Below are 105,339 nucleotides of genomic sequence, written 5' to 3'. Positions count from 1 at the left end.
GAGCTCTGGTAGCAATAAATTATTGTAGCACGAATGATTTCATGGGCAAGGGGTCAAACGAGCCGAACGGAACAACGGCTGTTATACGGCAAAGGGGATGATCAAGACGTCGCCTCGAATCGGAAGTTCATCAAGCTTTTTTTCCATTGTTTCTATCGCGGTATCCAAGCGATTTATGAAGAGGTACGTGTATATGTGTGTGTGTGTCTGTACGTGTGTGTTAGAAATGCATTTCGTGATCCAGAGAGGTTGATGCGATCTTCGAGTTGGGTTTGTTAAGGGCGTGTGTTAAGATTTTGCGCAAGATTCAGCCCCTTGCAGGTGTAGCTTTGTGAAATTATAAATTTACTATGATGGAAGGTCTTTAACTATAATAGGCGAATTAAAATGTTATTTCTATTATATTTAATGTAAAGATGTTTTTCAATGGTATATTACGTAATTTTAAATTGTTTTGAAAAGCTAATTTATTATTCGTTAAATTGATACCTTCATCTATTTGAAATAACTTTGCATGAAACTTATTATTTTGTACAAATATTAACAAAATCCAATAGAATTTCTCATAGAAATCACCGTAATAGAATTCCATGATAAAATTATCATTTCTCATTCTCTCTTTTTAAATACCACAACTCGTTTTTTTTTTCAGAATTTAGTGACGAAAGCACAAAAACAACGGTCCCTAATCTGCTCTCATTGTCAAATTATTGCTCGAAGGATCTTCTAAATCTGGCATACCAACTTCTCAAATCGCGAAATCATCGTGAGAATCGCGCGAACGACGATAAAAAGGCAGAATTGTAAGGTCGATGCTGTTCTCTCGCCAGAAGTCCTTTGTCCGTGTCAAATTATCCGCGACGACGGTGTCACGGATAAAAGCCCACCTCCGTACGGGCAACTTGGGATAATTCGCAATTTACTCGAACTTGTGGTTCCCTTTCTTTCTTATAGTCGCCATCGAGCTTGGAAGCAAAAGAGCGACAGCTCGGTGAACGTGGCCTCTAACATCGAGAGGTCGATCGTAACCCACGATAATCCGGTTGACGCTGCATTACGAATAATGCAACAGTTGCCGTGATTCGACTTCTGGTACCATTGTTTCCCTACTGTGCGAACTTTAGGAGCATGTGTAAAAGAACAAAGCTTCTGTTTTAAATGATTCCTCACGCGGAATCCTATCTCGTGAAACAATTCAAGAAAAATATCGTTTGACAATTGACGATGAGTAATTAGAATGAGCAATTGAAGGTAGAGATGGTTATTGAATTTATATAAAAAGTAAGAATAATTTTAATTTCTTTTTTTATTCTTCGATACTTGGTTCCGAGGAAATGGGAATAAATGATATCGATAGTGAAGAGAGATATTCTTCGGTGTATCGATAATCCAAAGTTGAGGGTACTAAGCTTATACAATCTATTCCTGCAGCTTACGTTACCAGACCTTGGATAAAGAGGGATTTCACGGTGATTGTAGGTATTCTCTACACAATGATCTGTAACGAGATTAAACGGATTGAACACTGTCGTTTAGTTGTATATTGCGGTTCAATTACGGATTATGATTTTTGCAGCAGTTTTAACAATCTTTATAAAAGCATCATGATCATAATTGATGAAATCTTATTTTTAAATCTTTAAAATAAAAGAAAGGAAAAAAAAAATTAGCATACGTTAGCATTAGTAACAATGTGTCGATAGGACACGACGAACGGCTTTTTTATTTAAAAATCTTCCAATTTTGCAAAAGCTTCATCAATGAATTAATCTCGAATCTTCTTCAGTTAACCTAGAATTCTGATCAACGCAGTCCAAGGATTAAGTGCACGCAAGGGCGACGCAGCAAGCCTCAAGAGGAAGGCACTCGCGTTCAACGATTGGTACACAAACAATTACGTCTAACTACTCGGTATTTAGTCATTTTTGCGGCTTCGTATCCTAGGTCGAGATTGTTCCCCAGTGTCAATGAGACTTCCCATGGAACTCGTCTCTCCTTTGCGAATAGAAACGCAACGCCGAAATTGCACGCGAACTATACCGCACGACCTGTTTTCATCGCATACAATTTATCTTCTCGTTTCTCTTCTATAATTCTTCCTCAAACACACGAGCGTCTCGTTACAGTCGAACAGACTTCTTCGTTTTGAAATGTAATATGAAACACGAATTTTTGTTCAGAAAAATCAAGTCTTCCAGTGTATCAATTGTAAAAATTAACAAAGAGTGCTTTGGATTTTCGATGCAACGATGATCATGCAAAAACTTGATGATATTAAATTTATAAATATATCCAATATAGATCTTTAATTTTTTAAAATATCATTTTTAGATGTAGTAAGAATTTAAACATATTATTCAGATAATAATATTGAATATATATATATGTATAAAAGAAAATTCGAGAGATAAAATATCCTAAAACAATCATCACATTCAATTTCACGAAGGCTGTGACATTTGAAACGTTCGAACTTACGAATAATCTTCCAATCTGTCCAATATCTGCACCAATTAATTACATTGATTCTCGGTGACTTAATCGCGATAGTAATTAACATTCCGACCGGTTTACTGAACTCGAATGTTACCCTTCCACAAAAATAAAGGAATTAAGATTCCTTTCCTGGTTGATTCGCATCGGTTAACCAAAAATCCGCTTGCAAGGGCAAGATCCACGACATGGAGGCCAGAAAGGATGTTGAGAAACGTGCGGTTACGACGTCTTGCCGGACGAGGATAATGGACGAGAGCAACACGGAGAGGTTTCGAGAGATGCCGGCTAACCGAAGGTGTTCACCTGGCTGCGCTTCTGTTCCTGTTCTGTCCCTCTTCTTGGGTAGCCGATTAAAAAGTTCGAACCACTTGCCGCCAGGATACTTCTCTTGTCGGTGTCTTAACAGCTCATTAACCACGTCCAGACCCCGACTGACCCCAGTTTGCATAAATTATACCTGGCCTAACAGCGCTATTGAGTCCACGACCTTTGAAGGCTTCACCATGGGTAATTCCATAGGAGAAAGTAGATGCCATTAAAGTTATCGATGAGTTCGTGACGTTGGTTCGTATTGTTATAACGTAGATGGTTGGAAAAAACTTGAGTTTTGAATTTGTATTTTGTAATTTATATTGATAAGTAACATTGGTGAATTTCGTATCATTTAAACAATGGACACAGAGATACATAAATGATATCGATTGAGAATTAAAGATGATTTTGGAAAATTTTATTTGGATTATAAAAATTTCAGGAATATTGTATTCAGAAAAGAGAGTTTTCTGGCTGGTTGTTGATACCGTTATCTTTTTAGTCTCGCGTGGAATAAAATCAATTACGTATAGTGGGAAAGGGGTTAATTTCTACGATAATCAAATTAAAGATAAAAATCCGCGGAGATGAATCTTAGGCTCGTTAAACTTATCAAAACAGGATAATTAAGATACGTATTTTGTTCGCACGAGCCTCTAAGAAGTTAAGGTACACCGTTACATTGTTTATATTACAAAATGCGTAAAAGATGAAATGCTGCGATGTTAGGAGATGATGAAGTGATAAAGCACAGGAGAAATTTCTACAAAGAGATATGCAACATGCAACATGTCTTAATTTTTGCATGTTAATGAAACGTAAAGGAATAAATCATCCAAATCAAATGCTATTATAGATAATTCTATTTTTGCAAATAGAAATAAAAGAGAGTGTATGAAACGGTTGGAAATAAGTTCTATTAAGAACAATCATACCAAACTTCCGGTTACAGGTTCAGAGATAACGACAATCGAATATTAAGAAGATCGAAATAGATTCGACTGAATGGTCGTTGAATCGAATTAAAAAAAAAATAAAACTATTTCTGTAGCGAAATAGTCGGAAATTTACTGTTATATCGTTCACCTCGTAAACTTACAAAGAGAGGAAGGAATGTAATTCGATTGGATAAGGAACAAAATTATGGATGAGGGATGGAACAATCACGCGAACCTCGCTAGGTCAAGAAATCGATTCCCAAATAGGATCTACGATCCTGTTTCGCTGCTATATATCTTTATGGAACTGCGTTTCCGGTACTACGCCATAATGTTTCATCGTATGATTATCCCCTGCTGTGATATGTCCTCTGATTGTGGCGTTTCGCTCGACTATTGTTCGCTCGTTAATTGCAACTGGTGACTAGAGCCTCGTTCGCACGTTTTATTTTTCCGATTATATTATGGTGACACGGTGAAACGTGGATGTAAATGGGTACCTGTACAATCAAGATGATATTAGAATTACAAGTATGATTAGAAAGAACGTGCTATGACGTAGATTATACGAAGTTATCGTGATCGGTGATGTTATCGAGATGTTGAAGCGAGATTCTACACGTCGATTCCAAGCGTGAATTTTCAGTCGTGTCATCGGACGTGTTGCAAAAGTAATAATCGGACTTAATTCTTGAAATAATAAGAACCTTTAAGATTTCTTTAATGAAGTCGAATGATATTCGAACTCGAACAGTTTTCGAATCTCAACTCGAAGCGAAGCTATCTTCGAGGAATTTACAACCCGGTCACGATAGTAGGGATCACTACAATGAAGCCGTTTAAACCGTGGTGGCTCGTCGGATACCTCGTTCCACGAAGATGCAGCATCGGTATAGAAGATCGATACCAATTGGTAATTCTTCTCGTGAGAGAGCCGAGCCGATTTCATGGCTATTCACTGTCACGGTTCGATCGTCTCTCATTGCCTTTGTTATTCCCTCCGTTGTTAATTGCATTACTATGGCTCCGGGATGCAAAACTTTCGTGGAAACGTTGCAAAATTTTCCACAAAACTAGAACGAAGATGCATCGCTATGGCCTGCACTCCAACAGTTGCAAAACTCGGCAAGATGCATCGACGGTTGAAGAAGTTATGAAATCGTTTGTAACTGGCATTTCCGGTTGATCCTCAAACCATCCTATTACTCTTCTTTCTTATTATTCGAACGGAGATTCGATGGATATTGAACGTATTTATGATCGAAATATCCTTTTTCTTTTTCTTATTTTAAGTCGTAATATATAATACGTAGTTGAACTAATAAGTTTTACTGTTCTGTTTTATTTCTAACGAAACGTCATTTAATTATTTATATTAATCGATATTGAACGTTGACACGCTTCTGCTCCTGAATCTTATGTAGGCTAATTAATAAAATAATGAGGATGATGATAAAAAAAATGATCGATTATGAGTTCATATCGTTTTGTAACGATAAAAACGATACACTTATTGTATCGCAGATTGAATTGATTCCGTCCTGATCGTTCGAAGGATTTAAATAAATATAGGGGCTGAGAGATCGCACAAAAAGATTCAATAAACGCGAAACGTGGTTCTCAGGGACGACCTACAACCTTTCTGTTCGATGCATGAACCCATATGTCCGGTATCGATTCCGTGGATATCGATTTCTTGAATCGATAACGCACCTCCCGTCGTTTATAGTAAATCGTTAATTATAGCTTGATAAACTCGATCTAACAGCACCGATAAAGGGCGTATGAAATAGGATATCCTTGATATTATCGAAGTTAATTAACGAGTAAACGTAAACACGGAATTATATAAGGAAATTACCGGTAACCCGTGGCCCGTAATCCGTGCAAAAAATTTTAATGCAAAAGGAAGAATGAAAAGAAAGAGAGAGAGAGAGAGAGAGAGAGAGAGAGAGAGAGAGAGAGAGACGTCAATCAAAGCACGATCGTACTTGAACTTGTTATTTCCAACCGATTTAAGGAAACTCGTTGATCTGAAAAATGGCTAGAGTCATTGCGGTTCAAATTTAAAACTCCATTATATAGAGAGGATTCTTTACCAATAATCGCTGCAATTTGTCCCTCTTCCATTGTTTTTTCACAGGCATCGTTCCACCACCGCCTCCATCATCTCACGCTCCCACACTTCGTAGCCAGTCGACTGTCACGAACACCGAGACATTGCAAATTCGTTGATAGCTTCTAACGAGTCGTTTCCGCTTGATAACTCGTTTTTTTTTCCTCCAGTCAGAAGAATAAGGTCGTTTAAATTGAATTAATTGTAAACGAAATCTTAAGATTTAAGGATAATTACATCTTAAGAATATTGTATCGTTAAAATATCTAAAAATTGGAAAGCAAAAGATCAAATCGATATCAAAATATCGATATCGATAATAAGCGTCTCAAAAAAAGAAAAAGATGTTAAATTATCAAGATCATCCTATATATTAAAAAATCACATTCAAAGATCGTCTGCAAACGTAAAGACATCTGACTCATCCAGTTCAATGCCAAGGAAAATAATAATCCACGAAACGCTCTGTTAAATTAATCACGTAATTCGTTCCAACTACCTTGCACGAGAGTATTTCTTTCCCCGTTTATGTCATTCGAAAACGGGAAAAGAGCCGTATCCCGTAAAGGAATTATGATGTCATCCCGACGGGTCGCCGGGTCTAAGGTCTTCGACACACGCGCGTGACGAGCGCCAACGATTATCATCCCGTCGTCGCCACTCCATGGCGGCCAAGGTTCATATAACCGCGATTAATTACCTTCCTTCGTCGTCATTCCTTTTTATAAACGAGATTGCTAACAATATCGACTAAATTTAAAATCGTGTCGCGTTACATCAAAAATTCCGCAAACGGTGCCAGAACTCGAGAATAATCTCACAATCATATCGAGCCTTTTATTCCCCGTAGTACGGCCTTAATCGTTTTTTTATAAAACATCACACGACGCATCGAGTTTTTAATGAAGCGGCGATCGTGTCATCCATCGGGTCGTCACGGGTCGAAGGTGTCCGACACACGTGCTCTTCAATTAACCCTCTCCGACCTATCGACGGATCCGATCGCATCCACGCTCGAACAATCGTGCTCGTAGCGATACTTTCGCCTTTGCTCGTGGGATGATTCTCCGGCGCGTACACCGTCAATGGATCGTAGTATTTTCTACGTCAGTCAACCGCGTCATACAGCCATCGACGTTTTTATCCGCTCCTCGCCGCCACCCACCTACTCTCCGTTGTTATTCCAACGGAGGCTCGCACAGAAGGCACTCGGCCGTTAGTTAGTCTTCTACCGTACTTTCGTTGTAATTTCACCAACAAAATAAAATTGTCGCGATTTTTAGACGGCACGGGAGTAACGGTTGTTATTCCTGTCTCCATTAGAGTCATTAAACGAAAAGGCCGAGGTATATCATGCGACAATAAAGGGATCGGGTTAACAGGAGTTTCTTTCAACCGACCAGGATTAACCAAACAAAAGGCTCGTTCACTCGTGGCAATTCTAAGATCCATCTGAATGAAGACATAGAAATACTTGGCGGTAATTAAAATTACGCTCGAACACGGGCAAGATTGCGTAGAGGTGCAAGGTGGAGGCTCGGTTCGATACGAAGTTTCCATGAAGCAACGGTACTTGACAACCTTGAACCAATTATGCACGCGAATTATTTCGCAAGCCTCGCATTTCGCCTCGCTGGGTTTTTCACCTTCTCGGCTCCTCGGGTTCTTCGTAAATTTCTGTAACCGCTTCTTATTTCGTTCGAACCTCGACGATATTTTTCTTTTTTTTTTTTTTTATAATGGATGGCCAACTCCGAGATTCGAGAAATCGCGCGTATGCGAGGAGAAAAGTTATAGAATGGTTCGCGGAAGTGCAAAATCTGATTAGGGAATGAGATTCCAGGAATATGAAAAAAAGGCGAATGTTAAAGTAAAATAAGCGGTTAAACTGGTCAGCACACGACAATTAACCTGCAACAATCGGTCTATCTAAATCTGGAAAGACTTCTTTAAACTGGTATAACGTTTCTTTCTTCTCACGGTTATATTCCGCACAATTGGATGAAAAAGTCTCATACGTATCATTTCAATATTAAGAAATTAAGAAACAAAACTGACTGATTTTCAGTGCCGAAAAGATTATCTTCGAGATTAATTTTAATTTTAATCTTCGATTCAATGGTTTAAATTTAAAAAGGAAATAATTCTGATGAAATCTTATTTTTATTAAACCCTTCATCGTTAATGGTTTAATGGCTCCCTTCGTCGTTCCAATTCCGATGTCCACCACTTGTTGCTTCCTCCTTTGAATCTCCTCGTCTCTGCATCCGACACCTGACGTATATAACCGCGTTAAACACACATCGTCCCTGTCATAGCCGATATTTGGTTAACTGTACAGGATCGTGATCCCCACAAGTGATCCTTAATTGCTACGAGTATCACGATCTCTTCGTATTCTCCCATCTTTTTTCTACCACGTTATTCAAAGAAACGAGTGACGCCGATGGACGAGCAACAAGAGACACGCGAATAGTCTCTCTGCGAGATGACGCGATTTACTTAATTACGAGGAACACCGTTAACACCGTGGTACCGTTCGTCAACTTTCAATGTCGACCAACGTGTGTCCTGCCCTCAGCAAAATTTACGAGGCACGCTTAGAATTTCCTTGCTCCTTCTCATCCTGTCTCTGAAGTCAAGCTGCCTGTGTCTCGATCCTGATACAGTTAGATTTAAGTGTCTCCCGGTTCGGATACAAAAGAAATCTTCTCTTATGCGAGTCGAGTCGAAGAAAAAGAAGAACGTTTCGAACTTTCCGCTCTTTCAAAGAAACGCGATAACGCTTCGAATGGAAGCTGTTAACCTTAATCTGGATATCTTAACAGCGTATACGTGGTACATCCGCAACGTGGACGCGATAATTTTGAGAGATACAACGAAACGACACGGAGGTGATCGCAGGTGAACTCTCGTTCTATGATTTTTCTCCGACGAAAACATCAAGGACGCGCAACATCTTTGAGACGAGACATCTTCAGTTTTTCAATTGTGTTTTCTATGTAAGTGTTTGCCGTTGTTATAAGATAAAAAAGTGATGGAGTTTATTTCCATTGCGTTCTTCGAATTTTTATGTCTTAATTTTACTCTTATTTATTTGGCTCAAAGAGTATTGATATTTTTAAGAGAAACTTGAATAATAGCGAATAATTCATCGAGTAAAATGTAACTGTATAATGAATTGCGATTTATTAAAATAAATTACATTTATAGTAGTATCATATTCGTTCATATTCATTAAATCATCAACGTATAAATAACGTTACGCAACTAAATATATAATATGAAATGAATAATGTACCATAGAATATATAATTTGTAATTACTTAACAACATGTAAATGGAAAGATATGTTTTTTAACGCGTCTTTAACTGTACTTAAAAGTAAACGAGGACGAAAATTGTATATTTATTTTCTTCATATACGTACAATCAATTATAATTATTTATTTAGATGAACTTTAAACTAGTTAGTAAATAAAATATTCATACATTGCACATAAATGATTATAATTAAAGCGATATGAAGAAAATATATTATATAGTTATACTGCACGTAAATGGTTATAATTAAAATTAATACAAAGATACTGTATAATCATACTCGTACTTAAATGATGATCGACATTAAATCAATCAGAAGAACCTATACAATTTTAATAATCGTATAAATAAATCGTATTCAAAACTTATAATTTTAACAAGTGTAATTCTTCCTATTTTTCTCGATTTTAAAAAAATCCTTTAACAATATACCGATAATAAGATTGATTAAAAATGATGAAACAGAGGATGTAGTACAGTTAAAATAATATTTCCATTATCATAAAATTTGCAAATTGCACGAATTACCCGTAAATACGGCAGAAAATAAAATTTATTCAAATGAACCTATTCCATTAGCAACTTTTCGCTTAGGTTGGACGAGTTAATTATCCAATAACGACCAGTTTTATCTCCAACTTGTTACCGCGAAAACTGTCCCGACCTCCTCTAGTAAATTCAAGGATTTCTCGTTCCTAGAAACGTAATTACGCTTTGGAACACCAAGGCGATGCATTAAAACGCTTGAAACTCCGAACTAATCATCGTGAACTAGAATAAAATTAATAAAGCCGTCTTACTTTTTTCTTTTTTTCTTCTAACACTCTAGAAAACAGGAATTTCGAAGAAAATCGTAATTCCCCCATCAAGAATGTTGACGCCGTTTCCTCGATCTACGCGTAAATCGCGTTGCGCAACAATCGTAACATCGTTTGTTGCGCAACTAGAAATTCACCTTTCGCGTAACTTGTCGTTGACCGTGAAATCGACACACGAAAGGGAAATAATAAAGCCGTGATCGAGTAAAGGAAACCGGATGAAACTCAATCGCTCTTTTTTCTCAACGAATGTGTGATGTATGGTCTGTTAATTGCATTGGACTTTTATCAAACTTAGTTGAAATGTTTGTTCGTGATATACGCAAAAGAATGGAGCTTGAATAGGATAAAAATTGTATTGATGTTCCACTGTATAGTTGATTATACGAGTTTCGGTTAAATATCGATTATCGAAAAACGGAATGAGTTTATAGTTTTTTAAAATTCATATTTATATATTTGTATATTTTTAAATATTATTTTGAAAATGATAATGAATATGCATCTGGAATGGAAAATAAATGATAAAATAAGTGAAAATTGTTAGAATTTCAAAGCGATTAATAAAAATAAATGTTTCATTGTAAAATTGTAGATAAATATTATACATAATCAATCATCAACTATTTTAAGATAAGAAATGCAATAGGAATGCAGATATAAATACGGTTGATGATTCATTGTGTACAACACTTCGCAATGAAAATTCTACTTCAGCCACGCAACAAAATTCCATATTTTATTTTATCTTTTCTTATTTATCTCCCGATAAAAACAAAAATATGCTAAATATTTATTCTTCTTCACTGCGATCCATAATCTCCATTTATCTGTAAAAACAAGTATTTGGTATCTACTGGCCTGGAATCACATAGTAATAGCTTTTTCATCGAGCAGAGTTATAAATTTCGACCAACACGACATAGATTCCTGTGGCATGGCATTCAATGGCAAGTCAAGACGCTTCCCACGAAGAATTCGATCGGACACACCCGCCCTCTCTCCTGTAAAATGCAAGCATCGAGAGACGATGAGTCGTCTCGTCGTTGACCTAGGCCAACTTGTTTCGAACGGTTGATTAATGAACGTGATTATGCAAAACAGATTGGTATCTTTGCCTCATTGAACGGAACCTATCTCATCAACGTATCGCGAGGACATTGCCGCCTCTTAAACGCGAATCCTGCTCAAGTATGAATGATTATTATCCCGATGATCAAGGACGTTGGTGGCTTGCAAATATCTCTTTAAGCAAAGGCGACACGACTTTCGATGAATTTTAATTATTTTGAGGATCGCTTAGAAAACGTTGAAAATAAATGAAAATCAATAAGTGGATTCGTGTAAAATTTACATAATGTTTTTCTCGTATAAAAAAAAAGGAAAAAGAAAAAAGGATTCATTGAAATAAAGAGAAAATATGTAAAAATAATTTGCAAAAATTTTGATCGTTGATCAATAATAGTACAAAGCAATAAGTGCAAGTGATTAAGCATCAGAAATTTATCTATATGTATGATACAATAAGAAAACGACGTGTCACTATCTTATAGAAGATAATCGTGACGTCGCATCGGAAGATGAAGCTTAACGAAAAGAGATTAACAAACCGTTTGAATGTTCAATAATGAACTAACAAACGCTAACCTTGACTAACCAACTGATTTCTTACCATTGATATCTATTGATTCCTTTGTCTTCGCAATCTTCTCAATCCTATCAACGGATATTTAATTCCATAATTAGTAAGAAAATATTCACTTCCTACCGTCTCTATTCTATCAATAATTTCTCTTATCTACGTAGATAAATCTTTTTAATTTCGACTTCTTAATTTTAAAAGCTATTATTAGCGGTGAGATGAGAAACCGTGAAAGAGTGTGCATCGAAGTTTCATTGTTATGTCCAAATCTTCTGGTATGGCGACGACACGAGGATAGATTGAGTCGCTTCTTCGGGATGACAATCTCGTTGACGAGCTGTCATTCGACTACTCGTCGTTGGTCTACGAGGACCTGCTTCGTCATTGTCACCGGAACTCGCGTGTCCTTGACAGAAACGATTGGAGATCTCGATAAATGCAAATAGCCCGTTCAATTTCATGTTTTCACTGATCCTCCCGCGTCTTCGTGCTTCACGATCGGAGTATCGGATACGTTTATTCTGAAAATATTGGGTCACCAGTGAGCTAAAAGATGAAAATACGAAGGCGTATCGATTGCGTCGTCTCGATTGGCTGTTCTCGTGCCAAAGAAGACTATGACGGAGAAAATCCATCGTGGAAGGGTAAGAAGGGTAAAAAGATATTTATCGTAGAACGTGGCTGCTCCAAGAAGAACTTATCAGAAGAAACGAGAGGAGGACAAGTTAGGAGAGAGTAAATAAGAAAGAGCTTAATAAAATTCTCTGGATATTTTTGTTCTCACTGACCTGGATTTATCTTTGCATATAATTACCAAGCTTATTAATCGTGAAATCAAAAATTATTATATACTATCGATGGAATAATTGAACGACTTGTAATTTATATCCAAAAATTGTAAAAACGTTCGTGCAAAAAAAAATCCATTATTACATTTTCATTCCATTGAAAGAGCATTCGATTTTGATAGAATCTCAAATAAGACTAAATTCCATTTTAAACAAGAGACATTTCAAATAGAGACGATCAAAGGCTTCTTCGACACACCTTTCAAAATCGTACGATATTATGTTACACGATGGTAAACACATGGCTTGCGCCCAAGTAAATGCGAAGTGAACGCGTTTCGCAATCTCGGCGGGAGATCTCGGAGGAAAATCGGCGAAGGAGGAAACGAACGAGCAGGTGAGAAAGAGCGTGGAAGGAGGAACGAAAGCGCGGGCAGGAACCACGAAAGACAAGGATCAGGAGGAGAGGTCGGGTTTGCGGTGGAACGGGAAGAGGCGAACAAGGAAGCCGTCGTGGGGAGACCGAGGAAGAAAGAATTGAACAAGAACGGTAAGGAGCAAGGAGTCACACGGTGTTCCATAGGCATAGCGGATCCGGCGTAGCGGTAGATACTTTCAGATAATACTCTCATTTACATAGGTAGGTGCATAAATGAAAAGCAATGCGATGCATCGTGGCGCGCATATGGCGTACGAGTTATACATATCTGGGTAAGTGGATGCAAGTATCTTCGAGATGCGAGATTTGCGAGCATAGCGATGATTATTTTCGATATAGCGTGTTTCGCTATATATTAACGCGTTTCTCTAAATAAATTTAAACGAATAATTGCTCACACCGGATTATCTCGTTGATGCAAACGGTTTATATAGTTGATAAGTGAGTTACCATTCTGCTTAATTAAAATTTTGTAACTGATATTTGCCACGTATGGTGCATTCGGATTAATTGATTATTTATTTAAATAAGATATCTCATAGGATAAAGATCATTTAAGAGAGAAACTAAATTATTGAAGAAATATATGCTATTTTTAAGAATCTTCAAACTTTTGATCCTCCATCGATGTATTAGAGCATATTTACATTACGAATTTAATGTGAAAAATTGATTAAGCAAAAATGATAATTAAGATTAAAATTCTCCGTTGTTGATATATTCTTGTCGATATCACGATCATCGAAATCATTGTAAAAACGATAAGTAAACTTTGCTCCCATACCAACATTGTTTTGTTATATTCGAGTTTATATTCAATTTCTTCGACGTTTATACTCAACTTCTTCTTCGAGGGATCGGTTGATTATTACCTCCCTGTTTCCTTTCACAAGGAAGTTGTTCAAGATGAGACTTGTTTTATTTTCACCGCATATCTCTTTCAACGATTTCTTTCTGTGGGAAGAAGCTTCAATTTTCCGTAAAAAGAACAATTATTTCGACGATTTGCATAATTTCACTCACAGACAGTATCAATGTCTCATAATGATAGCCGCGCAACTTTTGATCAAAGAAACGTTATGATTTATCGGAGATGCGATTAATTATGTAATTGCAAACTTTGCGTACATCTTTTGGCTTTCACCGGTTACTGCTGATCAGAAAGTTCGATCTTCATTTTGTATTCATTGCTTCAAGAAAATCCAGTTTCATATCTCCGTTATCATATTTTTTTTCTTCTCAAGGAAGAATAACAGATCGTTAAAGGAACAGCGGTATTCCTTTCAATTACACGGATGAGGAACAAAAATTCACGTTATTTAAAATAGATGAATGTTGTCGAAATGTATTTTCGTGTGCAGTAGCTGTGCAACTGACAAACATCCGGTCGATGGATTGTCTAACGATTGAGACGATTTAATGACTCGTCTTTTTCTATTCCACGGTAGAACTAATTTCGAACTTGCATCGACGATCGTCAATTTCGGTGTTAATTAACGCCATGCCGTGACGAATCTTGAGAGTTCCGAGAAAATTATGGATCGTTCCTTCGGCATTATTCTTCTAATAATTATTTTAACATTTTCTTTTTTACGATTATAAAAAAAATCTTTTGTAATATTTTTGTTTTTAAATTTAACATTTATAAACTATATTCATTAAAATTGTGTTAATCTCATTAATATCATGATGAAATTTGTGATAAATTTTATCTTGACGGCATTGTTATAAATTAGAGAGTAAAAGCGGTACTGAAGCACGGTCATTTGGCCGGAGGGTGATCGTTTCACATCTTTAACGCCATTTTCTGAAGACACTGGTGCCCAGAGGATATTTCTTTTACCATTTCCCCAAGAAACTGTCAAGTTTATTGCACTTGTTTCCCCGAAACAATACATAAAGGAATAGATCTGTGGGCAGGGTGGTCTATTGGAAGAAAACAAACGCGTAAAATTTTTTGAGAGTTCAAATTTCTTAGACTTTAAATCGATACAGCAATCATCTATCTATATTTCCATTCCAATTTTACGAAACGAAATGAATATAATTCCAAAAAGATTTCTAAAAACGTTCGATTCAATTTTATCTCTGTTTCAATTCCATGAATTACGAATTAGTCATAATTTCAAAATGATTCCATAAAATTTATTCAACTTGGGATCTCGAAGTAACCTCGAGATCTTGGTTCTTGCGGTCGTACCAACAGATTAGTTTTAAGTATTCAAACGAGCAAGATATTCGCAAGTATAATGAAAATCGTCGTTCTCTTCAAAAGAGAAATAAGGAATAGACGAAGGATTTTGCGGGAAGAGTTAACAGTATCGGAAGGATCCTGATGCGACTGGCTGCTGGTAGTCTTACCCACGCCATCATCATCCGTTCTATTTCTCGAAAAAAGAACGATCGAGCGAATAGCGGCCGTGAAATCGCGATACGGACGTCTTCGTGCCCGTAAAGAATGATTAGAGGACCGTGGGCCCATCGATGGAATCGCTTTCACAAGACACCCTGTATCATTCTTATTTTATTCCCTCGTCTTCCTTGATTCCTGTATCGAATCGATACAGGCCAGATCGATGAACGTTCGATAATTGATAGTTGAATGAATACATCAACTACCATGCTAACGCTTCGAAATTCGATCCATCAATTTTTTAATAATTCGAGGAAAATTCATTAGGAAATGAAGACAGATAATTGTAGAATAGAATGGTGACTTGAGTAAATTGCATCAAATATTCTTTTAAATATAATAAAAAAGAAGAAATAACTCGTTTCATAATTATCGAATGTGATAGAAATATATAAGATAAAGGTTAATTAAAAAGGTATTCGTCAGGCATTTTCCCAGAAAGGAAAATTCTCAATTATGTTGCGTAAAGATGTGTGATAACGATGTGGCAATGTAAGGCTCTTGAACACAACAGAGTGAAAAACGCAAAAGCAATGCCAACACGTTTTTCCTTATACACGCGTACGCTGCACACTTTCGTTCCGCAATTTATTCGGAATGCTGTCTCAAGCGCCACCTTGGATGCTTCTTCACGAGAAACACCGATGAAACGTACGAGTCAATTTCCACTCTGGTAATTTCTTTTTTTCGCGGAATTATTCCTTTTAAAGTTTCGCATAAAAAAAAGTAAAATATGTAGTTAGGATACTTTCCTGAACGCATTTAAAATACAATGTGATCTTGGAATGCAATATTTACTCGAGCAAAGTGAGCACAATTTCTCTTTAACGACTCGTACTTATTGTCATTCGTGTCCCGTTAATTGTATCACATTCAATTCGCCATCAGATTAATTGAATAGCTTATTTTTTTCATGGATGTAACTGTAATGTCTTAATTATACTCACAAATAGAAACAATATTGAATTATATAAGTAAAATGAAATCGTGATCAAATTAATAATAAATGCGTATTATATTCATATATTATCCTGAACATCCCAAAGCTCTATTAAAATAATCTTAAGAATCTTAATGTACGCATTAATCTGTCAAGATAAAATATATGTCTGCTGAATGAATTCCATGAATTGCGTGCATAGAAAATTTCTAGTTCAGTCGTGAACTAGTATAAAAGATGTCCATCCTTTTGAAAAATAATGAAACGAGCAAAAATATTAACATCAAATGAAGATCGCAAGATTGATTCCTTATATTTTAAATCACACATAGTAATTAAAAATGCTTTCAATATTTCAAAGATAAAAAAAATGTGAAAATAATTCGACAAGTCCAGTTTCGAAATCAAATTCCCCCAAGAGATTAAAAAATTATAACTTATCAATTTTTTCTTCTGCGATCTTCGAGTACCGTAGCCATAATAACATTCAGAAGATTGCATCGCAACAAGATGCCTTGACTTTCTCTCATTGTAATACTCGCGGCGATTTTTATGGCCACGCGTAATTACTCGATCAACATGGTCGGTTCGAAGGTGTCGAGATCCCGAGCGCTTGATAAAGCATCGTCCACACGAATCTCCACTTGAACAGAAGCGTGGTAAATAGTATTTACTTACTTACTTAGCGAGGGATCGAGAAGAACGAGCATGTGGGTGAAGGCTGCGGCGGAGGGCTCTCCAGGATGTGTCGAAAGTGAAACCCAAGGCCCTCGTGGCAGCTTCGTGTTCACGCCGGTCGAGGAACGCCACGTTCGTCCTCGACGGGCTCGATCATTGTTTTAAATCGAGATTGATCTCCTTCCCCGGTTGAAAATGTGACCGTGAAGAGTGTCCAACTGGAAACATCCACCCATTCATTGTGTAACATTGTTGTCGTTGCTATACCTTCTTTTCTGTATTGCGTTTGAACGCGTGCTTTCTTGCTTCGATAAATCTTCCATTATTCCCTTGTTTTGCATGTTTCGTTTTACATTGTTGCGCCAAATGGCGGTTGTTTCTCAAGAAAATGATCGTGGTTCCTTTTGGAAATTTCGATTATGCTAGAATGGTTCAAGGATGAGCATAATTCCCCGCTTTGAACAACGAGGTCTATAGGTTATCCTATAGATCTATCATTCGGAGTATATTGTATGAAATAGAAACTTCTTTATTGGCAATTTATTCGAGTCACGTATAAATCTATTTTATTTTACAGACTTTCGACCTTTGATTGAATTGCTTTTATATGATATTAATATATTCGTGTAGTGAGTTTGATGATTTTTATTGAAAAATCGTTTCGAGTATTCAGAAGTGAACGAAAATAAAATTCGAGACTTTCCTTATTTTTTCGCTTCCTTTTTGGACAAAGGTAGATAACACGTTAAAATAGAACAAACTGCAATAGAGAGGAATTATAGTATTTTACAAAAAAAGATGAAACGAAACGATTGGAAGAGAGAATAGCTTACATAATATGAAGCACGCCAACTGGATCATCGGTACAAAGCATCCTTGCGCCAGAAGAATTGGGAAGAGAATATTTCCACAGATCGACCCTATTCTTCCAACCATCATTACGAAACTTACTGCGATCGCCCTAGTTTTTCAAAGAAAAAATTCTATCTTATTATTATTTTTAAATTTCACTTTGGATATTTATTATATTTAACCTTAAAGAAGTTGGGAACATGATGACAGTTGCAGAAATAATGATATTTTGAGTATTATTTGTCAATCCAATGAAGAAACTTGACAACAATAACGTTAATAACGAATTAGATGACCAATAGAGACTAATTATACATATTAGCGATATTCCGTAACAAATAGCTGCAATCAACAATATCAGTATTATTGTTATTAAATTAATTTATATTACAAAATCACATGATGAATTCTTACCTAATAAGATTTTATGTCTCAAGTAATTCAGTATGAAGCTACTCGAGAGAAGAAAAAAGCTTCCTAAAATAGATACAATGATTGTGTTTACGTAAACAGACTCGTTGACAACAATCTAGAATCATACAAAAAATAATATCATGTAATGTATAAATACAGAATTAAATTCATTAAAAAGAAATTATAAAAATTATCCTACGTTTTTACACGTAGCGTTTTCTGCAATGTTTTCAGAAGAGGTTGTGAAATCCAAAATTTCGCAAAATGTAAATTCGTGTTCTGCTGTCAGATTGTAACTCAATGGATCGAAATTTTCTAGGATCGTGAACAATTGGGGTTGCCACAATCGAAACGTATTGGTTCTATAAGATACAAAAAAATGAATAATTATAAATTTGACTTATTACTTGCTTTTTCTTGGATTGCTATTTTTTGATAAGATTATTATTTTTTCACTGTTTCTCGCGTTTTGTGGATTTATTTATTATCTCTGTTTTTACGTCATATGACTGATGATAAACGTCATTATACCTATCTGTTTTCTCGTTCCTTTGCGATGAAACAACGTATTTATATAGATAAAGCGAACATTCATATCACATATTAAAGAATTTGATTTTTGGTATTCTAATTGATTTTTAATAACAATCTATTTTTAGGAATTAATATAACACTATTGTATATCATAAATAATTATTAATATAGATAATAAAAGGGAACGCTTACGCAAACATCGACCCGAATTGCATGACAATGACCGAAAAAAGTCGAGACAAATACGGATTAGTGAAAATTACTTTCTTCTTCATATTTCCATCGTGATCAGCATTACTCGATTCTTCCGTGGAAGGAGGATCGTTTCGTAAATATTGAATCTTAAATAAAAATCATCATTATATAGATTTAATTATTTTTTTTTAAAAAGCGATATATATCTAAATCGTTCAAAAAATCATAGCAAATTATTAATATAATCATTCATAGGATATTCTCACCGGATATTCTTTCGGCGGTTTGCCCGTGTTTATGCTGTAAATCCTCTGGAAAACTTTCAACGCATCGTCCATACGACCCTGCGACATGAGAAACTTTGGACTTTCCGGAAACATGAAGAGACAAACAACACCGATCAGTATTGGTATACTACAGGCAGATAAGAAAAATCTCCAGGAATTGTAGACAAATGCTCCGTCCCAAAGAACGATGGACCACTCTTGAGGAATGATGATCAACGCGAGCGCTATAACATGAATTGATCCAACTCGTAAACAAAATGTTTTACAATCTGTCGTATATATCATACCTGAGCTTACGATATTTCCAAGTGTGATGCTGAAACCGATCAGTAATGGTATTTTCCCTCTTCCTTTGTTTCCATAGAATTCAGAAGAGTACGCCACGATGGAAGCGTGAGGACCGCTTATACTGACGTGAGATAATTATTATTGTTATCGTTAATAATAAGATTAATAAGGAAATAATAAAAATTTCAAAAACGAGGTTAAAAATCTCTTTCAGACTTACATGAAACCGTTAAGGAATTTAAAAAATAACAGCATCCAGAAATTTTGCGAGAATCCTGACAAAATGTTACATATACCGTCAGCTAAATAACCAAAGAGGAAAACGGTTCTTCTACCTTTGACATCCGCTATATAACCCCATAGAGTACCGCTGCAGACCATTCCTAAAATAATCCAAGGTATAATTTTAATGTTAGAATAAAGTATCTTTGCGCGTGAAAAGATAAGAATATACGAACCTATGTATACGATAGCAGTTAGGACACCCTTTTGATAGAAAGTTATTTGCAGATCGCATTCTGCAGAAGGAAGAATGATCCCAACACTGGAAGTGTTAAGGCTTGTTGACCATGACACAGGAATAATTGATAGAAGAAGAAAATATTGAAACTTTCCATAACCAGCTGCGGTAATGGCTCTCTCGAAATTTGCAGACTTCTCCGTTTTATTTTCTATATCTGTTACTTTACAAATAAAATTTCTTTACGTATGCTGTAATTAAAATATTTGTTTTTTGGTGAAGAAAAGTCTCACTTGAATCAATTTTATTCTCTTCTGTTGGTTTATCTGGAAGAGTGACGATACTAATTGTACGTTCGTTCGACATTCTTGTAATTTTTTCAGATTGTCCGTGATTTTAAATGATTTACACCATGCGATCTCGCTTGAAACTTGTTTCTCGTGATGTAGTATACGCCTTTATTGGTCGTTTCTCGGATTTAATTGTCGGAGATACACCATGTCTCACAACGATTTAAATTGAACGGACTGATGTAAACTACACGAATTATTATCGTGACACAAGCAATAGTTAAGATATTCACAAACAATTTTATCTCATAGGAAAATAATTTATCACCAACATTATGTTATCACTGACGTAGTCGTAATGTAGTAATAACATAGATCAATTAATAAATGATAAATTTTATAAAAAGATTTCTTTTATTTTAAAATAATTATATGCATTAATTATCAATTACAGTCTTTTCTTTAATTTATGCGAGAATATTAAGAAAAAAAAATACATTGTGATGCAAAATTAAAACATTATCTTTTATTATCTACGTTGAATTTTTTGTAAATCTTTACGAATTAACTATGTTATTTTTTGTTTTAAGTAATGTAAAAAGTTTATATTATCACAATTGATACATCTGAATTCTATAAAATTATATATTTATATAATTTATATATTTTATAAATATTCCAAAGAAATCAAATCAGGATTATCCTAAACTAATCGAAATACATTAACAATTTAATTCAAAGTGATTTAGATTTATATTAGGATTATTTTACAATCGCTTCGAAATCATTTAAAAGTGATTAATAATTAATATAGTTTTTTATATTATCTGAAGGTTATTACAAGATTATATATATATATATGATAATATAGATCATATATATATATATATATATAGATTCAAAAAGATTTAAAATATCTGTTAATTAAAAAATAATTATAGAATTTTTTATTCAAATTTTCTTTGTTTTATTACTATTTTTTTCTATTTGTTTTCATCTTTTCTTTCGTCGTTATTATTATTATTATTATTTAAATTCTTAGAGAGTTCTTATTCGGAACTGGCCATTCAAACAATTTTTCAATTTCTTTTTTCATTATAGAATCTAAACTATAAGTAAAATTTCTTCAAACGTTATTGAAACCATGTAATACTTTTTTCTCGATCTTAAAAATGGCAATTTCAACGAATAATTTGATCATATTAGAACATTTCACAAAATTTACTTAAGAATTGACTATGATCACGTTGGCACTAAATCATAGAACGTAATCATATATTGTGCACATCAGTCCAAATAAATAATAACGTGAAATGGAAATAAACGAAATTCAAAATCTATAAATTATACGTTATAATCAAAATGAATACAAAATATTTTATTACAGAAAATTTGAATTTCCACGTGATAAAAAAAATAGAGGACAAACAAAAATAATGCTTTGTTCAGGATAATTAGCAATGCAGTTGGATAACTTCGCGTTAACGATCAACAAATTATAGTCATTTCTTTTAAATCGCGGTAACTTACACGCTTCGCGTATTTTGACAGTAACTTTTGTTCTTTTGTCTTGAGTCGATACAGGAAATATCATGTCCACCCTGACCTTACATCCGTGATACCAACCAGATTGAATTCGTTGAAAACGATTGAAGCTCCTGCGAAACTAGTAGCCATTGTTCTCACAAGAATCTAGATTGATGATACGAAAAAGAATCCAAAAAATTGTAAGAATTCTAACGTTCCCCCGAATTGTTGCTAAAGTTCTATCCCTTTCCTTTCCCTTTCATTTCTCGTAATTATTCCGATCTTTGATATTTCTCAATAATTCTAACAATTTTTCCATTAGTATTTCTAATGGAAATGATTATTATAATCTGATTGTTAAATGTTATCTAAATTTCTAATGTATTTTCTTTTTTTCTCCATATATAATAGTTTACTTTCGAAACGTTAAATCTTAAGTATATTTAATTAATACAAATGAATTTTCACTTGTATGCTCATTGTCTGAAAATATGCATATTTACCGAAATAAACCTCTAATAAAATTTCTCTTCATTTCATTAATATGTGTGCACATGTGCACGTGATTTGTTAATTACATTAGACGTGCTATTCTATAACGATAACACAATTTTCTATAGTTTAATTTTTATTCAAAGACTTCCACAAGTACATTTATTAATATCAAATAAATACTAAAATATCAAACTTAATTATTACTACAATCAAATTAATAATACGATTTTATCATTCTTCTTTTGGTTTTTGAGTCGTATCTGACGATGAAGACGAACAATCATTTTTCGTAATTTGTTCGTGTTGATTGTTTTTAAATCGGTCCTTCTCCTGTCGATATTCCAACGGGTGCATGTACTTCGACACCTTGATCGAAAATAATTACAAGGTTATTTAGTCGCAAGAACGCGAAGCTCGTTACTGTGGATTAATTAAAATTTTTTGTTTTAAAACTCGTTGGAATCGATGTTTCGTGACCTGCTTTTTAAGCTGTTCGTACGATTCTAAAGCGAGAATCTAAAGCGAGAAATGAGAATTTTTCGCAAGCGTACGTACGTAGATATTTATGCTAATGTTTTATATATGATCTTTTTCCTTCTAAATTAATTAGGATCATAGTTGATTGGCCAATTTAAATATCGATGGCTTAATAATCAAAGGCAAGGAATTTCATAATATTAAATAGCAGACTAACACGTACACATATCTTAATGTGAAACGAGAGGAACACGTTTGATCGAGGGCACAGGAAATGCTGCGATCTTTCCTTCTTTCCCTTCTTTTTTTCTTTTTCTTTTCCTTTCGCGCTTACGTGTAGAGCAGACAGGTAAGTATCATGGATATGCACGTATATACACGAGCATTATCGCGTTCCTCGGTTTAATACGCATACTTGCCATTTAACCGCGGTAAGAAATGGTTTCTGTTATTCAACTGCGCACGTTTGATTTCGATCTAATGTTTGCGATCTTTCCGGCATCGAATCTAGCGGGATTCGTAGCGGTAAAGGACGATTAATATAAGCAGAAATCGTACGTCAGGATAATCGATTTTTATCCCAGGGAACTCGGTCAGAGACGGAGAAAACGATGATGCGACTTGTATCCGATAAGAAGATTTGTATCAGCTATATATTCCTTCGTAACAACATTGAAAATTAATCGTTTCACGCCTTGGATCGATAGTACAGCGCGACACCGTGTTCTTTCATAGAAATGTTAAGTCATCATACAATTATTCTAAAACAGGTTAATTGCCACAAAGCAAAGATAACTAGCGTATATACATTTCTTTCGTGATCACTTATTTTCTACCGAATTGCCGCGAAAAAATTTGTGAAACAGATTCAACATTTCCGTTTCGTGTCGTTAATTGATATCAAACCATTTTTTGACCCCGTTGTTACCCGCATTCATGTACGTGTAAGTCGATTGAAATTCGAATGTCTCGTACGTATCGTTACGCGCATTGTGAAAATGTTATTAATTGTCGTTCAACAGGAGCAATATACATATATAAATCGCCAGTCGAATAGGTACAACGCATCGCGTGATATAAACATCCGATATCTGAACACGCATCGGCGATGCAACCACGCTGGGGCGTGTAAGATTTTATACACGTGAGCAAGAAAGCACGTGAAACGAGGAGAAATACCAAGGGAACACCGAACTCTCAAGAAAGTTTCATCGGTATGATAATTAATTGTGCATTGACTGTCATAAATCTCTCTCATCTATCCTCGTATTAAGCGAAATCTTTTATGTGAAACACTTTACACGATCAATGTGCACCCTAATGAGCGAACTCGACGCTATGAATTAATGACACGGGTGTTAGCGAGTTATTCCGATAAAGCGGCTTGCCAACAATTAAATCGAACGATGATTCATAGGTTGGTTAAATTTGTATGATACGCTATGTTTTGTTCTTGATGCACATTGGTTTTTTTAAGAATTGGTAATTAATCAGTTATAATACAAGTATGAAGTAATTGTGTTATACGGAATAAATGTTTAATTACTTGTTCTTCGTATTTCAAGTGACCTTTAAATATTCCAAACGAAATTAAACCAATAATGGTCGTGAGGATTATTCTTTGTATCTGAATTCTGTCATAAGGCCACTTAACCATGATATAACTGAAATGATTTGGCATGATTTTTACCAGATAAATGTAGTAAATATATATGTATACCTTATTCGAAGATATATAATAAAATTCTTACTTTTAAAAACATATTATTCATAATATTCATTTATATTGAATATTAACGTTTGATAAAATCAAAAATTGATTTTACAATAGACTTAGAATTTATGTCTTCATCGCGTGACTGAATACACAAGTCTTGATTAATTTCGAGATCGATATCGTTACTCTCTACTGTTATATTCAGTGTTACAAATTTAGAAGCATAAATATACGAAATTTTTATTTGTAAATAGAAATTAAAATAGAATGTTGCGTGTTTTCGAAATCATACAACATAAAATATAAAAGATTATAGCTAAACATAATATAAATTGCATTCAATACTAATCTCGTATGCATAATGACTTTATCGTAATCCTCAATGTCGTTCAATATCACGTTTATGGGTTCATTGATAAAAGATACGTAGACACACGCGCGAAATTTCACCGTTATTTATATAACATTACACTTCGTCATTGGTTTTCTATACTTTTTTCTGTCCCTGGTTCATGAGATAATATCTATTTCAAGCTGAATATAGTCATCGAGTTATATTCATAATTTTTTCCGGTGAAAAGACACCTCTTCATCTACCAATCTACCGTTGGTAAAAATTACAAAAAAAATTTTTAATAAAATTTTTATTTGTAACAACAACCATTTGATATTTTCTTTATGTTAATGCTATTTTCGAATTACTAAATCGATAACTCTTAATCATATATAAAAATGCGTAAATAATAAATCGTTAAAATACGTGATTGCAATAGAGGCGCCTCGAGGCACGTATAGTTTCAAATTTCATCGTAAGATGGTGTTGAAATCGGAACAAGATGGCGTTCGGTCAATAGACGAATAGCAGGGAGGCCGGAGGCGCTCTCGAGGTTCGTGGGTGTTCTCAGCCCGGAGCTGGAGAGCCTTTAAGGCTGTATATCATTGACATTTTTTTCTCTATCGAAGTGAAATGGTCGACACGCGAGTGAAATGAAAAATGTTCCATAAAGAAGTGCATATTACGTATGCGTCGGCCTGAATGTGCCGTGTTTCTCGAACTCAAAAGATGCTGCCGTGTAAAGCGACGACAGAGAAGGCGCCTTCGCGAAACTGTCAGGAAGATCGTTGTCGTCGTACGTGAGTCAGTGCGCTCGGTGGATTGAAAGAAGGCACGTACGTACAAAATGGCTTCGGGCGACAATGTGGACGTGATTGAAGTGGTTGAGACAAGCTTCACTGGCCCGGTACAGGCCACAGAAGATCATCTCCGACCGGAACAGTACGCGGACGAGGACAGTGAGTAGCCCTTATCTTTGTTAAGTTCTTTGTCGTTTCGACCAAATGTCACGACCTAACCTATAAAAATAGCACGATTCCAGACGCCTATAACGTGAGCATCGTTTCTTTTAATGTTAAGAGATTTGTGCTACGAGACACGACGGAAAGATAGGCGTGATCGATCGATTGTGGCCGATCGGATTTTCGTTTCGCTTCCGCATGCCCGCGCTATGTTCCGTCCTTTGTTAAGTCGGCAACCGAACGAACAGTGTATGCTCTTTCAGAGCTATACTGTGATTAATCCATTTCGTTATTTGACAGCTGATGGGTGTCACCCATTGCACTGTATAGTAATGTTAACCTTGTAAAAAACGTATGAGAAATTCTCATTTCTTTCATTTTTTCTCTTCTTTTATTAAATAATATGTAAAATAATAAAATTGTTGACACTTCGAAAATATACATCAATTTTTTTTTTCTTTTTCTTTCATATTTCAACTGACGTGAAATCGATTTTATTGAAAAGTCTGTTAGAATGTGAATAAAGTTCGAAAATTTGTTAACATTGTGGCGAAACTTTTCAACAACATTTTCAAACAAAAAAGTTGAATGAAGCTATGTAAACGCCTTGATCAAGACTGAAATTTAATGATAACGGGAATAACGGTATCGAGACACATGTGCAATAGTGAATCCACACCGCAATCAGCGTGGCACGACTTTCGTTTTTGAACTCGGTTAACGTTCCACTTTCTCGCTTCTTTCCGGGAATACATACGATTGACTCGACCGGTCACAAGCGTGCGATTTTTTCTTTGCATGCGTTTGCATCCCTCCAATTCTAGCATTAGAAACGGGACTTTTGTTCGTTCGGCTACTACGTAATATATATATATTATCGTGTGCATATAGAAGTCAAGTGTTACATGATCTTATTTTGTGTAACAAACACGTTATTTTCAATGTGTTACAGATAAATCTACAGGGGATAAAGTGACAGCACTTGACGTAAGTAAAAAATACAATCCCACATATTTCGCTTAGATATGGTGATAATTAAAAACTGTTCCATGCACGGATATATATAGATATTAATATTGACACTTGTACATTCTGACTCGATATGTCCGACGAGAGAAAGAGATAACTAATAAACAGTTTTACGTAGGCACTATTTATCGAAATTCTCGAGACTGCATTATTTTAATGATTTCTTGATTTATTTATTTATAAATTTAGCAATTGTTAAATATATAAAGTTATTTATATATGTAAAGTAAATATAAATAGTTTTATATTTTTCTACCATATCTTTATCTATTTAAAATTAGTGTGTACATATAATGAATGTAATAGAATGTTGCATAAAACAACGCTCTCGTTATTTGTATAACGTGCGTGCATATTTAAACACTTCAAAGCCGTGCATTTTATTTTAAAACAAAAAGAATAAAAATTCATCAACAGAATAACACTACTAGACACGGAATTATGCTTCACAGATACAGGTGGATGTTATATAAGAAAAATCCTCGCTATCTCTGTATTATTCTTGCATTTTTCACATTCACTTTATTCAAATTCATTGTTTCACTCAATAATTTTACCGCGTTCTCTTTGAACAACAATCAACGATACAAGATGCATCGATTTCTTCTATATAACTATCGATTATTCGTTTGATTCACACTCGATAATTTGATCGCTGAGGTCGGTTCTATTTTCGTCTCGATACGCGTTAATCGATTTATATCGCAAAGATGATCGATATACAAGATATATAACATACATTTTTTAAATTAATTAATCGTCATCCATATTACCATGTGCTAAAATTTTATAGAACAAATGTGCGATCATTTTGCTATTTGAAATATTGATTCCAATAAAATGTTCGAGTTCAATTTGAGATGTTCGGATGTGTTATACCATGATTTTTAGAGGCGAGAATAGTTGTGTAATTATTCATTCGAATGACGCATGCCCGTGTATTTCTTCTTCGGGTGTTTCCTCCCGTGGCTCGGTGAACAATAAACATTCAACGGGATATTGGATCGGAGTTTTCATTTACTCAAGTCGAGTAAAATTTAGAAACTTTATTGACATATTACTGAACACAAACTGAACGTGAATAAAGTAAATAAATAAATATCATTTGAAATTTTTCATTGATCTATTATTTTGAAATTATTAAAATTTTACCAATTTTAATATTAATATTTTTTTTATTAATAGATTGAAGTGTAGTTCCGTAATTAAATAATTTTTTTTTTCTTTTTAAGAATTTTCATACTAAAAATATCACACTCGTTAAGATTGTATTGTATGTTCTTTATAGAATTCGGTAGTGCAACATGGCACCATCGGGCCCAAAACCTCTTCGGGGGTATCAAGAAACAAATCAGAACGGGAGAGAAAGATTGGCCACAGAAGAGTTGGAGTGGGAGGTGAAATTACGTACAAAAAGGTATATTATATAAATATGCTACAATATCTTATTATTCCGTTAATAATTTGATGAAGTAAAAATTTATGGTAAATAGATATATATTAAGCTCAACTCAAAAAAAATAACATTTATGAAAAAAAAAATAATATCAGATTATTTTGAATAATAATAATAAGAATGAAAAGTTACCATTTATGATAACAATATCATATTAAAGAAATTAAATGTTATTTGTTTAGATTCAAACGACACAAATTATGGGATCTATCCAGTTAGGTATTCAACATGCGGTTGGTGGTTTGGCCAGTAAACCAGAACGTGATTTATTGATGCAAGATTTCATGACTGTAGAAACGACGAATTTCCCAAGCGAAGGATCTAATCACACTCCGGCTCATCATTTTTCCGAGTTTAAGTTCAAAAATTACGCACCCATTGCATTTCGTTACTTTCGGGATCTCTTCGGCATTCAACCGGACGATTTTTTGGTAATTTCACATTTATATTTGCATATAAATATGTTTCTTTCTCTTCTATTTCATAAAAGAATTACAAAGGAATATAATCAATTAAAATTCCTCATCTAATCAATGTTTATTTAACAATATCATTTGAATATTCAGATGTCGATGTGTAGCGCTCCATTACGTGAATTGTCGAACCCCGGGGCAAGTGGAAGTATCTTTTATCTAACAGATGATGATGAATTCATCATAAAGACTGTACAACATAAAGAAGGAGAATTTTTGCAGACACTTCTTCCAGGATATTATATGGTAAGCTTTAATATCTTTTTAAGTATTCAATGATTTTATATTGAGACATATAAAAAGGATAATTTTTATTTATAGAATTTAAATCAAAATCCAAGAACATTATTGCCAAAATTCTTTGGGTTATACTGCTATCGGTGTAATAGTAAAAATGTTAGACTAGTTGCTATGAATAATCTTCTACCCTCATCTGTGAAACTACATCAAAAGTATGATTTAAAAGGATCGACATACAAAAGAAAGGTTCGTAATTTTCTGATATTTATATTGATTTTATGATGTTTATTTTTTACAAATTTTATGAAATATATTTGATCCACAGGCATCGAAATTAGAAAGATCGAAAAACTCCCCAACATATAAAGATTTAGATTTTATGGAACATCATCCGGAAGGGATTTTTTTGGAAGCAGATACATATAATGCTCTAGTGAAAACTATTCAAAGAGATTGTCGAGTTTTAGAAAGCTTTAAAATTATGGATTACTCTTTACTCGTTGGTATTCATAACCTTGACCAGGCTGCAAGAGAGAAAACGGTAAGTATTATGAAAATAAAGAAAATGTTTTAATTTATCTGTAAAAGTATAATATACAATTTTTTATATTATAGCAGGAACAAAGATTACTGACGAGTGCAGAGGAAGAAGTTGGTGAAGTTGGAGGTGAGAGTGCAGGATTCATTCAAGCAGAACGAGATGATAGAGTAGGAGCTAGCGCTCTAAACCGATCGCGAAGTATAAATCGACAAAGGTTAGTTGCGCACAGTACCGCTATGGAAAGTATTCAGGCTGAAAGCGAGCCCATTGACGAAGAGGACGATGTACCGTGAGTATCACGTTTTCATTTCCTTATATCACGATTGTATACAAAACGAGTGCTCTCATAACGTGGTTTTAATTATGTTCGTATTCCTAGCAGTCCAGGTGGAATTCCTGCTCGTAATGCTCGTGGTGAACGCCTGTTACTTTTCCTTGGTATTATTGATATTTTGCAAAGTTACAGGCTCAAGAAAAAATTGGAACATACTTGGAAATCGATGATACACGATGGTGTAAGTTGTATAATACTTCTTTCTCTATAATTATTAATTTTTGATTATTTAATTTCTATTTATTATATAGATCACATTGAAATTATATATTATTATTATTGATATTCTTTCATTGTGTTTTGTATACTCTAAAGAATATAAATTGTATTTGCTTGCAGGATACTGTGTCAGTACATCGACCAGGTTTTTACGCGCAACGTTTTCAAGATTTCATGGCGAAGACAGTATTTAAGAAGATACCATCACGTAAGTACCATCCTAATCAGCCTCTTCTAACAAATTTGACCTCAATGTTAACACTGAACAAAGCTCATTCTTAATTTGTAAGCAATTTTTTAATAAGTTCTTACGATTATATTTTAAGTTCATTAATATCGACTGACGTTTCTCCTATTTCGTCAAATCGATTTGGCTATATCTCGTGTAAAGCATAAAGTACAAGAAAAATTTTAGGCTTTAAGAGTAGAGTAGAAATTATAACGTCAAATATTTTTATCGCCAGCTAAACGTGATTAATTAAATCTTTCTGTTTATAGTAATAGAAACAATTACTGTGATTCAACTACATATTATATAATGCAATGTTATCGCATAATACGTTTTACAAAAAAGAAAAAAAGAAAAAAAAAGAAAAAATCTTTGGAACATATTTTAAATGTACGGATAGGGAAATAGGGGTGAAGAAGAATTTGGAAAATTGAAATGCAAAGGGGTAAAATGCTCAAAAAAGAATGGTACTTATATATTAACGCGTATAATTCTGCCATTTACAATTAAGTAGCGACATAATAATCTTGTTATTTAAGATTCCAGTTTGTATAGAGCCGTAAGCTATAAGCTAGAATTATTGATAAATATATAATTTTTTAGCTTCCTTATTATATAATCGCTATCACTGATCGTTTAAGTTTATTTATTCGATTCAGTGAAACATTATTTTATTTTATCGTAATGCATGATAAGTTCAATATCGAATCAGCGGATTCTTCGATTATGTAAATCTTCTATTCCATAACGATTTCATTCGTTATATATTATATATCATTCCTTCATTTTTATTTTTTTATCTTATTTTCTATTTTTTTATTTACCGAAAAACAGCTGCTCGAAGCGAGAATGAGCGAATATCAATTTCTCTCTACTAAAATCATTTATCACAATCAAATTTAGCCGTCCAGAAAAATTCTAATAATCGTAATAGTGACTTAAGGTAATTAAGTGACTGCAGAGAATGCGATAAATCCTATGCGGATATCCGAAAATTATGCACGCATTGATTGCGTCTCATATCGATTTTTAGGAAACTTTTTAAAAGGAAATTTTATTTCAAATCATGTGTTTTATATACACATGTATAGTATATAAAAATTATAAAATCTAGTTGGTTATCCCGATATCCATTTTTCGGATACCTGCATTATCCTTGATAATCAATGCTATCGATCAAATATCCTGGGTTTATTGAATGTCAGTTGGTCACTTTTGGGTTTTGTATTGTGGTGTAACTAATTGCTAACACGGCACACATATTTTTTTCGATAGGCTTATTTTGGTTCAGTTTTATAACGTTCTTCGATTCATTTATTATTTTGTTCTTTTCAATAATTGATTTCATTGTTCACTTTGCATTTCGTTTCGAAACAATCATGTTTTATCTTGAGATGTTTAGTAAATAAAAATTCCATTTAATGAGAATCAAGTAATCAATCCACTGGTGTCCACATACGTAGCTGAGTATTTTGTTGCCAGTAATCACGCTAATATAGAGCACAAATTTGCTAATTATGCACAAGTACGTAATGAAAGCATCTCGAGAAGCACGAGTAGCGATCAAAATCGAATCATAAGGAAAACGGGTAATAAGGGATATAAAATTTCCGTGAAAAGCGTATTATTATTGTAATGGAAATTTCATAATATTTTACCACTGAAACATAGCCGTCCCTATATAAATAGAATTTGAACATATACTTACATATATCGAATGATTTTCAGTCAAGTTTTCCATCGTCGAAGTTCCTTCATTATTAACGTACGAATGTGCCAAAGTTTTGTAAAACTATTCCCACGTTCCTAATACTGTACAGAATAGTAAATGGCTCGTGATCACAGAGGTTTCTATTTTATGAACACGCGAGAAAGCAATCATTGATGACTTGCTGAAGCCTGCTAATGAAACAATGTCATAGATCGCACAAGATTTTGTTTTAACAAATAGTATGATTTTTATTGTCTATGATATTAGATAAAAAATTTATTATATGGTGTATAGTTCCAAAAAAAAAAAAAAAAAAAATTACAAATTTTTATATACATTTATCGTGATAATTTTTAAATATTGTTATACAATTACGAATAATTTTATGCGATCTATTGTGAACGCAGAGGAGTCTTCGTGGAGTGTACAGTCGAGTATATTTTGACAAAGCTAGTTAGTATGGCATGGATGTATCAGAGAGAGTACACGAGAGAGAAAGAAAGAATGTGTGAGAGTAGTATAAAATGGTAGAAGTAGATACATGTTCATTTTTATTGTGAAAATATTCAGCTATTAGCTCAACGTGGACACCAATGTACATATTTATATATTTTGCAATAAACATTTTCGCTGTTTACAACTTCATTTCATTTATGAAGCCTACCCGTATATATTACGTTTATATTTTCCATATATTTTTCTTTACTATTCTATATTTATTCTTTTTTCTCTCTATTTCCTAGTGATATTTTTTTTTTCACTGGTTAATATTCTTACTATTATCGTTATCATCACCACTATTACTGCTACTGCAACATATTATTAAATATACTATTTAAATATTATCTCATCATATACCGTAATTCCTTCATATTCTCGTCATTGTAGCCATTGAATCATCTATAAAGTTTTGTTTTATGCACCATACCATCGCGTTACACTTTATGTATTGTCTTAAATAACGTATCATGCAATGTGTTTGTTGTTTGTGTTTTAACGTTTGGGTTTCAATCACGATTCGTTCACTATTTGTACTTTGTGATGTAATTACCAAAGTACGATGATTCGATATCTATAAAAATCAGAAAAATCAATGAGACGATATTTTTTGTCGATATCTTTCACCATTTTTTAAACATAATATATAAAAAAATTTTATTTTCTATCCCTTTATTTTCTTTTTCTTCTTTTAATAGATCTTTTGTTTCAGGTAATGATCATCCTTTTGTTTGACATCTTAACTTTTGTATTTCATTCAATACCTTATTTCAGATACCTCGTACGACGGAATTAAGATTATTCGAACAAAAACAAAGAATCATATTTCCGTTTCGATTATATTAATTAATTATATTATATTAATTCGTAAGAATTAATTCAAAGAAATATATAGATAAATCAAAGTTCGAATAATTGAACTTCCGACACGATAAGACGTCACTAATATCGTTTAATAAAAATCAACTCGCGATAGGTTACATAAAAAGTAAATGACACACTGTAATTATTTATTTGATCATTAATTCATTCACAAGATCAAGAATGATATTCTTGTATCTCCGCTTTTCTCTTCCTCTCTTTCTCTCTCTATCTCTATCTTTTATCTATCTCTTTAATTCTGTCTCGAGACAAGAATGTCGTATTAACCCCGCTTTCCTTTGTGTTGCTACTTTGATTCTCGGCAGTCCCTATAATCTATCGATCGTTTTAATAATCCGGTATATATTAAAGATGTTTAAGTACGGAGTTAGCTAAATGTTGATGTTTTTGTGTCCCGTGCACTTCTTTTCGTGTCAACCCCCAATGACCTGATCTGACCTGCTACCGATCGAAACTCGAAAATCGAATACCAAAAGTGGACCTGCCTGAGATTAAGGGGAATCATCGCAAATTCCGTAACCTCGTCACCAGCTACATAGGTAACTTTGTCTGTCTGTTCGTCCATCTGTCTGTCCATTTTTGTATGGTTGTATGTTTGTTTTTTTTTTTTATTTCTCTCTCTTGCCTTTTTTTCTTAAATTTTTTAATTTCTCTTTGAAATAAATAAACGTCGAACGTTTATCTGCTTGTATGCGTATACTTTTTAATCTATCTCTGGTGTCCATCTGGTTTGTTATTCCTTCGAGTATCTTGGATTGCTTCACGATCTTTTACTATCGTGTTGCTGGTTTTTCTTTAATATTTTTTTTCTTTTTTTTTTCTTTTTTCTTTGTTTCCTAATCTACTAATTATAAAATTCTTTCTATTTGCAACTCGTCGAATTTCTACTAATTTAGATGCTTTTCTGTTTTTTGGCAAATACAGTCTTTGCTCAAAGTGAGTTTTTCTATATCAAGTTCAAGTAGAAATTGATACGTAGAACGTTGAAAGTATTAATGGTTTTTATACATCACTCCTATGTCCATTACTTACTGGCATGTAAAACCAATCTTTTTTATAGTAATTGTAGATGCGTTATCACACGTGTACATTTGTAAATAGGAAAGATTGTAAGTGCAAAACGCTTTCTTTTTTGCAATTATTAATTTTTCTCTCTCTTTATTTTTTCAATCTTGATCTTAACACGTTCAAGTTCGAATGATATTGCGTTCCCTTAAGTATTATATTTAACACTGATCTTTTGTGATATGCTTATTGTTCGTAAATTTGGAGTATCTTCCTGAACGTTTTGGTTTTCTTGTTATCTGATTCACTTCTTTAATCTCACAAATATTATACCAATATCTCACTCTCATTTTTTTCTTTCACGAAATTCTTTTTCAAGTATAATTTTATATCCGAAGATTTCATCTTGCAACGCTTCTTTGATTGTCTTTCTCACTTATCTTTAGTCCATCTTTTCAATATTTTACCCAAGCACATATGTATATAAACATAATCGTAATTTTTTAGATATTTGCATTCCTCAATTTTTATCCACTGTATATATAAAATGTACTCCGAATATATTTTTGTCCTTTATACCGAGAATAAAATAATATATATTTATATTTGAAATATAAATATCTTGTATCATTGGCAAAAAAAAGTCGGAGTACTAAAAATTATAAGAAAAAGAATAATCGAATTTTTTTATCGATTTTCCAATTTTCACTCTGCTTTTGCATCGTGAGTTCTGTATGTCTGATTGAAATTCTCTTCCTTCTGGTTGTTATCATTTTCTCACACTTGTCTCTTTCTCTTCTTCTTCTTCTTCTTCTTCTTCTTTTTTTTTTTTTTTTTTTTTAAGCTTCGACACGTTCACAACTTTTCAATTACACTAAATAACTACCCAACTCTTGATCGATGACCCTTTTTTTCCCTATCTCTTTGCGCGAATCTAGGTCACTCTCCTTTCAAAAAGCATCTAAAGAACAAATATCTAATCCCTGCTTATAGTCGCGTCCGGATTTTTAATATTTTAACACTCCCACGATTTGGATGACATATATCAGAATTTTCGTTAGGAATATATTTTTGTCTAAAACATATGTACACACATGATATTCACATGATATTCCAGATCTTAATCACAATAACCACGAATTAAATCTTGTTATGAAGCACATATTTAGATAACATATGAACCATACAAAAGTAAAACTTAATCAAATTTATCGAAAAAAATCACTTGATTTTTCTTGAGATATATCTAAAAATTTATAAGAAAATTGATATTTTACCGTGTTAGGTATCTTTACGAACAAAATCATAAAATCTACATCAATATTTTAAAATATAAATTAAATTGATAACCCAAAAGTTTTTACACTCTCTTTGTGAGAGTCAAGATACTTGTGAAAAGTGGAAATCGATTAGTTTAACTTCTGATTGGTTCATAAATGATCTGTGAAAAAAAAATTATAAGAGTTAAGAATATGTTTTTCGAAAATTTATTCTTATCTCAAAGACAAAATATTCATAATTGAATCAAAGATGCTCACATGTGTAGTTGCGTGTCAAATTCTGCCATCGTTTTCTCTCCAGTACCAGAATAATTCTTCCCAGATAACATCGAGAATCGCGGCTCGTTCTAATTAACTTTGTTGTCCGGATTCTAATCAGACCTGAACACAAGGCAATACAGTCTGATAAAAACCTTTAGAGGCCGTGGCTACGCGTGTTCGAGCGATTATAATTAAATGTTCGTCGATCGTGATCGAACGAACGTTTCTGAACATTTGTTCGCTACAAGATGTCATCATAATATTCATGTACGTATATATACAAAATATACGATGTGTGGATAAAAATTCGTAGAAATTTTTTATTTTTCTACATAGGACAGGTACAGCAGTATATTTTTCTATTAATATTTCTGTAATTGATATTTTCGATATTTCAGAAAACAAAAAATATTCTACGATCTTTTTATCCACATCTAGTAAAGAAAGGCAAGTATAACGAAGAAAATGTGACGTGTATCGCAGAAGATACACAGTATTAATTCTATGAAAATTAGAAAAAGAGTTTTCATATAATTTGGATAAGATAGAAAGCTTTCGATGTTGTATCAGCTTTACCATCTATATGTGATAGATATTGACGAGTTCGAGATTAGACGAATTCGAGGCGAATCCCTCGTTTTGAAGTAGTATAGTTTCGTTTAAGCCCAGACCCTTGTCCGATAACGTAGAGAGATCAAAGAAGCGTAGCTCCATACATTATGGAGAAGAAGTTATTAGACGTAGTCGTGGCAAACAGTGCTGTAGCGAGATTTGTTTGATAATAAATTGGGATTATTGAGAATTGAATTCGAAATTTTGCGAAAAATTATGTTAACCTTTTCGATTTTAAATTATTTAAAAAATAATCATATTCAAACATTTTAAAATTTAAAAATAATCGAGGTCAAATTATAGAAAAAAAAAAAGTTTAAGATTTCTCAAATAGAATAAAAACTTCTTTGAAGTATGCAGTCTGCTATTGAGAGGATTAACTGATAATCAAAATTTTAATCGAAACGATAATGATTGCCAAACGACTCCATCGTGTATTAATTACGGTATCGTGGTAAATACGGTGCGAAAATAGAAAGTCTGCAATGCAATGAAACGTGCGTAATGCGTTTCGCGACTTACATGGTATACACGAAGCGCAGCGAGAACTTTTTCAAAACAAGTATTATACGACGCTTCATGCATAAGCTAACACTTGCTACGGTACTGACGTCAGCTTTTGTAGCGTTAACTCGTTTGATACATCCCCCCTTTTACGATACATAGGCACAGTTCTCAGACTTTTTTTCCAATTAATCGTTCCGATTTCCATCAGTATTTATCGATGTTTTCAACCCTTCAACCTACGTCGAGTATCGCGGTATTAATAACCCGTTGATTTGTGTTTCAGCATTGAAACATTCCCCGTCGAAGAGAAAAAGCATAACCAGGCCGCTCAGGCCGTTGGATGGAGATTTCGATTCAACCGGTAAGTTTATTCGATCGATAGAATATCTTGGAAATTTCCTTTTTTTTTTTTTTTTTCGAATATTTGTTAATGGTCGATTTCGTATGCTTCGCGTGGTCCTTTGCGACTGGTTCTACGATTTGCGGACCAATTCGATGACTGATATTTTTATATATTTAAATTTATTCAAAATGGAAAAGATAAGTTAAAAAAAATTATATTGAGTATTCATTTCAAATATAAATTAAATAGAATCTATCAATATCTTATCTCTATAAAATTTTTTTAGAATGAGAGTCATTGTTGATTATTTGTCGTATTTGAAAAATTGAAGTCAAATTTGTAAAATGAAATTGGGACAATATAACCGCAACGGAGTTTGTATTCGATTAGTAATTATAAAATAAGAGATCATCTGGAATTGATCCGAGTCAAAAAATCGATCCTGGTCCGAAAATCGTGCAGATGAAATACGAGCGAACATTTTCCACAATCTTATTATTGGCTTTGCGCTGAATTTCACATGTGTAGCCAGGCACAGCGATCAGAGCAATAAATTTAGATCCTGTCTATCAAAGTTCCCTGTCTCCAAAACGTTCACCACGATTCCTGTTATCTCTGATGGTGTCAAGATATATTATTGAACCATCTCTCCTATCAGCCGTTTCCTTTGAGAAGATAATCTGTTTTACGAAGATTGCTCGTGCGTGCTTTCACGTGTTAATCAGGTACGCCTATTCGTGTCGGTAGACAATTACTTTCTCGTAACATTAAACTTAATCTCTCTATCGATAAATTTTCATTTACAAATTTCTTCTATTCGTCGAAATTTATTTAAAACGATCGATTCAACTCGATACGAACTTCAAAGTCAATCAAATCGCGTGACAATACCATGTGAATCTGACAATCGATAAGATTAAAAAATTTATAATACCATCAGCAACGAAAAAAAGAGATTTAATAGTATAATCCAATTCTATCGTAAATTATTATCGACAATCCGTTATGGCTTTATCCGTCTGTCCATACGCATCCTTCGAATTCCGTCCGATTCTGTCTGCAGACGCATACAACGTACAAATACAGCTTTCTATCGTGAATGTCAGTCGAATGCGCGCATTCCGATCATCGATTCCCTCTCTATTTGCCTCGAACGTCCCTTGCTCGAATCCCTATTTTATTTCGGGACACGTTCGATCCGTGACTGGACAGAGAGACTTTAAAATCGAGAAACAATGATAAAGATGATCTGTAGTTTCGAGAATAACGAGTGGTTAATGTTTCTATCGCCAAATCGCGAAAGAAAAAGTCGGAAGTTTCTCTGTCTGATCAAGAGTCGCACACATGGTGATACGGTAATGGTACATGGTGTTGTATGGTGGTTTAGCGGTGCCGACAACCGGAACTTCGACAATGCATGCTACGTCACCCACGAAAGCTGGTGAGTCTCATACGATCACTTATTTTCCTAATATTCCATTTAATTATTTCTGATCGTTATTCGCGGTCTCTTTTGTTTCAATTAAACGTCTATGAAGATCTTTCGAATACTTATTTCGTCTAATAACAAAAAATATATATATATATAACGAGATAGTAATATAGCAACGTGTAAATAGGAATTGTGTAATAAATTTAGAACGATATCTATTTAGAGACACGATTAAGTTGACCATTTCCATTGATAAAATAATCTTAAATCGTATTAGTCACTCGTTGCTCTACTATTATATATTACACGTTTAATATTTTTCTCCAAAGAGTTGTCACGTTGCTTCGAAATCACAAACGATACGGCGAAAGAGTCATTTCATTTCAATCCAACAATAAATTGTACGAATCACCGTGGAAATCGACGGAAAAAAAATTTTTCGGTTCAAAGCAATCTCGAAGCAACGTTGCACGATATTGATCACCATGCGATCTCACTCACCCAGCTTCTCTGTTTCTGTCTGCCCCTCTCTCTCTCTCTGTCTCTCTCTCTCTCTGTCTCCTTACCCCCAACGTGTTCACGTCATCATTGTCGGTGCACTTCTACGCAACCTCCGTATTCGATTCTGCCCGGTTCCCGGCCGACGTCGCACGACCTTGGAAACAACCCTGGACGACACGATAACAGTGACCCCGACAGACCCTGCGATCAGCACGACCAGCACGGTGATGTCGACCAGTTCCGCGCCAATCGCCACCTCCACCCCGGTTAACTTCGCCGCGGGCCCTGTGAGCCCGCCTCCGTTGACCTTGGCCGCCGGTCCAGGCCCCCCTCATCAAGAGCAACCAGTGACGACCTCAGCGGCCAAGGTCACGAGCTATCCAGCCGTCCTGAAGGGCAGGACCGCCGCCAGCCCACCGAATCCGAATCTGGTACCTTCCGGCAAGATTCCACCTCCCGTTCCCCCAAGAGGCACCGGCCAATCGAGGACCGCGAGGTCCTCCGAGGAGCACCGTGGCCCCGGAACGGCCACCTCCACGTCCTCGATGACGTCCAGCCGAGGTGACGAAGCAGCCATAATCACGAGATACCGCTTGCATGAAAGTTCGAGCATCCTGCACCACCTCCCCACACCCGATTACATTTCTACATCTACCGTTTCTGCTGCGTCCGCCGTCACTACTTCTACTGCTACTAACTACTCTACGTGTACCTCTTCTCTCTTCTCCGCCGCCGCTGGTACCGCCACCATCACATCCTCGTTCACCACGACTGCTAACAACACCGCGAACCGTCACTCCGACTATAACAATACTACCACCGAAACATCCACCACCGTTCTGCATACCGACGTGTTGCATGCCCGTACTCCTGCCTACCTACCCCCACGATACGACAAATTGGCGTTCCACGACCGATCCGCCGACATGGCGGCACCCTTCGATAGCATCCACGAGGAACGGTCTCCGATGTATTGGAACGACTGGCCGATCGAGAACATCTACGAGGAGCAGGAGGAATTCATGAGCATAGAGAAGGTCGACGACTCGTACGTGATCAGGACTAGCCCGTATCCGTTCAGGCCCGAGAGAGGGAATTTTAAACAGACGAGGGAGAAAAATGTCCCGATCAATTCTGAGAGAAATATACCGGAAACTGGTGTGATTACGGAAGAGTGGAGAAGAGAGCCTAAGTCGAGAGCCGAGCACATGGCCAAGTTCACGTACTTCTTGAACCCCGCGTCTAGACCAGAGTTAATGAACTACAAGATGTCGCGAAAGGACAAGAAGCACTCGGAGACGTACTACGAGCGGATGAAGAGAAAGCAGAGAGAGCTCGAGAGCTCGATCATGACGTTGACGCAATGTATGGATCGAAACAGGATCGTGGATAATAGAATCGAGGCTTCCAGAGTGGACAGATCGATCGCCACGATAGTTAAGAAGGAGAACGTTACTGAGATGAAGAAGATCGATATTCAAAAGCTTATGGAGCGTAGAAGAGATAGTAAAGTATTGAAGAAAATCAGGGAGAAGTCTGCTCAGAGGAGGAAGAAATTAGCTCCTAAACCTTTGTCGAGGGTGCAACCTATTGCCAATCCGAGAAAAGTGAACGATTATGAGAATTTTGAGAGAAAGAAGAAGATAGAGAAATATGGAACTACATCTTCGAAATTTGATTATGGAAATAATGAATATTTGACAAAATCGAAGAATGACAAAATGGTGGAAAATAAGGAATATCCGATTGTTCTTAAAGGCGATAAAAGAACATTCTTGGTTACGAAAGTTAACGAGGAAGCTTCGAAGAAGTTGAAGGAAACGATTTATTCTTCCCAGATTACAACCAAGATTGCTGATAGAGATAAATTTGATAACAAAGATGAAACAAGATCGATAATTTCTAATAAGATTGAAATGAATTTACTGAAGAATCAAATGTCTGATAAACAAAGGCTGAAGTCCAGATCTATGGGTGAATTGGAAAAGGACAAAGAAATAACACCTAAAATTTTAAAACCACAAACTAATCTTAATATATCGCAAGAGCGTTCTTCTCCCAATATTTTGGTACCAAATATTTCTTTCTTGTACACCTATAGATCGAAGAAAGCGTAATGTCAATGAAGAAAAAAAAGCACTATCTGTTTCGATAATCATTGAAAAGGGACCAAATAATAAAGGCATCAATTTTAGAATATTTTCAAGATGGAATTTTGTGAGAAGAATTTGTGGGAAGAAGATACAATTAAAGACCTTTAAAACACTACAACATATTACAAAAACTTTTCTTCCTTTTGCATGCGTAAAAACATTTTAAGTTTACTCTTTATTTTTTTCATCTCTCATCATTCGATCTCTCACTTGTGTCAGTTTGTAAAAATACCTGTTTTAACTAAGTCTCATGCAGAAACGAGAATTTTTCTTCCACTGTTACTTCTGTGAGAACGAAGAAGTTAGTTGTTTTAATGTTTGCGTATTTTTTACCACTAGATTATGCACTTTGTCGTTTACTGTTTTATCGTATATAAGCTCGATACTGTATTAATATCGATTTTATGGCATCGATGAGGTACCGCTCGAAACGCTGAGATCGACTATCCTCGGCACACAAAAGGTTTTAAATTTGAAAAAGTAGTATGTGTAAGAATTGATTTTTTTCTTTGTCTCGATTGAAGTGTATTTCTGCATGCATATACGATCTCTGTTAGGACAAAGAATAGACGTAACTTATAAAGTAACTAAAAAAAGAATTTTAAAAAATTGTTATTGCATTTCTTTCTAATAAAATAAACTTTATTTATTTTAATTGATAAATATTTAATTTATCTAATAGAATTTGATATAGATACTGTATTATATATTTGCGAAAATTATAATTTAGCGCTAATTATTAAACAAGTTTCTGGATGTACAGCAAGACGAGAAAGAACGGAAAATCTTTAAAGTTTTCTTAAGAAATTTAGAAATAGTTACGTCTATGTCTAAAAAAAATCATGTTTAAACATTTTTAAAAATAATCCATTGAAATATCGTCAATATAACATCTGAACGGAACACAGAGTTTTGTCGGTGTGTTTGTGTGGTGTGCTCTCTGTATCAGAGATATAAAGGGACGTTCACACGAGTGTACTGTAGTTATGAAGCCTTTTTCTTCGAACAAAATATCGCCTTATGTCATGCTGGCTAAAAGTAGTTTGCTATTTGTGCACTTCAGTAGATAAAGCAAATAGATGTAGTAATTCTAGAACGTGTTGTACCATTACAAGTTGGAATGGCTTATTCGAACTGACTTCAATAGGAAGTGTTGATTAATTTCTAACGTTTTAATCCTGTATTTGAACGAGTTCCTGCCAAAGTCGATACGACAGAAAAATAATTGAAAATTTGAAGTGTACGCTTGTGCAACAGAATCGAAATTAGCACATGTGTGTTTGATAAACGTTAGAAATGCTCCTGATGTAATTTTTTTTTTGTGATTGCTTATTGTATTGTGACACTGATAACACAGCTGTCGAGTAGGTAATATTTAAACCTATTTCAATTGCTTTCCGTAAAGACAGAATAATTTATAATTTTTCACACGTATTTTTCAATACGATTAACTTGAAAAAATGTGCTAAATTTTTATCATGGATTATTATGTTTTAAATATTTTTTTTATTATACAGACCAAGGTAGAATATAGCACACAACGAGTATTTATTTGTTTGCTTAAATGCAATGTAAAAAATATCGAATTGGCAAGATTTGTTTGAAACACTTTGTTTTTCTCCGTCTCTTTTTTACGAGACTTTCCTCTGCTAACGATCCTCTCCTTAGAACCCTTGACAACGAAACAAGCACATTATATCGTGTTCATTAGGGCTAACTGTAGTGCGCTTTTTGTAGGTGGCACCCTTCCCTCCACTTGCTCCACCCCGCCCCCGCCCTTTGACGATGCAGTGCGCTCAAACGACCAAACCTTGGCTTCTGGTGGTCAACTTCAACAGGGTGCACCGACCACAATGTTAGCGAGCAGCCTGAGCACTGCTCAATCGAAACAGAATAAGGTTGTTCACCATGTCACTCTTACAAAGACTTATCACGATGCCGTGAGGTGAGTCAATCGAATATTTGCCTTTTAATTTCTTTCCTTTAAATACCAATATTCACCATCTATTTGAAAAATGCATCGAATATTGCAGCATATCTGATGTGCATTTGGAAAGCAGCGGTAGCGGAAGCGGAAGCGGCGGAAGGGAAACGAAGTCGTCGTTGAGCGTGGAAAGTGGTGGAAGCAGTCGAGGAGGTGGTGGATTCACCTGGACACCACCCGCGGGCAGCGCCGAGGGCTCGACGCCCACCTGGACAGAGGGCACACCGTCCTTCACTGAGAGTTCCAGCAGCGGTGACGCAGGTAAGTTTCCGTACGCGCTCACTATCTACTACGCCACCTGAAGGCGCCTTGAGGATTCCTTCGTTCTCTTCTTCTTCTTCTTCTTCTTCTTTCTCTTCTTCTTCTTCTTCTTCTTCTCTTTCTTCTTCTTCGATCTTCGTGGCGAAAGGATTTGCATCAAGCGTGACCGTTCCATTGATTGCCCTATCGTTTATGCTGGCTTGTCGAGAAGGTGAAATTATATTATGTGTTTCTTCAAACTAAAAGATTATAAAAAATTGGATTTGATTTGATTTATTTTATGTAATTTAAGCGAGATTAAAGCCCGTTAGAAATTTTCTGGAACTTTATCAAAAATTATGTTGCACAAATATTGAACTATATTTCCATATAAACTAACTTTGCATAACAATTCTATAGATCAAAATTTTTTTTATCTTTATTCTTCTTAGAACACTTACTAAAGAGATAGACACAAATTTTACAATGTAAATACCTCTATATATTTTGTTATATGAATTTAAATGTAGTTCAACTTTCGTTTAACACAATTTTTGATAAAGTTAATGACGATATTTAAGTAGGACACCCTGTATATCAAAAGAAATCATTTAAGTAGATCCGAAATTATTTTCAATTTGCTTCTTCTTTAAATATCGATGCTTTTGTAGAATAGGTTCCATTGAATTTCACTGTAGAAAGATTGGCTTCGAATGTCGTTCACAGTAGAGAGATTCCATCAGGCAGTAAATAGATCTTAGACACGCTATATAATTATCATTTATTATTACTCTCTCGCAAGTCTCGGATAATTAAACAACAAAACGAATCCGTTAATTTAACTGTAATATTGTGTTTTTAAATCGAGTATATCTTTCAGTAAGTATACATATCGAGTTACGGGCAATCAACGTGACGCTCGCGCCAGAAACCGGAAGTCTGATTAACGTGCCACCATTTAAGGTAGTGTTCTAAAACGAGCGAAAGTATATCGTTGTCGGTCATCGTATCATCGTTGTCCGATATATAATTCCAACTATTGTGTTATAATCATTTATACGAAATATATTATTTTTGCTCTTTGTAAACGGGTAATCTTTCCCGTGTTAACAAACGTGTAAAATACGTAGACCGTGCATTAGTTAGCGCTAATTCGGATGTAAAGTATAATCATCGAGAAAACACGGATAGATTTTGTGCGTAATCGTGAAACAAATACGTATTATTAATCACCTACATCGCTTGCATTTTGCGTACCAACATATTACGTAATCCGGAACTAAAGAGGTTTTAGAGCAAATTAAGTTAGACCATTTGCTACGGTACACTTCTTATTTTACTTTATGATTTAACGAAATTAATTCTATCGTGATATCATCGTTGTAATACTGATTTATACGAAAAATTAAAGGCGTTTCTGTTGCATGTTCTTCGAATTCTCGTTCGATTCTTGAAAAGATGCCATGTAACAAAAATTGATTATAATAAGAAAAAGAATGGAAAGTTAAAATGAACGACGACAACAACTCAGTGCCTAAATTTAATCTTATTGCCTATGCGTTTTGAACCATGTTTCGAGATTATTATTTATTTGTAAGTGTTTACGAAAGAAATGCTCTTAAATACTTCGATCGTGTGTCGCGTACGAAGGTGTTCGTCGCATAAGTTGAAATGAACGATGATTAATAATGATGATTAATGCGTGTAAAACATGACGAGCATCTTCGTCGTTTTTTTTTTTTTTTTTTTTTTTTAGATAGTTATGATGAAATGGATTAATTGTTCTCTTTGACAAGTACAATCGAACAACCGTCTTTTCTTAGCCCTGTCTAGGTGATCTCAATGTCTTGTCAAGTAATACTCGAACATTTTCTTTTCTCGACAATGAGAGCGACAATAAAGCGACAATTGCAAAAGAAAAATATACACGAGAATTCACTCTCTCATTATAACCTCTTATACACGTTTCTTTCTTCTATGGTTCCTTCGTAAGCAAGAATGGGCATCGCCTAGAACCGATGTTCTGTCGAGATAAGTTTCAACTTTTTTCTCTCTTTTTCTCTGTTCCTTTTTTTTTTCTTTTTCTTCAATTTTTCGTTTCACTCGCATACACCGTTATATAATAAAATAGCCACACACGCTTTTTATCACTCATAGACTGTTTAGATTGATGATATTAATTAGAACGATGCACGCTTTTTTCTTATCGATGCATCTTGGTAATTATAAGATCTCAAAAGAAGCATTTGAATTGAAAAATTAAATCCACGACTATAATAATATAACGATTCTTTTCTTTTTAAACGTTCCAATTTTTTAAGAAACTTAACTTCCCGTTACTAATATATAATGTATTCTTGGTGGTTCTTTTGGGACACAGGAACACATCATCAATTAAAAATTTCTCCTCAATAAATAACGAATTTTATCACTAGACAAACACGTATCTACGCTCCAGTGATCGAACAGCTGCAACATGTTGATCTATTTATTGCACTATGACGATTAACGATAATTTTAGGTTGGTCGACCACACCGATCAGGGGGCGTCAGGATGACGGAGGGAGGATTGCTACCACTGTCGAGGAGGCGCTAGCCAGTCTCACTACGGAAATGGTAAGTTGGCAATCGTAGCTTTGAACGATTGGTCACTCGAAAAGGTACGCTAGCGATATCCAGAGATCGTATTAATGTTATCTCTATTTCAAACGTGAAACATAAATTAACCCTTCTTTGACTGGCCAATTTATTAACTTGCAAAAAATCTAAAATAATTCTTCGAAAATATTTATCGATGCTTTTACTATATTATATAAGCATTCGTTAGGTCAAATATATATAAAAAGTATAAAAATAAAGATTCAAGGATGAAATTCAACTCAGAATTAATTCCAATGAAAATTAGATTTAAATTAGATAAGTTACTTAGTAAAAACGTAAAAGAAAAATATATTTCTTATTGAATATGATTATTTTACAAATATAAAAAAGCGATTTACTCTGTTTAATAAACCAGTCCCACGATCTCTAATCATCGTTATCGTTTACCTTCCTCGACCGATTCCTCGAGGCGGTAAGTGTGCAATCAAAGCCCGGTGACCGATCGATCGGATTGTGTAAATGTTTCCCCCGAGTGGCCGAGGGTTTTTTGTAACTAATAAACAGCCCCCAGACGACGACGCGTGACATCTGCGCCGCGATGACGAGCGGGCAGAAAGAGTTCTGTCCTCGTATTAAAACTGTCGTCGTGTCTTTGGTCTCGTTTACGTATCGCTTCCGTGTCGAGTCCCTATCTTTCGTATCGAATCCACAAAGGATAGCCGATTCGATCGCGCACGGAACGTTCCAAAGCGAAAATTTTTATAATTTTTTTCTATAAATTTGATACTTTATAGATAATTCGAATATAAAAATCATTCGAAAATAATGCATGAGACTTTGTTTGAGATTTTCTCTTTGCTTTTCGAGCATCTTGGACTGATCTTAGTATATAGTTTATTCTTTTAGCGATCGTATTTACGATAATAAATACTTTGTAGAAGAAGCTGCATGAACAGTTAGACGAGCCTTGAAACGATTATTTTTTCAAGTTTAATTACGTAATATTATACCGTCTAGTATAAATACTATTCTTTGTTCGAAATCGTCTCGAGATACTTCGAGACTATGATCGATTTCATAAATCATTCTTTCGAAGCCTTTCACAGTTTCTAGTTATTTGCTTACGATTCTAGACGCTAAGTTGTTGCATAATAAATATTAAAACAAACGATATCTATTTTTATTTGTAAAAATATCTTATAAAAATCATTTAAATCGCAAAACAAATTTTTGTAGAATCATTTTGAATTCAAGATTCCTCGTTCAATTTCATACAAAGAATTCAAACTTCAAACAAAGAAGAATCATTCGATTTAAAACAAAAGAAGGTCGTTGAATTACCTATCTGTCTTATTTTTTTCCACGCGACAACTCGAACGATACTCCAATTTCGAAACATAATGAACGAATCCTCGAATTTCTGCGTGCGAACGCATCTTAAAATTCGCAACGAACGCATCAGCGATTATTCTCTTGTGATTCAGCCAATTTTTTCACGAGTCTAGCCAAGAGTTTGCAACACGCGAAAGAATGTCGAACACGTAAAACGCGTCGGCCAAGTAATTCCATATTAACCCAGTATGGCAAGAATTCGCCGGTTATGGCGAAGCATTTCAAACGATCATCTTGACGTGAAAATATGTTCCGTATGGTGAACGATTTCGTTGAGAACAAGTCCAAACAATCGTCATTTGATATTTGATATTTCGAATTTGATAAGAACGATAGAGACCGCTTTGGAACGCTCCATGCGAGAAGATCAGACAATCTGAAAGGTTTCTCTATTTCCTCAAATCAGGAGATACTGCAGCACGAGTGAATGCAAAACAACTCGTCCCTCTAAGCTTCGTCGATTCAATGAGGTTTGGATATGGGTCTGGTGCGCCGTCGTAGCGACGAATCTTCGAAAAAAAAAAAAAAAAAAAAAAAGAAAATGAAGGAATTTCGAACGAGGGAAAACGAAATGGTAGAAAGGAGCGTTTGATCGCGAATCGAGACGGATGATTAAGAGTCGAGGAGGTGAATGCCGGACAAATATGACGTAATTTAATCATAATCATTCCTTCTTAAACAGTATTATCATTATACGATTCACAAATAATTTATCATATTCGATTCTGTACTTAACGAACACCTTCTGTAAGAAATATTCGTCTCGATTCGCGAGTTATCGAAATATTAATCATCCAATGTGTGTCAATCTCGCATTTACTCGTACGGTATAAATTTATGATTTAAATAGACGAGTTCTCGCGAAGCGAATAAGGAATCGATGAAAAAAAAAAAAATGATTCCGAAGCTTTGGAGATCGTCAGAAAGGGCCAGAAAGCTTATACACCGTGATAAAACTCGGCCTACAGTATTAGAAGATTGTATAATACTCGACACTCGTTCAGGATCCATACAATCTGTGGAATTGGCGAATCATCATTCCAATTATTTCTTTTTGTATATCGAGTTTCGTGGGCACTGTTGAAATTCTAATCGACAAATAGTTAAATGTAATAACGTCATGTGTTTTGATACATATGGATAATTAATTAAGTTAATAATTAAATTTTAGTTAGTTCAATTGTGTATCGATTAATGTGCACGATTCCGAGATTGCAGATCGAATAAAAAATTCGAATAAGATCGTGTAAAAGTTTTGGTAATCGGTAATAAAAGAGCGAGATCTCATCCGATTCCAAATTTTCCCGATTCGTCTCAAGACGAATGAAATACTTCTCGAATCACAGAACGATCACGCACACTTCCAATCACATTGTCTTCTGATTAATTATCCTTTTCGAAAAGTGTTTGAAGGAAAAAAAACACGTGCCATTATTACGATTAACTCGTTTTCTCATTGCTTGTTCATATCTAGCAGTATAAAATCAAATGATCATCGAATCATTGAGCTTTACGAGTGACATTTAGATTAAACGCGATGTAAGATTATCACGAGTATTTACTCATATTACCTCTTATCATAACTGACAATTACCTCTTGTTACGTCAGTTAGTTATAAACGTTAAGAGGAAGGCGATCGAGGGGGATGAAAGTCGTATAGCGAGGAGATGAAACGAGTTCTATACGGCCGCGAATGAAGATGTAAATAATACTTATGATCTAATTAGGAGGCAGTCCTCAATCCCGTTTTTATTACGATAATATAATCACCGGTCGTGTATATGTACCTATATGTGTCTCACGTTTTGTCTGTCTCTTCTGTATGTAATTATATATATACTTATACATATGTACACACATTAAATGAAACATGTATACCACATTTACACTCCTGTTCAAAAATCTTAGAATATTTGTTCTATTTTGATTTTGAAAATTGGATAAATTTAGATTATAACATAATTAAGTTGATACTTTATACGATAAAGGAAATAATAATGCCGATATATTTTTAATAAAAAATTCATGATTTATATCAAATATTAAAATTTGATTAGGAATAGAAAATGTCCTAAGGATTTTGAACAGGAATCTATATCGAGATGACCGGTGAATTCTAAGATGAGCTTTGAGCTTTATTTACTCGAGATTATTATTATTATTATTATACAGAATAACATTACAGATATTTTTTACTCGGGAATTTATTCTATTTCGAAAAATTTAAGTCTTCCAAAATTTATCGAGATGTCTCGACAAAGGAAGATTCTCGTTTCAGAAATATTTTATACAATTAATAAAAGCTAGGTTGATAAAGAAAAATAAAATACTACAAATTATTTCAAAGCTCGAAAAAGAATTCTCTGACCACTTCGATGCATATTATAAATATAACAACTGCGCAAACTGTATTATACGTGATACGATAAAGGAGAGTGATTGACGGGAATTCCGATGGTGTACGTATTATATATATATATGAATGGATAAAAATTTATATATATATAAATATTACAGTAGTCGCAGAACAAAAGAAAAAAAAAAAGAAAAAGAAAAAAAAGAAACAAATTATGTAAACGCGTTGCTAATAAGCGTGAGAGTTATCGTGAACGTTTTGAAAAAAAAACCAAAATGTTGTTCAATTACACGTACATACACGTATTATAATATATTGTCCTCAATGAAACGCTTTTGACAGTCGATATGTTGTATTTAGAAAAAACGGTGGTAAAAAAAAAAAATCTAGTCGCATCTCGGTGATCGGTCCATATTATTTCCTTCTTTCTCCGAGAACATTTTATTTCGTAGCTTTAATCGCGTCTTTCGCTCTCTATACTTTTCCCTTTAGCTTTGTGTAAAAAAAAAAAAGTCACTTCGTTTTTTAAGTTAGCGTAGTTGTTCTCTCCTTTTACTTTTTCTATTTCGTTCACTATATTGTGATCAATATACTAAGCATGTTTCGAAATTAATTCGATGTGTTACTTTGTTCCCTATTTTTCAATCTACGATTTAACCATTGAAATCCAAGGCAAGTACAATGAATAAACGAGCCATTCAACAAATGCGTTTCGATAATCATCCAGTGTAAATTTCTTCGAATACAAATTGATATTTACACTCACATCTCCAACGAAAATTCTATTATTTCCATTGTGATCGATTTTCAACGAGGAAACGTGACTCGCGCGAAACGTAGTAAGTATAAATACTCGATAAGAAGTAAAGAACAAACTTACGCGTCACGTTTGTTACACGCCTTTTCGTTTCAAAGGTTAAATCGATGAAGGAAAGCTTTACTCCTCCCCGTGGGTATAGATTGAATAACCGAGAAAAAAAATGGAAAACTGAAGCTTGATAAATTCGTAGCTCTGTTAAACTCGAGATACTCTTTCATGGGGTACCATCATGGTATTATCATTATTGTTATAAATATCGTAGCTATTATAACGAAAGGACAGTAACAGTGTTTATTAGCGATCTTGAAAGTGTGATATTTTTTTAATGAACATATCGCATCGTACGTTGAAGTTCTGCGAGTGATTTCAATGCTTGCACTTGGAGGGATGCTTCAAGTAATAATTCAGGGAGGATTAAGATGAGATTTAGATCAAGATCGAAGGAAATGCGTTTGGAGAAGGTTTCGTGCCAATTGAATAAAAAAGAAATCCTATACCTAATCCTACGATAATCATTGTGTTAAAATTAAATAAGAAAAAAGAAAAATATTTTCAATAATATGAAATTGGTTGTCAGCCTTATTAATAAAAGAAAAAGATTTACCTTTCTTCCGTAAATTATTAAAACATTCATAAAAAAAGATTATACTTTAAACAAGAGAAAATAAAGGATGAATTTGTTAATGATTTTCTCTAAGCGCAATCGATCGAAGATCGAAGATCCGTCGCTTTTTACGCTTCTCTTTGTCGCATATTTTAATTGTTTGACGATGATCGTTTACAAGTTGTTAAACTGGCATATATCTTTCATCTATGTTGTTTCGTGTGTGCTTTGATCGATCGTGTTAATCCTCTCACATTAATCTCCTGTTTTTGATTAATTCGATTTATCAAAATTATTTGTTTCTCCCTTTGATGTGTTCCCTCTTCCACTGTTTTCTTATTCCAGTTTTCATTTTGCAACTAATCTGATTAATCTTAATCGTTCCACTGTATTTATTTGTATCATTAAAAGCACAAATATACGAAGTCAATCGAATGAATTCTCATTGGAAGCAATAGAAATGGAAGTGATAGAAAAGAATTGATATTTTTTGTGCTCGAATTCAGAAAGAAACGAACAACATTGCGAAGGGTCTTGTGGAACAGAGAAGGTCCTTTTCGTCGTACACACGAGTGAGAACGAGTTTCAAACGCGGCGGCACGAATGGGTCAATCATAAGGAGCTTGCAAAGAGTGTTGAGCGTACAACGCCGGGAGCCATAAGGATGAACAAAAACTGGGGCTATGGGACGAATCGAAATATTTTAGAAATAATTCAACGACGTCCACGCGTATATTTCGTATATAGAAAGATGAGTGGAATAGAAAACCAAAAAGCAATTAATTAAAATTATCATCGAAATCTGTGATCACGCGAAAACGTTTAAAAAAAAAAAGAAATTTCTTTTTTTGATATTAATTATCGTTAGGGTAAACGATTATATTTTTAGCTCCTTTTTATTTATCGGTCATTTTTTTAATACGATCGTAAAATTTAGCAAATAATCATGCCTGTTTAACCGGTTCGAACGATAATCGGGCATAACTTTGATCTTAATCCTCTCGTGACTGTAGATCAGCCTTGCGTCTAAGTGTCTACTTAACTATTTGCATAAGATTTTATTATTCTATTTTTTTCTTTTTTCGTTGCTTCAAAGTCATTGCGTTATATATACTTTTTGATAATCGTGCGAACGAATAAGAAAAGCCTCGCGTTAAAGGAATTAATCGAAGCAATATCGAGAAGAAGAGTGACTTCTTCGCATGATTTTGTAATGTTGATGAAAATGTGCCAAGGAATTGGCGGGACAAATAATAGCGATTCTATGGAACGGATCGTTTCGCGATTGTTCGCGAATTTTATTCCTCTTCGTGTTTCTTTTTCAAGTTCTCGAGATTTTTTACCTGTTCGCGTTGTTTTTCGAAAGATGACGAAATTATAGAGGAATCTCGAGGACTCGAATTTCTACAAAGAAAAAAGTAAAGAAGTGGAAGAAATTCTCGTCGAATTTTGCAAAATATGCTTTACGAATACTTTGACACAGTATTCGTTAAACTTCTTTTACATTAGACTTACATACAAAAAATTGTATTAGCTTTCGATGGAAGATTGTTCATATTTACTCCGACTTTATTACTCGAAAGTCAATCCTCTTTGAAATAAAATTTCCGAAAAACGTAGTTTCGAGGAGATTTCTGATATTATAAAGAAATCGTGAAACCAAACGTGCCATCGAAAATGTGCGTAAAAAGAAACAAGGTTACAAGATCAATCACGGCTAATTGCTATGATTCGAATAATTAACCCTTTAACCGAGCAATACGTGTCAATGGGATGACTAATGTTTACAACTTGAACGTATTGGTATTAATTTTTCAATAAGTTTAATGTGGATTTTCATATTTTATTTCTATTATTATTTTTTTATTATCTTTTATCCATAATAATAATTTTTATATCTAAAATGAATTACTCGGTTAAAGGGTTCGAACAAAGGGTAAATAAATAACGGTGATGGATCGGTTGCATTCGTCCATGTATCTTTCTTACAACGAAATTCTAATTTAAGGATAATTGAAACATTCTGCTACTATTTTTAACAACTTCTCAGGAACCAGAATTTCTTTTTCTATTTTTATCAGACGAAAGAAAAAGAAACGGAAAACATCCCCGCAACTGATCCATTTCTGTTCTTCATTTAAGAAGCACACTAAGGGAAACGTATAAATGTTATATATACGTTGACAAGTTAATGAAAACAATACGAAAATATTCAATGCATAATGCGAGCGATCGTTCAACTGTTACAAGACAAATTTATCTCTTAACCGAGTTATTTCGGTAATACAATACTATTATGATTATTATCATTACCATTATGATTATTACTATCTCATCATGATTACTGATATTATTTAAATAAAGCAGTTACTATTATTCTTATGATTGTTTCTGTTATCGTCTCTCGTGTTTCGTTGTGTTTTCGATTTTAAACGCGCGATTTCGTACGTCGGGGGTAATTCCTTATTTTTATTGTTATTATTATTTGAGCGTATATGTGAGCCATACAAATGCCAGAGATCATCAAGATTAATTTTAGTTTAATTGTTTAAGAATTATATTTTTTTCAAAAAAATCGATCGTTTTATTTTCAAATGGCTCACGTGTACTATCCTTGTTAAAAAAAAAAGATCGATCGATCGATCGATCATTATATATCCTTCACCCTCGGCGCACTTTATTTTCACTTTTTTTTTTTTTTTTTTAACCGAAATTTTTTTCTTATCCTGGTTTCTTTTATTTACACCCGTTTCAGACCCACCTGTAATCAAGCGAAAATGAAGATAGTTATAAACAAAGAGTCATACAGAAAAGAAAAATACAAAATACAAATTTGTATGAGAGAGAGAGAAAGAGATAATTGACTGCAGAGCCTGTGAACCCTCGATGTTGGCGCATTTAGAAATCCTCCCCTTCCGGAATTAAATACATTAGGACGTTGATGTAAGTTCAACACAAAAAGCAGGCGTATACAGTAGTGCGTGTCTTAAACTATATTTATAGGGTGTGCCGAAAATATCTGATCACGGAAAAGACTTTTATACTTCCGTGAAAAAGAAAAAGCAAATTGAAATTAAAAATTGTGTTTTCAACTGTATATGTCTTCTTTGTATCATATTTTCGTTTAATATCTTTTGTTGTTCTGTAATAATTAATTTCTTCTCAGAAATGCAATTAATTCTATTTTATTTTTTGTTACTTTTTTTTAATACAGTTTTTTTTTATTAATAATACTAGAAAAGAAAAAGATAATTTCGGAACACTTTATATTAGAGAATAAGAGATCGATTCGAGATACCATTCTTTGAAGTCATTTCAGATTTTTCCACTTTTTTTTAAAAAAGTTTGAATAAATTGATGATACAAAAATCACGAAACATCTCGAATCGATGATAGACAATTTAGTTATTTATTTTTCTATTACTTTACTGCCATGTATCGCCAGGAAGTTACAGTTTCCCTCGCAGGACTCTCATTCTGGCTCGAATGTACAGACAACGATGGATAAAACGCATGATTTCTTAGATTCTTTTTCGGAAAGACTGCGTGCGTTTTTTTCCTTAGTTTGTTTTTTCTTTTCTTTTTTCTTTTTTTTTTATCGAATCCGTCATTTCTTCGACGAATTTTGATATTATACATATAATATTTTTATTATGTGCAGCTAGATTTTGAATCGTGTCGTAGAATTTTGAATCGAAACGAGTGATTTGAAAAAAAGATAGCAATATTTTTTTAATATAATTATTGTCGTTTAAAATAACTAGTGAATCTATTGAAAATTGTTCATTCCGTGGCTATATACGTGTACAGCGCATACTTTGTACATTTAAAGAATTAATATATTATCCTCGCCCTGTACACTAAGATTAGTCCGTAAACTTAAAATCTTGTTCTACCATTTTTAATCGTCCAATCGAAAATACTCAAAATGATTGCATGATATTCGTTCAATGATCTGAAATTTAAATTAATCTGATTAATGATTTATCTTAAATTCTTCCCGCTACTTATTAAATAAATGAAATGAAAGGAAGTTATGCACGAATCTTACAATATCGAATTCAACAAGAAATTCTTAATCACTTTATCCTACGATTAAACTTTTTTTTGAAAAGTTTCATTACGAAATAAGAATAAGACGTATATATATATATATATCTCGAAATCGTTTGAATCGTGATTTTCATTCCATATTAAATTAAATGATTGCTCGATGATTTTATTTTGCGGAAAACCAATGACAAAATTATGAAAAGAAGATAGATTCCATTCGGATTCTACTCGAATATAATGCAAGCATGCAGCTCAACGAGTATTAGCATCGAGAAAAACAAACGGAATCGTTTACATCGATTATGCATTCGGAACTCGGTACATTTGAATATCTTTCAAGTGTTTCTCACGATGTTCCTCGAGAATTCCTAAAAAAAAAAAAAAGAAAAAAAATCGCGTTATCACTGCTGTATATATATTTAATTTAGGGGATATTACGTGCATGTATAAACAGAGGTATATATGTTTGTATATTATAAATATGTACACACGAATACTTACACATGTTCACACACGCATACAGATTTACAAATGTCAGATTTTATCATGTACGTCGATGCATTTATTATGGCGCGTGCGATCCTGTGCATACTCTTGTATTTTCTTCGAGAGTCCGGAATCTTGATACCTCATTTCATTTATACACGGCCGATCGCAACGACGATGTACGATATAAGGGTGAATAAATTATTACTTCGTTCTATTTATTTATCGAGGGACTTATCGGTGGTCTTTCGTACAGAAAGTCCCCGAGTCTTACGTGGGAAGATTTCGTTCGATCCTCGAGGGAGATCTTCCTCTGGCAATAATTGTTGTAATAATAAAGTTTGCAATTATATTTCCGTTGTAATTTATATTTCTTCCTTGTTCATTTCTTTTTCATTCCTTGTCCTTTGATTTAGATTTAATCGACGATTAATCAAACTAGAGATGAGTTGCGGAGAAGAAATAAGATTTGAAAATATATATACGTGATTATTGATTATTATATACAATAATATAATTTTTATTCCTATTGATCGATCACGCCAATGAAAAAATTAAGGTGTATGACAAAGTAGGGGCTAACGAGAAGATGACTCAACTTACTTATAAAGGCTTATGTCGATGAAGTAGAATTAGGACAGAAGGTGCCTCGACCTCGTCGGTGCAATATATCCTGCATAAGGTAAGTATTAACTAAGGACGCGTACGTTAAAATAATGACAGACTGTTTTATAATAAGCATCCTAATTGTTGCGATACAAGGTTGAATTTTCTTAATTACAATTTAATTAATTACAAGCATATCGCGATGAATTCGTTTAATAAATCTAATGCTTGATATAGCTCGGTGAAATCAAATTAACGTGATTTCATTCAATTTTCAAATAAAGATTATCGAAACATTAAACTTTATTATTTCATCAACGAAACATTTAATTTAAATTTTTTTTAAGGAATTATTCATTTTGCTTAATATTTTAGAAGTTTTCTTTAATTCTAAGATATTTTTCGATGATATTTCAGAGATATTATCAATTTATGAAAATTTCATAACATTTAATCTAATCGAATAAATAATATTTTTTTCTTTCTTCGATTGAAGAAAACAACGGAATATCAACAACAGATATTAATTTAATACGTTATAATACTCACATAAATTCTGTTAGATATCAGAGATAAACAAAGGCGTCGTATTCATTGACTTTTAACCGCAATGATCGGTATTTAAGAAGCATGCTCGTATACGCACACGAACCAGTACTTAAACAGACGGTATATGAGTCAAGGCTGCGGAGGGACCCTTACCTACTTTTTCCTTTTACGGTATTGAATCGGACCGATGAATGTACGAGATGTGCTGACCGATAAATTTACGCAAAGGATTTCGCGTGTGGACAAATTACTCGGTGAAATTTTCGTTCCCATCGAGAACACGTTCCGTTAAAATTAAGTCGTATCGAAACGGCTACCATATAAAGTTCTACAGAGAGTTCCAAGAGTTTAAATCTAACGTAAGTATTTTGAGCGTAAAATACGAACTACTTTCATCGATCGATATTGAAGTTTCGACGAAAATGGTAATTTCGAAAGTGCTCGAATTATTCGTTAAATCTCGAAATAATTGCGCAAACGGCGAAGCTAAAAGCGTTGTCCGAGTCATTCCGAATTGACCATGACACGAGTTGTTGATTCAAGGAGATCGAGTGAGATGCCTATAACCCCAATGCCAAAATTATCGAAATCGAATATTAGGATTTTTGTTGGATACATGTATATATTGTTTCTTCGTTAAATTTTATTTTAGTTTCACACTTTTGCGTTATATGAAAACAGTTTATTGATATTGATTAAGCAATCTGTTCGACTTCTATCTTATCTTCCGATGAATTATCGATATCTCGTTTAATTGAAAATTAAGTGATCGAAGGATATCCAAGTTTTTCTAAATATGCAGTAACCTTGCAGCAATCTTGATGACTTTGATCTTGGTACCTATAGGGAACATCGGAAACTAGATCAAGGAATTGCGTAATCTCGGATTGATCTCTTCTTTTAGCAAAACCGATTTTACTTTCTCTAACTACGATTTCTTTTCAAAGTTTTCCAATAATTCTTATCAAACTTTTTTTAATTCGTATCGTAATCTATTTGCTACTTTATTACAATCTGATCATGCATCATTATTGTCGCTTATTATCAGATACCTATTAAACGTCTGTAATTCTTCTATTACAATTTATAAAATTTTGTTAGAGGTACTCGATCATTTTGTTATTTCACTGAAATCCAACTCCATATTATTATTATCACTTCTATATAATCTGTATCTTTTAAGATATCAAATTTCTCAAACTAACACTTTTTTTTTAAACCACAACTATTGTCATTCCACTACAAAGGATCCTCTTCCAAAGGACTTGATTTTTACTTGGTATTGTTAGTTTTTTCTTAAAAATCATATGGTGCTTTATAAATATACTTCAACCATGAAATGAATCGAATATCAATTCTCTTCCATATCAGTTCTCCATGTTTCGCGGCACCACGTTGGCCAAGAAGAGGTCCAGGGCGCAGAGTGAAAATAAGCATCGGCCCGATCGGCGTCGAATCATCGCCGATTCTAAAGATAAATTCTGCGATGCGGTGTACGTTTTCACAGGCCCGTACGTAGAAAATCCTCAGCGTGGATCTCTCTGTGTGCACACATCGATGGTGGTAGGGATACAACGTTCGGGAACGAGAAGGAGCAACAGGCAGAGAGAGAGAAAGAGAGAACCGCATCCTGGCGAAGCGACGTCATTTTCGTCTTTTACGATCGCGAGGAGAGAAGCCCGCGAGAAAAGGTGGGAGCCACGACGAACGGTTGTAGCCGAAGCTTTCAGCGGCCAGTCGAGACTTAGCCTGCGAGTCAGACGCATCCCAGACGACGAACGAACCTGAATACTTGCCCCGTGAGTAAGCATGTGCACTTTTTTCAGTCCGTACCACGTCCGATGCACAACGAGTTTTCGCCTTTCGACCTCGCGTTTCTTTCAGGACCTTTCCTGGATCCGCACGATCGTGACTCTAGTTCCCTCTAAAATCGTGTATATGGTGTGTGCTTGTGTGTGCGCCTTGTGTGAACGAGGAAAGTGATGTGTATAGGTACATGAAAGTGAAGGAAGAATTCGAATAGAGGCGGGTGATCTCGTAGATCGTGAGAGATTTCGTTTTTGCAGTTGAACCAAGTGACGTAAATGAAACTTGAATTGTCTTGGATCTTTCGTCTCTTTTTTGATTGGTAGACGCATTAAGTTGGTCGTTAAATTCTCGCAACTGGAAGGTATATCGAAATACGCCCGCATTCCACGAAGGCAAGTTTGAAAAGCGATCGGTTATTATGCAAATTTCGGCGCTCGTTTCGCAACGTGGTGGCCCGCGACTTGTTGTCACCCATCGTGCAGCCGCGGTGATATCAGAAATATCTGCGTGTGACTCATAAAAAATTTCAAGTATTCACGCGTAACCGCTGTGACAACATTGTCCCAGACTACCGATCTCCTTGGTGTACCGGGAGTAGACAGGAATTTCTAGCTACGAGATAGCAGATCGCGGTCACGATGTTGTTCCGGACGCTCGCTGATAACGAATTCTTGAAAGAACGAATGCACGCGTTGCTCTATATTATCTTTCTTTTTTAATATTCGGTGCAGAGGGTCGATGAAATCGTCAGAGCAATCGTGCGGTCCTAGAATAGATGGTTCATTACAAAATACATATTTCCTCTAACATCGGTTGGCATCGTGGCAACGATAGGTCGAAAATCACTAGCTCCGCAATTCGTTATATTTCTATGTTTTATTTTAATCGAATAAATTTATAAAAATATTCAATTTCTATTTCATGATCTAGGTCGTATTCTTTTACAGACAAATTTCTTATTTGCTCCAAAAGAGATGTAGAACAATCTTCATTCGTAACGTATGTGGATTGTGCAAAAAATTTCCAGATCAAGTGTCAGAAATCGTAGCGATAGTAGACTAAGGTAGGGAGGAAAATTTTCTTTCGAACGTAACAAGACACCGATCCGAATGGAGTAACGAAACTCGGCTATGCGTAACCCGAAAAGGTTCGACGGCAGGCGGCTAGCGACGATTCCACCCTCTCCTCTCGCGTGTAAAAATAACCCTCTCCTTTGATACAAGCTTCTTTACAATCCGGCAGCTCGGCTTATTTTTTATCCAAAGTTATTTCGATCGAGTGCTCCGTAACTTTCGGTAGGTCTGACTTCATCAAAGTCTATAATCCAAAACGAAAGTTATTATACTGTATTTTTTAAATTTCACATTTTGTTTTTGTGATTTTATTATCGATTTAGTATGATAAAAATGATGGTGTCATCGATTTAGGTTAGATATTTAAATTCCACAGAGTAAAGGAGAAGTGATGATGCGAAGGGGTTCATTTCTTCGGAGCATTGTGTCTAGAATTTCTGTTTCTTTGAACTGGTTGGAACTTTGTTTTCTTTCTCTCTCTTCTCTCTACATACCTTGCATCTCTGATTACCAGTAAGCCAGGAATCGTACATACTCGCTCATATAGATATGATACGAATGCAAGAATTCATGCAATGCTGTAGATCCAATACATCGAAGAACCAAACTTTATTCTCTTCTTTTTTAAATATCAAATTTTACTTTCAAATTTTAAAAACTAGAAAAAGAAAGATCGAAAAATGATGTTCCCTGCTAACGTCCTTGATTAAAATTTCACTATTGATCGGTTCAAAAAGAAAACACGATTCTAAAAACAATATTGGAAGAAGTGTCCCGAAGGAAACAACGTCTGGAATGTTTCCACGAAGAAAATTAACCCGTTCGTGGCTCTGTCCTCTTGGCCATATCGGTCTCTCCTGCTTCTCGCGATGCATCGGTTTGCTCGTGTAGCGAAACGAGCGCATAAAATGCGAAAGCATGCCCGCGAAGGATCTTCTCGTTTCGCCTCGGTTCGTCCTGCAGGATCGCATACCTGAATATCTGACGTCACGAGTGAGGAAGAAAGACGCCTCGGAGCAGCGAAGACGTTTGATTTTATATATACGGACACGGTACAGAGCCCGGGCCTTCTTGAGCAAGAACCTGCCTCTATAAATAGGATATCCGGTCGTTCGCTAATTATACTTCGATGCATGCTGTCCGCATAGCGAGAACTTGCACGAATTCTCTGTCGAATTGTGCGATTTCCTCGACAATTATCATTGCAATGTCTCTAAGGACAGGCGAGATATTAGAACGAAAAAAAAAAAAAAAAAAAATGAAACAAATGGACGAAAAAAAGAAAAAGAAAAAAAGATGTCGAAGAAAAATGAAAAAGCATGACGATTAAAACGGATCGCGGTTAATTGCATTCGTAATTCGTCTCACGGTCAATGAAATCTGCGGCGCGATGAACGCGCGCGAACTCGACCGTTCTCCTTGAGAATCGATCGAGTTCCGCGGAACAGGGAGAAAATTAAAAAATACAATTTTGTCGATCGGAGATAAAGCGTGCATGGGAAGCAAAATGATGAATACGTATTCAAGAGCGCAAGTATGATAATAGTGACGCTCCGATAATGTTGTAGATACGTTTTTTTTCTCGTGAACGAGTGAACAAACCAAACCGCCACCATGGACGCGATCAAGAAGAAGATGCAGGGAATGAAGCTGGAGAAGGACAACGCGATGGATCGCGCGTTGCTCTGCGAACAGCAAGCTCGCGATGCGAATGCGCGAGCCGAAAAGGTAAATTTTCAACATTTTTATGTTATTAATGCAAAGAATTAAAGTTTATGAGGAATTGAGAATTTATAAGTGACTTGATATAATATAAAAATATCGTAAACATCTGTTTATCTCTCATATATAGTACGGAATAAAAATAGCGATGAATAATCGCGTTGTAATAAAAATGCGATATATGATTGCTAACCGCGTTCAAAAATTTTAATTATAGATTTGGAATTTTTTTGATGCCTATATTGTTAAATTGTTATAGTACAATTTTACGGATAAAATATTATTATTGTTTGTGGTAAATGAATTGTTCATATACAACATTTTTTTGTTTAATAAAGGCTGAAGAAGAGGCGCGTGCCTTGCAAAAAAAGATCCAGACCATTGAAAATGAACTCGATCAAACTCAGGAGGCTCTTATGCAGGTCAATGCCAAACTTGAGGAGAAAGACAAAGCGCTACAAAACGTAAGTTAATTGTATATATTCATTATTAAATAATTTAAATTTCAAATTATATTTAAGTATTTTTAATAATTAGAGTTTATTTAATTTATATAAATTAAAAAAAAATTGAAAAATTGATCATTCATGATTTGATCAAAAATTGATCAAAAACATTTCAGTTAAAATAATAATTTCATTTGAAAAAATGTAAAAAAAAATAAACTCAACCGGTTTTTAAATTATAAACTCCAAGGTTTTCACAATTTTTATCAAACAATGTGCTGTTACCGACAGAGTAATGACGTTTAAGCGCCATAAGATGTCGCAGCAATCGTGCGCAAGCGCTTCACGAGGGATGAATAGATTCCTCGCGAAGTAAGCGCACAGTCGAGCGTTAGTACGCGAAGCTGCCGTTTCGTTTGTTCGGTGATTCTCGGCAAACTTCGGTTTCGTATTGTAGTTGACGGGTAGTAGGGGTAACCTGAATCGAGCATAGAGCAATAGACGGAGAAAGAGAGAGAGAAAGCAAGATAGAAATCAGACCAGGACGGTGCAGAGAGCGGAGACCAGCGTGTCTCCTCTCGTGCATGCGTTCGCTTGTCAGAACTGTGTGTGTGTGTACAACACAAAGAAAGAGACAAAAAGACGTATGCGTGGCGCGGTGAGAAACGTGTTACGAACAGTGACAGACAAGATGGCGGTGTACTTTGTGCAGTGGTAGTAATAGTGGTGCGTAGAGCACTTAAAAAGAGTAGTGGAACGAAGGGGGTTAGTAAAGGGTTGGCAGCTGGTTAGTATGGAACCAGCTCTGACGTCGACCACGAGACGTCGCGGTCATCAACATCATCCGCGACACGCTACGCGCCGACGTCTCGACGCCTCCAGCAGAGGACCCGCGCAGTGTGGCCCTGCTGATATCGTTAAAGATACGGCGATCAGAAATAACGAAACATCAACAACTACAACGTCACCGAAGCTTGATGAAAAAAGCAATGTCATCGATACAGAATGTTCCACTGCGGTGACAGTGCCCACAATCGGCACGAGGTGGCTTCGTGATCCGACGGCCACGGTGTCCACGAAAGATGTAACATCGAATGAAGATTCAAATAAGATAAAATATAATCTCGAGCATGATAGAGAAGAAAACATCCGTCATAGGCTCGCGCAGTGTAGCCTGGATGTTCTTGACGAACGACACGAACAATTTGTTCGTAAAAGAAACGAAAATGAGAACTTTGATAGTTATAAAATGGAAGAAGTATTGGACAATTCTGAATTAAAACCACGTGGGAATGAAATATGCGAAAATAAATCTGACGAAGAAAAGAGAAAAAAAGAAAATTCGCCGGAGCCTGAGCACGCGGTCGCGAGGGCTCGCGGTGATGGAAACTCTGACGACGAATCAACTAATGTCGAGGAGGATCCTGAACTTGCTGAACTTGCCAAGTTGAGGTGTCCTAGTGAAAGAACCGAGGTACAAGCTGAAAGAGAAGCTAAAAGAAGAAAGAGATGCGCTGATTATCCTGGATTAGCTTTTGGATGGTCTATATTCTCCAGCGACACAATGATGAAATTCGGTCTCATAAGGAACGAATTGCAGAATATTATGGGAAACCAGCTAAAACGGGTCAGTATCGTATGATACAATGTTGACGTACCCGGTATGTAGATATGTGTAATTATGTGATGCAAAGTCACCGCATGATGTGACCTTGATGCGCTTTAACGTCGGTCAATGGGTTTTTGTGGGTCATTCGGTCATTGATAAGAGAACAAGTTAGTCACTTATCAAAATCTCGCTTTCTCTCTCAAATCATATACCGTCCATATTTTTATCTCTTTTGCGTTTTTTGACTTACACAACGTTTTGTCGAACGAGGTAATCTTCATGAATTCGATACCTTATATGGTGGAGAACGAGTTAAAAATACGTACGCAGTTAGGTTAGGTGATCTAGTGGTTACCCACGGTGACGTTACAGACCATTTAATCGTTGCTCGAATAGGTTTACGAAATAACAGACAGCTCATATTACTCTTTCTGTTTTAATTATACGCTCTTTTCTACTGTTCATCCTGGAAAATAATCGGACCGCCGCGAATACTGATTAGAGAAAGGCCGATTAAAACATCGGAATTTCTGTCGTTGCCAAGTGGAAATCGAAATCAGTTCACATTATCGTGCGTTAAATGAATAATGTATTGCTATTTATGACGGTCATATAATAATACTTAAAAGATTATTAACAGCGAGACTTCTTACGGGCCTTAACGATGCTCGATCGTCCGACAAAGAATACTTATTGTATAAGGTTACTGAACGAAGACAATGGGTTAAACGTGATTCCAACTGGTACGATAAATGGCATTCTTATTTAGCCGACACCAAACAACCAATGCAGTTAGTGCGAATTCTTAAATTATTTACAATCATGTCAACGTGCATTGCGATATGATGTTTTCATCAACTCATTTTTAGTATAACCCCCACCTTTCGTTTAAATATGACAGGTATATGACAGGTATAACAATGAATGCCATGCTGCCAAATTTGGAAGTTCACTGATTGTACATTATATTTCAGAAATAAGTTAACCTAGTAACAAAAAAAAATTTGCTGTAAAAATTTTTTAGATTCATAATTCATATAATTTCATTCTTCTTTTTCTTTGATAATTAAAAATCTAAAAATGATTATCCAAATAAAAAATTATTTTCATACATAAATACAAAATATTTTTGCAAATCATTTTCAAAAACGAATCCCACCCTGCACTCGTAATATGTTAAATATGAATAGTATTCGTCAACATTCTAAAAATACATAGCTGTTGGTATACGAATCCAGTAGCTCTTTTATTCGACACTTCGAGAGAGCATTGCGTAAGCATTGCTTCCGGAATGCGTTCTTACAAATCTATTTCGTTATAAGCATTTATAAACCGGTGACAAAACAGAAAGTTGCAAAATATTCGTAACATATTGCACGGAAATTTGGAGTATATTCTGCGATTCATTGTCGACCTTTGAAACAAGATCCGTTTCTTTACTGCTTATCTTAGTCAATGTTTACACGTCACATTTTCTACGTTTTCACATCGATCAATGTGCTGCCATCTATGCTTGTATTGTTCGCATAATTCTTGTGGATGAGTAAAATTCAAATTTGATTGATTATTTTTAATTCGATATTAATGCGAATTTGCATAATGTTTAAATTTCAAATAAAATAATCGAATATTAAATAGATTACATATTAATTCTTTAAAAATGCATTTCAAACTTTATTTATATTGCAATCATATTTTAATATTTTATATTTATATTTTTTTTTAATTTTTTTGTATTTTTATTTATAGAATATTTGATTTATTTTTTACATTTATATGTAAAATATGAATTTAAAATATGAACGATTCGATAGTAATAATTATATTTTAACATAATTTTGTTACACATATTAATAATTAAAATTAAAAATAATAAATAAATAGTAAGGAACTTTATAAAATTCATAATCTTGATTAAAATTGCATTGTAAATTAAATTGATTTTTTTTAAAACTATATTTTCGAATCAAACAATTGCAATATATTTTAAAAAATATTAAATTAATGAATATATAATTTATTTCTTACACCATTTGTAATTATGCTTAAATATCATAATGAAATATACATATTTTAGCTAAAATTTAAATTATTATTTAATTCAATTTTTGTATAATCATGTCATTATTAAATTCCTTTTGAAACTTATAATAAAGTATAATTTATTATTAGGAATCATATAACCGTTGTACTATTGATCTTTATTATTATTTAAATTTGCAAGTCACTCATTCATCCTATCTACTTTTAGTCATAAAATCTAAACCGACAATTATTGAAAACGATCATTCTATTGAAAAAAGATCATTTTGATACTGAAATTATCATTGATGCGTAAAATAAACGTGCATTGCCCCTCATTATAAATGAAAAAGTAGAAGAAATGAAACAACGCAGGAATTGTTGTCGACCGTCCATTCGAACGGTTGGGCGCGCTCGGGACGGGCGCGGTATTTCCGGGGCTCTGCGCGCGACGACACGTCGATCGGCGTAGCGATACTCGGCGTGCGCATCACGCTTCGTGACACGGTCATGAAAAGAAAAAAAGAATGATTATCAATGAACTAAATATTTTTAACAATAAACATGATTGAATACAAAGCATTTGAATAATAATATCAATTGCGACTTGGTTAAATGGAAATTTTTTATCAAATATTTTGAAACAGGCGTCGTTAAGGGCAAGGGACTATTTGACGTCCGCACCATATTAGCGCGCATGCGCGTCCTGACCGGGGGCAGCCATCTTGCTTTCCAGTCAACAGCAGCCAGTGGTCGTCAGTGTACGACAGCTCGAAGGCTACGAAACTCTCTTTCGTACGGGTACCGGTCGTTTCTCGTACCCTGACATACTTGGTCTTCGTACGTCGTATTCACCGGCTATCTTAGATTCTTGACTTTTTATTTACAGTACGAATATTACCTCGATTCATACACGAGATTCGTAATCGCGACGTTTATAAGTGAGAAAACGCTAACACGCGCGAATATTCAGCAGCATGTCGACGCAAGTGCAGGGCACCCTTCTCGACGTGCTCAAGAAGAAAATGAGGCAGACTAAGGAGGAAATGGAAAAGTACAAGGACGAGTGCGAGGAGTATCAGAAGCGGCTGCAGGTGGAAGTGATACGCCGCGAGGAAGTGAGTGAAAAAATTACCTCATGACCGTATCTCTTCCAGTTCCATTATACACGAATTAGCTCGATTGATATATTTTAGTTGAAGATATGTTTCAAATTTTTCTTTCATTTCACTTATTTCCGTAGCATAACCTATGCGATATCCTACAAGTCCATTGATTGTTATATGACGCTTGAATAGGGACATGAATTGAGTATAAGACAGGAAGGAAGAAATTCAGTGAGTTTTGTTGATTTGGATACTTAGTACATATTCATGTGAAATGCACCGATTCTAAATACGATTGATTCGTCTCGTGATCGGCTCGTTCTGCGATTAATTTCATTGTGGATTCGTACTATATGATTCGCGGCGTGTCTTTACCGGAAATATGGTGCTCAACTTCATGGTATTCGTTTGGAAAAGTATCGATCGGTTCGCTTCAGAGAAATTTTTATCAAGGATAATGGATAAAGTTAATAGACATCACATCTGATATATTAATTTAAAAATATAGAACATCAATCGTCCCCGACTTTCGATAAAAATTCTTTTCTTTTTTACACACAAAATGCCAGAGCCGGCATCCACACAGCTATAGAATCGATCGTGAGTGTCAGGCACGTCGTCGTCAGGCTGGGTTGTGCCTCTGGAGAGGGCAGTCAGGGGGTATAGAAGGGATACCGACTCGACTCACACTCGAGACATTCTTGATACAATGAGAGGACTCACTTGAAAACTTATTTCTTCTATCCTTGAGCCTTTAATAAATAATTCTATACTTCGAAAAACACAGTTATTTATCAAGAATTAATAATGCGCTAAACCGTTAACCGCTTAATTCTTAACCGATCGCATTACTCATTTTCAAGCTGATCTATCCATATCATTCATATGAAAGCATGCGGGATTATCGGTCGATTTTTATGTATATGATCATACGATTATACAACGATTTGTATACGCAAAGTTGTTTCTGTAGTATTACTTCCACAACATAAGTTTTTTAGGATTTGCATTAATTATATGTCAAGTAAAAAAATTTTAATTTATGTTTTTTAATTATTTCTTTATGAATTAAAAATATGAAAAATTGAATAAATATATATAATAGTTTGTTTAAAAAATATTTTATACAAACTTCATAAATATAAGTATGCAATTTGTACATTTATAAAAGAAAGATCGATGAAGAGCGAGGGTGTAGTCTAGGTGTAAGCGTTCATCAGCCTCGATTTAACGGATTTACACCACAATCTTGTTTTTGCTCTTTTCTTTTTTGCTGGCAGACTGGTGAAACGTAATATGCATAGCTTGAAGTGAAGATAGTCGCTGGAAATATTTTAGTATATAAAATATTTAAATATTACGAATAATCTGTATCATTTAAATTATTTAAATACAATCGCTTTAATCTTTTATTTTTTTTCTGTGTTTATGATTTTAAATTTCTCTCTGAAAGTCAAATTTCAATCTGTACGAGTTATCTGTATTTTTTTTTTTCGATCATTACAATGCTTCTAATAATCGATTTCATGATCAAGATTCAAGAATCTATTAAATGAGTGACTTGTTGAAATTTCAAACTTGAACACTGGTACAAGAAATTCGTATTCAATTCTATCTAACGCATGCTTACGCATCAAAAACCATTGTTTGTCTTTTTTTGTAGTAAGAAGACATTACTGACATTTCTATATATATGTATATAACTATATATCTGTCTCATATTATTTATCCAGATGACATTTAAAATCACCTACGCTGAAGGTCGAATGTTTTATTTTCTTACGGAGACCTTTTCACCCCTTGTGAAGGAAACCTATCATAGATTTTAATATTCTGTTCTTTCATGGTGACTAATTTTGGCAAAATTATTGATGAAAGAAGTAATCAAATCATTATCTTTTTTTTCGTAAAATAGAAATATATAGAATGTCTAAGAATGCTCCTCAATATTTAAAAAGTATTTTAGCAAAAAATTATCTTTATTTTATCATATTATATTTATTGTTTATTTTTTGAAATTTCATTTCAATCCACTAATAAATAATCTCTAATAAATAATATTATAATAATATTAAATAGATCACATATTAATTATAGATCTATTAAAAAATTTTCATTATTTTATATAAAAAATTACAATTTGTTCATTTTTAATTTATAACGTTATTTTAGTATAAGTTATAATCAAATTATTAATTTTTTTGTTACCAATGTTATTACAGAAAGATCATTTATTTTAAAAATATAAAGAGTCAACACAATATACATCTTTCAATTCATTCTACTAAACAATTATCAAATTTTTACTCTCATAAATCAGTAACAATTACAAGTAACCATTTACGGTAACAAAGGCTATTTTCCTTGCCGATTATACTTCGTAGATTAACCTTGGATAGTCTCCGAAAAATGTCAATGTATGTATTTCCAGTGACGTTGCTCGCTTTCTGCCGCTGACGTGTCGCCGTCCTAAAAGGCCAACGAATAGAAGCTCGGTGAAGCTTCACTAACAAGCTTTTGTCATTGAGCAATGAAGTGCACTGCCGTGTATGCAGCTCCCCCGTTCATTTTTCTTCCTTTTCTCTTCTTCTTCTTCTTCTTCATTCTCTTGTCTAATAAAAACTAGATAACCAGCGCCCGCCACATTGTGAAGATTTATCTCGTGGTATAATACCGCGGGTTCGGTTCATTGATTTATCCGACATCGACAGATTTAGCGCGTATCGTGAAAGTGATATTACGTACGAGCTATACGACAGCACGTGGCGTCTCTTTTATTGAGAAGTTTATATAATCGAACCTTGATTGTCCTCATCCTAGGAATAGATTTATTAATAAACAAATAAACATCGATGTATCATCTATCTTGTGTACTCCATATGATGTAATGTGATTTTTATTGATTTTAACATATTACAAATTAATCGATCGATAATATCTTTTTGATTTACTTCGAGAGGAATGTTTTTAGAAAAAATTAATGTACGATGTTTCTTCATTTCTGAATCCGATCCAATGTTTTCTCATTTTTGAAAAAAAGCGATTTTGTAAATTAATTGAATAATACCGTTACTCCGTTTGAAATTCGCATTAGATTATTTAGAATTATTTAGAATTCCCGTTGTAATGTTAAAGCTATAATAATTTTACATCTTAAATCAGTTTTTTTTTTAAAGTATTTAGAAAATAATGTCTAATTGCTATTAAAGATGAAATATTAATAGGAATAAGTACGATATAATAGCTTTTAAGAATTAAAAGTAATTTTTCTTTTCAACGATTATAAGAAAGTAGAAAAATAAAATTATTTCACTTAATTTCTTAAAGTATTGTTAATTTAAATGAATTCATTTAAATAACATGTAAACACAGTAGTAGAATCGTGTCGAATTAACAGAACGTAATGGAAGTAACGGAGGGTGATCATTGGCGGAAGTTTGGCACACTTACCAACATTACCTACGATCGACGAGACCTGTTCGGCTGTGCCAGTGTGCGTGGGCGTGTCGGTTTCCTAACGCAGAATCATAGATGCACAGCTTGATAGAATCGATCGATCGGTCTATGACGGAAATAAGCGGGACCGGAAGTGGCTCGTGCGCCAGGTTAAAATATTACACCGTGACGGATTATTCCGGTCGGTAATTTAACCGACTATATGGTCTGGATACGAATTATAACATTGTACGAACAGGCATAGGCGTAACCTCCGGTTTATATGAATCATTTTAAATAGAACGAATAATGATATCAATGAAGTTCATGATAATATAACTTTCGAGTTTGTTTACACTTTCAAAATTGAATGATGTAAAGCAATATTATTATAAAAAAAAAATAAGAATAAAATATAAATTACATTAATGAAAAAGTAAAGTACATTGCCTTAATTTATGTTGATATAATTTAATAGTTTTCAATTGTTATTAAGTCGTTAATTTAAAACAATATTATAAAATGTTATAAATTATATACATAATTGCTTGAACAACAAAACAAATTACATTAAAGGCAATGTTACTTATCTGAATGAGAATTTTTATCATCTAATCAAGAAATCAAGAAATAGAATCAATCAGTGAACTCCAATTATACAAATTATTTGTCTTTCATCATCGACTTCAAAATTGGCTATTTTTTCGCATATTGCACAAATGAAAGCAATGTGTATTAATGTGTATTAATCAATTCTGCGTAAGATAAGATAACCAGAATCTACTAAAGGTGTTCTCGTTATCGTTGTTTTCGTTCAATTTCTATGCGTCATCGGTCAAGGAGGAGTGTCGAATCGGTCCGGATGCGAAATGTTGGTGGTGTATGATCGAAGAGTGGCACGTGCATGAAAGCGCGGGCAATGCCTGATTCACGCACGTTGAATTAGGATTTATCCGCTCGACGTACAATCGACGCAGGTGCAGCCGCAAACGAGGACAAGGGCCTCGAATTGCGTAGAGACGAATACACACGTAATCAAGCGTTAAGCAATTTACATTTGTAAGGGCGAGCATGGTTCGCTTCGTTTGACATAAAACGATGAGACTATCTTTTGAATGGGTTACAATTTCGAGTCTTAATTGGGGAATGTTTTAATTATCTCCTGTATTATAATGAAGTTTATTATGAATAGACTAATTTAAACTCGTAATTCTTAAGAATGTAATTTCCTTTAAAAATTATTTATTTATTATGAGTGTGAGTCATAATATTTATCGGTAAAGATACGATATCAGAAGTAGCTGATTAAGAAATAAATATTGATAAATTTTTTTACAATAAGTCTATATACGTTATAAATAGATAATATCTACGAATTTCATCTATTATAATACATAAAATTCTTTTATATAATAATTCAATAAGAAAATATTTTAAAATAAATATATACTATTATTGATATACAAAATAACGATGCTAATTTCATAGAAAATTATTCTAAATAGAAATTTGACTAATATCTCTGTGGAAAATCTCTAAAAAACAATGATTTCTCTACTGAAAATCACATCATGAAATAAAATAGGAATTAATATAAATATAATTATTCGAAATCGAGTTTTATGTCAGATATTTAATTCGTGTTAAGTTATTTTTTAAATTAAATTTTGTTTATTTTATGATCAAATGCTTTTCTATGAGACAATCGTTCCATTTCTAAAGAGGAATACGAGGTTACTCGCGTGCAAATGCACGTGGATGCTGCGAAAAACATCCATTCAATTAAATCAATTGTAGCTATGAGCACGAGCTCTAAAGGAAGGAAACTAGGGTCATTGATATGCGAACGGAGTAAAGACCTTGGCGATCTCACGACTGATTCGTTCCTAATTGCGAATCCTAATCACGTGTTATGTGATCGTGATCGGTAAATTTTTATTTTTTTTTTTTTTCCTTAAAAATAATTTTTTCCTTTTTATATATATATATTATTTTTCATTTCGTTTATTCTTTTTCTTTCGTTTAAAATGGAAGGATAAAGAAGTTGAAAAAATCTGTATCGAGTTAAAAATAATCGATGCAATCGTTGCCAATCAACGACGATAACTTATCTAAAGTTTAATCTTAACTTTGTTCGTTTACATTACGTTAATGAATTTATTACAACCTTGTAACTCACCAGTTAAAAAATTGGAACGATAACTATTGTTTTTACAACTATAAAGAGGAAGTGTATAATGAGGATGTGTCATTCATAAAGTCAAAGCCTTTCACTATCATAATTTTTATCAATGTAAATGTCCGTTTTTAAATGTCATGGTATCGCTTAAAATATACATGAATAACAACAAATATTTTTTATCTATTTTTCAAAATAAAAACAAAAAGAAAAAAGATAAAGAAACATGAATTTTAAAAATCAAATATTATTTAAAAGATCTTTGATCTAAAAATATTTTTTTCTTTTTTTATAGGCTGAGTCCGAAGTAGCCGCTCTGAATCGTCGTATCCAATTGTTGGAGGAGGACCTCGAGAGATCGGAGGAACGCCTTGCAACGGCCACTGCTAAATTGGCAGAGGCGTCGCAAGCAGCGGATGAGAGCGAACGGTAAACGAATTCCACATTTCTATAGTTTCTCCGCAATAATACTTGGAGCACGTACGACCACGTAAATCTTATAAATATCCGTTCGTTGACGTATCTTTTTTGCTACGCACATCGATGGATATTTATAAAAAGATTTATAAAAAGAAATCATTCAGTGACTATATAACTCAATGGACAGATAATAACAACCTTTTTTTCGATTTTTATTCGATATTTATGAGATTGGTGTTGAATTTGTTAATGAAATTGTTGAAAGTTATAGTCTTATTAGAAAGTATAATGAAGAAAATGGAATTTTTATAATGGGATATTATTGTCTATCCTCTATGAGATTATGAGAATTTAACGTGATGGCTGAAGATATTTAATTCTTCACAATATCTACTATTACATTCTATATATTTTATAAGTATTGGAATAACATAAAATTCCTGAATGTGAAAATTGAAATAAAATAAATATATTATTAGCTAATACGTTGAATTTTCTATTGAAATTATTGTAAAGGAAATTGAATTTATTTGATTTATAAAATATTATTAATTTTGTTGTGAGAAAATTTCAATTAAAATAATTTTTTAGAATCTAATAAAATAATGTTTAACTATTCAGAAAAATTAAATTATATCTCTTGTTTAAATGAAAATAATTTTTAAATTTTTGCTCAAATAAGTAAATTCTAATTTTAACCAAATTACTATTACAATAATTTCAAAAATAAATCACTCCAAATGAAATATGAAAGACGTCGTACAATACTCCAAAAAGAAACCAAATCTGTACGTTTAAAGAAATCGAAACGAAAGAGCCGACAATACACTCTCGAATGATCTTATGTTCTCTATCTATCTATAAATAATCGCACAATACTGTATTGTAATGTTTCGCGGTTAATACCGCGCCGAATATAGATCTTGAAATAGGTTATATTTATATGATAATGGAACCCGCGCCCAGACATGAATTACACACTGCATATCCAAGGTTACTTGCGAACTAGCAATTACACTGATTTTATGAACCGTGCATTTTCATTAGCTCGCGTAAAGTGGTTAATTATCGATAGACCTGTTTCAGAATATGATGCAATTACATATTACGCGAGCGTTAAATTTAATTATCACTTGATCATTTGATTACAGAAATGTGGAACATTTTGTTTCTCACATTTATATATTTCAATTCAATCTGATCGAGAAACGTCAACGTCAATGCTCTTTCATTTTCGAATTTCGATCGACGTAGAAGATATTATTTATCGATAGGATAAAATTTTTCGACGTTGAAAGAACTTCGAGATTATTTCTTCACTAGAATTTTTTTATCTTATTGATCGATTTAAATCCCGATTGTTCTTAAAATCGATAAAAATTATTGAAATCGTGATTCTGAAGTTTCAGAAAAACAGATTAATTCATAATCGATTTAATACATATATATAAAATATTATGGATATTGATAACACATCAGATGACTTTCTTGATTGCTTATCTCGGGAAAAAAAGATTGATAAAAGATTGATAAACATCGGAGGATTCGCAAATCTTATAAGAATCGTCAAGAACGATATTTTATCATCGCTTTTGCGACTTGAAGTAAATTCTTTACGCGAGTTCTTTATCTGAAAAACGATGTGGATAAAATTATTTTCTTGGAAATAACGTTTATTTATAATTTTTAAAAATATCTATAGATAATAAATGCTTGAAAAATTATATCGTAGCTTAAATAAAAAAAAATGATTTTTAATTTTATATTTAAATACTTATACATGTTGAAAAATTAGAAGATAGTTGTTCGCGACCGTAAAAAAAGAAATTTTCGATATGTCGATGATTTTTCTTTCAACGGCGACCAAATCGGTGCTAAAAGTCGAATGATAATCGATCGCTAGGATACGCAAGGCACTCGAAAACCGTACCAATATGGAAGATGACCGGGTATCCCTGTTGGAGCAGCAGCTAGCACAGGCTAAACTGATCGCCGAGGAGGCGGATAAAAAATACGAGGAGGTGGGTCACGTACCAGCGAACAAAAAGACAATATTTTTGCGGCAATCGTTTGGGAGCGAATTCTGTATTCATTCTGACGAACCGAGATTCACTTTATAAATTTTAAACGTTATCGATGTTTAATCGATTTCAAGAATTTCAATGTAGTTTATTGAAATTTATTTGTATTTTTATAACGTAAATCAAATTTAAATTTTGAGACTTTGGCTAATTTTTTTTTCCAATACTCTTTTAATAAAAGTTTCAATTAAATATTTTAAAAGAAAGTTTAAATTAAAATTGATAGGAAGAATTATGTATATTAATTTAACTCAATGAATTTAAAATCAATCACAGGACAGAAAATAACTTGTTTAACAGGTTTTCGTTGCAAAATATCGAAATAAGAATTACGAAATAAAATTATATCACGCTTTTCGAGGTAATAAAAGTTGTATGGAGAAAACGAAGGCTCGTCAAAATAAATCATCGAATTTGCTCCCTCAGGTGCATCTTTTCAGGTAGTAATTCAAGCAGGTAGCTGGAGAGCAGTGCCGTAACCAGTCAACACGAAATCTCATATCTCTGAACGAGACAACGATCGATAATTTAAAAAAAAAAAATTTTTCCTTCCAGCGATATTTCTATTCGTAATGTATGTTAATCCCGATTCTTTGTGATAATTATTAAAGAGCCCGCAAGATTCTCGAGAATCGCAGCTTGGCCGATGAAGAGCGCATGGATGCCCTCGAAAATCAGCTGAAGGAGGCCAGGTTCCTTGCTGAAGAAGCTGACAAGAAATACGATGAGGTTCGCGAGCCCACGACTGACAAGCGTGATGGCTTCAGTGACAATGATCATGATAAAAATAATGATGATAATAATAATGATGATGATGATGGTTCCTAGTTAATAGTCGAGATAATAGTGCCTAACCCCATAACTCTTTGTCTTCTCTTTGTGTGTTCGAAATCACCGTGGCTGTAAAATATGAAAAAAGAATCTACTCAAACGTATTAATCGATATAAAGTAAACGCGATATTCGTCCTCGATAATTTAATCTAATCGATATACGTATTTCGATTTTTTCTTGAATCGTTCGAATATATTGTTTCCAGAAAAATATTTCGATCAGAATAAAATTTTATCGATAGTAAAATTCGTAATAAACTACGAAACAAAACGGGGTTGGATGTCTTAATTTGCTGAAAGTGATTTAACGTAAACAAAAACAAAAAAAAAAAAAAAAAAGAAAAAAGAAAAAAAAAGAAAGTAAAGAACGGAAGGAATAAATGATTATTGATCGTCTGTGATTTTGTCATGTAAGTGAAATACGATCAATCGTATAAGAAGTGCAGTGTTTGAATAAAATAATTTTTTTCGGGAATAATAAAAGAAAGAAAAAAGAATAAGATGAATAGTGATACATGTATATGAATAATATCAGTGTCAGGTGTTTTGAGCGCGATTTAATATTAAAACCGCTGTATATCTGTGATTTCCAAGTGTTGAAACCAAAAGAAAAAAGGGAAAAAACGGAAAAAAAAAAAAAAAGTTTCAAGTGCCAGTTTCGTAAATAAATGAATAAAAATTTAGTTTGCATATAAAAAAATCATCATCTCTCGGTTGTACACGGAAAATTTGATGAATATCGATAGATCCGCGCGTTCTGTTCGTTTAATCCGGAAAATGGTTCCGCAAAATATGATTGATGCGTTCTGTGTTGTGATACGAATAAGACCATATGTTTCTCGGTCTCCTACGCGATTAAAATGGTGCTGCTTTTGTCCAAAGACTCCCCATTTTCGTTTTTCGTGGAATTCGGAACGTAGCTCAGAAATATCCCAATTGCAAAATCCATCTGTTATGGTAGGTGTTGCGTGACGACGTCGAAGTTACAAAGATTATTAAATATTTTAATATTATAATTTATTTTATATAATTTTTTTTTCTTCTTTTTTTTAGATAGTGTCTCTTGTATTATAATATTTTACATATATTTTTTACGAAATTTTGAATAAATTTTCATACTATAAGATTTGGTCTTGCATAATAAAATTATAATAATTCATGAAACGAAATTTTCTAATACGGTTGAAAAAATAGTTTGATAAACACAAACGAACACAAAGTGTATAATACACTTGCTAGCATTAGACGATCAAAAAAAAGAAAGTTCCATTACAACGCCAGATCATTTATTTCACGATGTATTCAAATGGAAAGAATCTTGCGCAACGAATAATGGATAGTTTTTACGAAATCCATATCGTCGATGGTTCTCCAGCACAAATTTATTTAAATTAAAACCGCATCGTTGTAACTTCAACGCGTCGATATCCTCTCCCAATAACAAAATCACATTATTTTTCTTAAAATGTTGGATTAATAAGTATCGAAACTAATCAAGTTTTGCAATATTGGTTTCTTAATGTTTGCAGTGATATCTTATTATTACAGTGGAATCTTAAACGCTTGCCCCTTCTAACTGCATAACAATTATTGCAGACGGAGTGATAGAGAGGCGAATTCTAACCAACGATTTTTATTTATTTTTTGATTTTAACCATATATAATAATTGCTTATTATTGATTGGCCCTCTGTCCCTAGGATTTGCGAACGTTACGTAAACTTTCATTAAGTGGTAAATTTGATGTGATTACGTCATACTGATAACGAATGATTAACTCAAAATAAATTTCCTTCGAGATTTCGCGAATTCTAATCCTTATTTCAATATTTCAATTAGATATAGTCATTTTAGTTCTATTTAACAATTATTTCACACCAAACATACATTGTCTTGATTAGTTTTAGAAAATTTTCACGATATTTTTTTTAAAATTTCGATAATTAATGCGTATAAGTTTGTAGAAAAATGGTACAAATTTATCGTACAAATTGAATTTTCAAATCTTTGAACACTTATAGTAATATATCTTAATTTTATTACGATCATTAAATTTTTACGTTCACTCTCGATCTTTTTCAAAAAAGAAATAAAAGAACTTCAGAAATCTATTATCGATAGATTAGAAAACCACGATTCAAGGAATTTTTTTTCTTAAATCAAAAATTCTCATGCCTATACTATTTTCCTTCAAGATTCTCATATGTAAAAAAAAAAAAAAAAAAAAAAAAAAACAAGAATCCACAGAGAACGATCGAACGATTCACGTGGATAAACACTTCTTCGAGGGTTTGCGTCACATTCGCAAAGTTGCATGCGTGAAACGAAAGGTCGTCGGTGGACAAACGAAAGGGACATTCCATCGAGCTATGAACGGTTTTATTCCATCATATTCATATAAATTCTCCTTCGTTTTCCACCGTGACCTCGCTGTCGCCGCGTGTTGTAGGAGTATTTCCATTCATTCGTGCCAATCTCTCTAAAAACGAAGCACAGAAATCTCTTCTCCCGCTTCGTTTCTTATCTATTCGCTTCTCTCCTCTTTGCGAGATGCGTTCTACATCTGGAAGAGGGTCCCCCGATAAAGATTACCCGAACGTGTTCCAGCCGGATCGAGACACGAATACGATATTATCTAGAATTTTGTTTTAAATTCAAAACCTCTTTGTGCTGTCGCGACTTCGTGCACGTTGTCGCAAAGTTAAACGTATTTTAAATTATTCGTTTCTCCTCGAGCGGACGAATGAAATGGTTCGAGACACGTTTCACGGTTAGTGTTTCACTGGTTCAATATTTGCGATTCCATCACGAATAGGATTCGCAAGAACGCGGAATACTATTAACCCCTTAACCAAGTGAGACGAGTTGGCGAGCTGCTGCTGAAATATTTGCAAACGAATAGGAAGATGATTAAGAGATTCCATCTTTTGACTCGATTCGTTCCAGTTGGTCAAGGATAGACGATTGGCATTCCGCGAGAAGACACTAAAAAAACGTATAGAATTGTGCCAAAATTGAAAACAAAGAAAAAACGGAATATCTTGTTTGATGGTGGAACGAGAAAAAAAGTTTGGACCGGAATTGGTTTCATGATGCAAATGAAAATAATCTTTTTGGAACGATCAGATATATTTTGGATATATTCCTAAATTAATTGGAAACTATAGCGCTTACATATTTTTATACACTTCAATTTTATCTTTATTGTTTATTATTATAGTTATCAATCAATATATTTAAACAACAATTGTTCCATTTAATATAATTATCTTTAAAGCAGCAGCTAATATTAATTGTAGATATAATAATTAATGAAACGATTACACAACTTTTTAAATACAAAATTCTTCGAATAATAGTATATAAAAAATTCTATATTAAATCCAACTCAAAATTGAAAGAGAAAAAAAAACTGTATATTATCCATTAGTGTAATTTTAAACAAACTTTTTATATTCCATTAAATTTTGGAAATCAATCAAGCAATATCGATCGATCAACCATCAAACAATTCCACTCATCCGGATCGCATTTATCTTTAGAAATTCGCCACGTTCAAGGGTAATGTTGTAAGAAAACCAGACTTAACCGAATCGATCGAACACAAGTTAGACACAAAAGGAGCTGGAACTCTTCCAGTTCGTAGACCGACATCGAGCCGGTCCGGAATCGCGTTGATCTCGACTGTGAGGCTATGATGGTAGTAAGATCGAGACGCGAGATCGTCGATCTTGGTCCAGATGCCGGCTTCGAGACACGCGCGAGACACGGATTGGCGAAACGAAAAGAGTTAGAGAGAAAGAGAAAGAACCCTAAGGTGTTGCAGAAGAGAGAAAAAGACAAAAAGGGAACATAAGGAAAAAACCGTGTGTATGTGTCGTTTATACAGGTCGCCCGTAAATTGGCCATGGTTGAGGCCGATCTAGAACGTGCCGAGGAACGTGCCGAAGCTGGAGAGTCGTAAGCATCTGTTTTTCAAAGAAAAAAATCGAATACTCACACCCTTTTTTTTGCATTAACATTGCCTTTTTTTCAAGCGTGTGTCAACGATCGCCAATTTGTCATATCCTCTTATTTTTAGTTGTGTTTTATCACATGTACGTACCCATAGGGTTGTACAGTTTACTATATGTATACACGCAGAGACATTGTTCATACGTGTTCATGATGATTAATGATATGTAATCACGCGTGAAAGTGTCTAACTTTTAACATGTTAATTGGTTTGTTTGTTTGATTGTTGTTTCTTGATTTTTTTTTTTATTAGGAAGAGTTTTGAAGAGTTTAATCGATTGGAGGAAGTTACAAGTTGATTCGTAATCAATTGCGATTGGCGTCACGGATCGATCGTATATTTTGATCGAAATGTGTTGCTTTTAAAAGAGAAATCTCATTATATAAAATTAATTTTTTAATAAAGATGAAAGAGGAGAATTTAAACAAATATAAAAAAATATAATGATTTTTGATATTTATAATTAAGATTTCTCTTTGAATTGATAAATCTAAGAGAATGGAAAGTAACAATTTAATTTGTATATATTATTATCTTTTTGTACTTCGTACGATTCAATTGAATTCCATTTTCTCAGATAAAGACATTTTTTTAAGAAAGTGTGAGCAAGATTTAAGTCACGATCAAGCCTGGTGGACCAATGGAAAGAAGAAGACCGGATGATTTGCATGCGTTTACGATATACTTTTTGTTTTCTTGTATTTTACTTGAATTTTCTTTCTATTTTTTTTTTGTTCGTCTCTTTTTCTTTTTTTTTCTTTCTTTCTTTTTTTTTTTTAATTCTTATCCTTGCTTTCTCGCATGACACGTGTGGCTGTTGATCACAGGTCGCCAGAAAACTAGTCATGATGGAACAAGATCTTGAGCGCGCCGAGGAGAAGGCGGAACTTTCGGAAGGGTAAGTAGTTTGTGCATGTGTTATTTGTTCACTTTTTTTTACTCCTTTTCTTCAACTTAAGCCAACAAAAGCTTGTTTAATAAGGATGAGTGTACTGGTCGATAAGAAATCAATATAAAATTTTAATATCATTGAACAATTAAATTCTAATTGTATAATTTATCATATAGAATATTTCAAATTATTTTAAATAAACAAGTAAATTGAAAAGTAGACAATGTAATTGCGTCCAAAGATATTTTGCATACTTTAATACATTCTATAAAAATGAAAGTTCTTTATCTTAAAATAAAGTTGAAAATTGGAAGTCGTAATAAATACTTTGAATTTCAAAGAATTCTAAGAGAAATTTGTGAATTGATTTATCGTTAATTTAAGTATGTCTTTGTTCTGTCATTTTCTTTGAAATATTGGTATCTAGAAAAGAATAGAATATCTTTCAAACAATTTTAAAACTGTCTACATTGTACAATAATATTCGAACAATGACCAGCCATTCGTTCACGCTGAAGAAACACCTTTTCAGGTAGGAATCTAATATAAAATCTGGATTTGTAGTAAACGGTTCCGTTTATTTTGCAGGAAGATCGTTGAGCTCGAAGAAGAATTGCGCGTAGTTGGCAACAATCTGAAATCCCTTGAGGTCTCCGAAGAGAAGGTAAGTACCGCTAGAAACAAGTCACGACAAATATCTACGAAATATCGAATATATATATCTATTTCACTTTCTCCTTCTTTCAAATTCTTTCCATGTTCGAGCTACATTATATTTTCTACATTTTAATCGATATGTTTCATAATCTTTCATGTATTCATACAAGTATTTGGATATCTGTTTTCTTTTTTATCGAGAAAATTAATCTTATAAATTTACAAATAAAAAAAGATTATTTTATTATTTATTATTATTAATAAATTTTTAAATAATTGTTATCTTTAGTTTATCATTAATTTATACGTTTTAATTAACACAATATCCAAATGCTTATAATTAATAGCGTGTAATTTAAATTTAAATATGTTTCGAATTAGATGATTTCAAATTCACTTTTCATTCTCAAAATATACATTATATAATAACGTATATATAAAATTTATTTATTATTCAAATCGAAAAATGTTAGGTCTAAATTAGCACTTGAATTATTCTTATCGCGCAACAAAACCTCTGCTCCTTGGGAAAAATTACATCCTATGGAACTTATTAGGGAACAAAGAAATCAGCGGAAAAACACATTTTCCGTGTAAAAGAAATATCACGCGATTTCACAGTAAATGAATAAATTCATTGTTTCGAGGTGCAGAGGTTTAATATCGTTTCAAAGAATTCAAAAGATAAAAGATAAAATAGCCGCGATAAAAATGCAAGAGAAAAAAAAAAAGAAAACATAATCGCGCGTTCGATGGATCAAAAAAATAAATTTCTATATTGAGATGCATAATGTTCACGTTACTGTATCATAGGCCAACCAGCGTGAAGAGGAGTACAAGAACCAAATTAAGACTCTTACCTCTCGCCTAAAGGAGGTACAGATCCTTTTTGAGAGTATTTTGCATCTAATTATTTTCTTTTTTTTTTATTTTTTTTTTTTTTACCAAAGTGTGATTTGTCGTCGCGAGTTTTACTAAACCATTAACTCATTCACGCTCATCCCTCTTTTTTCTCCATTTATGCTATTTTCTAACCTTAACCACCATTTTCTTCTTTTTTTTACTATTTCTTTTAATCTTATTTTATTTTTCTTTTTTCACTTTTTAACTTTTTTTTTAATTTTGTAAAGCTAACGTGAAGTCGTTTTTTTCTCTTTTTTTGCGCTTGACTAAAAATAGGCGACACAGAGAGAGGAGACTTTCGTGGGCCAGGTGAAGATATTGGATAGTCAATTGAAAGAGGTAAGTAAAAGATTCAAACCGAAAAAGTCAAGGGAAGATGCTCGAGGATTCTCGAGACACAGGATTTTAAACATCGCGAATTTTGTAAATAGAAATTTAAAATCATATCGATTTATATTCTTATCCCATTTTCTTTTATCATTAAATTAGATAATTTTTAATTTCTTTTATATTGTATATATTAAATCCCTTTATTGCTACTTCTCTTTTGATTAGATGCACATTCCTCTTTTATTTTGCACACAACATTCTGCGCTTTCCAAGCTCAATTCATATTTTGATATTTTACATATTACGCATAAGTACGAACAAAACAATCAATCATAAATCAATCAATTCTTCCTGATAAACAACAAATGGCCGAATTTCTATCAAGGTATGAATGTTTTTTGATGTTCAGCCGTTATTAAAAATAGAAAAAAGAATATTATTGAAATTAATAACGTGTGCAGTTAACTAACAGTTTTTTTTTTTTTTTTTTTGCTAAGTTTTTATTGAAATTAAGAAAATTTGAAAAGCATGGAGTGAAGTATTACTAATAAAAACAAAATGATATTATCACGAATCCGTCGATTTTAAAAAAAAAACATAAAAATAAATAAATTTATCTCACTATATTTTCTCCAATATATTATATTTATTAATCGTGCTATTTGATAAATTTAATGTTATGTAATATATGCGTAATACGTTCCTTTGTAAATTATTGCTAATGGCGCATGCACGGAAGTTTTGTAGATAGACACAGAGAAATTTTAAAATCGACGACAAATCACGTGAAAGTGATGTAGCGCGAATACTCATTCGTTTTTCTTATTATCACAGGCTGAAGCTCGTGCCGAGTTCGCGGAAAGATCGGTGCAGAAGTTGCAGAAGGAGGTCGACAGGCTCGAAGGTGCGTATTCATCAGGCATTTATATTTTCGTTTCGCGTGATTATAGTCAATTTTTCGTTCTCGAGACTTTTACTTTCTCGAATGGCCCATTATATTCTTTCATCTCTACAAATAGCGTATGGAGAATTATTTTATTTTCCTGATACTTTAGTTATATTACTTTCTAGCGTTAGAGATTACGTTCTTTGTTAGAATAAGAAAGAGAGAGAGAACTACAAATCGGATACGTTAATAGTCGAAGGGAGCAGAGTAAGATAGTATAAATTATAGTCTTAATTATATTCGTAATAACTTGTTAGGGATTTATTAACCAATAACATTGCTTATTTCCAAATTGACTAAATATCCCAGTTTGTTGGAGTGCATTCAATAATTAATAGAAATGCAAACGACAGTCATTTGGAGTTTGTAGATAGGAGAATTTAATAAAGTACATTTTATTTAATGAAAATCTTCGTTTTAAATATAGTAATATTATTAAAAAAAAATAATAAGAAAAATAATTAAAAGAAGAAATATTATTTCTTTTTATAATTATTCTTCTGTGATTTGATATTTGTGACTTGTTTTTCTAATTCTGTTACATACATATATAATATACTAAAAAATTGATTATAAGAAAACAATTCTATTAATGGATATACTTCATTTAATAAATCGATCGATTTTTCTCCATCTAAGAAATAATTATGGCTGTCGTATGCTCTAAAAAATAAGAAAGATACTGTCACGTGTTTGCCGATTTTTATACTAACGTCGACGATGACGACGATCTTAAATAACAATGACGTAATATGGTCGTGTCTCGTCGTCTCGTGTGAAGTATGCATTTGCTCAATGACCGACATGTTTCCTTTCTAACTTTCTACAATCCCTTGAGCGTATTTCCACGATCGAGGAAATCGCTTCGCGTCCACTTCGTGTCTTGGTGTGCGTGTGCAGCCACCCTCTAACCGGTGATCTTTCCAGACGACCTTGCCGCCGAGAGAGAGAAAAACAAATTGCTGCAGGAGGAGATGGAGGCCACCCTGCATGACATCCAGAACATGTAGATCATGTCTCGCGGCTGACAGAAAGACGAGAGAGAAAGAGAGAGAGAGAGAGAGAAATAGATATAGTAACAAAAAAAAGAAACAAAACAGAAACGTTCAAACAAAAGCATATGTTGATACTAGGGATACGATTCCTTTGAAATTAAAGGAACAAACAGAAATAAATAAAATAAAAACACGTATTCGAAAGGGATGAGGGAAGCGGAGAATGAAATGAATGAAATCGAATTAAACGTGGAAAGTTAAAAAAAAAAAAAAAACAAGAGAAGGGGGATGAAAAATATGAAAAAAGAAAAATATCGTTGAAAAAGTAAAGTACACGCTGTGCGATGTGAGCGCTTTTGTGTGTGGTGCACACTATCAACGTTTACGAAACGATAAGAAAAGAAGAATGAACAAAAAAAAAAAAAGAAAAAAAGTTTCATGCAGTCTCTTTTAGGCTAGATTCACACATCTACCATTGTAAACGCCCATCTCAAACAAACGCCCCGGTTATGCAATTCTTTTTTCGTGTGTGTACGTGTGGTTCATGCATGTGTGTTATTTGCTGCTGTTGTTGTCGCTATTGTTGCGTGTACGTGTGTTCTACGCGCGCGAGAAATCGAGGGAAACCAGACATATAGGTAAAAAAAAAAGAAGAAACGATGGATATTCCAGTATAAAGTGTAAAGTATAAAAAAGAGATAGAGCGTGCGGTTTGTCAAAGGGATTTGAAGTTATTTCCCTTTTTTAATCCGTTCCTTTTCTTTTTTTTCTTTTTTTGAAGTTTTTTGTCTGTTTGTTGTCCAAAGAACTTGACTGTTTCTTTTTTTTTTTTTTTTTTCTTTTTTAACTCTGTGTTGTCACAAGGAATGTTTTAGTTTCAATCGATTTGATCATTAACAAATGCTAATAATTTCTAATGCGATCCCTAAAACCGTTTCAACAAACGACAAATACTGTAAAAAAAAATCGTGAATAGGAGACAAAGAATAATTGAAAAAGGCAATCGATCAAAGTGTAATGGAATACGTTGAGGAAGAATTTTCAATTCAATTCAGTCTGCCAAGTATTTTTTCCTACTTACGTCCTGCTTATCGCGTTTCATAGTCTCGGGCAAAATTCGATCTTTTATGGTTCATATCCGGTCCAATTCGAATCACAATCCGTGATTATATCATTCTATATCTTGAATTAATGTTTCATCGAAAATATAATTCTTCTACATCATAATTATTATTATTTTTAATGAAATTGAATTAATTGATTCTTTATTAGCATAATAAAATTAAGAAGTGAGATTCTTTGTAATAAAATACAAAGAATATAAATCTACACTAAAATTAATGAAATAGAAAATTAATATCTGAGAATATCTCGGATATTAAAATTCAATGATAATCATAATTAAAGATTTCAATATAAATATATTGGAATATTCTCACAAGGAATGTTTGATTAAGATTTGACTTAAATAAGCAAATTCTTCCTTAACGTAGAACCAACGTTGTCGATATAAAAAGGATGAACAGAAAAAAATTGTTCGTCATTTTTCGTCATTTACATTCCATATTACCTATGGTTCAGCGTGAAAAAAAATATTCTTGGCCTTCTTCCATGTTCGTTCGCGCACTGGTGATACAACTTTAAAGGCTTTTAAGAGACGCTCACTGCCAGCCAAGTGATTCTTTTTGAGGGACAAATTCGATATTAAACTCATGTTTGCGCGTGATTCATTTAAAAAAAAAAAACCATTATTATCGTAACTAGTTAAAATTTAGAATTTAGCGAGACAAGTGTGTTGTAGAAATGAGATCTATAGAAATTTTTTGTATTTTTGTATTTTACAGTCGTAAGATTTTTAGCGTATACGATAAATAGGCGATTTCAAAACATAATTCCAATAAAAAGAAGGAGATTCTTTGTGAATAATTAACAAACGTAAAATAAAAATCTTCTCTTTAAAGAATTTTATTCTACGTCTTGTAGAATTTTATTTTTTTCCAAAGTATAGCCTTCTTTAATTCTTTTTATCACGTATTTCCAAGCACAACGCGATTAAAAATATGAAGACATCATTCAAGGAAACGATCTACGAGATTCGATTCATACAAATTGTAGATATTGTAATCTGATCTCGAAATCTTTCTCGTCGCAAAAAGGGTGCATCTTGCAATTTTATGCAACAATTATTTGCAAGAAACGGATAAACGAGAGATACATTCGAAAATCATGTGTTCTATTTCACGCTGAACCATTCGATGTTTACCGATCGTGCCTGGATTAATTTGTTATATTAACGGTTATTGCCTGGTCACTCGCAAATTTCGATTCATTGAATAATTAAAAAAGAAAAAAAAAAAGAAGGGAAAAAGAAAAGAAAGGGAAAATGAAATGAGAAAATTTCTATTTCGCATACTTCACTTTGCAATCGTTCATCTTTGCTGTTAATAAATACCGTTGCTACATCGTATTACGTTTTTATCCTTAATCTAAGGGTATATTACCGTGATTCCACATTAAACTTTTGAGAATCATGAAGAATACTGCCTATCTACGTATTTAATTCCTTTGATTATTCTCGTTGTAGTTTTTCCGTGACGAGACCTCTTTGGATGTTTTTTTTTTTTTTTCTCTCTTTTTTTAGAGATGAATCTTGAAAGTTTCAACTTTGCAGAAACATTCGAAGAACGTGTATTTCTGTGCAATAGTTATAGATTTTGTATAGCTTGATCGAAGTACACTTGTACTGAGATATCCTTTTATGAAATTTTTGTATATCCACTTTGATTTGTTGGAATATTTTAGGTTCGAATAACTTTCGTTTAGATGTTAAAATTTCGAGAAAACGTCCGAAGAGAATAATAACGCGTTTTGCGACACGAAAACGTCACGAGTATTTCATAGAGAAAATGTTAATAAGAGAGTGTGTGAGAAACAGAGTAAGCATGATAATGAAGAAACGAAGAAAGCACAATAATTACAATTCCACATGTCCTACCGTTAACGATAATGAAATTTTTTTTGTTATTCCCGTTTTTTTTCGAGAAAATGCCAACAGAGTGAAAGGACAAGAAAGATAGAGAATGAATGAATGAATGAGTGAGAGAGAAATAAAAGTGCATAAAAAAGGAAACGCAGATACTTCAGTTCATACTTGAGAGTTTTAGTTTATTAATTTACTTAATATTAATAAAAAAAAAACGAATGGAATGATAATAACACTAATATCATTGTAATAATGATTATTATATATATATTGCTATTATTATAAAACTGTTTGTAATATATATTTTAATTTTGAAAAAACAGCGTGTCGTTTGTTTTTGTGTACGTTTGTCTAACTGTATTTCCTTTTTTTTTTTTTTTTTTTTTAAATTCGATCTTTTTCATTCTCCGTCAAAGTTTTATCCCTGATTTCTTAACAAAAAACAAATACTGACTATCTACTGTGTGTACAACGCGATATAACACACAATGCTGCCCATTGTGTTAGCTGTGCATAATTGTTGCATGCCATACACAAAGGAAAGTCGATCTATCAATGGTACGTATCCAAATAATTCTGGTGAGTAAATTTGTTTTTATCTTCTAGTTTTATTTGCTAGTTTTACAATGATTTGTCCTTTATCCAGCATGATCCATCCTTTTTCTTATTTTTAATCTATCGATTATTTATACAGAAGATATTTTAAATGATATATGTATAATGAGCCGTCTTAGCAGTATCTAAAATAGATAAACGAAATTTCTTTTCAAATTAGAATCGTATGATTCAGAGATAATACGTAACTTGATTCTTGTCTGGGCCATCAAAAGTAATCTTAAGAAAAAATTTCTATAGCACCGTATTAATCACCTTTGGATCTGTGCGATTTTAAAATATTAATCAATTTCTTGTATTTTTTAAAATAATTTATTCTCTTATTCTTAGAATATTCTGAAATTTTAAAAATAATCTTTCTTACTATAATTTTAAAATGATAGAATTACATTTTTTTATAATTTCATAGTTTAACTTCAATAACATACTTCATTCATTACATCAGCATCATAAATCGTAACTCAAACTATATACATTTCTCAAATACAAGTCTCATTCATCTCTACTAAAACATTCAATCTATTTCAAACTTCGCTTCCTGTCCAATGCCAACCAACGCTTTACAGCTCTTTAACAGTTTAATAGTTTAACTCTTAATTTCTTAGAGCTATCGATCTATTCGAACATAACTACTAATAAGGGCAGATATCGAGAAGGATGCGAATACGAACATTCTTCGAAATAACATTGCGAATACTTGCAGATGAAATGGTAGCTGAGAAGGAGAAATACAAGGAGATCGGAGATGGATTGGATCAGGCGTTCCAAGAACTCTATGGCGTCTAACGAGCCACTAACCAACCCCTCTAACGCTTCGACCAAATAAATAAAAATATATATATTCATATATATGCCATCAAATATCATAAATCACTTTTCTCACAATCTCGCTTGCTCTTAACATGTAATCCGTAAGTTACTTCTCGAGCTTTTTAACCAGCTTAACTAACGATCATCGAACCTCTAATTTCTCATAAATTTGCATTTTTTCGCGAGAATCTTCAATATCTGAAACAATGGGAATATTGAGAAATATTATTTAAGGGCGTATTTTAGCGTATAAATCCTGAATATCACTTTTTTATTTTAACTCTTTGCTTAATTGTATTCTTATTATTTTTATTATTTATCTGATAATTTATATAATATTTTTATCTGATAATTCTTTAAGAATTGATAGAAAGAATCAAGCAAAGAGTTGAGAATTAAATGTTTTGTTCTCGAAAATCATTTTTTATTGGCATCAATCTTCGTAAAGATAATATTTTTCAATTATGTACACATAATGGTAATGGAGGGATTTTTATTTTCTAGGATTCAAATTATCTTCTATATTTGTATTAATTATTAAGTCGTATGGTTTATTGACGAAAACACTTTTCTTTCAGACGAGCTCGTACACGAGAAGGAAAAGTACAAATACATCTGCGACGATCTGGACCTCACCTTTACCGAGTTGATCGAGAAGAATTAATTAATAATCAGTGCTCCTATGTGTTCATCAACTGTGTCCAAATAATTGGCCGGGCTTGTGTATCTACGAACACGAGCGGATACGTTATCATGGTCATTTTGTGAAACCAGCCAATTCGCTTATATTATTATTATTATTATTATTATTATATTCAAATTTGCATTGTTGCATCTAAAACATATACGTTCCGCGTTCCTTCACGTTCGATTCCTTTTTTTTTTTTTTTTGCTTCCTTTTTGATTCGATTAATGACTTTATTCTCAGGTTTATATTTATCCCTTATTCTTTTTTTCTATTTTTTCCTGCTTTTCTTTTTTGTAAATCGTTCGACGATCCTATATTCTAAATAAAAATTAGTCGAATCACTCATTCACATTGCGATTTCGCGATAAAACGTATTTGGTAAGTACTCATTTTCGATGATACGCGATTTTCTTTATTCGCTGCGAAACGTTGACATCGATCCTTGTAACTAGGCAATCAGGCAAATAAAATTTTAGCCTTAAAGCTAGTGTCTTCTTTCATTGTCAATTACTATACTATTATAAACTATATTCTAAGAACACTAACTATGAGTTTCAATAAAGATATATAAATTACACGTATTTATTATTTCTTGAACCTTTTATATTAAATTCTATCTTTTCTAAATTTTCATTTGTTAAATATACTAATCTACTAACCAATCTAAAAATAATTCTAATTTAATATTCAATCTAAAACCATCCAATTTGATCTTAATCTTTAAGAATAATTTTTACCATTATTACATAATGATAAGTAAATTAGTATAATTCATTTATAAGTTATCCTTGAAGAAAATATGACAAACCTACTATTCCCACGTTATTAAATTAATGTGAAAAGACAGATGAGCAAATCCCCTATTGAATTGTAATAACACACTTTCTCTCTCTCTCTTTCTAACAAAATAATAAAGATATCCAACTAACCTAGGATCTAACATCCGTAACCCTCCCTTTTGCATTGCAGACGTGGTGGTAAACGAGCGCTGTAAGTACAAAGCGATCGCCGACGAGATGGATCAGACGTTCGCCGACCTGGCCGGATATTAGCAGGCGGACTAATTCTCAGACAACAAACGTGTGTATACCAAAACACGTGCACACGCGCGCGCATATATACTTCTGAATACATGTATCATTTTAATGAGAAAGGGAAACAAATATGAAATGAGATCACGCTACACTTTAAAGAAACACTGCCAGCACGCAGATCCTTCGACGCACGACGCCCAAAGACTTCGATTTCTCAGTGGACGAAGAGGACGCGACATAAGGCGTTTTCTACAGATCTACACAGCCTAAGATGCTCGATGGATTTATGGAAAGAATAAGTTTTTTAATTTGTTTGTTGTTTTTTTCCAATGATTAATTTATCTTGCAGATTTTGGTCGAAGAGATGATCTGAATTTTGAAAGAGTAGCTTTTGTTAAAGGAAATTAAAGAAAAAGCGTTAAAAATAGAAATTTTATGGTAAAATTTAGATTTAGGTTTATTAAATTTTGTAACGAATGATGAACATGTAGAATGTTAGTTTTTTTTATATGGAAAAAACAGTTTTAGAATTTTGTTTAATAGACAGAAGATTAGAATCTCTGTTCAAACGAAGAAAATATTTTTAAAATATTTTTTAGAAGAAGAATGGAGGATTAGAATCTCTGTTTAGATAAAGAAAAAATTTTTAGAATTTTCTTTAAAAAAGAATTAGCTTTTACATTTGTAAAAATAGATTTATTATAAAATAAAGAATATTTTTTATTTATTTATAATAACCAAACATAAAAAAAAAAGACTTTTTATTGAAATATTTTTGAACTATAAACTCAATATGCGATATATCGTTTAGTAATAGAAATTAATATTCAAGTTAGAGAATACTTGAACTGATTTCTTCCCTTTCGTTTCTTTTTTTACTACATTTATAAAACTTCCATTCTTCTTTAAATTCATATATTTCATCATTATTTATAACATTAAAATAAATACCATTCATTTAATCTATCAGATTAATAAAAAAATAGTACTTTATCAATTATTATAAATTAGTATTTATATCGAACCTCTATAGCTGTGTAGGCGTTCTTTCACCCAGTTTACCCCTTTTAACTTCGATTCTTATTCACATACACTCTCATGTACAATTCTTTACTCATCAGCAATGCAATTTAATCGCGAAATTCAGCTTGTGCAACCAGATTAATAATTCCTCATCTCGTGTAACCGTTATTAGGTTTACCGTGAATGAAAAACGGCTTTACTTCGTGCCAAGAAATGACACTAGCCATCTAATCAGAATATTGGTGCAGAAAGATAATCAATGTTCGATACTTAACAAAATAAAAATGTAAAAAAAGGAAAAATGTGAAAGAGAAAAAAAATTAAAACATTTAGCCAAGCGCAAAAAATAATTAGCGGATTTTTAGAAAAAATATTTTTCTTCGTCAAATAATATAGCCAAATCGCGTTAGAAATGATAAGAAATAAAAGTCTGATAATTGGATTGCGGATGTTTATGCATTTATGCTGAAATTTAAATGTGTGAAAAAAATATATAATTCATACAATAAATATTCAAATCAAACATCCAAAACAAAAAAATATTTAGGAAGTGGAATAAATCTCAATTTACATTCCATTTCATTAATTGTGTTCACAAAAGTATTAATTTACATAAATATCCGCATCTTTGGAGTTCAATAAGAATGGCCACATCGAATATTCTAGCTGATCTAGATATAAAAAAATTTTCTGCGATTTTGTAAATTGTGTTCTGATGACATTTATGACAAAAGAACAAACTTTGGTTTCGTTCTTTCAACGATGTGGTCTATCGATTGAAACAATCTGTCCATTTGACAATGTCTCAAGGCCATTATATAAAGTAATCCCTGTCACATTCTAATCACGACGATGTAACTTGAAATTCCTTTTTCAATGAAGCTTTGTAATTAAGAATTTTAATGGAAAAATGATAAAAATGCATTTTTTCTAAATTTCTGGCCTTAATTGATAATATCCTTGCTTCTAATTCATATTAAATTTTCATAATATAAAAGAATTGTATTTTTAATCAGAAATGGTCTTGAACGTTCGATAAATTTTGGATAGAGTCTAATTTTAAATAGATAGAGTCTAATTTTAATTTTAAATTCGTTACGAATAATTATTAACAAGTGCTTTTTTGCTTTCCTATTTCGTAATATTGCAAAACTGCCGCGTATTTTGTTTAATGCAAATAGTTCTTATAATTAAAAATATTTCGCTTTAAAAAATAATAATTTAAAATAAATAAATAAAAAAAAAATCGTACTATTTTGTTTTAAAGAATTTACGCGTGTCTATCTTTTAAATATTCGGAAATTTTTCTATTTACATCGATGTATAAATTTTCATATTTCTAAATTAAATTAAATTTTGAAAAAATATTTCTTACTTTCACATTTTTAGTTTAAAACATTAGAAAAAAAACCCCGCAGTTAAAGAATAAAGAATAAGAAAATAAAAAAAGGATATTAAAGTTAATTGAAATTAAGAAACGAATTTAAGTTTATTTTAACATTTTTTAACATTAATTTCTTCAAATTTCTCAGAAATTTAAAAAAAAAATAAGGAAACATTAAAATATAATTGTAAGCTTCGGAACGAGCTTATAACGCAAATTTTTTTGAATAATTGTTTATAAATATAAAAATTTATATCTGTATTTCTTCGTACAATTATTAATCACTTCTGCGCTAAATTTTTTTAAAGATTCGACCATTGAATAAAATTTTGCCCAAAATCTCTCATATGGACACAATTTAGAACTCGAGAAGATGCACTTATTGCGAGATATCGATCTTATCAAATCGTTATCCTTTTACTGTACTTATATCACTTTCAATAAATGTGCATTTTTTATACTTGAACATCGTCTTCCTTTATTTGTCTTAATTATTAAAATCATAAGAATCATAAGCGTTGCTAGTCTAAATATAAACTTAAATAATTATTAAATAATTATAAAAATATATGAAATACATTTATTACATAAATATCAGAATCATCTATTGGGTGTAAAATTTTGCAAATCAGAAATATACAAGAAGAATAAATAAAGGAAGAAGGATAAAGATACGATGAAAATTGTAAAACGAATGCCGCATGTAAAACTATATAAATACGAATTACAACTAATGAAAAAACAATTGAAATGGGATAATATCATTGACTATCAGCGCCATCTCTGGATGGTTTAAGATATATAAAGAATTGTAAAATACGGCAATAATTTACTATTAGCGTCATCTTTCGAACAAATGAAAAAAGGATTGAAATGGGATAACAATTGACTATCAGCGCCATCTCCGAATGACTTAAGATATATAAAGAATTGTAAAATACGACAATAATTTACTACTAGCGTCATCTCTCGAGTGTCAAAGATATTTAAAATAAGATAAAGTAAGAATTCAGTATAAGCACCATCTTTTGAGTGTTTCTAGGAAAGTGTTTTTAGGTATTCATTTGTTTCATCGTAGACAAGAATACAAGTGACATCTTACGGGAAATTAAAAATACACGTTCTGAAATATCGACCTCGAATAAAAAAGATATCCTCTGCAATTTAGTAACCGTCGATATAGAAATTATATTCTAAATTCATATATATACGAAAAAATCTATGAGATTGATCCTACTCTATCCTACGATTCCATCCACTTTCCTTCACGCGAAAAATTTATTAAAAATTAAAATAAATCTTTCTTCTAATATAAATTTGCAAAACGTTCAATTATTGTACAAAACAAACGGCAAAAAGAATTCTAAATAAAACCGAAGTGATAAAGCTTTTGAAAGTAAAAATTAAATAACAATATAATTCTAAATAACACAATATTACGTACACAAAAATGTTATTTCGCGTATATGTATATCAATATGTATATCAACGTTCATTGTTATGAAAATATAAAATATTAATAATCATAAATTTAAAAAAACAAAAACAATGAAATGTATTCTACACTTAATTTCATTCACTACTATATATCACTAACACATATTAATATTTTATACATTCATTGCTATGAAAATATAAAATATTAATAATTATAAAGTTAAAGAAAACAAAAAAGTTAAAAACAAAGTTAAAAAAAACAATTAAATGTATTCCACACTTATTTTCATTCATTACTATATATCACTAACACATAATAATATTTTATACATTCATTGTTATGAAAATATAAAATATTAATAATTATAAAGTTAAAAAAACAAATAAAACAATAAAATGTATTTCACACTTATTTTCATTCACTACTATATATCACTAACACATATTAATATTTTATACATTCATTGCTATGAAAATATAAAATATTAATAATTATAAAGTTAAAGAAACAAAAACAATGAAATGTATTCTACACTTATTTTCATTCACTACTATATATCACTAACACACATTAATATTTTATACATTCATTGCTATGAAAATATAAAATATTAATAATTATAAAGTTAAAGAAACATAAACAATGAAATGTATTCCACACTTATTTTCATTCACTACTATATATCACTAACACACATTAATATTTTATACATTCATTGCTATGAAAATATAAAATATTAATAATTATAAAGTTAAAGAAACAAAAACAATGAAATGTATTCCACACTTATTTTCATTCACTACTATATATCACTAACACACATTAATATTTTATACATTCATTGCTATGAAAATATAAAATATTAATAATTATAAAGTTAAAGAAACAAAAACAATGAAATGTATTCCACACTTATTTTCATTCACTACTATATATCACTAACACACATTAATATTTTATACATTCATTGCTATGAAAATATAAAATATTAATAATTATGAAGTTAAAGAAACAAAAATAATGAAATGTATTTCACATTTATTCCATTCACTACCACTACATTTAAACACTACTACAACCACTACTATTAATCATGCATAAATTTACATATATGTTCGAAATACACAATATATTTCAAATATATATTAGAAACATTAGAAATATATCATATATTTTCAAACAGTATTTCTATAGTAGCACTTGTATTAATTATCACTTATATTTCTAAATTATTATACTTATTTAGTATTATTTTGTTCGTCCTCAAATTTAATTAAATATAAAAATATGTTAATTGTGCGGAATTCAATATGATCTTAATGAAACATTAACTAAAAATAGTTTCATCTAAACCTACAATATTTTTTAATAAAATTTATCCCTACCTATATAATAGCTAAATACCAATTTTAATCTCTGCTTATAGGTATACATTTAAAAGTAGAGTATACCTATACAATAATTTAACAATTTGTTCAAGAGTTCTATCTATATATAAACATAATCGAGAAAAAGGAAAATAATTACATTTTTAATTTATTATATTTATTTATATTATATTATTATTGTGTGTCTTCTTTGATCGATTTCACAAAATTTTCTGAAACAAATCAAATTATAAATAAGTAATAAAGATAAGTTATAATTATCTATGAATTGTTGATAAAAATGTCAAATTTTCTTGAAATACTCAGTCTGGTGTTTCTCGAGGAGTTGTCTGAAACAAACTTACTTATTTACTTACTTACTTATTTACTGAAACATCAATATATATATAAATGTTAAAAAAATTTTAATTATTAAAAAAAATTAAAAAGAACTGCAATCTAAAATATTATAATCTGGAATAATAAGAAGATAAGTTCAACTTTGATTTTTGGTTCCAAAAAATTTAATAAAAAAAATTTAAATTCGATTCAAATTTTAAAAAATTTGGAAAAAATTACTTACCAGTGACACAGGATAAATATACTTACATATCATAACGATATTTTCTGCAGAATGTGATAAAAGAGTGCTGAAAAAAAAGAATTTAGTAGTCAGAAGGACTACTGAAATAAAAATATCTTCCACTCGATATAAACCCGAATAACAAACCGTGAGTGGAATATTTATTTTATATCGCAACACTAATAAACTAATGTTTGTTTTTATAACAAATTTAAAATCAATCACGATGAGTGCTTTAACATATTTGCAATAATAGATTAATTTATAAAAAAAATTAATAAAAAAAAATATAAAAAAAAAGTGATGAAAAATTCCCGGAAACAATTTACGCAACACTACTCTACGCACTCAAATTTAAATAACGCAACACTAATAGCGAGAAATCCAGTGCAGTCAATCTTAATGACTGCTTATCATACAATCAATCACTTCTGCAGCTTTTTTAGCCACTTAAAGTGATTCAAGAATAGGAACGTGAATACTTCCACAATTCCAATGGAAGAAATTTGGGCATTTCATATTCGCAACATTATTTGAACAAACGCGATTGTTTATCAACGCAACACTACATTTTAAAAAAAATTTAATAAAAATCATTATTTTTGTATGACAAGAAAGCTATTATCTATTATACGAAACAAACAAATAATATAAATTTGAATATAATTTTACAAAAAATTATAATAATTTATAAAAGAAAATAGCGACATATAAATAATTCGTTCACTAATTACAAACGCGATTTTCATTTCAACGCAACACTAATGCAAACGCGATTTTCGTTTCAACACAACACTAATGCAAACGCGATTTTCATTTTAACGCAACACTAATTCAAAATGTAATTATTTTTTCACATATGTACAATAAAATAACGCGAAAATTATAACGCAACTCTAATTCAATCCGTTATTAATCAATCGCAACAATAATAAAAAAAAAATCGCGATGCCCATGATGATTGGATGATGGGCCAGCATGCATTGGCCGGACAACACAACAATTACTACATATTACTAAAACGAGTACAGTGACAAAATAGTAACAATGATTTCCCATTCTTCGGACTTAAAGAAAATCCAAAAAATGAGAAACCATTCGTTGCAGCCCTCTTCGTGACAGTTTGTCGGGCCTCTTCGATCTTCCTCCTTCGGGCGCAATGCCCGCTGAAACTTAAGTCTAGGCTCGAGATTCACTAATCGTAAACCAAGAAAAAAAAAAGAAAAAAATGACTAAATCGCGGAAACTAAATGCACATGAACGACCAACGATTGCAATAATCATTCTCCATACATGTGCAAAATCTCGAGCATAACGTTCGTTTCGAAATACTTCGCGACCGCGACCGCGGAATTCGAAAAATTGACGAGCAAAACCAGAAACGAATGGCCATAATCCATTCGTCTCAGCTTTACTTTCGATTTTTCAAATTTTATTTCCTGAAACAAGTTGCCACACGAAAACGCGCCTACCCGATCAGAGACTGTGACAACCTGCCCGGCCCTACCTACTTATAATTAACAGACACACTAGAAGTATATTACCTATCCTACCTAACCCTATATTTAAAAAAATGGCAAAACAGACATACCAACACACTCATTCCACGATTCTCACACATAATACTCGGGCGCAAAAGCCTACACTAGGGAAAGTATCCCGGGATACCTCCGACACCCGAGCTTGGCACACTACTCGCATACTCTAACTTTACGTACCATTTTCCTGAAATCGATTGACGATGTTTAGTGACCATTGCGTAAATTACGATAAAAACACGCATATATTTTATTTTTTGTAATTATCTGTAATTATTGTAATCAATCATGATTAATAAATAATATAAATAATATTAAAAAAATGATATAGACATTGATATCATTTTTATAATTTAATATTAAGTTAATAAATTATTTATAATCCGTAATATTTATTAACGAATGTAAAATTATTATTATGTGTAAATGACAATTGTGAATGAAATAATTTATACGAATAACGACGCAATTCCACAGCCTAACCATACACACACAATGTAGAAAATACGTCGTGCACGATACACTAATACATCGTCAATCGCTGAAAAATTTTTATTAACTTATTAACTAGTCATCATGCTCATTGCCTTTCTCTCACCCAAGTAGCACCTGGGCACGTGAGTGAGTTCCTGGCAATGAACACGGAAAGGGTTAAACCTGAAAATCCTGAACTAAAAAAGCCATTAATATCTCATTTCCAATCTAACGGACTAATATTTCTTAATCTGTTTGATTATTTCAAATTTTAATAAATCTTTAACTTTTTAAATTTAATAAACTATCAACTTTAATTAAACAAAGAAAAAAATATATATATGTATATAAACAATGAATAAAAAATTTATTTATAATAATTAAATATAAGAAATTATTGACTCTAAATCAAATATTAATGAAAATAATAATATTATATATAATAAAACCTCAGGCGATTTTTTATCAAAGCAGTTTTTCGAAAATAGTATTCAAAATAATATTCAAAAATTATTGCTTTGATTTAAAAATCTACCTGTCGCGAAATGTTTTCTTGCATTTATATTTAATTACGAAATTATATTTTTGTACGAAAGAAACACGAAAAGCTAAATATTTTTAATATTTAATATTATTTATCATCACGTGATAATGAACAACTATTATTATGCATCATGATTATTATTATATATTAATTTTTAAATTATCTTAAAATTTTATTTATATAATGTTAATTATTAATATTGTTTTGTTTTGTTAAAAACGCGATATGCAAGAAAACCTAGCCTGATCTAATAAATAAAACACAGACAAATGGAATGTTACTATTCACGAGTATAATATATACCCGCGGTCACTGTACTCGTGCAAAATTCTACGTATACAACTAGTCACCCGTGTCAATCCGGATCTTTCATCCTATGACATGATTGAGTGACCAGAGGAATCAAAATGCATGCGACTCACCATTAGATGCGAAGAATCTGCGTTATCAATGTTGCTGTGCTGACCCATTGCGAAGTTGCCATCAAGTAGGAGGATGAAAACTATCAAAAAAAAAACGAAATATCGTAACTTAGAACACTGTACGTATATTAATAATTGTATACAAATAAATTTAAAGAAAAAAAAAATAAAACTTTATTGATGAAAAAAATAAAAATACATATAAAAAAGATAGTTACCTCTTCGCGTGATGGATGATCACTCTATTTTCTTGAGAGAAACACTCACTGATTCTACATCGTACCGAAAAAGAGAAGAAAAAAAAAATTAAAAATAAAACATATTAATTTATAATCGGCGAACAAACACTGACTCTAATTTTCCGAATTATTACAATTAAATTCAATAAGAGCAGCTATGCTCTAAAAAATATTAAAAATACTTTATTACGAAGCAAACACTGATTCTATCGATCGCATTGCACGCGATCACAGAAAAAAAAAATTAATTTACAATCAGAAAACAAACACTGACTCTAATTTCGCGAATTATTACAATTAAATTGAATTAGAGCAGCTATGCTCTAAAAGATATTAAAAATACTTCATTACGAAACAAACACTGACTCTATCGATCGCATTGCGCGCGATCACAAAATTTTTTTTCAAAATTCCAGGGAATGATGTGATAATAATACCTTTAACAAATTATACAATACGACATTAATTATAAAAAATTTTTTAAATTTTTATTATTTAAAAATTTTAATAATAAATAATAGATTTAATTTCATTAAGTTTTTAAATTCAATAAAAATAAAAATCAAGATTTTAATACAAAAATACTTAAAATCTGAGAACTTATTAGAATTTATTAATTTCATTTAGTTGAAGAAAGATGATTAATTTTTCCAAAATGACAGTTTATTTTTCAAATAATGATTAATAACAAAATCAAATAATAAAATAAAATGACTAAAAAGATGCAAAGATAATTACCTCTTCGTGTGATGGATGATCGCCTTATATTCTTGAGAAAAACACTGACTTTATTTATCCTGTACCGAAAACGAAAATTTAGAAAAAAAAAAAAAAAAGAAACAAAAAACTATTGACGCGTTCGTAATTGATATTCGGCGAACAAACACTGATTCTAATTTCGCGAATAATTATTACAATTAAATTGAATTAGAGCAGCTATGCTCTAAAAAATATTAAAAATACTTTATTACGAAACAAACACTGACTCTATCGACCGCATTGCACTCGGTCACAAAAATTTTCTGAAAAAAAATGTGTTAGTAAAAGAAAGTATCGAGCATTTGTTTATAAAAATTGTTATCTTTTAAAATTATTGAAAGAATATTTTACTCAATAAATAGTCATGTACCTATAGCAAACTACGTCCTACTAGTTCAACTTTCGATAATAGAATGATATTCCGCGTCACGATTTTGTTTATGAAATTATAAATTGGAATGGGAATTTGTTCGACACAAAGTCGTGCGAATGTAAACCGATAATTTCCTGGAAACGGATTATAGGAAAGTCTTGTGCGTAAAATCAAAGAAATAATACACGAGTTGAAGACATGGAATAAATATATATGCGAAATAAAATTGATATAATAATGTAACTACTTTTATTTTCTTATTTTATAAATAATGAACAAAAAGATTTAAAAAAGAAAGAAAAAAATTAAAAAAGGAAAAAAAAATTATCGGATTCTCTTAAATATCGTAGCAAATATATAAACAATTACTCAATACTATCAAATTTCAACGATCAAAAAAAAAAAAAAACATTAATCTGCACGAATAAAAATCAAAATCGTAAATTAAACATACAAAACTAAAAATTATATTGATAGAATTCAATGATTAAATTTTGACTCAAAAATTCATAATATAGATTATAAATATAATTATCAATATAAATTAATATAACTGTCAATACACAAAGTATGTACGTAACAATAAAAACGATACAAAAAGTACTTAATTAAACGTATATCGAGTATTTTTTAATAATACTTAATATACATTTAAACAAATATATAAATTAAACAAAATTAATAATAATTTATAAATTAAAATAATATATTAATTACAAATTATACGTAGTCACTCACCAGTTACTCCTCCAGACGTCCTTCCCCCACGAGTTCCAGCAGCAGACTGACGCCAAGCGTACCGATTCGTCGAGCGTTGGGCCGTAGCTGTCTTCTGATTGGCTGCAACAGAACGAAATTTTATTTTACTTACGCGCGAAAATTAAATTAAATATCCATATTCAATTAATATTAATAAAATTATTAATAAATAAATAAAAAATATTAATATTAGAAATTTTAAATTTATTAAGGATATTAATATTAATAAAAATTAATCAGATTAAAAAACTAAATATAATAAAAAAAATTAAAATATAAATCGATTAAAATAAAAAATTAAAAAATATAAATAATAATATAATATAAATAATAAATAATATAATAAATAATTTTAAATAATATATATAATACTGAAAATAACATAATAAATAATAAAAATAATAAATTATAAAATATACATATATATAAAAATTAAATAAATAAAAAGAATAAAAAATGAATAACTATTTTTGAAACTTACAAGGAATACGACGTTTCTTCTTAAATCAAGCACAATATTAATGTTGCACGAAGTTATCCCCTCCAAAACCTTACACAAAATGACTGAAAATAGTTAGTGCATGCTTATATAACTTTCTCGGGAGCATCATTCCACCAATCAGAAGAGTCCTTACAAAATATTAGAATATTAACATTTAGAAATAATTTAGATATATATAATTTAATTCGATCATTTAATATACATAAAAATATTTAAATAAATGTATTTATTAATACATTATTTCATTTATTTATTAATTTCTCATTAATTAGAAAAATAGTAAAGAATTTCACAAATTAAGATTAAATTATTTGACATTCCTGCCACAAAGAAAGTATCTTAACTCCAATAAGATTGTTCTAAAATAGTGATTGGTGAAAAGATGCTACCGAAAAGTTTATTAAAATTATTATTAAAATTAAAATAAAAAAAGCAAGAACTAATATTCAATAGAAAACTACTTTCTATATTCCAGAAGTATTAAAAATAGAATTAAACATATATTTATTATTAAAAATTATATATACGTTGGTTATTATTTATTCCTTAAAATTTATCGATATAATATCATTTATATACATTCATTTATTTGTTCTTATTATATATTATTTCATTTAAATTATTTATTTTCGCAAATTGTTCGACGCAATCTAACGTTTCTTTTAAAAAAGTAGCACCTTCGCACCAATAAGATTAATCTATGATTCTGATTGGTGGATAGGTGCCACCGAAAAGTTTATAAAAGGATGTACTTGCTATTTTCAGTCATTCTACCGAAGAACAAAGAAGAAACAACATTAAGGAGCGTTATTTTCGATTCAATAAAAAAGCTGCCCTATTCCCTATGAGTTTCAAAAATAAAATTATTTAATAAATAATAATATATCTCTATTTTTAATTTGTTAATTCATTCACAAATCCATATGATATTCACATAAACCGATTCATTTCTTTTTATAATTCTTTGTTTCATTTATTTCTAATTATTTATTTATTATTTATTTATTTTCACTATGTATTTCTTATAAGAGAAAGCATTTCCGTCTTAATATAATTGTTTCTCAATTATTATTTGTTATGCTAACGAAATTTTATAAAAAACGATGTGTTATTATTATTTCTATTCATATTAAACAAAAATTGAAATGAAACAATCATTGAAAGAAACATAATTCCATAAAAACCTATATACTAGAAGCTTCATTAAAATTGTATTCATTAGAAATAGAATTAAACGCTTATTTATATATATTTATTATTAAAAAAGCAAATATTCGTATAATAAGTAATATATAACGCAATAATATATGAAAAACAAAATGAAATAAAACAAGCAAAAATTATTATTCAATAGAAAACTACTTTCTATATTCCAGAAGTATTAAAAATAGAATTAAACATTTATTTATTATTAAAAAATAAATATATGGTGGTTATTATTTATTCCTTAAAATTTATCCATATAATATCATTTATATACATTCATTTATTTGTTCTTGTTATATATTATTTCATTTAAATTATTTATTTTCGCGAATTGTTCGACGCAATCTAACGTTTCTTTTAAAAAAGCAGCACCTTCGCACCAATAAGATTAATCTATGATTCTGATTGGTGGATAGGTGCCACCGAAAAGTTTATAAAAGGATGTACTTGCTATTTTCAGTCATTCTACCGAAGAACAAAGAAGAAACAACATTAAGGAGCGTTATTTTCGATTCAATAAAAAAGCTGCCCTATTCCCTATGAGTTTCAAAAATAAAATTATTTAATAAATAATAATATATCTCTATTTTTAATTTGTTAATTCATTCACAAATCCATATGATATTCACATAAACCGATTCATTTCTTTTTATAATTCTTTGTTTCATTTATTTCTAATTATTTATTTATTATTTATTTATTTTCACTATGTATTTCTTATAAGAGAAAGCATTTCCGTCTTAATATAATTGTTTCTCAATTATTATTTGTTATGCTAACGAAATTTTATAAAAAACGATGTGTTATTATTATTTCTGTTCATATTAAACAAAAATTGAAATGAAACAATCATTGAAAGAAACATAATTCCATAAAAACCTATATACTAGAAGCTTCATTAAAATTGTATTCATTAGAAATAGAATTAAACGCTTATTTATATATATTTATTATTAAAAAAGCAAATATTCGTATAATAAGTAATATATAACGCAATAATATATGAAAAACAAAATGAAATAAAACAAGCAAAAATTATTATTCAATAGAAAACTACTTTCTATATTCCAGAAGTATTAAAAATAGAATTAAACATTTATTTATTATTAAAAAATAAATATATGGTGGTTATTATTTATTCCTTAAAATTTATCCATATAATATCATTTATATACATTCATTTATTTGTTCTTGTTATATATTATTTCATTTAAATTATTTATTTTCGCGAATTGTTCGACGCAATCTAACGTTTCTTTTAAAAAAGCAGCACCTTCGCACCAATAAGATTAATCTATGATTCTGATTGGTGGATAGGTGCCACCGAAAAGTTTATAAAAGGATGTACTTGCTATTTTCAGTCATTCTACCGAAGAACAAAGAAGAAACAACATTAAGGAGCGTTATTTTCGATTCAATAAAAAAGCTGCCCTATTCCCTATGAGTTTCAAAAATAAAATTATTTAATAAATAATAATATATCTCTATTTTTAATTTGTTAATTCATTCACAAATCCATATGATATTCACATAAACCGATTCATTTCTTTTTATAATTCTTTGTTTCATTTATTTCTAATTATTTATTTATTATTTATTTATTTTCACTATGTATTTCTTATAAGAGAAAGCATTTCCGTCTTAATATAATTGTTTCTCAATTATTATTTGTTATGCTAACGAAATTTTATAAAAAACGATGTGTTATTATTATTTCTGTTCATATTAAACAAAAATTGAAATGAAACAATCATTGAAAGAAACATAATTCCATAAAAACCTATATACTAGAAGCTTCATTAAAATTGTATTCATTAAAAATAGAATTAAACGCTTATTTATATATATTTATTATTAAAAAAGCAAATATTCGTATAATAAGTAATATATAACGCAATAATATATGAAAAACAAAATGAAATAAAACAAGCAAAAATTATTATTCAATAGAAAACTACTTTCTATATTCCAGAAGTATTAAAAATAGAATTAA

At 32.3% G+C, this 105,339-nt stretch overlaps 3 protein-coding genes and 3 long non-coding RNA genes across 41 annotated transcripts; 3 read left to right on the top strand and 3 right to left on the bottom strand.

The window, feature by feature from the left end:
- Nucleotides 1-17,429: 17,429 nt before the first annotated feature.
- Nucleotides 17,430-20,471, bottom strand: LOC100870641 (synaptic vesicle glycoprotein 2C). 4 transcript variants are annotated; one of them, XM_012494158.2, is made up of 11 exons: nucleotides 20,228-20,471; nucleotides 19,933-20,157; nucleotides 19,695-19,857; nucleotides 19,474-19,595; nucleotides 19,166-19,410; nucleotides 18,897-19,045; nucleotides 18,370-18,532; nucleotides 18,171-18,285; nucleotides 17,939-18,098; nucleotides 17,738-17,865; nucleotides 17,430-17,664 (listed from the first exon to the last, which is right to left on the bottom strand). In XM_012494158.2, the coding sequence occupies exons 1-11, from the start codon at nucleotides 20,298-20,300 to the stop codon at nucleotides 17,609-17,611; spliced, it is 1,599 nt and encodes a 532-aa protein (XP_012349612.1). In that variant the 5' UTR covers nucleotides 20,301-20,471; the 3' UTR covers nucleotides 17,430-17,608. The 4 variants fall into 4 exon arrangements, with proteins under 4 accessions (XP_012349612.1, XP_086770113.1, XP_012349614.1 ...); XM_086913987.1 differs by having other exon boundaries at nucleotides 18,972-19,045; XM_012494160.3 differs by having other exon boundaries at nucleotides 19,933-20,151.
- Nucleotides 20,472-22,361: 1,890 nt separating this feature from the next.
- Nucleotides 22,362-25,043, bottom strand: LOC147656636 (uncharacterized). Its single transcript, XR_015294078.1, has 3 exons — nucleotides 24,475-25,043; nucleotides 24,270-24,387; nucleotides 22,362-22,612 (listed from the first exon to the last, which is right to left on the bottom strand). It is a non-coding gene; the product is annotated as an uncharacterized LOC147656636 (long non-coding RNA).
- Nucleotides 25,044-25,262: 219 nt separating this feature from the next.
- On the top strand, nucleotides 25,263-56,331 carry PIP5K59B (Phosphatidylinositol 4-phosphate 5-kinase 59B). Of its 19 annotated transcripts, XR_015294072.1 has the most exons (20): nucleotides 25,263-25,733; nucleotides 26,689-26,723; nucleotides 28,054-28,182; nucleotides 28,404-28,652; nucleotides 28,788-28,940; nucleotides 29,016-29,180; nucleotides 29,260-29,475; nucleotides 29,550-29,764; nucleotides 29,855-29,990; nucleotides 30,149-30,236; nucleotides 33,825-33,887; nucleotides 34,273-34,284; nucleotides 37,297-37,374; nucleotides 38,744-38,797; nucleotides 39,476-39,850; nucleotides 43,180-43,387; nucleotides 43,476-43,687; nucleotides 46,188-46,282; nucleotides 54,196-54,383; nucleotides 54,886-56,331. XR_015294072.1 is itself a non-coding variant. In XM_012494140.3 (19 exons), the coding sequence occupies exons 1-19, from the start codon at nucleotides 25,622-25,624 to the stop codon at nucleotides 52,100-52,102; spliced, it is 2,748 nt and encodes a 915-aa protein (XP_012349594.1). In that variant the 5' UTR covers nucleotides 25,263-25,621; the 3' UTR covers nucleotides 52,103-53,816. The 19 variants fall into 19 exon arrangements, 18 of the variants coding, with proteins under 18 accessions (XP_012349594.1, XP_031776047.1, XP_012349596.1 ...); XM_012494140.3 differs by lacking the exons at nucleotides 54,196-54,383; nucleotides 54,886-56,331 and adding an exon at nucleotides 51,947-53,816 and having other exon boundaries at nucleotides 29,553-29,764; XM_031920187.2 differs by lacking the exons at nucleotides 54,196-54,383; nucleotides 54,886-56,331 and adding an exon at nucleotides 51,947-53,816 and having other exon boundaries at nucleotides 29,858-29,990.
- LOC147656635 (uncharacterized) lies at nucleotides 56,188-57,291 on the bottom strand. Its single transcript, XR_015294077.1, has 3 exons — nucleotides 57,135-57,291; nucleotides 56,583-56,652; nucleotides 56,188-56,417 (listed from the first exon to the last, which is right to left on the bottom strand). It is a non-coding gene; the product is annotated as an uncharacterized LOC147656635 (long non-coding RNA).
- Nucleotides 57,292-58,677: 1,386 nt separating this feature from the next.
- Tm1 (tropomyosin 1) lies at nucleotides 58,678-90,184 on the top strand. 15 transcript variants are annotated; one of them, XM_012494133.3, is made up of 10 exons: nucleotides 58,678-58,933; nucleotides 61,585-61,744; nucleotides 62,077-62,202; nucleotides 72,831-72,964; nucleotides 74,859-74,976; nucleotides 80,710-80,780; nucleotides 81,363-81,438; nucleotides 82,611-82,673; nucleotides 83,499-83,568; nucleotides 84,538-84,802. In XM_012494133.3, the coding sequence occupies exons 2-10, from the start codon at nucleotides 61,631-61,633 to the stop codon at nucleotides 84,618-84,620; spliced, it is 855 nt and encodes a 284-aa protein (XP_012349587.1). In that variant the 5' UTR covers nucleotides 58,678-58,933; nucleotides 61,585-61,630; the 3' UTR covers nucleotides 84,621-84,802. The 15 variants fall into 15 exon arrangements, 12 of the variants coding, with proteins under 12 accessions (XP_012349587.1, XP_086770110.1, XP_012349567.1 ...); XM_086913984.1 differs by having other exon boundaries at nucleotides 58,781-58,937; XR_015294074.1 differs by lacking the exons at nucleotides 58,678-58,933; nucleotides 61,585-61,744; nucleotides 62,077-62,202; ... (1 more) ...; nucleotides 80,710-80,780; nucleotides 84,538-84,802 and adding exons at nucleotides 62,565-63,811; nucleotides 75,648-75,765; nucleotides 79,757-79,827; nucleotides 88,907-89,114; nucleotides 89,592-90,184.
- A 484-nt stretch (nucleotides 90,185-90,668) lies between these two features.
- Nucleotides 90,669-91,742, top strand: LOC147656634 (uncharacterized). The gene is made up of 2 exons (XR_015294076.1): nucleotides 90,669-90,781; nucleotides 90,895-91,742. It is a non-coding gene; the product is annotated as an uncharacterized LOC147656634 (long non-coding RNA).
- Nucleotides 91,743-105,339: the final 13,597 nt, after the last annotated feature.

This window comes from Apis florea, unplaced genomic scaffold (assembly GCF_048593485.1).
Source record: "Apis florea isolate Af1SG1 unplaced genomic scaffold, ASM4859348v1 contig_3561_pilon, whole genome shotgun sequence".
Lineage (NCBI taxonomy): Eukaryota > Metazoa > Arthropoda > Insecta > Hymenoptera > Apidae > Apis > Apis florea.
The sequence above is the reverse complement of the archived record's forward strand: the minus strand, read 5'-3'. Positions and strand labels throughout refer to the sequence as shown.

Excerpts from the sequence above, each read along its gene's own strand:
- LOC100870641 (XM_012494158.2), bottom strand. The coding sequence starts at position 20,300 with ATGTCGAACGAACGTACAATTAGTATCGTCACTCTTCCAGATAAACCA. Across the intron at positions 20,158-20,227 it reads AGAGAATAAAATTGATTCAA|TAACAGATATAGAAAATAAA; the intron begins GTGAGACTTTTC and ends TTATTTGTAAAG. Across the intron at positions 19,411-19,473 it reads TGGAAATATCGTAAGCTCAG|CGCTCGCGTTGATCATCATT; the intron begins GTATGATATATA and ends TTCATGTTATAG.
- PIP5K59B (XM_012494139.3), top strand. The coding sequence starts at position 25,622 with ATGGCTTCGGGCGACAATGTGGACGTGATTGAAGTGGTTGAGACAAGC. Across the intron at positions 29,991-30,148 it reads AATCGATGATACACGATGGT|GATACTGTGTCAGTACATCG; the intron begins GTAAGTTGTATA and ends ATTTGCTTGCAG. Across the intron at positions 30,237-33,824 it reads ATTTAAGAAGATACCATCAC|TGGACCTGCCTGAGATTAAG; the intron begins GTAAGTACCATC and ends GAATACCAAAAG.
- Tm1 (XM_012494113.3), top strand. The coding sequence starts at position 62,978 with ATGGAACCAGCTCTGACGTCGACCACGAGACGTCGCGGTCATCAACAT. Across the intron at positions 75,766-79,756 it reads CTGACAAGAAATACGATGAG|GTCGCCCGTAAATTGGCCAT; the intron begins GTTCGCGAGCCC and ends TCGTTTATACAG. Across the intron at positions 83,569-89,591 it reads GGAGGTCGACAGGCTCGAAG|ACGAGCTCGTACACGAGAAG; the intron begins GTGCGTATTCAT and ends CTTTTCTTTCAG.